The sequence below is a fragment of the Schistocerca nitens genome, chromosome 6, assembly GCF_023898315.1.
Source record: "Schistocerca nitens isolate TAMUIC-IGC-003100 chromosome 6, iqSchNite1.1, whole genome shotgun sequence".
Taxonomy (NCBI): Eukaryota; Metazoa; Arthropoda; class Insecta; order Orthoptera; family Acrididae; genus Schistocerca; species Schistocerca nitens.
In genome coordinates, this window is record NC_064619.1 from 202020437 (window position 1) to 202164615 (window position 144179).

Consider the following 144179-nt stretch of genomic DNA (forward strand, 5'->3'; position numbering starts at 1 on the left):
CTACTGTGGTCATCAGTCCCCTAGAACTTAGAACTACTTAAACCTAACCAACCTAAGGACATCACACACATCCATCCCCGAGGCAGGATTCGAACCTGCGACCGTAGCAGTCGCGCGGTTCCGGACTGCGCGCCTAGAACCGCTAGACCACCGCGGCCGGCAGGGTCAGCACCACAAGCGGTTTCTACTGATGAAGCTATTCAGAGCTTAGTTAATCAAATAGCACAGCTTAAAAGTGATAATAATGCATTATTTAAACAGTTGAGTGAGGTTAGGCAAACCAGTTCAATCCCTCCCACCCTAGATTCCTCAGCAGCAGCCTTAGTAACTCCTTTTTCAGGTAAACCTGGCGAGGACATAACAGCCTTTTTTGATGATTTAGCAGCAGCTGCAAAGTTAGGATCATGGTCAGATGAACAGCTCTTACAAATGACAAAGTTAAGATTGCTAGGAGAGGCTAAAGCACACGTATTATACCATGAGGAAATACGGAATGCTCCAACATTTGAGGAATTGAAGAAAGGATTACTTAAACGTTTTCAAAAACAGAACAGCTGTAGATTTTATAGGAAAAAATTAAACACTATCACTCAGAGGCATACGAGTCCGTTAGAAAGTTTTGTAGATAGGATTAGAGAAGTTAATATTAACACCTATCAGTTGACAACTAGTGATGAAGCAAATAAAGTTATTTTACAAGAGGCGGAAAATAGAGCTCTGGATACATTTTTACGTGGGTTACCTCCTGAAACGTCCCGTCGTGTCAGGGCAGAGTTTCCTAAAAATTTAGCAGAAGCTGTATCTGTGGCGATGGCTTTTGAAGAAATTGACATTGCCACCAGATACAAGGAGAAGCGAAATGTATTTTCAGCAGGAGTACGATGTTTTAGGTGCGATCGACAGGGCCATATAGCAAAAAACTGCAGACAACCTCAATGCACTAATTGTCAAAGAATAGGTCACACATTCAAGGAATGCAGGTCTAAGAAAGTTTTTGGAAATAGAAATCAGTTAAACTCAAACGGGAATGTCGGAGCCGCCGCCAGGCGTTCCCAATAAAATTTCATGCCATTAAGGCGAATGTGAAGGCGGAATGCTGGTTATCTGCTACCATACAGGATAAAGAGGCAAGGATACTAGTGGATACAGCAAGGTATAGATTGAGTGGAGTAGGAGGAGGTACAGTGAAGTCATTAGGATGTACATCACTGATTTTCTATATTCACGGTGTACAATTTCAGGAAGATGTAGAAGTGGTAACAAAGGTAACTGACGGGTACGACGCGATCCTAGGACTGGATTTCCTGAATAAACATTACGCTAAAATCGACCTCAGACAGCAAACTGTAGAACTTAGCGGAATAGTGTTTCAGTTAGGTGACACCGCTGCAAAGGGCCCACTGCCGCAAGATTTCCCCAACCGGAAGGCGAAATCAACTGCACTGCGTGCAACGTCCTTGAAGGTTGATTCGCGGGATCAGATACCATCTGGCTCAGGAAAACTTTTCTGGATGACCGTTGACCCCGAGGTACCTAGAGATACAGTGTGTCTAATAGAGCCATTGGAGGAAAATGAGGAATTAGATGTATCACATTGTTTTGTACGAAGAAGTGTTGTACGGGTTCAAGACGTTGAGGGTGAAAGAAAAGTACTGGTACATATTGACAATTTCGGAGTGGAGGACAAAGAGTTGCATAAGGGAATATTAGTAGCTACAGTCAGTACTTTTGAAGAAGAAGATTTCATTTGGTCAGATATTAATGATGGTCAGAAACCAGACGCCTATAAAACCGCATTACGCCAGACGATGGAGCATTTGAAAGGAAATGATAGAGACACGATAGAAGCCGTTTTAGTTGAGTTTCAAGATTTATTTAATGCAGAAGGTCCACTGCCAGCAACAGATATCACACAGCATTGGATCCCAACAGGAAATAGCCCCCCAGTTTATAGGAAGCCTTACAGAGTTGCGCATCACTTACAGCCAGTACTGGATGAATTTATAGAACAGCATCTAAAAGATGGAATTATAGAATATTCTGATTCGCCTTATAATTCAAATATTGTAATTATTCCAAAGAAGTCTCCCGACGGTACGAAACGATATAGATTCTGTTGTGACTACAGACACCTTAACAAACAAACAATCTCAGATGTTTATCCTCTTCCAAACATTACAGATATCATTGACAGTTTGGGTAACAGTAAATACTTTTCAACAATCGATTTACGTAGCGGATATCATCAATTGTAAGTTGCTCCTGAAGATAGGCATAAAACAGCATTTTCTACCCCTGGAGGCCATTGGAAATTTAAAAGAATGCCTTTCGGTTTGAAAAATGCACCAGCAACTTTTCAAAGACTACTCGATGGAGTATTGCGAGGACTCAAAACTCAGCAATGTTGTGTATATCTAGACGATATTATTGTATTCTCCAAAGACATTAATGAACATGCTGTGCGTCTGCGTAATGTTTTTCAGAGACTTAGAAAAGCTAAATTAACATTAAATATGGAAAAATGTGGTTTCGCATTGACAGAGGTTACATACCTTGGGCATGTCATTAGTGAAAAAGGAATTAAAACAGATCCTCGATTAATTTCGGCAGTTAAAGATTTCCCAACACCACAACGCATTAAGCAAGTACAAAGTTTCATTGGTATCGCATCGTATTACCGAAAATATGTTCAAAATTTTGCTGAGATTGCCCGACCCTTAACCCAATTATTGAAAAAGGGTGCAAAATTTCATTGGTCTGAAGATTGTGAATCAGCATTTCAAACCCTTAAAGATAAGTTAACACACAGTCCAGTATTAGCCTACCCAGATTATAATAAAGAATTTATTTTATCCTGTGACACAAGTGGTCATTCAGTAGGAGTTGTTTTGAGTCAGAATATTAATGGCGCAGAACACCCCATAGCTACGCTTCGAGACAACTAACAACGGCAGAAAGAAATTATTCCACAATGGAGAAAGAATTGTTAAGTGTTATTTATGGCATTAAATACTTTAAATGCTACTTGTATGGTAGGAAATTCAAGGTTATTACAGACCACACAGCTTTCAAATGGTTGCTTGGATTAAAGGATCCATCTAGTCATCTCACCCGTTGGGCCCTATGTCTTTCGAAATGGATTTCGAAGTTATTCATAAACCAGGCAAAAAACACACGAATGAAGATTGTCTAAGTCGGAAAATAGCACTTTTGGAAGCAACAGGCTGAGATACTGAGGACTGGAGAAAGGCACAAGATGAGGATACAGAATGCAAAAAATACGCAACTCAAAAACAATTTTGCCTTGAAGATGGTGTATTATGCCGTAAAACAAAACTTGGACCGCGACTTGTTGTTCCCCAACACCTTAGACAAGAAATAATGGCAGAGGCCCACGATCATATCCTTGCAGGACACGGTGGACAGCGGACAACCGAAAGACGTGTAGCAGAGCGATTTTGGTGGCAAACCAGAAAGCAGGATGTTGCGCAGTACGTTCGTAATTGCATTGCATGCGCACAACGAGCTGAAATTTCTCGATAAAAAATACCCTTACAGAGGCTCCCCGAGGCTTCATGCCCATTTCAAATCTGTGGACTGGATCTCTACGGGCCATTTCATAAAACACCGGCTGGTAATAAGTATGTCCTTACAATTATAGATCACTTTTCACGCTATCTAGCTATGGTGAGTCTCCCAGATCAGCGAGCAAACATAGTTGCCCAAGCTTTAGTTAACAACTGGATACTTAAATTTGGCATACCTGAAGCTATTATCACAGATCAAGGATCTAATTTTATGTCTGAATTAATAAAACAGCTATGCCACTTCCTAAAAATACGTAAATTACGCACAACTCCGTTACACCCTCAGTGCAACGGGCGCACAGAAAGAGTTCATCGGACAATTGGCAAGATGCTTAGTTATTATATTAACGAACAACATTCTAATTGGGATACGTATTTACCAATAATCGTTTCGGTACAACGCCAAAACACATGAAGCAACTGTCATGTCACCTTATGAAGTGGTCTATGGGAGAAAAATGCCGTCCCCTTTTGATGTAATCAGGCAGAAAAACAGAAAAGTCGGAGAAACAGTAAGAGATTTCAGTCGAATGATGAAGGATGTATGGAAAAAGGTTCAAAAATCTAATACAAAGGCTTTGGAACGACAGGAAAGATTAGGTAATACACAAGCTAAATCTCCAAATTACAAAATCGGTCAGTGGGTGATGCTTTCAACCCCATACGTTGCGAAAGGAAAAACGAAGAAATTTGTAACAAACTACAGAGGTCCTTATCAAATTATTGAGATCACGTCCCCAGTCAACGTTAAATTGCAACTGCCCACCCGAACTACCATTGTCCATGCAAGTCGTTTAAAACCTTTTAAGGGCGCTCCAGATGTAATTCCTTCAACAATAGTGTCTGTTTTACCGAAGGGTGGAGGAAGTGACCGAAAGGGATAAAGAGTGGCCACGCCAGCACAACGTACAGACATGGCACCATACAATCTTCGACCAAGGGTGCGAATGTCCTAGTGGAATCATAGAAGACTGTGGATAGTATACAAATGTAAATAATTACTAAATGATAATGGTTTATTTTTTTAAAAAAAAGTGGAACATGGAAACATGTAGATCTTGCAGTTAACAATGTATTCCTTCTTTTCCCTGTTTTTGTTTTTACTAGGTTAGTAGGCCCATAACCATGTTGTTTGCTTTTTTCAGAAAACGCCATGCAAAGCATTTCCTACACAAAACCTATCCTACCTCAATTACTCCCTTGACAGTTCCCTTCAGAAGTCATTAGATATGTTCATAAACTCGCACAGCAAGGCAAAATTGATGCCTTTGGTATGATGCTACATGTCTTAAAATTAAAAAGTGAACACAAAACTAAGATTATAATCCTAGGAACGGGTATATCTGGAACCTTTGTGTTGGTGTTTCTGCTTTGTACAGTTTTCTTTTATTTAAGACGAAAAAATAAGCCAAATAATAATATACCACTTCATCAAATCCCTGTTTTTCGAATTTTATTAGCTGTGCCTTTGAGAGGTGGCATGAGCCCCCTCTCATATTTCTATCTTACGATTTTCCTCTCCAATTGCATGCGGTGTAAAGTTGCTATTCCTTCACACATGGACTTCCCACGCAGCGTCTCTTGTCACCCAGGTGGTCCGGTGACAGGCGGGCTCTGCCGATCTTGAAAGGGTAAGCCGACGGATGTGAGGGAGTCGAGTGAATGCTTTCCAGACGCAGACATTGTCAAAAGACACGCCCGGAGGGGCCTGAAGTAGTGGCTGGGCTAGAGGTTCCGTTACTTCCCAGAAACTTAGCGAAAACACTTTCTGGCGGGCTACTAGCGAGGCGTGGGAATGACTTGTGTTCCCAAGCAGCCTTGGCGCGCAAATTCCCGCGTTTTTTTGCCATATAGTAACTGTGATTGGCTTGCTCAGGGCATAGCCCCGTGACGTAGCAAAATCGGCGCAGAAATTGGCGCCAAGAATCTCCATTGGTGGAATGGTAGTGCTCCGGCAATAGAGTGGAATTTTCCGCCGGTTTTCGAGTTGCTGATTGGAACGGTTAACCACGGCCACTGTCGTGGGGGCGGGAATGTTCTGTGTTCGGCCTGTACGGGTGCTCAGGGGCAGTCGTCTCTCGCCTTTCGGTGGAAGTAGGTTACAAGACTGAGCTCTCGCTGCTCAGGTCAGCCTGCCTTCCGTGGGCTGTCTAATATACTTTTATTTAATTGTAACTGTTTCACGAAGTTGCTGAATTTCGACTTCAGCGTAACTTTCCGAGTACAGTTGGCAATTGAGCGTTCTGTGTACAAGAGGCCTATGTTGTCTGTCTTGAGCAGTTTTGAATAATGTTGACTGTATCGGAGTTACTGGGTGACTTCGCTTGTTAAAATCAATCGCTGTACCGTCAGTGATTGTGTGGCGAGCTTTCTTCGTCTCCCTCAGAGGCGCATTTGTATTGCTAGGAAGTCTTTAGTCTGGAACAACCAGGCCAGGATAATTTGTTTCGGGCTATACTCGCGACATTATCATCACCACGACGGGCTGTCGAAGCAACCAGCCATCGCCTCCGGTACGCCAGATCGTGTTCTTGCATTTAAGAAGACAGTTTGGTAATGTATGTCCGCAGCACCGGCAGACAGGGATTTTCCTAGGTGATAATCAGAGCTCAGCAGAGCGCGCCTGTTCGTCTTTTTCTAACTTTGTTCTGTCTTGGGTAGCAGCAATTAATGTTGGGTTGGCTGTGTGTTTTCTCTTAGGATTTGAGTTGCAAGGAATTGGCTCCACATACCACTTCGTCATAAATGTCACAATCTAGTTTAGGGACAACTTCACTTTCACAGCATTTATTTGAGTATCCAATTTGAGCCAATTTGATGTATTGTAAATGTTTCATGTGTTTTGTTTATTATTTTGAGTTTAGTCATAATAAATCATATTGTTATTTTGGACAGAACTTTCATTCTGTTAATCGGTAGAGCAACCCTTTCATTGCTCACTACGTTACTGAAACTTTCCTTTATTTAATTAATGTCTATCAAATTAAGTTATTGCAGGTGCCAAACTCTTTTCTACTCCACTTGCAGGGTCTATTACAGTCAGTTCGCGTTTCTTTTTAATCCATGTGCAACAGCAAAAGTCGGAGTTAGACTAGGGGGGGCTTAGAGCATCATTTATATATGAAGATTCTCGAAGAATTTAGTGTTAAATACACTGCTAGCCCCAGCACCTCGCATAAAATGGCGACCCTTAGCCTCGGATCTTTCCTGGAATCTTCTGATAAGCAAGCAGTAATATTAGTAGGGACACTCAGAATTTTTTTTGCTTAATTTTTTATTGATTAATACCCAAGTTTTTTTTCTGGTAGTTCCGCGTTTAGTTTTAAGTAGCGGCGCATGATTACAGTTTTTGTTTTCAGTGTATATACTTTTTTTGTTCATTGTTTTTTTTGTGTTCCTTTGATGGTGTGTCTGTACCACATCACACTTTGTCGGGTTTGTGTGCGGTTTCTGTACCACAACAAATCGTGCGTATAATTACAGCGTTGGAGCGGCGTTGTTGAAATTTTATGTTTATGTGTAAAAATATATGGAGTAGATTAATTTTATTGTACATTTTAGATAAATTTGTTTTTCATGAATGATAACGAGAAATAAGGCACGACTGTTCTCGCTCGAAGCGAAAACAAAAGAGGATAGCATAATGGATAAGAGGCAGGTTACTGACGAGGATAGGTTCGGAGATGAGATGGGCACATTTTTAGCAGCACAGGACGACAGGGTCATTGATGAGGAAGGTGATTTGGACGCGATCTTAGAGCAACGTCGCGACCGTGATTATGATAGTAAAGTGGAGGATGGAACAGAGACAAGCACACAGGTCGAGATGGTAGCAGAAGTTTATAGTCAAACGAACGAGTGCAGACAGAGGCCAGCTCGGTCACGTCAGAGCTCTAGCGCCCAGGTGTCCAGAGTTACATCGCCCATGTTTGAAGAGGATCAAAAATATGACGTAAACCCAATACTGAGCTTCCTACGATCAATGAAAGAAGAAGCTGACGAACAGCGTAAGAAGGAGAAGGAAAAAGATGAGAAACAGCGTAAGAAGGAGAAAGAAGAAGCTGATAAACAACGTAAGAAGGAGAAGGAAGAAGCTGACGAACAGCGTAAGAAGGAGAAGGAAAAGGATGAGAAACAGCGTAAGAAGGACACAGAGGCAATAATTTCGCATATAGGGGAAATTCGTGGGGAATTACTAACAATAAAGAAAGAATGTGGAGAAGCAAAACAATTGTCAATGGTAGCACAGAAAGTAGCAGGTCTAGGCAAAACGGCAGCAACAGGGGCAATGAAAATCGCAAAAGTAACTTCTCAACTTGCAGGTCGCTTGCGACGTGCGACACAAACCCACTCAAAATCCCTAGCGTTCTTAAAAACCCAAGGTAATATTGCGGTTACTAACATCACGAAACGAATGAAAGAAGTAGAGAGTCGGATAGTAAAACTAGAGCGAAACGGGCACACGAGCACTGCGCGTTCGGATACCAATGATGGAGTACACAGAATTGTGTCTCCGAGGAAAAGCCCGCCGTGCTCTAGCCCAGTGACAGAGTGCGGAACTAACAATGCACACGCAGAAACACCTAGTAATAGCTCCAATAATTGTAGCCCACTTAGGAGAGTGAATTCTGAGTGCCACTGCCACTGTGATACAGAGGTAGCACATTACAGTTATCAGCAAGATAGATCAGGACACTCAGCAGACGTGCAAGTATCGGAAACGAGTGACAACACCAGTGCGAGGATCGGACAGGATTTTGATCACAATCACTTCCTGTCGATACTAAAATTCCAAAAGTTCAGAGATAATGGAGGGTCGATGCATCCCAAGAGCTGGGTGATGCAGTTTACAAATTCATTACCGTCATCATGGCCAACCCTGGCAAAATTAGAATTCATGTGTGGACACATCGAAGGCCAAGCCGCGGAAAAGATGCGGGGTGTGGCAGGAATTTGTTGATGCGTTCCTGGGGATCTACTGGTCAAAGGAAATTCAAGACAGGATTAAAGAGGAAATAATATTTTGTCCTGAACTGGAAGTGTCCGGGCAAAGGAGCGCAACCAAATTTTTTGATGATTTACTCAAGAAGAATCAATTTTTAGATAGTCCATATAGCAAGGGAGAAATCATCAAATTTTGTTTTTCCAAATTGCCTGTTAGGTATCAACAGACACTTGTCGGCAAGTGTGGATCTGACATAGAAGCATTCAAGGGTGTATTGCGCGAACTCGAAGTAGTCTTCGATAAACAAGACGCAAAGGACAGGAAGAAGGCGCAAAATAACAAATACCACGGGCCAGCAAGGGCAGACGACAACAGATCGCATAATCGCGCTCGTCAGTTAGGAAACCAGGGTTACTGAAATCAAGGTTACGCAATTCAAGATTATGGAAACCAGAGACACGGAAACCAGAACGTCAGGGAACAGGGTCAATCTAGACAAGGAATCTGGGACAGGAGGAATAACGAACGGCAAAGCGACCGTAACTGGAGAGAGCGAAATCAAGGACAACAGGAGAACCAGGAGATTGAAATTAGACCTCCAAATCCTAATGCACGTCAGAGGAGGGGGAGTCCAAGAAGGGATTGTCGCTAGTCCATAGGACTCCACTACTTCTCTCACACAAAGAAGTTCGTGGAACAATAGTAGTTTAAGTGGTGTACATAGTAGAATAGGCAAAGATATGAACCTTTCTTCGGGGAACAATAATCGTTGCATTAATAGATTAAGATTGTTAAACTATTAACACGCTGCGTTATCTCACATAAGAATTTACTGCTGCTATCCTCTTTTTGTTTATGTTCGCGACTTCAAATGTCGATGGAGTAGGAGACACTACCTTTTCATGAGCAATGTTTTTGTCCTTTCCTGTCTGGTGTCCATGTTGAGGGATAATGATGAGTGAGGAGAAGTCGCACAAACGGGCGCATACAAGAACGTGCTTTTAGAAGCGTTCTGAGAAGTCGTGATACGTTCTATAGCGGCCACAACCAGTTCGTGAGACGTTCATACCAATGCTTGCAGGCACGCAACAGTGCACTGCAAGATTGTGGTATATTGCGTGATTTCGAGGATGAATATGGGCAGTATAGTTTTTACAGTGATGCACCAGCATCGTTGCCTTGCAAGTCGGGGTGAACCTGTGAGCGTTTGACTCCAATGGTGCCCTAGACGATAGAAATGCGGGCATAAAGCCTACCATGCCAATGTGCTGGTTGGGGATTTAGCGTGCTGCTCGTGACTGTCACAGATGAATAACCAAGGAATTATACTTGGAGATTCGTGACATACTGTGTAGCTGGTGTGTGGTGGGCGACGGAATCCTCAACAGGAACCAGTCCTGGCTTGGTCATATTACATTGTCTCTGGAAAAGTGTGCTTTGATCGCGAAAACCGCATCACATAAAAAAAAGAAGTTGCAACTATAAATTTATTGTCTTAGCCATGGCTAACCCAGTCTCTGGAGTTTCAGTGAGGCGTAGTGAGAACTCGGAGGCCATGTCGTACGGCGCGCACATCACTGTCGTCAATAGCGGCCAGCAGCGAGACATCTCAGCGTAACAGGAATTATGGTAGAGTATTGAAAAAAAAGGATACGATATACTCAGATAAGTTAAACCGTAGGATTTAACAATAACTAGATTAATATTATTGGGGTTTTCTACCACAAGTAGGAATGTTTGGCGCGCGCCTGTTGGGATGTTATTTTTCAGGTCATCAAATCACAGACCCGAGATGGAGGGACGACCGGCGAGCGAACGTAGAATAGTTGCATGTTCTTTATAGCTCAGTAAAACTTCAGCCTGCATAATAACATAATTTATTCAGAAGACATAGAATGTAGATCGTTGGCATATGGTAGTTAATTCTTGAGCATGTCTACTGTTGATCTATATAAGTAATAGTACGAGGGCAGTTCAATAAGTAATGCAACACATTTTTTTTCTGAAACAGGGGTTGTTTTATTCAGCATTGAAATACACCAAGTTAGTCCCCAATCTTTTAGCTACACAACACTATTTTTCAACGTAATCTCCATTCAATGCTACGGCCTTACGCCACCTTGAAATGAGGGCCTGTATGCCTGCACGGTACCATTCCACTGGTCGATGTCGGAGCCAACGTCGTACTGCATCAATAACTTCTTCATCATCCGCGTAGTGCCTCCCACGGATTGCGTCCTTCATTGGGCCAAACATATGGAAATCCGACGGTGCGATATCGGGGCTGTAGGGTGCATGAGGAAGAACAGTCCACTGAAGTTTTGTGAGCTCCTCTCGGGTGCGAAGACTTGTGTGAGGTCTTGCGTTGTCATGAAGAAGGAGAAGTTCGTTCAGATTTTTGTGCCTACGAACACGCTGAAGTCGTTTCTTCAATTTCTGAAGAGTAGCACAATACACTCCAGAGTTGATTGTTTGACCATGGGGAAGGACATCGAACAGAATAACCCCTTCAGCGTCCCAGAAGACTGTAACCATGACTTTACCGGCTGAGGGTATGGCTTTAAACTTTTTCTTGGTAGGGGAGTGGGTGTGGCGCCACTCCATTGATTGCCGTTTTGTTTCAGGTTCGAAGTGATGAACCCATGTTTCATCGCCTGTAACAATCTTTGACAAGAAATTGTCACCCTCAGCCACATGATGAGCAAGCAATTCCGCACAGATGGTTCTCCTTTGCTCTTTATGGTGTTCGGTTAGACAACGAGGGACCCAGCGGGAACAAACCTTTGAATATCCCAACTGGTGAACAATTGTGACAGCACTACCAACAGAGATGTCAAGTTGAGCACTGAGTTGTTTGATGGTGATCCGTCGATCATCTCGAACGAGTGTGTTCGCACGCTCCGCCATTGCAGGAGTCACAGTTGTGCACGGCCGGCCCGCACGCGGGAGATCAGACAGTCTTGCTTGACCTTGTGGCGATGATGACACACGCTTTGCCCAACGACTCACCGTGCTTTTGTCCACTGCCAGATCACCGTAGACATTCTGCAAGCGCCTATGAATATCTGAGATGCCCTGGTTTTCCGCCAAAAGAAACTCGATCACTGCCCGTTGTTTGCAACGCACATCCGTTACAGACGCCATTTTAACAGCTCCGTACAGGGCTGCCACCTGTCGGAAGTCAATGAAACTATACGAGACGAAGCGGGAATGTTTGAAAATATTCCACAAGAAATTTCCGGTTTTTTCAACCAAAATTGGCCGAGAAAAAAAAATGTGTTGCATTACTTATTGAACTGCCCTCGTACATATGTTGACTCTTCACGGGAGGTCGCCTACAGTGACTGTATGTTCATCTGCTATCAGCGAGGGTGAACGCTTGTTTCGATGGAACAAGACACAAACCAACGTTGAAGGACCACGTAGACATATCCACATATCCGAATATAAAGTTTCTTTAGCATGACTTTCATAATGTTACTTTAGCATCACTAAATCGTGGTGGTGAAAGTGGCCTCCATAGACAAGTGATGTGATGATGACATGGCCCTGGAGCAATTGTTGAGATGCGATGATGCCAGATGCAGTTGCTCAAGCACTGTATGCTGACATCCGCAATTCTAGGAATTCTGATGCTGATGTCGTCAAATTCCTGAAATACTGATGCTTATGTCAGCAGCTTTTTGTTACATACCCACAGTGACCATCTATCATGGTGGCATCAGAGTCAGTGACACCGCACGTTGTGCTGACCCAGTGAGACGAGCAGGCACCGTCAACCTCGTGCCTGGCAGCAATCAAATTGCTCTGAATATGGCGTGCAGAGGTACGCCAAATCATGATGTGGATCCAGGATGGAAGAGGCAGCGTGCAGGGGCAGGCAGCAGGTAGTTTGACTGCATAGGTGCTGGCAGACGAAGCGAATGACTGCACACCCCTCCCACACGCTCCAGTTTGAAGATTGCTCAGTCTGCAGCTTGCTGCTTGGCACCAGCAGCAGTGCCACAGCTAGAGGTGTCAGAATCCGAAGAGGGTGTCTAGTTGAACCATGTAGATTCATAGACACATAAATTAATTGCTTAGTAAACTCGTTGATCCTTCATCTAGACCGGTGGCCAGCAAAATGCAATAACATTGACCAAAAATGACGAGTATTTACACAGTACTGGGCCATTCTTTCTTTCCTATCACATCGGTTTTGATCATGTCTGCCACAAAACAGGCCCGATCTAGGTGGGCGGATGTGGTAGTGGTGGGTAGGGGGTAGCGGGGGGGGGGGAGGGGGGATTGGCAAACGGGGACAATGGCAGCAATTTCAGGGGACGCCAAATTCATATTGTTGAAGAAAAAATGAACACATTCCAAGTTGATTTCTGAATGGATCATAAGTTGATTTTTGAATGCGTGCATACTGCATGTCATGTCTCTGCCAGGGAAATCCCCGTTACATATAGAAACAAAGAAACATTCCCGCAGACAAAAAGGGGATGGGGCTACTCGAGCTGACCCGAATAAACCCAACCGGTGAATATCAATCACTGTTTGTGTATGTGGTTGATTGTGTGTTCGAATGATCAGTTTCAGACTGCCAGAGTGGAAATAAATGGGTAACAGGAATAACGAGTGAGAAAGATTACATATTATCTTGTAGGTGTATCTAAGAAAACAAAATTTCGACAGAAAATTTTTGCCAGATGGCTACACTACCAGTTCTACTGGCCCGGGTTTGCAGCCGATTTAAGTTCTATGATCGAAATAGCGCGGAAAACACGTTGTAAGCACACGTAACAACTCCTAACGGAAAATAAACGCGGGATAACTGAACTGGTGATTCTGGCAGTGTTAGTGAAGTTACCCAAGGAATAAGTTTTGACGATAGCAGGAATAGTTACAGGATTAGTGCTGACAAGATTGTTTGTTAGAACGAGGAAAGATAAGGAACGGGGACATCATACAAATTATACTGAAGAATATGGCGATTCCTAATTCGTATAAAAATTTACTACTACTTTTCGATCTCATGATTGAGAAACTGGATCTATAATGAAATGTGAAACTATTCCCTAACATAAAACTTTCTGCTTGTAGTAGGCCCAATAGGCATTTGATATTGGTACTTCGTGAATTATGTTCTTTCGTATTATTTCTGTGCCGGCCGAAGTGGCCGTGCGGTTAAAGGCGCTGCAGTCTGGAGCCGCAAGACCGCTACGGTCGCAGGTTCGAATCCTGCCTCGGGCATGGATGTTTGTGATGTCCTTAGGTTAGTTAGGTTTAACTAGTTCTAAGTTCTAGGGGACTAATGACCTCAGCAGTTGAGTCCCATAGTGCTCAGAGCCATTTGAACCATTTTTATTATTTCTGTAAACGAGGCACATAAAAAATGATCATTTGTGCCAAAAGAATCTCGCTTATTTGGCATATGCAGTGATAAAATAGACGCAGTCAAATCGAGAAACCACAACAGTCTTTGGTACTATTCGTATTAACAGTTTTTTAGCAGTATTAGACAACGACATTTTGATTTTTCATGTAGTAAAACGTTTGACGAACTTTGATGAAGTAATAGATTCTTTCGCAGAAACGAAGGCACGCCGTGTAAAGCTGTAGCAAGATTGGAGAGGAAAAAATGCTGGGAACTAAGCATTGAATAAATGTGCATTGACTTGCTGCTCTCTTGTCTTTACTAGTTTTATGTTCCTTAGATAATGCAGGAGTAGGTTTAATAATGAATAAAAAAATAGGAGTGCGGGTTAGCTACTACAAACAGCATAGTGAACGCATTATTGTGGCCAAGATAGACACAAAGCCCATGCCTACTACAGTAGTACAGGTTTATATGCCAACTAGCTCTGCAGATGATGAAGAAATAGATGAAATGTATGACGAGATAAAAGAAATTATTCAGGTAGTGAAGGGAGACGAAAATTTAATAGTCATGGGTGACTGGAATTCATCAGTAGGAAAAGGGAGAGAAGGAAACATAGTAGGTGAATATGGATTGGGGGGAAGGAATGAAAGAGGAAGCCGCCTTGTAGAATTTTGCACAGAGCATAGCTTAATCATAGCTAACACTTGGTTCAAGAATCATGAAAGGAGGCTGTATACATGGAAGAAGCCTGGAGATACTGACAGGTTTCAGATAGATTATATAATGGTAAGACAGAGATTTAGGAACCAGGTTTTAAATTGTAAGACATTTCCTGGGGCAGATGTGGATTCTGACCACAATCTATTGGTTATGAACTGCAGATTGAAACTGAAGAAACTGCAAAAAGGTGGGAATTTAAGGAGATGGGACCTGGATAAACTGAAAGAACCAGAGGTTGTAGAGAGTTTCAGGGAGAGCATAAGGGAACAATTGACAGGAATGGGGGAAAGAAATACAGTAGAAGAAGAATGGGTAGCTCTGAGGGATGAAGTGGTGAAGGCAGCAGACGATCAAGTAGGTAAAAAGACGAGGGCTAATAGAAATCCTTGGGTAACAGAAGAAATATTGAATTTAATTGATGAAAGGAGAAAATATAAAAATGCAGTAAATGAAGCAGGCAAAAAGGAATACAAACGTCTCAAAAATGAAATCGACAGGAAGTGCAAAATGGCTAAGCAGGGATGGCTAGAGGACAAATGTAAGGATGTAGAGGCTTGTCTCACTAGGGGTAAGATAGATACTGCCTACAGGAAAATTAAAGAGACATTTGGAGAGAAGAGAACCACTTGTATGAATATCAAGAGCTCAGATGGCAACCCAGTTCTAAGCAAAGAAGGGAAGGCAGAAAGGTGGAAGGAGTATATAGAGGGTTTATACAAGGGCGATGTACTTGAGGACAATATTATGGAAATGGAAGAGGATGTAGATGAAGACGAAATGGGAGATAAGATACTGCGTGAAGAGTTTGACAGAGCACTGAAAGACCTGAGTCGAAACAAGGCCCCAGGAGTAGACAACATTCCATTAGAACTACTGATGGCCTTGGGAGAGCCAGCCATGACAAAACTCTACCATCTGGTGAGCAAGATGTATGAGACAGGCGAAATACCCTCAGACTTCAAGAAGAATATAATAATTCCAATCCCAAAGAAAGCAGGTGTTGACAGATGTGAAAATTACCGAACTATCAGTTTAATAAGTCACAGCTGCAAAATACTAACGCGAATTATTTACAGACGAATGGAAAAACTGGTAGAAGCCGACCTCGGGGAAGATCAGTTTGGATTCCGTAGAAATGTTGGAACACGTGAGGCAATACTGACCTTACGACTTATCTTGGAAGAAAGATTAAGAAAAGGCAAACCTACGTTTCTAGCATTTGTAGACTTAGAGAAAGCTTTTGACAATGTCGACTGGAATACTCTCTTTCATATTCTGAAGGTGGCAGGGGTAAAATACAGGGAGCGAAAGGCTATTTACAATTTGTACAGAAACCAGATGGCAGTTATAAGAGTCGAGGGGCATGAAAGGGAAGCAGTGGTTGGGAAAGGAGTGAGACAGGGTTGTAGCCTCTCCCCGATGTTATTCAATCTGTATATTGAGCAAGCAGTAAAGGAAACAAAAGAAAAATTCGGAGTAGGTATTAAAATTCATGGAGAAGAAGTAAAAACTTTGAGGTTCGCCGATGACATTGTAATTCTGTCAGAGACAGCAAAGGACTTGGAAGAGCAGTTGAACGGAATGGACAGTGTCTTGAAAGGAGGATATAAGATGAACATCAACAAAAGCAAAACAAGGATAATGGAATGTGGTCGAATTAAGTCGGGTGATACTGAGGGAATCAGATTAGGAAATGCGACACTTAAAGTAGTAAAGGAGTTTTGCTATTTAGGGAGTAAAATAACCGATGATGGTCGAAGTAGAGAGGATATAAAATGTAGACTGGCAATGGCAAGGAAATCGTTTCTCAAGAAGAGAAATTTGTTAACATCGAGTATAGATTTAGGTGTCAGGAAGTCGTTTCTGAAAGTATTTGTATGGAGTGTAGCCATGTATGGAAGTGAGACATGGACGATAACTAGTTTAGACAAGAAGAGAATAGAAGCTTTCGAAATGTGGTGCTACAGAAGAATGCTGAAGATAAGGTGGGTAGATCACGTAACTAATGAGGAGGTATTGAATAGGATTGGGGAGAAGAGAAGTTTGTGGCACAACTTGACTAGAAGAAGGGATCGGTTGGTAGGACATGTTTTGAGGCATCAAGGCATCACAAATTTAGCATTGGAGGGCAGCGTGGAGGGTAAAAATCGTAGAGGGAGACCAAGAGATGAATACACTAAACAGATTCAGAAGGATGTAGGCTGCAGTAGGTACTGGGAGATGAAGAAGCTTGCACAGGATAGAGTGGAATGGAGAGCTGCATCAAACCAGTCTCAGGACTGAAGACCACAACAACAACAGATTTAATTTTATATCATACAAAAGAAAAAGTAATTAGCTAATAGGCAATAAAGAGTGCACATTTTCAAAGGAGTTCTCATTCTACCGCTGACAAATAATCCCACCCCGTATTAACTGTGAGTTCTTTAAGGGATGTAGGATGTCAAACCGGCCGACTGGGAGCAGCACATTTTAATTACCACTGACCTGAATAAAGGTTTGATGACTTCCATTACAAAATATACATACGGTGGCGTGCGACAGAAGAAAGCTGTGCGAAGAGACGTGGCACTGCACTTTGGCACACTTAGGACCGAATAACATGTCTTCCATTTCCTTGAACGTATATGTTTTATACATCAAACTCTTGAGAAAGAGGTGCTCTACAAAATTAACATATTTTTGAAAAATCGATTTTTTAAAGTTTTAGACGTCCTATCTCAAACGCTCAAGGGGAGGGGGGGAGGGGGGGGGCACTATCAAGTTTTTGCCCTGGCTCAGAAAAAATATCATTGAGCCGGGGCTGCCAGATACATCTACAGAACTACAGGCTATACATATTATAATGTATACACAATAATTTATAAAACATAAAACTGTGGGAGAGCTATACAGGTGTTATCTATTCCTCTGTAAAATCCCTATATATTAATGTAAAAAGTCTTCAGCTTGACTGAGTGTGTGAAACAACCTCATCACAAGGATCCTGTAGAAAGTGACAGGTCCTACAACAAACCAGAACCCAGCCACAGAAGAGGTATAGTTCACTAATTCCCAGTCATAATCGTGTCTTGACTGTCAGGCCCTCTGCTGTTCCTGATTTACATAAATGATCTAGGTGATAATCTGAGCAGCCCCCTTATATTGTTTGCAGATGACACTGTAATTTATCGTCTCATAAAATCATCAGACGATGAATTACAATTACAATGTGATCTAGAGAGAATTTCTGTATGGTACGAAAAGTGGCAACTGGAACTAAACAAAGAAAAGTAAGAGGTCATCCACGTCGGTACTAATAGAAATCCGATAAATTTAGGGTATACGATAAATCGCACAAATCTAAGGGCTGTCAATTCCACTAGGAATTACAATTACGAGCAACTTAAATTGTAAAGACCACATAGATAATATTGTGGGAAAGGCGAAACAAAGACTGCGCTTTGTTGGCAAAACACTTAGAAGATGCGACAAAACCACTAAAGAGACAGCCTACATTACACTTTTCCGCTCTCTGCTGGAATATTGCTGCGCGGTGTGGGATCCTTACCTGGTGGGATTGACGGAGGACCTAGAAAAAGTGCAAAGAAGGGCAGCTCGTTTCGTGTTATCGCGCAATAGGGGTGAGAGTGTCACTGATATGATACGCGAGTTAAGGTGGCAGTCACTGAAACAAAGGCGTTTTTCGTTGCGACGGAATCTTCTCACGAAATTCCAATCACAAGCTTTCTCTTCCGACTGCGAAAATACTTTGTTGACACTCACCTACGTAGGGAGAAATGATCATCATAATAAAATAAGAGAAATCAGAGCTCCCACGGGTCATTAGAGAGTGGAATGGTAGAGAAATGCCGGCCGCGGTGGTCTCGCGGTTCTAGGCGCGCAGTCCGGAACCGTGCGACTGCTACGGTCGCAGGTTCGAATCCTGCTTCGGGCATGGATGTGTGTGATGTCCTTAGGTTAGTTAGGTTTAAGTAGTTCTAAGTTCTAGGGGACTGATAACCACAGCAGTTGAGTCCCATAGTGCTCAGAGCCACTTTTTTGGTAGAGAAATAGTATGAAAATGGTTCGATGACCCTCTGCCAGGCACTTAAGTGTGAATTTCAAAATAACCGTCTAGATGTAGATGTACATTATATTGCTGTTAAGACGTACTTAGGGGATTCGCTTCGAGCGTGTATATATAGTTTCTAAAATTCTATTTCAGTCCAAATATCAACTATTACAAGAAATTTTCCAGGAAATTGATGGAGTAACCTACCAGACATTCAGTGAAAGCAGTGATATTCCAGAATTTGAGAAAGTAAAACCAAACAGCATATTCATATTTTATGATCTCATAGTGGAAATCCAGGATCCTATACGCACAGATAATTGTTTTCTGTCATATGAAAGCTAGCGTCTTTTTTTGAGCCATACAAATTCCTGTGTTTCAAGGCAGTTGCTAAGGGATAATGCAAAGATTATTATCCTATTCAGGACAATATAAATTTAGAGCACTTTTACTAAGCACACGTAGGAACCAACATGATCTTGAATGAATTCGTTACCATATGCATTGATTGCTGGAATCACATGCAGTATGGCTTTCTGGTTATTGATAAAACAGATAAACTGAATGGCGGTTGTTATAAACAAAACTTAGAGGAGTTTCTGCTTAAAACGTAGTGCACCAATGCGCAACTATATCAGTACAGTCTAGACCATGGACGAAAGTGCAAATGTCACATGCGTCAATATGTTGATGGAAAAAGCGAGGCAATCAATAGAAAATTAACGTAACTAGAAAGTTATATCAAAGCATTTGCTAGAAAATGTGAGGTACTGCATGTCAGAGTTAAAGACATCACTGGAAGATTAACGGATATGTTCAGCTTTATCCAGTCATTAGGTACAGCGGTTGCATATCGAAGTATGTTTCAGTTGTGTGTCGTCATGAAAAAGCATAAAGCTGCTGAAGCAGGGAAAGCTATTGAATGGAAATTACAATTGTTAAAGTTAGAACAGCTGTAGTGAGAGCAGTCTGTCTCAGAAATACTTACACTAGTTACAGAAAGTCTGAATAGCCTCACAAGTTATGGATGAAGGAGAAGAAGGAGGAGGAGAAGGAAGAGGAGGTTACGCTACCACTGATTACATTAGCCATCACAGAGGTTGTGAGTTAGATACTATATATGGAGTTATGGGCTAAATAAACACCCTTCACATTTAACCAAGGGTGGATTACAGGTCGGGTAAATGAAATCTGAAAGAATATCGGGCACATTAAAGCCCAAATTCTTAGAAATTCTAAGCCAAGCAGGTATTCACCGAAAGAGATATAATCTTGTGGTGAAATATTACAACTGACTAATGCACAGAGGTGAAACAACACACCAAAAGGACGAGTAAAACGCCTCAAAAGTAATGAACACGAGAATAATACCTAACCTGCTTTAACCAGTGAAAATGGCATAAGTGAATTCATTGACGCTCAGCATAAAAGAGCGAACACTCTGCTTCTGGAGTACTGTGGTGAACCAAACGAAATCATAGTTCGGCTACAACTCAAAGCATCATCTGCAATACAATTTGCAGTCGTATGAAGGTGATCGGTTTGAGGAAGCATAAATGTAATGTAGGTGATTTGGTACGTATTTCGAAAAACAAAACTGCGTTTTGGAAGTATTACCTGCCCAACCGGTCAACGGAGTGATTTACAGTTTCCAAGGTGCAACACAAAAACTTGACAGATGGTGACAGTGAAGATACTGGAAGTTTATACACATAGGATTAATAGACAAGCACTAAACCACATTTGTTTCTTGTAGAGTACGTTACAAGATGTCGAAGGAAGAAGGCTTTAGTTCAGTGGTTATGCTTCTCGGCAGAGAACAACAGCTGAGTGAACGTTCACGATTTGTTTTACAAACAGGATGCATAAACCTCGACCATAGCGTGAAATGGGTGCCAGAAAGCATATCAGAGATGGTGGTGGTATTCTCGAAAATTAACAACTGAATTGCTTTTCCCTGAATACAACTTCTGTGGACTTGGAATGAAGCTGTTAAGCATGTAGCTCATAGTGACAAATGAATTAATATACTAGATGATGCCAGTAAGGAGTACAAAGTTGCTCTTGTCACAAATTAAGATTGTCACACTGGAGATCGAGTACTATCTGATAAGGCAAAGTAATACAAGGGAGAAAGGATACAGGCATAGGACATTGTATCGCAGCACTCATGGTTGATAAGCAATGTGTGCTATACTTAAACTGGGGGCCGGAATGAATTAAAAGCAGATTATGAACGCAGCTCGTCACACGCTAAAGAAGAAAAAAACTCGTAGGGTGTATTAAACAGTCGAATCCAGTCTGTGGTGTCGGGAGCTAAAATTTCAGTGAAGTTCTACCACTACCTAAAACATCTGGTGGATTCATTCTGTATCTAATTCCAGCATTCCCCAGATAGTTGACTATAGACTCCCTGACCGGAGGAATGCTGTCACAGCCGAAACAATAAAGAATGCTTAAAACACAGAGCAGCAACCACATGAACCTAAAAGACATAATAGGACGATGGAGGGATCGCTGTAGGTAAATGACTATATTTAAAACAGTACGTGAAAAGGGTTGACCTGTTAATAAAAAAAAGAAAGAAAACGCCCGAACTATATGGCATAACAGATCATTTACCTATACAGAGCAGCTTAAATTCCTCAAGAAACTCAAAATCCCACGATTTCGTGGAGTATTTGTATGGCATAAACTGCCAAAGATGATGCAGAAATGAGAGCAGTGTGGAATTGTCAGTTTAGATGTCGCAAGAGGCTATGGCACTCACTGGTTTGTGTATGTTGAAAAAACCGAAATGACATCTACTACTTTGACCTATACTGTGCCTGAAGAACTGAGCCGATACTTTACTGACAAGAAGCGCTTCTTCTATAACTTTGGACACTACTAAGACTTCAATTCATATCTGTGTTGCTATTTCTGTTGCTGTTTCTCTTGACAAATGCACAAAAACAATCAATATGCATATCACTACATCAGTTGAGGTTTAAATGTAATGTCATACACTCTTACTTTATAAGAGCACCAGTAGATCTGAGGAAGGGGAAGTGGAATACGGCACTGATTAGTCTGGAAACCTTTGACATCATCAATAACAACACCGAGGTGAATAATAAACTACGTGTGGATAACGGTGATATTGTAGTAATACTTCCTGTCTCATACACTACTGGCCATTAAAATTGCTACACCAAGAAGAAATGCAGATGATAAACGGGTATTCATTGGACAAATATATTATACTAGAACTGACATGTATTTACATTTTCACGCGATTTCGGTGCATAGATCCTGAGAAATCAGTACTCAGAACAACCACCCCCAGCCGTAATAACGGCCTTCATAGCCTGGGCATTGAGTCAAACAGAGCTTGGATGGAGTGTACAGGCACAGCTGCCCATGCAGCTTCAACACGATACCACAGTTCATCAAGAGTAGTGACTGGCGTATTGTGACAAGCCAGTTGCTCGGTCACCATTGACCAGACGTTTTCAGTTGGTGAGAGATCTGGAGAATGTACTGGCCAGGGCAGCAGTCGAACATTTTCTGTATCCAGAAAGGCCCGTACAGGACCTGCAACATGCGGTCGTGCATTATCCTGCTGAAATGTAGGGCTTCGCAGGGATCGAATGAAGGGTAGAGCCACGGGTCGTAACACATCTGAAATGTAATGTCCACTTTTCAGAGTGCCGTCAATGCGAACGAGAGGTGACCGAGACGTGTAACCAATGGCATCCCATACCATCACGCCGGGTGATACACCAGTATGGCGATGACGAATACACGCTTCCAATGTGCGTTCACCGCGATGTCGCCAAACACGGATGCGACCATCATGATGCTGTAAACAGAACCTGGATTCATCCGAAAAAATGACGTTTTGCCATTCGTGCACCCAGGTTCGTCGGTGAGTACACCATCGCAGGCGCTCCTGTCTGTGATGCAGCATCAAGGGTAACCTCAGCCATGGTCTCCGAGCTGATATTCCATCCTGCTGCAAACGTCGTCGAACTGTTCGTGCAGAAGGTTGTTGTCTTGAAAACGTCCCCATCTGTTGGCTCAGGGATCGAGACGTGGCTGCACGATCCGTTACGGTCATGTGGATAAGATGCCTGTCATCTCGACTGCTAGTGATACGAGGCCGTTGCGATCCAGCACGTCGTTCCGTATTACCCTCCTGAACCCACCGATTCCGTATTCTAACAGTCATTGGATCTCGACCAAAGCGTGCCGCAATGTCGCGATACGATAAACCGCAATCGCGATAGGCTACAATCCGACTTTTATCAAAGTCGGAAATGTAATGGCTTTTCTTCTCCTTACACGAGCCATCACAGCAACGTTTCAACAGGCAACGCCGGTCAACTGCTGTTTGTGTATGAGAAATCGGTTGGAAACTTTCCTCATGTCAGCACGTTGTAGGTGAATGCTCTGAAAAGCTAATCATTTGCATATCACAGCATCTTTTTCCTGTCGGTTAAATTTCGCGTCTGTAGCACGTCATCTTCGTGGTGTAGCAATTTTAATGGCCAGTAGTGTATAATATTAATGATTTGAATGTGTATATAGAGGAATTTGTACAAGTTTTTGAGTTACGTCAAATGTTAATATGCTTAAAACAGAGAGAGAAAGAACAAAACAGACAACAGACTTTTGGGACAATGATTCGGTAGGATCGCTTATAGGTTTCTCAAGGAGCCAAATGTTGACGGAAGATACTGATGGCATTTAAGAATCGAATTTGTTAGTGGATATTCTACCCTTTAGTACGATCTTCGCTGAGTGTAATATAGCAAGGAATTCATGTCTTAATTGCTGATTAATTTATATAATCCTTGGATATTTTGCTCCAGTGGGTCCAGGTTAAGGAATTTGCGAGGGTGTCTAGCAGTAAAATATGGCTCCACCTAATGATTGATCAGAAATTAGACCTTCTTGAGTTGAAATATCATAGATCATAACGAGAACTAGTAGACTTTCGTGCTGACTTAAGTATAATACATCTTCATGTGAAGCAGTAAAATGGGTATAAAGTATGAATACAATGTATACAACCATCAGAAGATCACTTAGCTGCAGTAGCGGAGCTTCATGATGCATGAGAACTGTGATTTTCTTAAATCGATAGGTCTCAGACCTCATAATGACGTCGTTCAGTCAACATAATGATCGAATCATTCATCAGCAATATTTCATCCACAAACACTTTGCCTCGACAGGCTTTAACAATAATGATGAAGTATGAATCGTTATTCCACATCATGATAAATTAACACTTCCAAGCACCAGTTGCCTATGCAGGGTCTTTCAAAATGAATATATAAGTTTTTAGGCTTTGAAGCATTTAATACATTCAACTTACAACTGTAAAAGAAAAGGAAAGAATATGGAACATCAAAGTGTGAGTGAAGAACGTGCTGAATGAATGAAAGTCTTTCACATGTAGTCCCAGATGTGGGTTCCGAACGCTTGTTGTGGATTAGCAGGTCCAGTGACGTTTATGTGGAGACTTTTGAGGAGATGCTTACAACTACATCCTTGTCGTTTACAGTTGTTACAACTCTAAAGACTAGGGCTCATGTGTCTACTTTGGGAACGAAATGTTGCTGCATTACAATGAAGATTTTCTGGATCGTGTCGTCTTCATGATGAATTGACTTTTGAGCTACGTGGAAATGTGGAACACACAATATACGCACCTGTAGGTCGGCAAATCCCACGATAAGAAACAATCGCAACAAACTCCTCTTAATTGAATGTTTTTTGCGTCATTTCCCGGCATAAAATTTATGGGCCTCTCCTTTCCTTTTCAGTAAAGCAACTGTGATTGGTTTTTCTTATCTTGATGCACTTGAATTCAGGCTCTTTACTGAATCAGAAGCAGCTTAAGCATAGGACCCTATATGGTAGCAAGATAGTGCTCTTTCTCATTGGCGTAAGTCAGTACATGATTGCTTAAACGAAGCGTTACCCGATCACCGCGAGGGGCCAGATGACAGAGCTTGTTTTGCACTATCTACACATTCACACGTTATCTGACGCCATGCGACTTTTATATTTGGGGTTTCATGTGTATGTGCCTTTGCTACAGCTGATCCACCTGACTTTACAAACGGCATTGTTGCAACAACAACATCAGATATATTCATCAAGGTTCGGTAAGAACTCGCCTATCAAGTCGATGTGTGACGAATGGTGCGGTCTAAAGTTATGATGATTCTTGTATACGACTGTGATGGTGTTATCTTAACGCATTACGTTCCTCCAAGGCGGACCGTCAATTTACAGTATTACAGTTCGTTTTTGGAGCATCAAGTGCGACCAGCTTTGCGAAAGAAGCGGCGACACTTTCTGCGCAACCAACCCAAAAGCACGACAGTGCCCAGGCGCATACAGCGCAAGCTGTGACTGTTCTGGAACCGCGGGACTCCTACAGTCGCAGGTTCGAATCCTGCCTCGGGCATGGATGTGTGTGATGTCCTTAGGTTAGTTAGGTTTAAGTAGTTCTAAGTTCTAGGGGACTGATGACCTAAGATGTTAAGTCCCATAGTGCTCAGAGCAATTTGAACCATTTTTTTGTGACTGCTCTGTTCGGTCGATGGGACTGGGAAGTGCTGTACCATCCACCATACTCCTCGGACTTAAATCCTTGTGACTTTGATTTGATTCCGAAGATGAAGGAACCAATTCGTGGCATTCGCTTCAGAACTGTTCCAGAGATTCGACAGGCAGTAGACCCCTCCATTCGCCCCATCAACAGAACAGGCTCTACTAACGGTACACTACGCCTTCCACATCGCTGGCAACGGGTCCTGCACAACCCTGGTGACTAGTTTGAAGGACAGTAACAGATGCAAACATGTAACTCTTTTGTATCGTATTTTGAACACTTGTAAGAAAAACTATTTGAGCTGCTCTTTCATTTGATGTCTTGCTTACTGCTGTGAGTTGAATGCAATAAATTCTACAAAGTCTTAGAACCTATATTTTGGAAAAAGATTTATAACTAGGAAGAATGTTGAAGGCTCCCTGCCAACAGTAACACTGCAACTTACCAGTACTGCATTCGTCTTTCTGTTTCAAGAAATAAGATATGAATTTAATGGAATCGGGCTCTACCGCATAATAAATGTTGGAACCACATCGACTCTCAAAACATACTTCTTCGCATCAACTTCAGCCCTGGATACATCAGAAAATACAGGATGATTCGTAGATGGATCGACAGATAGCTACTTTAGCGCCTATATGCTGCTCAGTTGTCAATGGGCGTCTTTCAGAGTAATAAACACGTCACTGTGAGCGCTACCGAGGAGCTGATCCTAGTTCAAAGTGCTATGGATAATACCTCACACATTGCAACAAGGAAAGAAGAGAATAAAATGGTTGGTTCAAAATGGCGCAAATGGCTCTGAGCACTATGGGACTTAACATCTATGGTCATCAGTCCCCTAGAACTTAGAACTACTTAAACCTAACTAACCTAAGGACATCACACAACACCCAGCCATCACGAGGCAGAGAAAATCCCTGACCCCGCCGGGAATCGAACCCGGGAACCCGGGCGTGGGAAGCGAGAACGCTACCGCACGACCACGAGATGCGGGCAATAAAATGGTGCTGAATAAATTGGTGAGGGGAGTACACCATTTATCGGTATCAGAAGAAGAACTCTTGGAACTTTTGCGTGTGTTGCGTGCAGGTACCCAACTGCTTTTCGATCATGGCTGCTTTACCAGCATAGAACCCCTCCAGAGTCTTCTGAGTAATCATGGACAATAAGGAGACCTGTGGAACTTGAAATGCCTCGATTTCTATTTGGTTTATATTCTAACTGTATACGGGAAATTAGGCAATAAAGGCACAGTATGCAGCTATAATACTAGGATGCCAGCAGCTGAGTCCATGTGCTGCAATTAGTAAAGATAATTCACCACATTTGAATTTTTAACGTATATGACTGTACCTTCAAGTGGTTAATCAGGCACTGCCTCTCCATACATGTTGACAATATTTACGCCTCGTCCTTTAACTTGCTAATATTAGTAGCGGCATATGACGAGTTGTATTCAGTCGTCATTTCCATCTCTCAACCATCACATCAAAGTTACTTGTGAGGTGCTAGGCCTATATTTAGACGTGTATATCCATTTTCAGTCACATTGTACGTCTTGGCAAATAACAGGATTCTGCCATCCCTTAGCTGAGACTCGAGTTCTGGTGGCTGCTGAAGCTGTGCTGCGGCGTGGGCGAACGACAGCAGGTCAACAGTCGGGAAGACATCCTGTGGACAGTGACTGCCGTAGCTACTGCTTTGGAAGTTCAGGTCATAAAACGTCGTTCGACGCCTGAGTTGTAGGACACCGGAGTGTCCTCGGCCAGCAGTGGATCATAGTCTCCAGCAATAATAAAACCTACATTTAGCGAAACACACACACACACACATAACAATAATAATGATTAGATATGTGTGTAAAAATATCTACTTCTCTTTTCCAGGAGATCATTGCTGCAGCTGACAGCGATTCTTACTGGGAAATGTACAGACAGAAAATGATGGCACTAGCGCCACTGAATTATAAAAAATTGAAACTTGCTCACATGCAGTTGGCTGAGAGCATGATGACATCGATGAATGCTTGTCTGACATTTGGGCCGGAGAGGGGGGGGGGTGGCAGGTCAGGTGTTGAATGGGTACTGGTGGGGCGCAGGGGTGGAGTGGGTGGGGAGGGTGACGGTAGGGATGTCACAGAGTTGTGACATGATTATGTCAGGCCTTGGAACAACTGTCAGGATGTGATGCTGATTACAGCGATATGTAACAAGTACGGTTGCCCACGCAGTGATTTCTGTAGTGGAATGCTGACACTGGTGTCATCAGCTCTTCGAAAGCTTATGGTTACGTCAGCAACTTTTGACACAACCCACAGTGAGTTTCTATTCATCACCACTTTCTCACTTGCCGCCTGCCATGCCCACGCACTGCGTACTGACTGCATAGACTTCTTCGCCTGCGTGTGCTCTGTTTACGTAGAGTGGGTGCTTGTATGCTGGGCAGCGGCACAACGAATGTTTTTTGAATAATAAATGAATAGATTTTAAAAGCTTTTCTCTGACATTTCATCAGGTATCTATTGCAACCCTTCTCTTCTGTTGTGGTATTCCGGCATCCTGAACTTGGAGTTCGACCACCCACCATAGTGGCCGATCACCCCTGTCGTTATACTGCACCGAACCATACATTTAACCATAGGCTGAAAGACTGTGCACATTACGCCCTGGGTTCGCCACATGTAGTAGCGATCGACGCTAATGTAAAATCGACGCTGTGGTGCAGTCGTCGTATACAAATGCAGAAAGAAATTAAGGAATTAAACCTCCACGTGGTAAACAGGGCGGGCTGTCTAGCTACGTAAGGAAAAAAGTTATAGTGTCGCACCCAAGATAGACATCACTTTGGTAAATCCATCTGTTGTAGTCGTTGATGTTGTGGTCTTCAGTCCGAAGACTGGTCTGATATAGTTCTCTGTGCTAATCTATCTTGTGCAAACCTCTTCATCACTATGTAACCACTGCAACGAACAGCTTTCTGAATCTGCTTGCTGCATTCATCTCTTGGTCTCCCTCAACGAATTTTACCCGAAACACTTACCTCCAACACCAAACTGATATTTCCTCAGTCTCTCAGACTGTGTCATATCAATCTCTATCCCTTCTTTTGGTCAAATTTTGCCACTAAGTCCTTGTTTCTCCAATTCTGTTCAGTACCTTCTTATTAGTTACGTGATCGACCCATCAAATCTTCAGCATTCTTCCGTAGCACCACATTTAGAAACCTTCTGTTTTCTTTTTATCTAAACTTTTTATCGTCCATGTTTCACTTCCACGGCGACACTCCAGATACCTTCAGAAAATAATTCGTAACACTTAAATCTATATTGGATATTAACAAATTTCTCTTCTTCAGAAATGCTTTTCTTGCTATTGCCAGTCTACATTTTATACTCTCTCTACTTCATCCATCATCAGTTATTTTGTTACCCAAACAGAAAACTGTCTCGTTTCCTAATCAAATTTCTTTAGCATCAGCACGTTTAATTTGACTACATCCCATTATCCTTGTTTTGCTTTTTTTGATATTCATCTTGTATCCTCCTTTGAAGACACTGTCCATTCCGTTCAGCTGCTCTTCCAAGTCCTTTGCTGTCTCTGACTACAGCTTACAATTAAATCTTCGAGAGTCCTCCAGCATGCTACTGGAAACGACGACAATGCGATACAGCAGATTTGTTAGATCCTTGTTTACAACGAACGTATGTCGCACAGCAGCACACTAATCTTCTTTGTAACTTTATAAAGGTTAACTGCGAAAAGCTATACCTTCTGAAGTCGTTTCTTGCAGAGGGGTAACAGCAAAAATGATGACTGTCTTTAAAGAGAGGCCTGAGAAAGTATGTTGCCCCATATCAAAGCCAAAGTGTTGTTCTAGTCTCAGTTACAGTTGGTATCACTTAGCTAAGGCCTGGAAAAGCTCCTAGTCCTCACGATGTTCATGGCGAAACGCTGAAAGCGGAAAATAACAAAAATCTTCTATTCTCCACACACCTATTAAAAGAATCACTAAGGAAAGCAGGAATTTCTGTGGTCCGGAATCTACGCAAGCAGTAATGTCCCAGAAGAGTATGGATATAGATCTATGGATTCATAAGAGCCATAGGCCAATTTATCGTTTTAACATCTTCGGTACAGGAGCGCTTGCTATCTAGTAGCCTACACTCCCACAGGGAACTAAATGGCTCCAGTCAGAGCCAGTTCGGCTTCAGAAAGGTCAGATCCATGGGTGTAACAATTAATTGTGCTCTCACATGGAACCCCATCCGTGCGAGGCCGCAAAAGGCCAATGATGTTTAAGGTATTCGACGTCCCACATATAGTCTACCTTGCAACCTCAATATTGACCGCAAATGGCGACAGGCGGCGGGGCTTGAAGTATCCGATGGTGAGTACAGCATGAGGCTACGGAGCATAGTTGAATTGCTTAGTCGACGAGTAACGTGCTACAGTGCTTGTGATGTTGGAACGAAGCAGAGCAATAGCAACTATAAACCAAGCAAAAGTTGCATTATATCTACAACGACAGTTGCCAAAGGAGACATTTCACCAAAAAGGAACCCAAGGAATTTCACAGAGTGAGAAAGAAGTGGTAGATGAAAATTAGCGTTTCTGCAAGATGAGTCCGTGGAATGTGTGGTGTCGTATACGCTCGAATGTGAGGAAAATGTACATGAGGAGTACAATGATGATGATAACGTGCTTATCACATCATAGTCAGGCAGTTAGTCACAAATCCCGTCTCCAGTCGAGCGTGGTAAAGGACAATCGTTGTCCAAAGAGCGGGTACTAAACATAATTACGTACGTGGAAGATCATATGGAGCATAAAAAAACATTTATGAACAGAATTAGATTAAGGCTGAAGCAATATGAGCCTGTAGAGCATAAGAGAAATTACGGATATTCAAGGGAGAACAAGGTGCACTTGGTACAAAAACTGTTGTTTGCTCGTTTCAAATATGCTCCATACAATTTACAGATTGTGCAGGATAGTGACCTATTACATTACGCACAGCGTGCTACATAGTTTACAGTGACTTCAAGGGAAGCAGTGGATGGTTGCGTAACGTCAAACAGTACTACATAACTGGAGGAAGTAAGATACCGAAATTGCAAGCAAATCATCAATTTGATGATGCACAGTAAACGGCGGAACCGGACCGAAAATTTGTAGGTGAGACAAACAAACTTATCCCATCGTTCGGTATGGACATTTTTATCAACACCCACCAATCGGGATTTGAAGAGGAATTGCATACGAAAGGAACCCTTGTAATTAGAGATACCAAGAGAGCTGTGTCAGGATCAAATAACATTAACGCCTTAACGCATTCGTATACAACAATGCCGACTGCTAATCTGATCGATAAATTGGCTGAAAAGCCATTTATTGCGCCGTGAAAAATTGGAGGTGCTCTGCCCCCTACGAATCATTCTCGTGTGCGTGATCTTGCAAGGAAGTAGGGTATATTTACGTCTCAGCAAGAGAGTGGGAAAATGGGCAAAATAGAGAAACAACTATGGTATGAGCACTGATTTTAGCCAACAGCTGCTCAAAATACCTTGCTTTTTCTTGATTCCTGGTCTGCGTATAAAAATCGTGCTCCTTGAGAGCAAACTATACCTCCTGAAAGAGTGTGACATTGCAGTACATACCACTGGAACCACTGGACAAATTCAGCCCCTGGATGTTTCTGTTTCCGTGCCTCTAAAACGTATTATAGCACTGTCTGCAGCTACGTCTTAAAGGACAGCCAGCTTCACGTAAAGTTCCACGAAGACCGTTTCGCAATCGATTGCATGCAATCACGTACCATCAGTCTCGTCACCCCTGTACATCAATGCGATGCTGCATGTATTCTTTAAGAATGGATACCTAGCTGAGAATCCTTCATATTTGTAACTCCAAAGGAGTTCGCCTTTGATCTTGATGGTGTGAACTTTTGTGATCACTGTCCGTGCCATGTTTCACTTGGTGTTCTTGGAGAAAATTAATGGTTTGTTTCGAACGTTTCTTGAGCGTCGACGATGACCAGTGTGTGAAGTGTAATGCATACGTCCCATAGGAGTTGATCTCTGCCACTCCTAGACGCTCATTTTCTATCAATCTCCTGATGCACATAGTGATTCGTTAGCAGCTAATATTTTTCCTGTAATAATGTTAAACACCCTTTTAAATGTGGCTTAATAAAGAGTGAACTTGCGACCTCGCACTCAATGGAGTCGTTGTCAGCATTGTGGACAACTGTAGCAGCAAGTATATCGTAGATATCACAGCTGACATTGTGTTGACTCATTTGGCAACTTGCAGTGGGTCTCATTGTTTGCCTGAGTGACACAGATGTAGATCCCAAAATTTTTTTAGCAGAGCTTCCTGGATTAGTGTGAAAGGTGCAGTGTGCAGAGGGCAAAATATCCAGTATAGTGTCGAGGTGAATTACTACATTAGACCCATAAGAAGGCCGCTGCAACCGTGGCCGAAACGTTGGTTTTTCTCTAGCAGCAGTAGTATTTTTTTACATTATGACGCGGTTCCATACCCAGAAATCTTTTATGTCGACTGACTCTGGCCGCGGAAGCCTACGCAATTGTATGTATTACTAACGATTGTCCAGAATGTTCCAATTTGCTGGGACTAACTTTGAACCATTGCTAACGACTCAGTTTGCTGGGACTTTAACCTTGAGCCATTGCTAATGACTTTGAATGAAAACGTTCGATGGTGATGACAGAGCGGTTGGTGGCAGAGGGTTCAAGAGCCAAACTTTTGCTCAAATACATAAGTGTGACTCAGATAATAAATTAAAAGTCGCAGCACGTAAGCTTGCCTGTCGTTTGTCGTTGTATTGTTGAAAGGCAGTCCCCCACCCCCACCCCCCTCCCTGGTTCGTAGAATCCTGCTCTGACAACGGTGGGAAACCGAAACAGTGAGGTTTGTATTTGGGCATACACTTGGACAAGAAACATAATTTGCATACAGATATCTCTCAGATATGTCGGAAAGTCATCAAAGCTATGAAAAAATTGGCAAAGCCCAGTATCACTGACGTTAAGATCCGTTTGCAACAACTTAGATTCTGTCTTGCTCTCATCCTCACTGGTAGCGCATGAGTCGCCGGCAGTCGACAGAAGTCACTGCTAAGGCTCACACAGAGAGACGCTCAAAAGAGGCTAGAGGAATAACTCCAGGGGAGGCACATCACATCAGTGCAAAGCCGAACCATTTGTTTGGGGCGTTAGTCAGCAAGTGGCTTTAGATGGTTTAAAACAAGCCCTCAATAATGCACCAGTCCTTGTTATACCCAAATTTCAGGCACACGACTCCAGTTCAGGTACTGCTGCCGTTCTCTAGCAACATAACCAAGGAGACCGCCAGCAGAACGTCTGCGTGTCAAGAGCTCTTCCTACTGGTGAACTTAAATATTCGGTCTGTGGGCTGGAGCTTTGGCTTACTCTTAGAAAAATATAAACTCTACCAAGAGCACAGAAAATTTCGTCTGGAGACAGACAACCAGACCTCCGGCTGGATGCTGACTCGTTGTCGTAAAGCTGGGGGTACAGCAGGACGGATTTAGCCTTCCGATTTTCTGTTTGTAACATAAAAGGGAGTGACAACCAAATCACAGACGCGTTGAATTGAGCCTTTAGTCAAGGCCAAGAGGCAGATGCTTTGGAGGATTGGAGGAAAAAGAGGATTTTCAGTTCTTAGTGCGATTTTGACAGAGATTGCTTGTCTCTTCCAAAATCTTGATTGTTTGAAGAAGGGTATAATTATTATGTTATCGCACTAAGCATGATGGGGAGCTTAAAATCGGTCTGCGCCGTGAACCTGTACCCTCAGCTTCTTCTCCTTGTGGTGGCCATTTAGGAAGCGTTAAAATAATGATGAAGATAAAGCAGCAACTTATTGGGCCCCTTTTAAATTCTGATGTCAGAAGACTGCTTAGACGGTGTCCGGAATCTCAGGCACCGTACCTAATCCCAGTACCCGTTAGCGTCTTTTACAGTTCAAATGGCTCTAATCGCTATGGGACTTAACATCTGAGGTCATCAGTCCCCTAGACTTAGAACTACTTAAACATAACAAACCAAAAGACATCACACAGATCCATGCCCGAGGCAGGATTCGTACCTGCGACCATAGCAGCAGCGCGGTTCCGGACTCAAACGCCTAGAACCGTTCGGCCACAGCGGCTGGCGTCTTTTACAGTTCAGTCGAGAAGAGAGAACAATGGAGAAGCTTGTTATTGATTATTTAGTGCCACTCCTGTTGACTAAAAGGAGAAATAGGTACACTCTTTGACATAAAACTCGACCGGCGGCCGGCCGCTTCAGAGGCTAAGTCCGCGCCGATCGCGACATGGGACAAAAAAACTGGCCAACCCGCTAATTCTCTAAGTCCGGTTATTTGCACAATCTGGCAACACTGTAGACTGCGGCACTTCCTGGAGGAAAACTTAACCCATGATAGAGAAACTCTAGGCTGATTACGCCTGTAGTCTAGCGGTAGCGTGCGTTGTTTCTGTTCATAATATCAGTGGATCGAGAGCAGCTGGCATAAAATATTTTTATAGCCTCTTCTGTCTGAATGCTGAAGACGTGAATGTAATGGTAGCGCAGATTCAATCTATTTCGATTTCTGACACACCGATATCAAAATTTTATCCAGTAACGATTTTGCGGCAGATTTCCTACAGACTGTCTTCCTCTGGACGCCGTATGCCGCAAAGCTCCGGGGTCCACTGGCTGGCTACCGGCAGCGGCCGTGGCGACAGCAGTGGGGCTGCACTCCCCCGTTCTTTATCGAAAGCGCCGGCTACCGCTCATCGCTTTTAATGATTTAAAACGCTTTATTATTAAATGTTGCTTCACAGAAAATTTCTACAATTTCCATTCACGCTCAAAAGCCACAGAGACAGACGCCCTGATTAGTAGGCGGGTATTATATTACATTAATCGGCAAGAGCTGAGTATGGCCCGAAATTAATTTTATAGACTGGGACGAAATTAAACCACATCACTACATTCGATGAATTTATAAATGCTTCATACCTCGTTTCTTTTCCTTTCAAACTCAATTATTTGTGCAACTTTTGGTCAATGTTCGGATGTTTTCGTCAAGCCAGAGTGAGCGTCTGTGGTGTAAAGTGTATTACAGTTCTTGTTTCATTCTTTGTGGTAAGTCTATGCGATAAACTGTGTGAATACCTTGCAATGCATGCTCTATAGCAGTGCAGGAACACTGCACATTTGGAGTTCCATGTATGGGTTCATGAAGTATTTAATGTTGATCGGAAGTGATAGTTAAGGTCGTCAGATTTAAATCATAAAAATTTGTTGTTTTGGAGGTTTCAGAGAACGGAAAGGAATTGCTAACGCCGGTGTTAGAAAACGTCTATAGTTAAATGCCATTGCAAAAATTTAGAAGAGGGGAACTATATTAATCAACATGTGCGCTTCATAAACAACCTTCTGACATGTTAGACCTATACTCGTATGACGAACAAAGCTCAAATTTATATCGTTGACAGTCGGTTTGAATCTTTTCAGGATCTATTTTACAGTGAAGCACCTTGGCATTTGCCAAGCAGACATCCATGATATTAACTTAATTTACTAAGTCGAAATCGGACGAAGATTGATGTTTAGAGGCATTCTTCAAATTTCGTATAAGGATTTTTTACTAGCAGTTTGCAACTCCATTAATTAAAATGGAAAATAAAAGGTTGAAGTCAGCGGCTTCTACCGTGATTGGAACTGCTATGTCATATAGTACGAGCACTGCAACGCACAAGGGAACCTCGGAGCTAACGACACACTGGCAGCAAGCGACGGACTATAGTCACTGCGATGTTGCCTGAGCCTCAAAACGAAAAAACACAAACAGAGGAGGAGGAGATTACTGTTTTAACGTCCGGTCGACAACGATGTCATTAGAGACGGAGCACAAGCTCGGCTTAGGGAAGGATGGGGAAGGAAATCGGCCGTGCCCTTTCTAAGGAACCATCCCGGCATTTGCCTGAGGCTATTTAGGGAAATCAATGAAAACCAAATCAGGATGGCCGGTCGCGGGATTGCACTGTCGTCCACCCGAATGCACACTCAAACAGGTGTTACTTATGTGAAGAACGCCGTTCTTGGAGCCCAGAAATTAAATATACTTTCTAATTGTGTCATCTTACAGTGGATTATATTGTACGAGTCTTCGATGTGGAAAACGAATGTCAAGTGAATTTAGCGAGGTAATGCCGGCCTACACCCGGAAGTAAATGCACTATCAGACTGTTGACAAATACTTGCTACGACGCTGCCATTTCTCGGCTCTCTTACGAGGCAGCTCTTCAGCGAAATGCTTGCCGTGATTCTCCGATATGGTTCTTCAGAGTGTAGACGCGCGCGCACGTTTGGTTTTTATGCGGCGTTCTCCCCTGATGGTTTCTGACGTCGCCTTGTGGGCTATGTATACATTTGAGACATTCAATTATCATTAATCCAGAATGATACAAGTTTCAGCTTCCGGCGTGGAAGAAGGTTGTTGCTGCCGACATTATATCATTTCAACGTAGGGAAAGCAAAACGGGTCATTCAATGTTTCTCATTCAACATAAAGCATGTGAGATAATTTTCCGTAACGTTCATAATCACCTAAAAATACAAACTAAGTAAAAATACATCGGAAGCTTATTCGAATTGAATATAATGTAAGATACCAAACGCTTTGCACCTCGATGTCGAATTTGTCCACGTGCAATCTTTTGCAGCATACACATAGAATGTCATGATTACCACGAGAATGAAGAAATATGTTGGTAAGAATGGAAGCAAGAAGAGACGCAGTCAACAAATATTCGATTCCTCATGGCATTCATTTCATTTGAGACGTAAGAAGAGGTAGAGCGGGATATTACTTTCGTTAACACGAAAGATATGCCGCACATATTGATAACGAGGAAGTCTGCGTCTTCATACGTTTCCTCCTTGAAATATGTATGCTCTATTATATACTAAGTAGCCTGATCATTGTTTCAGTAATGTTACCCTCTTGTTTGACCCCGTAACGATGAACAGATTCCAAATGCATGTCTCTGCATGAAAGTAGCTGTTCGAACCCTTCCTGGGTTGTTTTTTGTGTTTTATTGCTTGGAATTCCTGAAGCAGACCACTGTGCCTTCCCCCTTCGTAGGTTAGGTCTCAAAACTAAACCACTTTTTATCCAATGGCATAATTTATTCCGACAGCATCAGCACAAGACTATCAAACAAAGCCTTTCATTTACAGTTGCAACACTCTAACCAGCACTGACCGCAGTGTAATCCACGATCATGGTCCGAAATTAGCAGCTGTCTGCTACTGTGGCAAAGTCCGTACTACACTTTCGATTCCGCAGCACCATTTTATCTGGTACCACTGTGTAGTTGCAGAGTTGTGCCAGCATGTCTGTCCTCACACTGTCAACTTTATGTATCTCACTTCTCCTGTAGCGTTGATCACGAGGAGCCGAAGTAAATGAGTGTATTCTGCATGACGTAACATTCAGTATTCCCTTCTTTCATAGCCACTCTTCATGTGCATCGATACCAAATAGGAATGTGAAAACTCTTGCGAGTGAGAGAATGACAACAACAATCGTAACAAGAACAAGCAAATAATGAATGATGTTTATTCCAACGCAGAATGAGAATGGCTTTAAATATAAAAATCTATATCTATATCCATATCTATTGATCTTTGAGTTGGCACAATGCAAATATATTTTTAGCATTTAGTTACTGAATTTAGTTCTGGATGTTTGCAGAGAAAAGGAAAAGTCGGTACTTCTCGCTAGTGTAATATAATGTGAACCAGCAACTACCCTTTCCTTAGAACACGACTCTAGCAGGTCCCCAAGTAGGTACCAAGGCACTGCTGCATTCTGTTCCCTGACATTGCTCTGATGACGGTTAATGCAGATAGTTCCGATTATGAAATACAAAACTTATTGCATGTTAGTTCCTAGGACAGTAACATTAAATTTGCGTTGTAGACGACTATCCATATTACTCATCAATATAAAAAGACAATATTATGGAAATTTAGCAGGATTACTCAACATGAATTCTGGAATTGGGTGACTGTGCCGCACAGGTGCTAAACGTCGTCAGGAGTATACGATGTTCTAATCGCATTAGGAATATGAAGATCGTCTTCGACAGCTCGCAACTTTCACATTGCTATCTCCACCCTACTCCAGACAGTCCTCGGTGGAGCTGCACTACGTTTCCGATGTAATGGAAGGCCTTCAAACCGACAGCAGACCACATATTGAAAAATACAAGCGAATTCTCTTGCAGCGTAAGCTTATTGTAACTAATCTAAAAATTATTGGAGAGGAACATTGTCCTATTCAAAAAAAGTAAAATGTTACACACTGTTGACGTCAAACGGACATGATCTATGTCCTGTCTTGTGTCCTACTCATCTATAATATAAAGTGTACTATCAAAATGATTATATATAATGGATGATAATGTAATGCATTGATACCAGATGGTAGGTTCACAACAGTATTGATGTGAAAATAAAACAGAAGTTCGCAAAAGTGCAGTTGTGCATTTTCGTACGTTTTCACCTCGAGATGTACAGTCGTGCTCAAAAGTATCCGAACGACCTGAATTGCATTTCGCCTGATTCGCATGCAACCGGCATAACGCAGCTGTCTAGCAGGTCCTCTAATCGCTCCTTGGTACAGTCGTTTGACTATTGAAAATGGTTCCAACAAGTCACCACTAGAAAACTGCTCTGTATCGCAGTAACTCAAGATGTGAGGTAATACCACGATACTACAAATATCAGGGAACACCTTATCACAGATAAGACTGTCCTTAAGGCTTGTAAGCTCACATTTATTACAATAAACGACATACCTGAAATGTTACCACTCTCATTATTACGTCAGATTGGTAATGCACGTAGTAAGTTCGTCGTATTCATGATTTCCTCTTCAAAGTAACATACCGTACTTATTATTTAACACAAAATGACATTAAAAATTTAAGTTATTCACGAGCAGCTAGTTAAGAATATGTATGAACTTCAAATGACTCGACGAACCGTCTTGTTCTGCATATGGATTCAAACCCAGCTCATGCAGACTAAGCAAAGTGATGTGTCGGCAGAAGTGCCAGCACCGTGTTGTTTGAGGAAGCCGAAATGCACGCTATAAGCTCACGCAGGATGGCGTGTGGTCTGAAACAGGATACTTAATGAATGCTACAAAGAAATGTACGTAGCTGCTGGAATACTTAACTTTAATCAACAATTGGTGAACACTGGTCTTGTTACTGTACATGCTTCATTACATACATAGCAAAGGATAAATGGCGCCTTGCTAGGTCGTAGCAATTGACTAAGCTGAAGGCTATGCTAACTATCGTCTCGGCTAATGAGAGCGTAATTCTCAGTGAACCTTTCCTAGCAACGTCGGCTGTACAACTGGGGCGAGTGCTAGTAAGTCTCTCTAGACCTGCCGTGTGGCGGCGCTCGGTCTGCAATTACTGACAGTGGCGACACGCGGGTCCGACGTATACTAATGGACCGCGGCCGATTTGAAAGCTACCACCTAGCAAGTGTGGTGTCTGGCGGTGACACCACACAAAGATTTCGTGACTGACGGAAGCTGTCATTCCTGATTAGGCATACAGAGAGTGATATACTTTGATTTTAGATAGTATCAGTTAGCAAATATCAACTTTAAATTGCATAACGCAAACATTTTTAACAGACGCGAATTCCTACCCAACATCTATTGTCCCTGTTAACGAACTACGAGATATGTTAAATATTGCTTCTTCACAAGTAACTTACTTGGAGTGCCGTGAGGTAAAGCTTTGTGTTGGATACGGATTTGAACCCAGAACCTAATCGGATTGCTATCGAAGCACAGTCAAATGTGACATATCGGATTTTCGCGGCAGTAGCTAGATGTTTTAACTGAAATGACGAGACGAAACATTAATTTTTTCCTTCCCAGGCACCAACCCGGCACCTATCGCTGTTATATTCTAGAGAAAACGAACGTTAAATATGGGTTTGTTGCACCAGAAGTGACATGTGAGCATGTTTGAACTAGAAATAATATGAGGACGAGGTCAGCGCTCACTGGGAATAGAGCCCCAAACATATCGTTGTTGACTACACACAAAGAGACGTCAGCTACCGAATTTTTCTCCACCAGCTGCTCAGAATAACATCTTGAATTTACAGTCATCTCGCAAATAGTTCTGTGTCTCACTGAGAGTTAAAAACGTCAGGTATCATTAGTGTCGACAACGCATGAAAATACATTAAAAATCAAAATTATTATCCACCAGCAGATAGGTGTTCTCATGCTAGAGCTTGATAATACATAATTAAATCTTTAGTGCCCGGGCAGGATTCGATCCCATTGTGGAGATGTTGAGGAATCTGCAGTTTTGAACAAACAACAAAGTGCAGCCGAGCTGTATTGTCACGAAGGGATCAAATTCCGCGTTAAGGGCGGTCTTAGTTGCATTCCCAGTTCAGAAACAATTTTATCGATATACAGAAGCAACGTTTTTATCCCTTCTGTGAAAGAGCTACAAGCAGTCGGATCAAACATCAATAAGGAAATCGCAAGAAAATACTTTCGGCTCATAGTACAATGTTGAAAAACTTACAATGCTGCACAACAGGTAACGCCTCTTTCCGCTGCTGACAAGCGAATTTTGGGTTTCTAGGAATACGTAACTATATTTATGAAATGCCACATTTGCATACCTCTTGAGTATGACACAGCATACCATTTAAACACAGACCCAATCAAAATCTAAGTGAGTAGTATGTTACTAATTCGTGTCGATAGAGGCACACTTGTGTACAGATACTCGGTTTTATTAAAACAGACTTTCGTCGTAAGTTTATCGTGGTTAGTTTTATTTCATTTCTTATAATACAGTGCACAATTTTCGTAAGGTTTCCTTTAGTGTTGTTAAAACAATAGTAAACATGTGAGAGAAATTAATCATCAACGATATATGCGAATTCTCTGATGTTACCTATGACAGTCTGACAATGCACATGCAGTTTATTGATTACATGCATGTAGAAAACTTGTTCTGAGTTAAAGCTGTCAAACAAAGTTTGAAGAAGAATAAAATCTCACTACCACACGACAGCTAATGTAGAAAATACTTTTCTGACATATTGTGGCACGATGCGCTCTCAAAATGGCTCTGAGCACTATGGGACTCAACATCTTAGGTCATAAGTCCCCTAGAACTTAGAACTACTTAAACCTAACTAACCTAAGGACATCACACACACCCATGCCCGAGGCAGGATTCGAACCTGCGACCGTAGCAGTCCCGCGGTTCCGGACTGCAGCGCCAGAACCGCTAGACCACCGCGGCCGGCGATGCGCTCTCACTACACATCTTCGAGATCCATCTGCTGCCTGGTGTCTGTTAAACCTGAATAGAACAAAATGTCACAGTAGTTAGCCCTTTTTCCACATGCGACTACTTTGGGTTGAGAAGTGAAGGGAATTATGTTCAAAGTTCCATTAGATTGATAACTCAGCAGACAGCAGAATTGCGATTTGAAAAATGTAGCACTGAATGCATTCGAACTCGCGACATCTTATCTACGCTACTAGCTGACACGTAGCTACAACGGTTCCAGAGCTCGACAACTATTCCTCCAGAACTTTTGGATTCCACAGCACTGTGAGATTATGCATATGGGCAGGTCTTGACTTCTGAGAGACAAACAGTTACAGCTTTTCTTTTGGACTGAACGACGTTTTCTACAAACAGATAGCGCAATAGAATAGCTCAAGTGGAAAGGAACACTTCCTATTTAAACTTCTGCATCCTACACTGTTGGCAGTTCTGTGTAGGTGGCAGTTACGTGATTTTATTTCGGTGATTACAAAATAGAGTCGAATGTATGCACTGGGTAGCCGAGGCAGCTAGTTCATGGTGATTCGGTCAACCAAGTAAATGAATTTACTGAACACGCTGCAAATTACTACAGGGAGCGTGTGTGTCAGAATTCTCATCCAGTGTGGCGCTACGGCGTTACGATAGAAAAATGAGTCGCAGAGAAGAGGATTTCGTGGTCTGTTGGACGGATGGTAGGTTGCTATACCTATGGTCTGGGTTCGATTCCCACGTCTGTCAATGATTTTAGATAGGGAGAGGCAGATTCCATTCTCTCCTGGCTACACCAAGTGAAGAAGATATAATGGCAGTGTGGTCTGAAAATTCACATTAAAGATGATATTCCTTCTCTACCAAGTAGAAAGTAGGTTGAACCACAATAAAGTCTGGAGTGGCGACATGTAGAAACTCTATCACCAGTGTTGCAACTGTAAATGGAAGGCTTTGTTTGATAGTCTTGTGCTGATGCTGTCGGAATAAATTATGCCATTGGATAAAAAGTGGTTTAGTTTCGAGACCTAACCCACGAGGGGGAAGGCACAGTGGTCTGCTTCAGGAATTCCAAGCAATAAAACACAAAAAACAACCCAGGAAGGGTTCGAACAGCTACTTTCATGCAGAGACATGCATCGTTACGGGGTCAAACAAGAGGGTAACATTACTGAAACAATGACCAGGCTACTTAGTATATAATAGAGCATACATATTTCAAGGAGGAAACGTATGAAGACGCAGACTTCCTCGTTATCAATATGTGCGGCATATCTTTCGTGTTAACGAAAGTAATATCCCGCTCTACCTCTTCTTACGTCTCAAAAGAAATGAATGCCATGAGGAATCGAATATTTGTTGACTGCGTCTCTTCTTGCTTCCATTCTTACCAACATATTTCTTCATTCTCGTGGTAATCATGACATTCTATGTGTATGCTGCAAAAGATTGCACGTGGACAAATTCGACATCGAGGTGCAAAGCGTTTGGTATCTTACATTATATTCAATTCGAATAAGCTTCCGATGTATTTTTACTTAGTTTGTATTTTTAGGTGATTATGAACGTTACGGAAAATTATCTCACATGCTTTATGTTGAATGAGAAACATTGAATGATCCGTTTTGCTTTCCCTACGTTGAAATGATATAATGTCGGTGTCAACAGCCTTCTTCCACGCCGGAAGCTGAAACTTGTATCATTCTGGATTAATGATAATTGAATGTCTCAAATGTATACATAGCCCACAAGGCGACGTCAGAAACCATCAGGGGAGAACGCCGCATAAAAACCAAACGTGCGCGCGCGTCTACACTCTGAAGAACCGTATCGGAGAATCACGGCAAGCATTTCGCTGAAGAGCTGCCTCGTAAGAGAGCCGAGAAATGGCAGCGTCGTAGCAAGTATTTGTCAACAGTCTGATAGTGCATTTACTTCCGGGTGTAGGCCGGCATTACCTCGCTAAATTCACTTGACATTCGTTTTCCACATCGAAGACTCGTACAATATAATCCACTGTAAGATGACACAATTAGAAAGTATATGTAATTTCTGGACTCCAAGAACGGCGTTCTTCACATAAGTAACACCTGTTTGTGTGTGCATTTGGGAGGACGACAGTGCAATCCCACGCCCGGCCATCCTGATATAGGTTTTCATTGATTTCCCTAAATAGCCTCAGGCAAATGCCGGGATTGTTCCTTAGAAAGGGAACGGCCGATTTCCTTCCCCATCCTTCCCTAAGCCGTGCTTGTGCTCCGTCTCTAATGACATCGTTGTCGACCGGACGTTAAAACAGTAATCTCCTCCTCCTCTGTTTGTGTGTTTTCGTTTTGAGGCTCAGGCAACATCGCAGTGACTATAGTCCGTCGCTTGCTGCCCGTGTGTCGTTAGCTCCGAGGTTCCCTTGTGCGTTGCAGTGCTCGTACTATATGACATAGCAGTTCCAATCACGGTAGAAGCCGCTGACTTCAACCTTTTATTTTCCATTTTAATTAATGGAGTTGCAAACTGCTAGTAAAAAATCCTTATACGAAATTTGAAGAATGCCTCTAAACATCAATCTTCGTCCGATTTCGACTTAGTAAATTAAGTTAATATCATGGATGTCTGCTTGGCAAATGCCAAGGTGCTTCACTGTAAAATAGATCCTGAAAAGATTCAAACCGACTGTCAACGATATAAATTTGAGCTTTGTTCGTCATACGAGTATAGGTCTAACATGTCAGAAGGTTGTTTATGAAGCGCACATGTTGATTAATATAGTTCCCCTCTTCTAAATTTTTGCAATGGCATTTAACTGTAGACGTTTTCTAACACCGGCGTTAGCAATTCCTTTCCGTTCTCTGAAACCTCCAAAACAACAAATTTTTATGATTTAAATCTGACGACCTTAACTATCACTTCCGATCAACATTAAATACTTCATGAACCCATACATGGAACTCCAAATGTGCAGTGTTCCTGCACTGCTATAGAGCATGCATTGCAAGGTATTCACACAGTTTATCGCATAGACTTACCACAAAGAATGAAACAAGAACTGTAATACACTTTACACCACAGACGCTCACTCTGGCTTGACGAAAACATCCGAACATTGACCAAAAGTTGCACAAATAATTGAGTTTGAAAGGAAAAGAAACGAGGTATGAAGCATTTATAAATTTATCGAATGTAGTGATGTGGTTTAATTTCGTCCCAGTCTATAAAATTAATTTCGGGCCATACTCAGCTCTTGCCGATTAATGTAATATAATACCCGCCTACTAATCAGGGCGTCTGTCTCTGTGGCTTTTGAGCGTGAATGGAAATTGTAGAAATTTTCTGTGAAGCAACATTTAATAATAAAGCGTTTTAAATCATTAAAAGCGATGAGCGGTAGCCGGCGCTTTCGATAAAGAACGGGGGAGTGCAGCCCCACTGCTGTCGCCACGGCCGCTGCCGGTAGCCAGCCAGTGGACCCCGGAGCTTTGCGGCATACGGCGTCCAGAGGAAGACAGTCTGTAGGAAATCTGCCGCAAAATCGTTACTGGATAAAATTTTGATATCGGTGTGTCAGAAATCGAAATAGATTGAATCTGCGCTACCATTACATTCACGTCTTCAGCATTCAGACAGAAGAGGCTATAAAAATATTTTATGCCAGCTGCTCTCGATCCACTGATATTATGAACAGAAACAACGCACGCTACCGCTAGACTACAGGCGTAATCAGCCTAGAGTTTCTCTATCATGGGTTAAGTTTTCCTCCAGGAAGTGCCGCAGTCTACAGTGTTGCCAGATTGTGCAAATAACCGGACTTAGAGAATTAGCGGGTTGGCCAGTTTTTTTGTCCCATGTCGCGATCGGCGCGGTCTTAGCCTCTGAAGCGGCCGGCCGCCGGTCGAGTTTTATGTCAAAGAGTGTACCTATTTCTCCTTTTAGTCAACAGGAGTGGCACTAAATAATCAATAACAAGCTTCTCCATTGTTCTCTCTTCTCGACTGAACTGTAAAAGACGCCAGCCGCTGTGGCCGAACGGTTCTAGGCGTTTGAGTCCGGAACCGCGCTGCTGCTATGGTCGCAGGTACGAATCCTGCCTCGGGCATGGATCTGTGTGATGTCTTTTGGTTTGTTATGTTTAAGTAGTTCTAAGTCTAGGGGACTGATGACCTCAGATGTTAAGTCCCATAGCGATTAGAGCCATTTGAACTGTAAAAGACGCTAACGGGTACTGGGATTAGGTACGGTGCCTGAGATTCCGGACACCGTCTAAGCAGTCTTCTGACATCAGAATTTAAAAGGGGCCCAATAAGTTGCTGCTTTATCTTCATCATTATTTTAACGCTTCCTAAATGGCCACCACAAGGAGAAGAAGCTGAGGGTACAGGTTCACGGCGCAGACCGATTTTAAGCTCCCCATCATGCTTAGTGCGATAACATAATAATTATACCCTTCTTCAAACAATCAAGATTTTGGAAGAGACAAGCAATCTCTGTCAAAATCGCACTAAGAACTGAAAATCCTCTTTTTCCTCCAATCCTCCAAAGCATCTGCCTCTTGGCCTTGACTAAAGGCTCAATTCAACGCGTCTGTGATTTGGTTGTCACTCCCTTTTATGTTACAAACAGAAAATCGGAAGGCTAAATCCGTCCTGCTGTACCCCCAGCTTTACGACAACGAGTCAGCATCCAGCCGGAGGTCTGGTTGTCTGTCTCCAGACGAAATTTTCTGTGCTCTTGGTAGAGTTTATATTTTTCTAAGAGTAAGCCAAAGCTCCAGCCCACAGACCGAATATTTAAGTTCACCAGTAGAAAGAGCTCTTGACACGCAGACGTTCTGCTGGCGGTCTCCTTGGTTATGTTGCTAGAGAACGGCAGCAGTACCTGAACTGGAGTCGTGTGCCTGAAATTTGGGTATAACAAGGACTGGTGCATTATTGAGGGCTTGTTTTAAACCATCTAAAGCCACTTGCTGACTAACGCCCCAAACAAATGGTTCGGCTTTGCACTGATGTGATGTGCCTCCCCTGGAGTTATTCCTCTAGCCTCTTTTGAGCGTCTCTCTGTGTGAGCCTTAGCAGTGACTTCTGTCGACTGCCGGCGACTCATGCGCTACCAGTGAGGATGAGAGCAAGACAGAATCTAAGTTGTTGCAAACGGATCTTAACGTCAGTGATACTGGGCTTTGCCAATTTTTTCATAGCTTTGATGACTTTCCGACATATCTGAGAGATATCTGTATGCAAATTATGTTTCTTGTCCAAGTGTATGCCCAAATACAAACCTCACTGTTTCGGTTTCCCACCGTTGTCAGAGCAGGATTCTACGAACCAGGGAGGGGGGTGGGGGTGGGGGACTGCCTTTCAACAATACAACGACAAACGACAGGCAAGCTTACGTGCTGCGACTTTTAATTTATTATCTGAGTCACACTTATGTATTTGAGCAAAAGTTTGGCTCTTGAACCCTCTGCCACCAACCGCTCTGTCATCACCATCGAACGTTTTCATTCAAAGTCATTAGCAATGGCTCAAGGTTAAAGTCCCAGCAAACTGAGTCGTTAGCAATGGTTCAAAGTTAGTCCCAGCAAATTGGAACATTCTGGACAATCGTTAGTAATACATACAATTGCGTAGGCTTCCGCGGCCAGAGTCAGTCGACATAAAAGATTTCTGGGTATGGAACCGCGTCATAATGTAAAAAAATACTACTGCTGCTAGAGAAAAACCAACGTTTCGGCCACGGTTGCAGCGGCCTTCTTATGGGTCTAATGTAGTAATTCACCTCGACACTATACTGGATATTTTGCCCTCTGCACACTGCACCTTTCACACTAATCCAGGAAGCTCTGCTAAAAAAATTTTGGGATCTACATCTGTGTCACTCAGGCAAACAATGAGACCCACTGCAAGTTGCCAAATGAGTCAACACAATGTCAGCTGTGATATCTACGATATACTTGCTGCTACAGTTGTCCACAATGCTGACAACGACTCCATTGAGTGCGAGGTCGCAAGTTCACTCTTTATTAAGCCACATTTAAAAGGGTGTTTAACATTATTACAGGAAAAATATTAGCTGCTAACGAATCACTATGTGCATCAGGAGATTGATAGAAAATGAGCGTCTAGGAGTGGCAGAGATCAACTCCTATGGGACGTATGCATTACACTTCACACACTGGTCATCGTCGACGCTCAAGAAACGTTCGAAACAAACCATTAATTTTCTCCAAGAACACCAAGTGAAACATGGCACGGACAGTGATCACAAAAGTTCACACCATCAAGATCAAAGGCGAACTCCTTTGGAGTTACAAATATGAAGGATTCTCAGCTAGGTATCCATTCTTAAAGAATACATGCAGCATCGCATTGATGTACAGGGGTGACGAGACTGATGGTACGTGATTGCATGCAATCGATTGCGAAACGGTCTTCGTGGAACTTTACGTGAAGCTGGCTGTCCTTTAAGACGTAGCTGCAGACAGTGCTATAATACGTTTTAGAGGCACGGAAACAGAAACATCCAGGGGCTGAATTTGTCCAGTGGTTCCAGTGGTATGTACTGCAATGTCACACTCTTTCAGGAGGTATAGTTTGCTCTCAAGGAGCACGATTTTTATACGCAGACCAGGAATCAAGAAAAAGCAAGGTATTTTGAGCAGCTGTTGGCTAAAATCAGTGCTCATACCATAGTTGTATCTCTATTTTGCCCATTTTCCCACTCTCTTGCTGAGACGTAAATATACCCTACTTCCTTGCAAGATCACGCACACGAGAATGATTCGTAGGGGGCAGAGCACCTCCAATTTTTCACGGCGCAATAAATGGCTTTTCAGCCAATTTATCGATCAGATTAGCAGTCGGCATTGTTGTATACGAATGCGTTAAGGCGTTAATGTTATTTGATCCTGACACAGCTCTCTTGGTATCTCTAATTACAAGGGTTCCTTTCGTATGCAATTCCTCTTCAAATCCCGATTGGTGGGTGTTGATAAAAATGTCCATACCGAACGATGGGATAAGTTTGTTTGTCTCACCTACAAATTTTCGGTCCGGTTCCGCCGTTTACTGTGCATCATCAAATTGATGATTTGCTTGCAATTTCGGTATCTTACTTCCTCCAGTTATGTAGTACTGTTTGACGTTACGCAACCATCCACTGCTTCCCTTGAAGTCACTGTAAACTATGTAGCACGCTGTGCGTAATGTAATAGGTCACTATCCTGCACAATCTGTAAATTGTATGGAGCATATTTGAAACGAGCAAACAACAGTTTTTGTACCAAGTGCACCTTGTTCTCCCTTGAATATCCGTAATTTCTCTTATGCTCTACAGGCTCATATTGCTTCAGCCTTAATCTAATTCTGTTCATAAATGTTTTTTTATGCTCCATATGATCTTCCACGTACGTAATTATGTTTAGTACCCGCTCTTTGGACAACGATTGTCCTTTACCACGCTCGACTGGAGACGGGATTTGTGACTAACTGCCTGACTATGATGTGATAAGCACGTTATCATCATCATTGTACTCCTCATGTACATTTTCCTCACATTCGAGCGTATACGACACCACACATTCCACGGACTCATCTTGCAGAAACGCTAATTTTCATCTACCACTTCTTTCTCACTCTGTGAAATTCCTTGGGTTCCTTTTTGGTGAAATGTCTCCTTTGGCAACTGTCGTTGCAGATATAATGCAACTTTTGCTTGGTTTATAGTTGCTATTGCTCTGCTTCGTTCCAACATCACAAGCACTGTAGCACGTTACTCGTCGACTAAGCAATTCAACTATGCTCCGTAGCCTCATGCTGTACTCACCATCGGATACTTCAAGCCCCGCCGCCTGTCGCCATTTGCGGCCAATATTGAGGTTGCAAGGTAGACTATATGTGGGACGTCGAATACCTTAAACATCATTGGCCTTTTGCGGCCTCGCACGGATGGGGTTCCATGTGAGAGCACAATTAATTGTTACACCCATGGATCTGACCTTTCTGAAGCCGAACTGGCTCTGACTGGAGCCATTTAGTTCCCTGTGGGAGTGTAGGCTACTAGATAGCAAGCGCTCCTGTACCGAAGACGTTAAAACGATAAATTGGCCTATGGCTCTTATGAATCCATAGATCTATATCCATACTCTTCTGGGACATTACTGCTTGCGTAGATTCCGGACCACAGAAATTCCTGCTTTCCTTAGTGATTCTTTTAATAGGTGTGTGGAGAATAGAAGATTTTTGTTATTTTCCGCTTTCAGCGTTTCGCCATGAACATCGTGAGGACTAGGAGCTTTTCCAGGCCTTAGCTAAGTGATACCAACTGTAACTGAGACTAGAACAACACTTTGGCTTTGATATGGGGCAACATACTTTCTCAGGCCTCTCTTTAAAGACAGTCATCATTTTTGCTGTTACCCCTCTGCAAGAAACGACTTCAGAAGGTATAGCTTTTCGCAGTTAACCTTTATAAAGTTACAAAGAAGATTAGTGTGCTGCTGTGCGACATACGTTCGTTGTAAACAAGGATCTAACAAATCTGCTGTATCGCATTGTCGTCGTTTCCAGTAGCATGCTGGAGGACTCTCGAAGATTTAATTGTAAGCTGTAGTCAGAGACAGCAAAGGACTTGGAAGAGCAGCTGAACGGAATGGACAGTGTCTTCAAAGGAGGATACAAGATGAATATCAAAAAAAGCAAAACAAGGATAATGGGATGTAGTCAAATTAAACGTGCTGATGCTAAAGAAATTTGATTAGGAAACGAGACAGTTTTCTGTTTGGGTAACAAAATAACTGATGATGGATGAAGTAGAGAGAGTATAAAATGTAGACTGGCAATAGCAAGAAAAGCATTTCTGAAGAAGAGAAATTTGTTAATATCCAATATAGATTTAAGTGTTACGAATTATTTTCTGAAGGTATCTGGAGTGTCGCCGTGGAAGTGAAACATGGACGATAAAAAGTTTAGATAAAAAGAAAACAGAAGGTTTCTAAATGTGGTGCTACGGAAGAATGCTGAAGATTTGATGGGTCGATCACGTAACTAATAAGAAGGTACTGAACAGAATTGGAGAAACAAGGACTTAGTGGCAAAATTTGACCAAAAGAAGGGATAGAGATTGATATGACACAGTCTGAGAGACTGAGGAAATATCAGTTTGGTGTTGGAGGTAAGTGTTTCGGGTAAAATTCGTTGAGGGAGACCAAGAGATGAATGCAGCAAGCAGATTCAGAAAGCTGTTCGTTGCAGTGGTTACATAGTGATGAAGAGGTTTGCACAAGATAGATTAGCACAGAGAACTATATCAGACCAGTCTTCGGACTGAAGACCACAACATCAACGACTACAACAGATGGATTTACCAAAGTGATGTCTATCTTGGGTGCGACACTATAACTTTTTTCCTTACGTAGCTAGACAGCCCGCCCTGTTTACCACGTGGAGGTTTAATTCCTTAATTTCTTTCTGCATTTGTATACGACGACTGCACCACAGCGTCGATTTTACATTAGCGTCGATCGCTACTACATGTGGCGAACCCAGGGCGTAATGTGCACAGTCTTTCAGCCTATGGTTAAATGTATGGTTCGGTGCAGTATAACGACAGGGGTGATCGGCCACTATGGTGGGTGGTCGAACTCCAAGTTCAGGATGCCGGAATACCACAACAGAAGAGAAGGGTTGCAATAGATACCTGATGAAATGTCAGAGAAAAGCTTTTAAAATCTATTCATTTATTATTCAAAAAACATTCGTTGTGCCGCTGCCCAGCATACAAGCACCCACTCTACGTAAACAGAGCACACGCAGGCGAAGAAGTCTATGCAGTCAGTACGCAGTGCGTGGGCATGGCAGGCGGCAAGTGAGAAAGTGGTGATGAATAGAAGCTCACTGTGGGTTGTGTCAAAAGTTGCTGACGTAACCATAAGCTTTCGAAGAGCTGATGACACCAGTGTCAGCATTCCACTACAGAAATCACTGCGTGGGCAACCGTACTTGTTACATTTCGCTGTAATCAGCATCACATCCTGACAGTTGTTCCAAGGCCTGACATAATCATGTCACAACTCTGTGACATCCCTACCGTCACCCTCCCCACCCACTCCACCCCTGCGCCCCACCAGTACCCATACAACACCTGACCTGCCACCCCCCCCCCCTCTCCGGCCCAAATGTCAGACAAGCATTCATCGATGTCATCATGCTCTCAGCCAACTGCATGTGAGCAAGTTTCAATTTTTTATAATTCAGTGGCGCTAGTGCCATCATTTTCTGTCTGTACATTTCCCAGTAAGAAACGCTGTCAGCTGCAGCAATGATCTCCTGGAAAAGAGAAGTAGGTATTTTTACACACATATCTAATCATTATTATTGTTATGTGTGTGTGTGTGTGTGTTTCGCTAAATGTAGGTTTTATTATTGCTGGAGACTATGATCCACTGCTGGCCGAGGACACTCCGGTGTCCTACAACTCAGGCGTCGAACGACGTTTTATGACCTGAACTTCCAAAGCAGTAGCTACGGCAGTCACTGTCCACAGGATGTCTTCCCGACTGTTGACCTGCTGTCGTTCGCCCACGCCGCAGCACAGCTTCAGCAGCCACCAGAACTCGAGTCTCAGCTAAGGGATGGCAGAATACTGTTATTTGCCAAGACGTACAATGTGACTGAAAATAGATATACACGTCTAAATATAGGCCTAGCATCTCACAAGTAACTTTGATGTGATGGTTGGGAGATGGAAATGACGACTGAATACAACTCGTCATATGCCGCTACTAATATTAGCAAGTTAAAGGACGAGGCGTAAATATTGTCAACATGTATGGAGAGGCAGTGCCTGATTAACCACTTGAAGGTACAGTCATATACGTTAAAAATTGGTTCAAATGGTTCAAATGGCTCTGAGCACTATGGGACTCAACTGCTGAGGTCATTAGTCCCCTAGAACTTAGAACTAGTTAAACCTAACTAACCTAAGGACATCACAAACATCCATGCCCGAGGCAGGATTCGAACCTGCGACCGTAGCGGTCTTGCGGTTCCAGACTGCAGCGCCTTTAACCGCACGGCCACTTCGGCCGGCTCGTTAAAAATTCAAATGTGGTGAATTATCTTTACTAATTGCAGCAAATGGACTCAGCTGCTGGCATCCTAATATTATAGCTGCATACTGTGCCTTAATTGCCTAATTTCCTGTATACAGTTAGAATACAAGCCAAATAGAAATCGAGGCATTTCAAGTTTCACAGGTCTCCTTAATGTCCATGATTACTCAGAAGACTCTGGAAGGATTCTATGCTGGTAAAGCAGCCATGACCGAAAAGCAGTTGGGCACCTGCTCGCAACACACGCAAAAGTTCCAAGAGTTCTTCTTCTGATACCGATAAATGGTGTACTCCCCTCACCAATTTATCCAGCACCATTTTATTCTCTTCATTCCCTCTTGCAATGAGTGAGGTATTATCCATAGCACTTTGATCTAGGATCAGCTCCTCGGTAGCGCTCACAGTGACGTGTTTATTACTCTGAAAGACGCCCATTGACAACTGAGCAGCATATAGGCGCTAAAGTAGCTATCTTTCGATCCATCTACGAACCATCCTGCATTTTCTGATGTATTCAGGGCTGAAGCTGATGCGAAGAAGTATGTTTTGAGAGTCGATGTGATTCCAACAAGCCGGCCGCGGTGGTCTCGCGGTTCTAGGCGCGCAGTCCGGAACCGTGCGATTGCTACGGTCGCAGGTTCGAATCCTGCCTCGGGCATGGATGTGTGTGATGTCTTTAGGTTAGTTAGGTTTAAGTAGTTCTAAGTTCTAGGGGACTTATGACCACAGCAGTTGAGTCCCATAGGGCTCAGAGCCATTTGAACCATTTGATTCCAACATTTATTATGCGGTAGAGCCCGATTCCATTAAATTCATATCTTATTTCTTGAAACAGAAAGACGAATGCAGTACTGGTAAGTTGCAGTGTTACTGTTGGCAGAGAGCCTTCAACATTCTTCCTAGTTATAAATCTTTTTTCAAAATATAGGTTCTAAGACTTTGTAGAATTTATTGCATTCAACTCACAGTAGTAAGCAAGACATCAAATGAAAGAGCAGCTCAAATAGTTTTTCTTACAAGTGTTCAAAATACGATACAAAAGAGTTACATGTTTGCATCTGTTACTGTCCTTCAAACTAGTCACCAGAGTTGTGTAGAACCCGTTGCCAGCGATGTGGAAGGCGTAGTATACCGTTAGTAGAGCCTGTTATGTTGATGGGGCGAATGGAGGGGTCTACTGCCTGTCGAATCTCTGGAACAGTTCTGAAGCGAATGCCACGAAGTGGTTCCTTCATCTTCGGAATCAAATCAAAGTCACAAGGATTTAAGTCCGAGGAGTATGGTGGATGGTACAGCACTTCCCAGTCCCATCGACCGAACAGAGCAGTCACAAAAAAATGGTTCAAATTGCTCTGAGCACTATGGGACTTAACATCTTAGGTCATCAGTCCCCTAGAACTTAGAACTACGTAAACCCAACTAACCGAAGGACATCACACACATCCATGCCCGAGGCAGGATTCGAACCTGCGACCGTAGCAGTCCCGCGGTTCCAGAGCAGTCACAGCTTGCGCTGTATGCGCCCGGGCATTGTCGTGCTTTTGGGTTGGTTGCGCAGAAAGTGTCGCCGCTTCTTTTGCAAAGCTGGTCGCACTTGATGCTCCAAAAACGAACTGTAATATTGTAAATTTTATGCCAGCTGCTCTCGATCCACTGACATTATGAACAGAAACAACGCACGCTACCGATAGACCACAGGCGTAATCAGCCTAGAGTTTCTCTATCATGGGACAAGTTTTCCTCCAAGAAGTGCCGCAGTCTACAGTGTTGCCAGATTGTGCAAATAACCGGACTTAGAGAATTAGCGAGTTGGCCAGTTTTTTTGTCCCATGTCGCGATCGGCGCGGACTTAGCCTCTGAAGCAGCCGGCCGCCGGTCGAGTTTTATGTCAAAGAGTGTACATTTTGGTAGAAGTCAATGCATTTGCGCACTTTATTGGATTGGTGCCAAGCTCGGGCAGTGTGACTTATTTAACTTTTGCCATATGAAGAGATTTTTTTAAAATTTTGGACCATCTATAAACTTGGTTAGTGATAATTATTCTTCTTTACATTTGCGAAAATTCAAGATATTCTGCTTAGGGGAATGGTACAGCTCACATTGCCACCATTCTGAACTGCGCTGAGCCATCTTTTCTTTGAGCGAGTTAATACAAGTCTGAAATCTGCAGTCATTATCTACCACAGTCACGCCCAAAGTAAATGAGAGAACTCCATTATTTAGTTAAACTTCGCGCTAAATTCTGCCGTAAATGAGTCTCATGAGACTACAGCAGCTAAACTCATCTTTGCTTACCTAATAAAACTCGAAAATATCTAATCTCTGGTCTTTTTCCCGAGAATGTAGGTCCTGATACTCATAAGCACAGTTCGAAGAGAGTTGTTAATAATATTCGCCCTGACGATCGGCGAGAGGCTCACAGATACAACCTAGGTAGGCATTTACTCTCGTTGGGGATAGGTGTCCGTCTTTTTGTCAAGACTCTGCCTATACACAATATGGTGGATCAGAATAACTCAAGCTGTTACTGCCGCGTTTCGTAGGTGAGGTTATTGAAATGGCCATCTCTGTAAGTTTAACAGTAAAAGAATTAAAAATTGGTACAAAATATATAGTCAACTTAAACCAGGAAAAACTATAAATTATTTAGGAGATAGTTAGTCTCTCTAATGGTCAGAGATTCCTTCGGAGTTTTTTAATTATAGGAGAGGAGAATTGAGCCGTGCAAGGCACGTGATCGGTAGTTTCCTATTCTGTCTCTGTCAAATTCGCGGGAACGTGTTTACTATCGGTGCGCACTCGAGGCAGCCGGCGCTTCGCCAACTTCAGCGGGTGGGTCCACGTTCACGAGTCAGTCGTGTACTGGAGTTCATCCAGGCGTAACACCGGTGATGGGCTAGAGGCGCTACACTGCCATATGATACCATAGCCGGCACGGTAGCTTAGCGTGTTCGGTCGGAGGGTTAGTCCGCAGCTCGTGGTCGTGCGGTAGCGTTTTCGCTTCCCACGCCCGGGTTCCCGGGTTCGATTCCCGGCGGGGTCAGGGATTTTCTCTGCCTCGTGATGACTGGGTGTTGTGTGATGTCCTTAGGTTAGTTAGGTTTAAGTAGTTCTAAGTTCTAGGGGACTGATGACCATAGATGTTAAGTCTCATAGTGCTCAGAACCATTTGAACCATTCTTCTTGCCGGCACGGTAGCTCAGCGTGTTCGGTCAGAGCGTTAGCTGCACTGTAATAAAAAAACTGAGTGAATGGATCAATAACGAGCTTCAATGGGCGTCAGGAGACGTCCGCCACGAACAATTGCAACGAACTATAACGAACAAAATGAGATTAAAAAAAAGAGGGTTAGCAGCCCTCTGTAATATAAAAAACTGAGTTAATCGATCAACAACGAACTTAAACGGATATCTTACGACGTCCGTCCCGAGCAGATACAACGAACAAAAGCGAACAAAATGAGATTAAAAAAAAATGATACCATGTTGTGCCCGAGTGGGAAAGTTATATTTGACGCCTTTTACTTCCAGGTGATTCCAGCAGCATTGGTGGTTAACTTAGAGACTCGTCTTATGAAGGAAGTCTAAGTGGATCAATTTTCGGCACTGGATATCGAGCGCTATGAAGCCTTCACTCCTCGGACATTCACGGAGGAAAACATTATTTGGTGAGAGCATTATACTAAAACTGTTTCTGCCGATCTCAGCGGAAAACAAGCATTGAACGTTCACTTATTGCTGATTTCTTTGATTAATATTCCAAGTGTGTATTTATTAATTTTACTTACTGTGTGTTACGACGATTTCCTTAACTTTCTCTGGGTCTAACGACAAATTATTACCTTAGCTGGAGACTATTTATAGCCATTTTGTTAATCTTAACTTATAAAATGATTTCATTAGTGCCTGTGCAGAGCGTAGTTTTGCCCGCGATTAACCATAACTCTTTTACGTATAAATGATTCTAGGAATATAACTGGCACCTCCTGTATTTTGGTAAGTAGATTTAATCAGTTGGTTAAACTGACGTTTTAACGTTCTAAATACTTATTTTAAATGGTGTTTCTTTCTCTTAACTATAGTTCTGCCTTATCTGTTAACTGGTATCACTGTTCCAAGGCTCCAGTGGGCTGGTTGTATAAACGCCAGTGAACCAGAAGTATATCGTTAATTTTCAGAAGTAAGAGTTTTTTTAACTAAACTAGTTAGTAAAAGCTGTTTTATTGTTGGCTAAAAATATAGGTACTGTTTAACTCTAATGTTGTAAATATTCTTCTATGATTCAATGTGCACATATGTTTTTCAAGAAATTGTATATTTATTATCTTGGATCGGAGACCAAGTTAATAAAACTTTGTGTTAATACCCCGGTCGAAGTTATTTATGGCAGCTTACCACTTACCTGCTCAGGTAAGGTTTCGGCAAATGAATTCGTATGAAGAGAGTATAACAAGAAATATATTAATCTTAAATACTAGAGAAAAGGTATACTGCCCGTATTGACATTTCTTCTAGATTCAACTTTACAAACCGAAACGACATCTTATGAAATACCTGATTCTGATGCAATTGTGAATTGATTATACCAAGGAGTGAAGTAAAGCAGTATGTGGTGCAGTAACTACACACCTGGAAATGGAAAAAAGAACACATTGACACCGGTGTGTCAGACCCACCATACTTGCTCCGGACACTGCGAGAGGGCTGTACAAGCAATGATCACACGCACGGCACAGCGGACACACCAGGAACCGCGGTGTTCGCCGTCGAATGGCGCTAGCTGCGCAGCATTTGTGCACCGCCGCCGTCAGTGTCAGCCAGTTTGCCGTGGCATACGGAGCTCCATCGCAGTCTTTAACACTGGTAGCATGCCGCGACAGCGTGGACGTGAACCGTATGTGCAGTTGACGGACTTTGAGCGAGGGCGTATAGTGGGCATGCGGGAGGCCGGGTGGATGTACCGCCGAATTGCTCAACACGTGGGGCGTGAGGTCTCCACAGTACATCGATGTTGTCGCCAGTGGTCGGCGGAAGGTGCACGTGCCCGTCGACCTGGGACCGGACCGCAGCGACGCACGGATGCACGCCAAGACCGTAGGATCCTACGCAGTGCCGTAGGGGACCGCACCGCCACTTCCCAGCAAATTAGGGACACTGTTGCTCCTGGGGTATCGGCGAGGACCATTCGCAACCGTATCCATGAAGCTGGGCTACGGTCCCGCACACCGTTAGGCCGTCTTCCGCTCACGCCCCAACATCGTGCAGCCCGCCTCCAGTGGTGTCGCGACAGGCGTGAATGGAGGGACGAATGGAGACGTGTCGTCTTCAGCGATGAGAGTCGCTTTTGCCTTGGTGCCAATGATGGTCGTATGCGTGTTTGGCGCCGTGCAGGTGAGCGTCACAATCAGGACTGCATACGACCGAGGCACACAGGGCCAACACCCGGCATCATGGTGTGGGGAGCGATCTCCTACACTGGCCGTACACCACTGGTGATCGTCGAGGGGACACTGAATAGTGCACGGTGCATCCAAACCGTCATCGAACCCATCGTTCTACCATTCCTAGACCGGCAAGGGAACTTGCTGTTCCAACAGGACAATGCACGTCCGCATGTATCCCGTGCCACCCAACGTGCTCTAGAAGGTGTAAGTCAACTACCCTGGCCAGCAAGATCTCCGGATCTGTCCCCCATTGAGCATGTTTGGGACTGGATGAAGCGTCGTCTCACGCGGTCTGCACGTCCAGCACGAACGCTGGTCCAACTGAGGCGCCAGGTGGAAATGGCATGGCAAGCCGTTCCACAGGACTACATCCAGCATCTCTACGATCGTCTCCATGGGAGAATAGCAGCCTGCATTGCTGCGAAAGGTGGATATACACTGTACTAGTGCCGACATTGTGCATGCTCTGTTGCCTGTGTCTATGTGCCTGTGGTTCTGTCAGTGTGGTCATGTGATGTATCTGACCCCAGGAATGTGTCAATAAAGTTTCCCCTTCCTGGGACAATGAATTCACGGTGTTCTTATTTCAATTTCCAGGAGTGTAGCTTATAAACCGTTGGTGATACCAACTAATGAGCATTTATGAGACTGTGCCGGAACACATGGTCGGATACTTACGCGCGTTCCAAAACAGACACCGCTACATAAAACTTTCGTCACAGTAAACTGAGCGGGTCTCATGCAGTTCTTTATGCATTGCAGTGTCTGCTCAACAGCTTGCACCTTTGTCAGTCAGAGGCAGCTTCTTACTCAGCATCAGAACACAGCACAGAGTACCTCTTCGTTATTATCGTACCAGTTCCGAACAAGACGGGACGAAGAGTAATGGCGACCTACTTTCAACGAGAAAGGTTATAAGTCCCACATCGCGAATGAATACCACAGGGTGAGAACAAATAGAGCCGCAAAAGGCCTAAGTTCATTGCAATAGTCCAGCAAAAAGGTTGCTGATGAGGTTGTATGGATAGATCACAAATGGTTAGTACGATTTCTAATAGATTACAGCAAATACTAAGCATTGTGATTAAAAAAAAAAGACAAAATGAAAATGCTGAGCAAACAGGCCCGTTTCACTGTTAAATCGCTTTTGTCAAACAAGAGGGAATCGAATAAAGTGAAACTAAAGTAAAGGGAAGATGGAGATGCACGGAAGTTATAGTAAACTTTTTTCATTTCTGGAGAGGTTACGCCATGGGTGTCTTTTCAGCTATCAATTTCCCATTATTTTTAATTTGGTATTTGGGAATATCTGACAGTAAAATGTTAAACGTCACGGTATTATAAATTTCAGTGTGACTGTTTATTCATGCACGTCGTATATATGTTGACAGACACAAATAATATTTGCCTTTTTTTAAAACTTGTTTGGAGATTGGTGTCACTCAGAACTTGTCATTTACGTGACTAATCAAACAGCGTGATTCATTAAACTCGTCTGTATAAAACCAGCACAAGTCGCGTTAAATGTTGTATACGCAGGAACTGATACTTGTTCATCAATTTATCCGAAACATTCTCTCCTTTCTCGTGTTATGACAGTCTGCCTCCTGGCTGCAAGGTAATTTAAATTTTACGTCATGGATGAGTTTTTCCTTTTTTTTCACTGTTTGCAATGAGTGACTCGTATATGTTCCAGTTGTGATATTGGTTTTACTCTGAATAACATCATCTTCATAAGCTTGCCGCACGTTTAATGAACGCACGCCGCTGGGCGCTTGGATTCATTATGGAGAACCGGGAATAAAAATATTGGTACAACGCTCCGACCTCGCGGTGAACGTTGCACCGATATATTGGCTTTAGCTTTAGCTTTAGCTCCAAACACCACACGAGTTTCTTCCTATTTTTCTATTAATTCTTCATTTTCGATAAATGTCGATATGCAGATATAATATCAGTTGAGATGTAAAGCCAGATCATTTTGGTAGAAACTGACTTACGGAATGCGTGACGTACAGTCACTGATTCTGCATCTATTGCACAGTCGTCAGCAAGGAGTTGGTGGAGAGGAGGGCCGAAGACAAGAGGGAGCATTTGCCTTCTCATGGAATCTGGGGGTATAGGCCTGTGGTCAGCGTTTGTAGTAAACTGCAAACTTACCACTGCCGAGTATGACGGGAATAGTGTAGTGTTATCAATAACTGAATAAAACTATTTGTTTGGTTACCATCCAGTTCACAGGAAATTATTTAGTCTCCTTGGGGAGTGACGGTTTCAGAGCTATTCTGTAATCGAAGTGGATGTGATCCTTTGGAAAGAATCGAAACAATCCTAAATATTGGAAACGATAGCAAGCCAGGGTCTGAGCTTGGTAAAGTTGAAAGATTGTAACTCTAATTTGCTTTGCTGAATAGCGTAAGATTGTGACTTGAATTTGGTATGCTGAAATCGGGTGCTAATTAGACCATGAAAGCGGTTTGAAACTGTGAGCTGTCTTGGGAGGTTAACCGTGCGTTTACTGGGCCACTGTTTCACGACTGGGTAACTAGTCTAGGTTTACCACCTTACCAATCAGACTAACATTGATTATAATCTTTTACAGTCATACAACAACCGGTAATATATCTATATAAAAGGAGAATTTAAATAAAAAGAAAGAAATCAGTTTATATTTGCAAATTTATTTTAAAGATTGTTCATTGAAATTTCAGCATATTATACGTGAGTTATAACTGAGCTGGTGCCTTATTTACGATTGTGAGACTGTGAGATTGGAATATTACGGAACACATAAAATATGGACCCAAGATTGGGAGACTGGATATAACACTGCATTCATAAAACAACACACAAGGAACATTGAAACACATGCAACAGAAAGTTAATCACTACAAACAGATTTAAATTTTCAGTTAAACAAATTACTTTCATAGCACAATCCTGTCCGTCTTGTAATTACCCTTCACGTGGTCAACTTGGTTTACAGAAAGCGTATAACTCCACAATAATTTAGATAATAAAAATAAATTAGATCGAAAAGCAAATTACAAAACAAAAACCTCGAACTGGTTACTAACGTCTTACTATTAACCTGATGGGTCAAACAGTTATATAAACACGTGGTACTGGTCTCACAAAGTACACGCCACGTGGGTTGAACATAAAGAAAAGTTGGTATATTCAAAATCTTTTCAAGACGATACGTTATAATCACACAAGCATTTGCATTTAAGATTGATCTTACTTAGAGTTACTGACCAACACGTGGTTCGACTTTACTCACAAAGTAGTAACAAAGCAACTACCGCAAATTAATCTGAACTGGACACGAGAATTACACTCCGCTGCAATTAAAGATAACCTTAGCTATTTTAAAGCTAACCCGAAATAAAATGATTAAATTCTCAGTTAAGCTGAACTTAACAAATCCATTGTCCTATGGACTTAACAGACACGCGCTTAGCCGGAGATCTTACCACTTCAGACGCTCGCTACCGCCAGACTGCTACTGCTGGACTGCCCTGCGCTACTACTGGACTCCAACTGCCGACTACTACTCAACTACCCAGCGTGCTCCTGAGAGTCGCTCACAAAGACAAACGGAAGGCGCCAGAGGGGCAGCTTCCTATACCAACATGACAGGGGACGGACCGGACCATACTAAGAATGGAAACCTCTCTGCTTTTAGGAACCGTAGCTACCTGTTTCAACGTTGGTCCTACTGTTCTCTAGCAGACAGCCTTGTCTGCTACCCTCAAGCATGCAGCTACAAACACATTTGATCATTCATCCTCTCACACAGAAGGGAAGGGGGATGACAGTATCTTATCATACACAGTATATAAAAGAAAGCGGATGTAGGTTCCGTATGAGACTGTGTGACATGAATTACATATAAGAATTACATATAAACTGTGCTTTGAAGTGTAGTAGTGTGAGAGATCGTTCTTGTTTACGTGTAAAAGTAACACGTTCCACTACTCAGTCTCCTCCCAGATAGTCAGAAACGCCACAGTAAATTTAGAAGAGGAATTTATTCCTTAAAAGACAACAAATTTGAGAAATTAAACATGAAAGGAATCCAACAGAGACCTTTCATAACCCCAACGCTCCGGGAAAAGACTGTGCAGGGAATTTTCTGGCCATGCTAGGACATTCCCAAGCAGGCTTCTCACACCCTACTTAAACCAAAAGTGTAAAGAAAAAGGCAAAAGGTCACCAGCTACTTGCTAAAACACAATAATTTCAAACATCTTTACAATCTACCAATTTCAAAGAGAGAAAAAAAAAACACAATCTGTGACACCTATTTAAAAGATCATGTAGACCTAAATCGGTCAGCAAGTAAAAACAATGGTTCCTGTGTCATTAATATGAAAACAATTTCTGGTTGTTACCCTTATGGAGTTCACCAGTATTTGCTCCTTGCAAGAGCCAACTGATCACAGGCAAATTTATGACTGTTTATTAACAAGCAAAATTTATGAAAATAGCAAAGGTGCCACAGCAATTAAAAAAAAGAACATCAAATAACATCAGTATCATAAAGCAGAACATTAGAATGCACAATCCGCAAAAGCAAAAAAAAATATAAGAGAAAAAACATGTTTTACAAAGCGGTTATCGCAAAAAAATTCTATATCTTACAAAACTAATAATCTGTAGAATTAACCTAACTATGTGGCACTAATTTAATCACTCTACAATATTTCAGTTAGTTAGCAAACAATGAGCACTGTGTCATTATACTGAAACTACAATAATTGTGTGATTGTTACCCTTAAGGGGTTCCTCACAATAAATATGCCCCATGCAAAGGCTAATCGATCACAGCCCAATGAGAATGAATAGCAATCTGACTGATAAAGGAAGCAGTGCCACAGTAATGAATTTATGAAACAAAATATCACAAATCTAATACCTAACACAAGAACAAACATTGATCAATAAAACAGTACAATAGTCAACATCTAAAACAAAACACCAATAAATAAAACACCTGCAAAATACAATGGTCAAAGTTTAAAAAAATATAGAACACCTGCAAAATACAAGAGTCAGAGTTTAATAAACACCAATAAATCGAGTCCCTGCAAAACACACGAGTCAAAGTTTCTGTGACAGAAACACACGTATATGCATTGAACTAAGAACCGTATAATCACTGTTCACTTATACACTCACTAGTTCCACTGTTCCGTGGCACAATATAAGGGGAGGGGGAGGGGGTTCGTCGCCGCAGCTGTCAGTAGGGATTTTTGTCCATCTGTTGCGTGCGATCCCGCCGTCTCTGCCCTCTCATGAAGTATCTCTTGTGTCACGTACATCTCGATTTTGTTCCATGTTTGTATTGTCAAATTCGTGTGGTATCCTCTATTGACATGCCAGGTTGATATTCTTGGGCAAGGATGACACTTAATGGCTCTTCTTTGTGTCACCCTTAGCGACCAGAGAACATCGAACCATGATTCACTGTCGCTTGACAGTAGGCATCCGTCAGGAAATGTCGATAGGCGTCGTTGACGTCTGCAAGTTTCTTTGGACAGTACCTGTCAAAAGGCTCCACGCCCCTTGTTTTGTTTCACCGCGGCCGTCTCGTCACGGTCGCGTGCGTGGCCAGGAGATGGATTTCCGCGCGGTGGACCGCTCAGGTCATTCCCTTCAGCTAGGGTCGCGCGGGGCGGCCGCCCATTAGCTACAGGTGCAAGGGAAAGTGTTTCCCGCGTCCTTTTGTTGTCGGCCGCGCTCCCGAAGTGGCCTGGCTGACAGCGTGTCCCGCTGGGAAACCCGCCAGTTTACAACTAGCTGGCTGCTCCCGCTGTCTCTTAAGAGTTTTGCCGGTTCGCTTTCACGTTCTCATCTGCATTCACAGAAATTTTTCATCATCCTTATGTGATTACACAATGTCATACATAATACCACTTAGTATTGTCTTTCACAATTTTTAAGAACAAAGTTAGATGAATCGACAATATAAAATTAAAAGTTAAATGACTTGACAATATAAAAAATAAAAGTGAAATGACTTTACAATGTAAAAAAAATAAAAATTAAATGAACTGACAATATAATATTTAAATTCACATCACTAATGTGCTTCACTTGTGTTTTAATAAATCAAATGCCACTTATTAATTCACTAAAATGAATAGGGTTATGCCTTGCGCAAGTATAGGTCAGTAGAGCATAGGGTTCACATGTTATTTACACACACACATGCACACCTGTTGTCTATTCTACAAACTAACTACCCATAAACATGCATTACTCAAAATTCTACTTCTATCCACTACTAATTAATCCAACAAGCTACTTCAATGCTACTTCCAACACCGTGTATACACCACTACAGCAATGTTCTAATTTGTCCTCTTCTTTACGCTCGCTGCCTACGTCTTGTCACATGATAAATATGGAGAAACTTTCCTTAAACATACACAGTAAAAAGAACAATGGTTATTTACACGCAAAAACATTTATATCAGTTCACCCACCTGAAAAGAGACTCGCAATTATACATTTATCATACTCATACATTCACACATGAAACAGTAAGAAAATTTCATCTAAAATTATGTTATGACAAGAATTAATCACACAGATGGCTCTGAGAAGGTTAAATTATTTGCATTATACAGGTTATATTACATTTTCTTACCCATTTTGCTTCGATTTCGTTCCTTCTTTACGTTACCTTTCGCTTTCAAATCAGTTATTTCGCCTGTGGTGGTTATTCTGGATTCATTTCTCATGAATGGCAAAATTGTGGTCTCCTCTATTCTGTAAAACAGTTTCATCTTTACATATTTGAACTTACAACAGACACAAAAGATCCGAATCCTCCTGTAGTTTAAATGACAAATGTTTTGCTTCATCCTTATTACATTAAACCAAGCTTTCCTTCGTTCCCACAATCAAAATTATTTAATCCTCCTCTACCTTCAAGAGGGAAATTTCCTCAGTACAAACCATATAAGCTGCAGTGCATCCCGCACCAGCGAAGACAGTAGGCTGTAATGCTCAGAGCATCAGCAAAACACATAAACGTCGCTTTTCTAGGACAAGTATTAACGCAGAATAATTTTTCAGGCTTTGGCTCAACATCAGTGAAGACTACAAAAAGGATCCACATTTCCGTTCCATTCTCCATTTGCTGAAAAACTGCTCGTATTTGACTACCACAATAATATTTCAGAACCACGTAAATTACACAAACCACAATTCTTCTTTCACCTAGAAGGTAATCAATATACTTACGAAATCCACAGACAGCACTTTACGTACTCAGCTATAAAGAACAAAAAAAACATATATCATCAATATTGACCTATCATTGCATATTGGGAAGCCAATGGTTAAACAATCGTATTATCGCATCCTGTTTTCAAGATTCCAAACTTACTCATTCCTTTCTCAGAGTTCTATCTTAAAATATTCATACAGCACGCATACTATAGTAAGAGATCCTCATTTATACTGACAGATATAGAATAGTAATAGATAGATAGTAGCACTGAAAACAGAAAATCGGAAACAAGGCTACTAACAGCTGGGGACCTGGGTTTGCCAGACCCATAATATCCACAGATCGGATATTCCCCTGAGTTCTTGCAATTTCAGCAACGATCTTGCTTCTCTCAGGAGCGACTCTTTTCAATTGACACAAAAAAAAGCATTTCACTTGTTCACAAGGAAACCTTTTATCTTTACGTTTGAATCAAACTAAATCCTAATTGCACAAGGAAAGAAAACAATTAAAACATCACTTCAATCAATCACATAGAAATATCTTTATCATTATTTTTACTAACATATTATTCAAAATTCATACGCCACAAATTTAAACTAATCAATTCATTCTCCTCTCTATAAATCCTATGTACTCATTTGCCATGTCGCTCATTCGTTCCGATTGGCGCCTTCTGGGCTGATCATTTGTCATTGCCGGTTTCGTTCATTCCCATTTGTTGGATTATGTCTGGGGTTGGCCGGCCGAATTTCGACATCATGTGGGGCTCCGCCTACAATTCTACTCCCACCGTGTTCATCGTAGTAACGATGCTGGTTGCCGTACCTGTTGCGTTCACGATCTTGTCCCCATCCTCTATCATTTCTGTTGCTCCATCTGTGTTCGCGACTGTTACCCCAGTTTCTATACGGCCTGTCTCGATTATTGTTTCGTTCGCGTCGCGACGACCAGTCACGCCGTTGATTAGTAATACGGCCACGACTGCGATCGCGCTGCTGAGCCCCGTAATAACTTTGTGCCTGATTAGGCGGGCATTCTGGTGTATTGTATTCCAACTCTTGGAGAAGCGTTTTAAATGTTTCCACGTCCTCTTTGCATCGTCCCGCAAGAATGACGTGCCGCAAGTGCATCGGCAATTTGGTGATGCATATCCTAATTAGTTCCGCAGGTCCGTATGGGTCGTATAAAAATTGATTTGCCTGCAGCATGTGGTCGAATAGGCGTGCAGGGCTGCCGAAACCAGACTGGTTCAAATTTGGCAGCATAATTATGCCATGTTTGACCCTATCTTGTGCCGCTTCCGACCAATAGGCGGAGAGAAAGGCTTGTCGAAACTCCCGAGTGGAGTTGCAGAGACGCGCTGCCGACCTCATACGACTCGCCGGTTCGCCTTCCAAATAGCCACACATATACTCTATTTTATGTGAACTTGCCCAGTCGGGAGGAAGACAGAACTCAAATTGCTCGAGCCATGCTCGTGGATGTATGCCTTTTTGAGAATTTCGGAATATCTCAAATTTTCTTACCGTAAGGAAATGTTTGAAATCAAATCCCCGCATTTCCTCCTGGCGAGGCCCTTGAATGTTTCTATTTGTCTCATGTCTGCCCTTTAAATTACATTCTTCCCTGTCGTCAAAATCTCCCTCGTGGCCGGAGTCCCTCTCTGCACTGTTCGTACGGCTATTTTTATTGCTATTGGCGAGTTCGGAATCACACGCCATGCGGTTTTCCAGATGCGCCACGTGTTCTTGTAAATCGCCTGTTACAGCTTTGTGCTGTCTGTTCACTTCAAACTGTCCCTTCTGGAATTTAAGAAGCGAACGCACTTCTTCGGTCTCTGCGGCCGCTACCTGTGTGATATTGTTCTCGCTTTCCGTCAGCTTCATCGTGCCTACAATGTCCGCTAATGCCGCGATCTTCTCATCTATTTGTCTCTTGTCCTCCGCCCCAGTCTGTTTCAATTGTTCGACCTGCTGTTCCAACGCGTGGATCGCTAAACTGTTGTCCGCTATTGTGTTGCTAACGGCCGTGGGACAATGCGTTTCAGCCTCTTGGACCCTCGAGAGTACCTGCTGACGATCTCTTTGGCATTGTTCTCTCAGCTCTTGGAAATTCCTAAGTAGCCGTTCTTCGCTTTCTTTAGATTCGGCCTCGCCACTGCGCTTGCTCTGTTCTAGGACTTGCAGACGGTCATCGATTTGTTCAAATGTACGGCCTAATTCTTTCATAATGTCACTTTTTATTTCACTTGCCAGATTGTTTATTCTTTGTGAGATATCATCGGACACTCTCTGCATCGACTTGTCAACTTTATTTGTCTGCTGGATTAATTTTTCGTCTATTTGTTCGCCTAGCTCGCGGATCGATTTTTCGGATTCTTTTTGTTCTCGGAACAATTTTTCTGATAATTCTTTTTGTTCTCGGAACGATTTTTCTGATGCTTCTTTTTGTTCTCGGAACGATTTTTCTGATGCTTCCTTTTGTTCTCGGAACGATTTTTCTGATGCTTCTTTTTGTTCTCGGAACGATTCTTTATTTTGTTGTAATAAGGCTTTCACGAGTTCTGCCAAATCAATTTGGTTAGTTGGAGGCACATTAATTTGTGGCTCTGATGTGAGGCCGTTCGTGCTGTTTTGCATTTCGTCTGAAGTATTCCCCATTGCATTTTCGGAACCGCCCGACGCGTTAATATTGGAAATCAAATTATCCCCTTGGTCCATGTTGCTTAAGTTGTCGGACCGCTTACTTTTAGCTTGGTTACGTGTCAGCATTAGTGCAATTCACACCCAGTACGCAACACACTAATCACAATAAATGTGTCCCCCAAAAATTACGACAGTCACACGAAAGATACCCAACCTAGTACGCACTTTTTCATACGCAAAACAAATTTTTATCTTTGTTCGAAACAGTGGAATTTACAAGCGAGAAAAAAAAACACACATATATAGAACAAACAAATATAGAAAACAAAACAAGACAAACAACACAACGCCGCTCAACAACGCCGTGAATCTTTTGAACGTCTGCTCAGAAACAACGCAAAAGTTGTTTGAGCGCTGTAGGGAAAAAAATTAAGATTATTCAACGCTTGCAATCTAACGTTTCAGAGATTCCAGAGTCTAGCGGAATCACAGAACAGGGTCGCCATGTGAAAGATTGTAACTCTAATTTGCTTTGCTGAATAGCGTAAGATTGTGACTTGAATTTGGTATGCTGAAATCGGGTGCTAATTAGACCATGAAAGCGGTTTGAAACTGTGAGCTGTCTTGGGAGGTTAACCGTGCGTTTACTGGGCCACTGTTTCACGACTGGGTAACTAGTCTAGGTTTACCACCTTACCAATCAGACTAACATTGATTATAATCTTTTACAGTCATACAACAACCGGTAATATATCTATATAAAAGGAGAATTTAAATAAAAAGAAAGAAATCAGTTTATATTTGCAAATTTATTTTAAAGATTGTTCATTGAAATTTCAGCATATTATACGTGAGTTATAACTGAGCTGGTGCCTTATTTACGATTGTGAGACTGTGAGATTGGAATATTACGGAACACATAAAATATGGACCCAAGATTGGGAGACTGGATATAACACTGCATTCATAAAACAACACACAAGGAACATTGAAACACATGCAACAGAAAGTTAATCACTACAAACAGATTTAAATTTTCAGTTAAACAAATTACTTTCATAGCACAATCCTGTCCGTCTTGTAATTACCCTTCACGTGGTCAACTTGGTTTACAGAAAGCGTATAACTCCACAATAATTTAGATAATAAAAATAAATTAGATCGAAAAGCAAATTACAAAACAAAAACCTCGAACTGGTTACTAACGTCTTACTATTAACCTGATGGGTCAAACAGTTATATAAACACATGGTACTGGTCTCACAAAGTACACGCCACGTGGGTTGAACATAAAGAAAAGTTGGTATATTCAAAATCTTTTCAAGACGATACGTTATAATCACACAAGCATTTGCATTTAAGATTGATCTTACTTAGAGTTACTGACCAACACGTGGTTCGACTTTACTCACAAAGTAGTAACAAAGCAACTACCGCAAATTAATCTGAACTGGACACGAGAATTACACTCCGCTGCAATTAAAGATAACCTTAGCTATTTTAAAGCTAACCCGAAATAAAATGATTAAATTCTCAGTTAAGCTGAACTTAACAAATCCATTGTCCTATGGACTTAACAGACACGCGCTTAGCCGGAGATCTTACCACTTCAGACGCTCGCTACCGCCAGACTGCTACTGCTGGACTGCCCTGCGCTACTACTGGACTCCAACTGCCGACTACTACTCAACTACCCAGCGTGCTCCTGAGAGTCGCTCACAAAGACAAACGGAAGGCGCCAGAGGGGCAGCTTCCTATACCAACATGACAGGGGACGGACCGGACCATACTAAGAATGGAAACCTCTCTGCTTTTAGGAACCGTAGCTACCTGTTTCAACGTTGGTCCTACTGTTCTCTAGCAGACAGCCTTGTCTGCTACCCTCAAGCATGCAGCTACAAACACATTTGATCATTCATCCTCTCACACAGAAGGGAAGGGGGATGACAGTATCTTATCATACACAGTATATAAAAGAAAGCGGATGTAGGTTCCGTATGAGACTGTGTGACATGAATTACATATAAGAATTACATATAAACTGTGCTTTGAAGTGTAGTAGTGTGAGAGATCGTTCTTGTTTACGTGTAAAAGTAACACGTTCCACTACTCAGTCTCCTCCCAGATAGTCAGAAACGCCACAGTAAATTTAGAAGAGGAATTTATTCCTTAAAAGACAACAAATTTGAGAAATTAAACATGAAAGGAATCCAACAGAGACCTTTCAAAGTGGAACGCCACAAAAACGTAACGCGTCAACCGGGAAGCATAAACTGAGATTCTTTAACAATGTGTGCAAACTTTTATTATGAATTATTTTTCAATGCAGTTATTTATAACAGTGCAAGAAAATCAGCATCAAACATTTAGTGTATCAAATTTGATCAGTATTAATTTGAGATTGTGACGTTGTGTAGAGTTTAATCGCACTCACGTAGTTCTTTCTCAAAATAAATCCAAAAGAGTAGAGTGAATCCAGGTACTACTAGAACAGATAGAAAAATATTTCAATCAACGTATGTTCCAAAATAGTAAATCAACCGTCAATGAATATTTAGTTAACAACCGTAAGCATACGACACCACAACAGGCAATGAGCAGCTTTAAAAACACTGTGAAATAAAAACTTGTACGCAGATCAGAGGAACATTATGTGAACTCTCATAAAAAGGTAGTGATTTTCTCATTAAGGAGCTCGAGATTAGGAACAAATAACAAAACATTAGATAGAAAGCAAACCTCAGTCAAGAGAGAATGTACCAACATGCCTAGCTTGATTTTAAGTTGGTATAAGGCTAGTTATAGTAAAGAATGTGTAAATAAAATTGAAACAACTACGCACACTAATCCGGAGTTCAAAATAAATTAGATAAAACCAGCACAAGTAATATTCATAGATTACCAAATGGGCTTAGACAGAAAGGAGACAACGTGACCCAAATAACTGAGGCGTAAAAAATTTTAGCAGTGTAAATTAGGTAAGTGGGAGCCGCTGAACTCCTTAGATAAAATTGGTTTTAACTCACAGCTAAAACAATATAACACAAATAGATTAAACAACACTACGGGACCGCGGACAGCTCAGAATAACTGTTCATACAGTCTAGAGAATAAGGTGCTCACCAAGTGTCTCCAACAATGTGCGATGAACAAGGCTCAGTAATCCCAATTTGTCTGTGAATTATGTAGACAGAAATAGCAGACGAAGTTCCAATATCGTATTCGATTAAATCCATGTGACTTTCTTCTAAGGCATGGAAGTTGGTAGAACAGAGAATCACATATTCACTGAAACACGTATTCAACTTCAGCAAATGCTTGTAGCATCCACATGCCACCTGACTGACAGCACTTGCCCTTGAAGGGCTATCCTACAGTTAACGGTGCTTAATCATTGAGAGCTGACTAATGTGCAACGCCATGCAGTCGGCCAGTTGGAAAGCGCGCAAGCCCTCTGCCGGGACGCTAAGGAGGTGCTTGGTTAGCTACACAGGGAAAGAGATTACACCGCAATTTCGGGTTCATATCAAAGAATCGCTCGGGTCAAGTCCCTTCTCTGTCACCAGAAACTAAAGGCGCTGTCAAGATGACAAGATGAAGGGGGGGGGGGGGGACGTCCAAGCCCGCGAATTCTGGTGACATCTCCCAGCACATCCTAGACGGGGCTGCAGGGTGGGTGCCTGACGACAGCCCGATTTCCCACAAGGATACCCTCTATCCCTATTTCACGATCAATCAGAACTGTTGTTTAGCCTTTGTCAGCGGGGAAACGAGCACTGTTAAGACTTACTGCGACTGCATTCAGTTTTACCCAGCACAGCTGTAAGGGTCTAACATTCTTCATCTATTGACCTAACTGAACCAGTCGAGTAGAAAGTGTAAAATTTTAAGGTGGACAAGACGTCCTTTACAGGAAACAGAACATCCCCAACGTCTATGGGGTGCAACGTATGGAAATGTGCAGATAAGAATCTTACAGTCCAGTGGCTTTGGCTGCACAATAACGTGTCAAATTGGGGAGCCTTCAAGGTCAATAGTCGATTCTATTGGTCAATTTAAGAATTGTTTCCTACATTCATCTTGTCGATTGCTGGCTCTGCGTTCCAGATTAACCAAACAACCAATGAAATGTTGCCTTTAAAACATATCTTGTGCAACTTTAATAATGCCACTCGACATTAAATGCATGGTACGGAACTTCTTGTGGCTCTACGCACGGAAGCAAGTCTTTCACTTGGGCGTCGCCTCGGCGACTTGCGCCTCCCTAAGCCACGCCAGTTATCCAAGCAGGGAAAGAAAACCTACAATTTAATGTGGAACCCAAACAGCGGGTCTTCCCAGGAAGTTCCTCATATCCTTGCGAGGTGAAGCCTAGAGTAAATTCAGATTGAAAGTTTTCATGGTTCGATCGGGATTCGATCCAGCGGCCTCTCGGTGTCCACGCACACGCTTTACCGATAGACGACCACGCCCGACTTAATGCAGGTATGGAAGCAATTACAGATCCTCCTCCCTCTTGGGTAAATGGTCAAATGCTATTTGTTTCATATGATCAGCAAAAATATAGAAAGCGGGATTATCTTGATGACGGGAACGGATTTTAAGGATCTGTACAATCTGTAATTGTAGGTCCGCTACTAATACAGTAATGCATGACTGTGGAGGGAAAGTAAAGTATTTGAACGCTAATTAGTGCAGAAGAGCAATGTTCCTTTAAATTGTTTGGACCTGAAAACGAAATTCTAGGAAAGAAGCAGGTTCTTCTGTTGATCACACCGTATTCATTTAAGGCTGCAGTAAAAGCTGCCGATCAATAGCATCATCGTTTAAGAGACACAACGTCTTTTTGCCCTCAATCACAATTCTGTAAAACACATTCACAAGCCAAGTTAGGACAGGAAATATTAATAAAGCTATGCGACGTTAATTCATGTTTTAATTAAATGTAACTAGTCTAAATTGGACAACCTTTTCTATCTGTGCAGACAGATAAGGAGCCAAGAGGCTCATCATACAAGAAGAAGAAAGTCGGGTGTATGAAAAGTCTTCAGACAAAAACCAAACGAAAGAATCACAGAGAAAATCTGTGGTATCTGAGATTTTGGGAGGATGTTGGTTCATTTTCTTAATTTTTAATGTCCTATTACACAATACGTGATTAGATCTGAAGTTTTGAAAGCAGAGAAAGTGGTATACGCTTCATAGAAGGTGAATAAGTTTATAAGGTTTAAGTTTATTTTCTTTCTCTCTACATTGACCAGTATTCATGTGACAATTTTTTTCTCTGTAACCGAATTCTGTCAAAAAATTCTATTTTTTCCCATTTAGGGTTTTTTTGTTCCAGAATGAACGTAACTTAATAGAAATATGAATAAAAAATGGTTGTTTGCATGGCCATCTTCTGCAGCAGCTGTTAAAATCAGTTATTACTGGTTTTTCCGTATACGTTAGCTGCAGTTTAATTAAAGAGAATTTTACATCAGACGCGTTTCGCTTTTATTTACAAAGCACCCTCCGTGGTTATTCTGCAGGTTTGGATATTTGTATAGGTTTTGGTGGTTTTAGATGAAAAACAGCTTTTCTTTTATGAAGTTGGGGTGCAAATTGATTACGGTGTTTCTTTACATATTTTCCAAACCACTGCTTCTTCCCTCCTTGTTAGCAGCGGTTGATGTCGAAGAACTTCGTTTCACTTATACATCTGACAGTTTTTGCCATTACACAGTATTTTTTGCATGTCATTTGGGTTATTTACATTTCACCCCCCCCCTCCTCCCTAGAAAAAGAGAAAAAAATCGAACCACAACTCTCAATCACCTTCCCTTCCCCCCTCCCCCCCTCCCCCAACCCAATCTCCTCTCACATCGCTGACAAATATACATTTTCACTAATTCTCTATCTCTCTCTCATACACAAGCAGTGCTAGAAATACTGCAGAATGGCAACAGTTGCCAAGTGTATATGTGAAACGAAGTCTTTGGATATTGACCGCTGCTAACAAGAAGAGAAGAAGCAGTGGTTTGGAGAATCTGCAAAGAAACACCAGAACTAATTTGTGCTAGAACTTATAAACAAAATACTGTTTGCAATCTAAAAAAAACAAAAATGTACACACGTAGGTATACAGTTTTCAGAATAACTGCGGAGGAATCTTTAGAAATAAAAACGAAACGCGTCTTTTTTAAAATTCTCTTTAATGAAATTGCAGTAAGCTTTAGTTGGAAATGGCTCTGAGCACTATGCGACTTAACTTCTGAGGTCATCAGTCGCCTAGAACTTAGAACTAATTAAACCTAACTAACCTAAGGACATCACACACATCCATGCCCGAGGCAGGATTCGAACCTGCGACCTTAGCGGTCGCTCGGTTCCAGACTGTAGCGCCTAAAACCGCACGGCCACTCCGGCCGGCTTAAGATGGAAAAACAGGTAATAACTGAATAAATATTTTTGTGAATAACTCACAGGATTTCAGATTGTTGAATAAAAGTACGAGGTGTTCATCTGAATTAACACGAAGGTGTACTCTGCCTATGCTATGGAGCTACCAAAGTAATCAACCATAATGACAATGAGTACATATAAACAAATCTTCTCTGGAGCAATAAATTTTGCGCCCTTTCTATCAAACTTATTTCTTGCTCCACACGATACTTTCTAAAACTCACCGAGTCAGTTACAGAAAAAATTTACAGTATTATAATCTTGTTCCCGCTTAGATGTATTTCGCGGACACCCATGAACTTTCAGGACAAGAAGAAAGCTTGTATGGATTTGTTCATGAAGACACTACACATAAGCAATGTGCTTGTTATCTGAGAAAACGTCACATTACATCGAAAGTGACGAGCACCTAGAACCTGACCTATGACCTTACAGACGGGTGCGTAGTAGCAGCTTGCAATCAGTCTTACGAATTTAGCCAGGGTATCTGAAACAAGGTGCCGCCAACAACGTGTGGTTCGACCCACAAGCAGTACGTCCTTATTGGGATTCGCCTCGCATGTTTCTCCTGCAAAACCAATTACCTCTATAGTGCTTTTTGGAATTTTCTATAACTATCCTTAGGTTACTCATCGATTAGTTCATTTTCATGTAAAAATGATGTGTATGGTATTTTAACTAAGTAGGGTAAGTGTAAAGGGTGCCTGCATCCCTTCAAAATTTGAAAACTGAGAAAAAAAGAGATCCATCAACATCGTGAAGTATTTCCTAATATAGGCAGACTGGCTTTTTATTCAGTATCAGTTTTGGGCTGTCGTTTCACAGATGACATTGGGCACTTAACCTGACGGGTCGCTGAAACCGAGACCAGGACAGAGTGGTCAAGAGCAATCTGAGCTTTCTTTTTTGGGACTCAACCCGAACCATGATCGCATAATGTGCCACTACCAAATAACATAGGTCGATAAAACTTGGGCCAAGTAACGGAAAGAAATACCAACGAGACGAACTGAAATGACACTTTATTTATAATTATACTGAAATCCCCCCAATTAATGCTAGTTTCTCCTGAACACTGAAAACAGCAGGACATGGTTCTTAATAATATGTGTGATCACTGAGAACGGCAATGAATGATCTGAAACGCGCTCACACTCTGGTCGCAGGATTGGTAAGGAGTTCCTGTGGTATGGGTTCTGTTCCTCCACTACTGTAGGATGGTTGTCGATGCATGTGGACGTGCTGTGGCACGTCTGCCCAATGCTTCCCACACGCGCTCGACGGAATTTAAGTCAGGGGAACGGCCAGATCAGTCCTTTGGCCGAGTATTCTCTTGTTCCAAGAGTTCCTCCACGTGCGGTGTTAGATAGGGTGAGTATAATTAAACTTTCAAAGCGCTGTGGAAATAACACCACTGGTCAGGACGACGTCAAATTGCAAACAGAATATTATCGGAGGACGTTTGGCAGAAGAAAAATAAATAGTTACAAAATACAGCAATAGATGACACTGTAAGTATTATAATGTAATAGTTGTCGACTACAAATGGCAAGGTGTACGTTTGACTTTAACAAATTGTACTACTCTGTGTGTATGGGTGTACAGGTGTGATACTATTAGTTACGTAAGCCCATCCTCTATTGGCAAGGTGGGATGGGAAAAATCGGTTTTTAATTGTCCTGAGGCGAAAAACCGCATAAATGAACTCAATCAAAATCAAATCGGATTGTTAATTTTGTTAGTAGCATAAAACATGTTCAGCATGCTGTCCACCCTTTTTCTGCAACAAGTTGAAATCGAGAAACCGTATGTTCCACAACTGATCGAAGTCTTTCCGGGGTCACGTTCAGAATGTGTTGCGCAATGCGTGCCTTCAATGCAGCTAAGTTTGCAAACGGAACACTGAACACAACATCTTTCAGATAGCTCCACAGCCAGAAGCGACTCTGATTAAGATCAGGTGATCGGGACGGCCAGACTGAAGGGAAATGGAGGCTGAATTTTCGAAATGGCGCTTCAGCAGCTGCTTAACTGGATTTGCAGGTGCGCCGTCTTGCATAAAAATGATCCCACCCACACATCCACGCTGTTGGAGAGGTGGAATGACGTGGTTGAACAAAAGTCACTCACAACGCTTACCGGTGACTGTACAGGTAACAGAACCGGAAGCACTTGTCGCTTCGAAAAAATATGGCCCTATGATAAATGATGTCGTAAACCCATGCTACACAGTGACCGTTTCAGGATGAAGTCGTACTCGTTCATTTGAGTGTTGATTTTCTATTCCCCATATTCGACAGTTCTGTGTATTGACACATCCTGTCAGATGGGAGTGGGCTTCGTCTGTCCAAAAAATCTTCCAAGGCCAGTCATTGTCGACTTCCATGCGAGCAAGAAATTGTAAAGCAAAGGTCTCACTTACTGGCAGGTCAACAGGAAGCAACTCGTGCACATGGGTAATTTTGAATGGATACCAAAGAAGGATGTTTCGTAGGATTTTACGCACTGTGCTCACGGGTATGTCCAATGTTCGGGCAATTCTCTGTGTACAACACGTTTGCACACCACCACTCGTCTTCCCCTGCATTGCTGTAGCCACTTCTTCCATTGACGTCGAATCAATTCGTTTCGTCCCTCTATCAGGTTGCACACCAAAAGAACCCGTCTTTTCGAATTTACGAATCATTTTCTCCAGACCCACGGCAGTCATCGGACCAACGCCTTTTTTCAAACCCTTCAGTATCCGGAAATTCTGCAGAGCGACGTGTGCGCAGTCATCATTCTTGTAATACAGTTTTACAAGCAGAGCGCGATCCTGCATTGAGACAGTCATGGCTAACTTTGCAAAAGCGAAAGGAGGAAAAGCTGTGTACCCGGCGTGTTTATACCAACTTCAATGGGTTGTGCGCATGACAGGTGTTTTCATTCACGTATTGTGACACATACAGCGCCATCTATTGATAAATTTTCACACTATTTTATTCTTTTGTCATACGTTTTGCCCCTTCTCCGACAATATTCCGTTGCAATTTGACGTCATTCCAACCAGTGGTGTTATTTCTACAGCGTTTTGAAAGTTTAACTTTAATTATAATCACTTTGTACGGACGCTTTTTCATCGATAATAACGAAGTCAGGGCCGAATGCATTTCTGAAAAGACGGACATGGGGAAGGAGTGCAGTTCACAACAACGTAGACGGGTGTGTGCACAGTGCTCAAAAGTTTGGATGTCAGTATACCTATGCAACATTATGCGTCTCCACACCGCAATACCTCCATCATTAGAACTAGCATGTTCAGAAATGCTGGCGTGAAGTGGTAACACTTAATCCACATAGGATCAGTGTCACACGTATTGGCCGGCCGGTGGGGCTGAGCGGTTCCAGGCGCTTCAGTCTGGAACCACGCAAACACTACGGTCGCAGGTTCGAATCCTGCCTCGGGCATGGATGTGTGTGATGTCCTTAGGTTAGTTAGGTTTAAGTAGTTCTAAGTTCTAGGGGACTGATGACCTCAGATGTTAAGTTCAAAAAATGGTTCAAATGGCTCTGAGCACTATGGGACTTAACTGCTGTAGTCATCAGTCCCCTAGAACTTAGAACTACTTAAACCTAACTAACCTAAGGACATCACACACATCCATGCCCGAGGCAGGATTCGAACCTGCAACCGTAGCGGTCACGCGGTTCCAAACTGAAGCGCCTAGAGCCGCTCGGCCTCTCCGGCCGGCAGATGTTAAGTCCCATAGTGCTCAGAGCCACTAGAACCATTTGATGCACGTATTATGGTTTTGGGAGGCATAGTGTTGCATTAGACTATTGACCTCCAAATATCTGAGTACAGCTACACTCTCCGGTCATCGTTATTGTAACAGTATAATCCTTTCCTGTGTGGAGCTTTTCAGGGATGAACTCGGGCCTTTGTTTTTACCGATGAGAAAGCGCGACTGCATCGAACAGCGGAAGTTAAAGAGCTCTTGGAACAAGGTGGTATTCGGCGAATAGATTGTCCTGACCGTTTCCCTAACTTAAGTCCCATCGAGCAGGTGTGGGATGCTTTGGCACTATTGCGGCACTATGTCCTGAACCAACAACTATCCAATAATTACTTGCTATGCTGATGGAGGAATGGAGCGGTGAACCACAAGAGCTCCTTACCAATCTTGCGGCCAGCGTTGGACCACGTAGCAGAGTATGCTTTGATATTCGTGGTGCCATTGAATGAAAGTATCATTTCTATTCGTCCCATTGCGTAATTCCTTCAGTTACCTTCTGCACTATACTGTAGCAGAATGCATTTTCACTCTTCAGCGGACTGTGTGCTGATATGAAATTTTGTGACACACGACAAATGTGTCCCAGACCGGGACCCGAACTCGGAACCTTTGTTTTTCGCAGGCAAGTGCTCTACCAATGCAACTGTTGAAGCGCTATTGACGACCCATTCTCAGAGCTGTACTTACGCCAGAACCACATATTCTACCTTCCAAACATCACAGGAGCTCTTTTGAAAATCTTGCTAGAGTAGCACTCCTGTAAGGAAGGATGTTTCGAAAATATGGCTTAGCCACCGCCTGGGGGGGCCGGGACACAATTTTAATCAGCCGTGAAGTTTCACATTAGCGCGAATTCCGCTGCAGAGTGAATATTTCATCCTGGAAACATCCACCGCCTGTGGCTAAGCCACATCCCTGCAATACCTTTTCTTTCAGGAGTGCTAGTCCTGCAGGCTTCTCAGGAGAGCTTCTGTGAATTTAGGAAGGTAGGTGATGAGGTACTGGCGGATGTATAGTGGTGGGGAAGGGCCGTGAGGCATGCCTGGGTACCTCAGCTGGCAGTCTGCTTTCCGCAGTCGTGAGGTTCGGATGTCTGTTTACATCCTTGCGGAGCTTCGTCCACACGTGGTTGCTTACCTCGTGTTAGCCTTCGCCAGTGTTTGCACATTCATTATATGAATACGTGATATGTGTTCCTCCTGACATGTCTGACAGAACAGACACCATGCATTTGTACAACTGATACCCCAGGTGGGCATTGGATCCAACTTCTTCGACGTGAATGCACAAGTACGTCCGACATCCTGCGGGAATCTGAGTATCGAGCGTGGAGGAAGTGGATAGGGACTGCGGACAGGTGGCGCTCGATGGAAGTGTGGCTCGGCAGTGAGGAATGCCGAAATAGTCCGCGAAATTTCGATAACCAGTGTGTCGCGGGTGGCGCAGTTGTTAACGCAACTGCCTTGTAAGCAGGAGATCCTGGGTTCGAATCACGGTCGGACATACGCTTTTCGCTCGTCGCTGCTTATCCGTGTAATGTCCCGATGCAGCTGATATCACTAATCCTTTTCCTTTCCTTTCTCCCCCCTCCTCCTTCAATATAATCATACGGCTTATCCGTACCGACAATCTACCATGAAGATAAGCTTTGATGACGAATTTGCCAGAGCGAAGGCATTTGAACGATTTGTACCTGAAGAGATTAAAACTGAATCTCGAGATACACTATGTGAGCAAAAGTACCCAGACACCCCCCAAAAAAATACGATTTTCTTATAAGGTGCATTGTGCTGCCACCTACTGCCAGGTGCTCCATATCAGCGACCTCAGTAGTCATTAGACATCGAGAGAGAGCAGAATGGGGCGCTCCGCGGAACTCACTCACTTCGAACGTGCTCAGGTGACTGTGTCATATGTCTGTACGCGAGATTTCCACACTCTTAAACAACCCTAGGTCCACTGTTTCCGATGTGATAATGAATGGAAACGTGAAGAGACACGTACAGCACAAAAGCGTACAGGACGACCTCGTCTGTTGACTGAGAGAGACCGCCTACTGTTGAAGAGGGTCGTAATGTGTAACAGGCAGACTTCTATCCAGACCATCACATAGGAATTCCAAACTGCATCAGGATCCACTGCCAGTACTATGACAGTTAGGCGGGAGGTGGGAAAACTTGGATTTGATGGTCGAGCGGCTGCTCATAAGCCACACATCACGCCAGTAAATTCCAAACGACGCCTCGTTTGGTGCAAGGAGCGCAAACATTGGACGATTGAGCAGCGGAAAAACGTTGTGTGGAGTGAATCACGGTACACAATGTGCCGATCCGATGGCAGCTTGTGGGTATGGCGCCTGCCCAATGAACGTCACCTGCCAGTGTGTGTAGTGCCAACAGTAAAATTCGGGGGCGGTGGTGTGACGGTGTGGTCGTGTTTTTCATGGAGGGGGTTTGCACCCCTTGTTGGTTTGCGTGGCACTATCACAGCACAGGCCTACATTGATGTTTTAAGCACCTTCTTGCTCCCCACTGTTGAAGATCAATTCGACGATGGCGACTGCATTTTTCAACACGATCGAGCACCTCTTCATAATGCACGGCCTGTTTCGCAGTGGTTACACGACAATATCATCCCTGTAATGGACTGGACTGCACAGATTCCTGACCTGAATCCTATAGAACACCTTTAGGATGTTTTGGAAAGCAGACTCAGTGCCAGTCCTCACCGACCGACATCGATACTTCTCCTCAGTGCAGCACTCCGTGAAGAATTGGGTGCCATTCCCCAAGAAACCTTCCAGCACCTGACTGAACGTATGCCTGCAATAGTGGAAGCTGCCAACAAGGCTAAGTAGGGACCAACACAATATTGAATTGCAGCATTACCGACGGAGGGCGCCACGAACTTTTAAGTCATTTTCAGCCAGGCGACCAGATACTTTTGATTACATAGTGCATGATTGGCATGGAATTCTCTATCAAAAGCAGTGTGGTCTACGTCGTACTGATCAGTAACACGGTGTGTGACGGATCGTGTATGACCACAAAGATGGACTCCGATTTAAACATTCTGGCGGCCATGTCTGATCAATGGCTATCATGTGGGGCTTGGATTAAGAACTGTCCGAGTATTCGAGCTACCATTTGAAGTTGAGGCTGACATCGTGGTTTGCACGCTACAGCTCTGTGGTCAGGTACTCAGCCACATAGCAGGAAAATGTGCATCTTTTACCACGTACCTGGTACTTAATGGTGTGCGACATATACGGATCGAGTTATCAAAACGTGTGCCGTCTTATCTCACAACTGGAGGCTGCAGAGCGATAGTGATATTTGATGAGCAGCCAAAAAATTGCTCAGGTTGTGGTCAGGAATGCCACGTTCGCTCAGCATGTACAAGTAGAGGCAAATGAAGGTGTTGCGACGTATGTCTCTCTCACATATGCAAATGTGAACAGTGACCTCACCCAACAGCTGGATAGTCGACCCCTCCCCCCCCCCCCCCCCATCCCACTGAGCAGCACCAATCTATACCAACAACACAGATCAGAAGAGAAAATGGTCATCGACAGTCGGATATTGCAAACGGCTGCCCCCGCCTCAGACTGCAAAGGTGAGACGACACACGGTCACATTCGGATACAGAAGCGCACACACCTAAGCAACGATCCCCGAAACGTCAGAAGAAACGACGCCTCACCCCGTCAGACGACTGCATCTACATCTACATTCATACTCCGCAAGCCACCCAACGGTGTGTGGCGGAGGGCACTTTACGTGCCACTGTCATTACCTCCCTTTCCTGTTCCAGTCGCGTATGGTTCGCGGGAAGAACGACTGTCTGAAAGCCTCCGTGCGCGCTCTAATCTCTCTAATTTTACATTCGTGATCTCCTCGGGAGATATAAGTAAGGGGAAGCAATATACTCGATACCTCATCCAGAAACGCACCCTCTCGAAACCTGGCGAGCAAGCTACACCGCGATGCAGAGCGCCTCTCTTGCAGAGTCTGCCACTTGAGTTTATTAAACATCTCCGTAACGCTATCACGGTTACCAAATAACTCTGTGACGAAACGCGCCGCTCTTCTTTGGATCTTCTCTATCTCCTCCGTCAACCCGATCTGGTACGGATCCCACACTGATGAGCAATACTCAAGTATAGGTCGAACGAGTGTTTTGTAAGCCACCTCCTTTGTTGCTGGACTACATTTTCTAAGCACTCTCCCAATGAATCTCAACCTGGTACCCGCCTTACCAACAATTAATTTTATATGATCATTCCACTTCAAATCGTTCCGCACGCATACTCCCAGATATTTTACAGAAGTAACTGCTACCAGTGTTTGTTCCGCTATCATATAATCATACAATAAAGGATACTTCTTTCTATGTATTCGCAATACATTACATTTGTCTATGTTAAGGGACAGTTGCCACTCCCTGCACCAAGTGCCTATCCGCTGCAGATCTTCCTGCATTTCGCTACAATTTTCTAATGCTGCAACTTCTCTGTATACTACAGCATCATCCACGAAAAGCCGCATGGAACTTCCGACACTATCTACTAGGTCATTTATATATATTGTGAAAAGCAATGGTCCCATAACACTTCCCTGTGGCACGCCAGAGGTTACCTTAACGTCTGTAGACGTCTCTCCATTGATAACAACATGCTGCGTTCTGTTTGCTAAAAAATCTTCAATCCAGCCACACAGCTGGTCTGATATTCCGTAGGCTCTTACTTTGTTTATCAGGCGACAGTGCGGAACTGTATCGAACGCCTTCCGGAAGTCAAGAAAAATAGCATCTACCTGGGAGCCTGTATCTAATATTTTCTGGGTCTCATGAACAAATAACGCGAGTTGGGTCTCACACGATCGCTGTTTCCGGAATCCATGTTGATTCCTACAAAGTAGATTCTGGGTTTCCAAAAACGACATGATACTCGAGCAAAAAACATGTTCTAAAATTCTACAACAGATCGACGTCAGAGATATAGGTCTATAGTTTTGCGCATCTGCTCGACGACCCTTCTTGAAGACTGGGACTACCTGTGCTCTTTTCCAATCATTTGGAACCCTCCGTTCCTCTAGAGACTTGCGGTACACGGCTGTTAGAAGGGGGGCAAGTTCTTTCGCGTACTCTGTGTAGAATCGAATTGGTATCCCGTCAGGTCCAGTGGACTTTCCTCTGTTGAGTGATTCCAGTTGCTTTTCTATTCCTTGGACACTTATTTCGATGTCAGCCATTTTTTCGTTTGTGCGAGGATTTAGAGAAGGAACTGCAGTGCGGTCTTCCTCTGTGAAACAGCTTTGGAAAAAGGTGTTTAGTATTTCAGCTTTACGTGTGTCATCTTCTGTTTCAATGCCATCATCATCCCGGAGTGTCTGGATATGCTGTTTCGAGCCACTTACTGATTTAACGTAAGACCAGAACTTCCTAGGATTTTCTGTCAAGTCTGTACATAGAATTTTACTTTCGAGTTCACTGAACGCTTCTCGCATAGCCCTCCTTACGCTAACTTTGACATCGCTTAGCTTCTGTTTGTCTGAGAGGTTTTGGCTGCATTTAAACTTGGAGTGAAGCTGTCTTTGCTTTCGCAGTAGTTTCCTAACTTTGCTGTTGTACCACGGTGGGTTTTTCCCGTCCCTCACAGTTTTACTCGGCACGTACCTGTCTAAAACGCATTTTACGATTGCCTTGAACTTTTTCCATAAACACTCAACATTGTCAGTGTCGGAACAGAAATTTTCGTTTTGATCTGTTAGGTGGTCTGAAATCTGCCTTCTATTACTCTTGCTAAACAGATAAACCTTCCTCCCTTTTTTATATTCCTATTAACTTCCATATTCAGGGATGCTACAACGGCCTTATGATCACTGATTCCCTGTTCTGCACTTACAGAGTCGAGAAGTTCGGGTCTGTTTGTTATCAGTAGGTCCAAGATGTTATCTCCACGAGTCGGTTCTCTGTTTAATTGCTCGAGGTAATTTTCGGATAGTGCACTCAGTATAATGTCACTCGATGCTCTGTCTCTACCACCCGTCCTAAACATCTGAGTGTCCCAGTCTATATCTGGTAAATTGAAATCTCCACCTAAGAATATAACATTCTGAGGAAATTTATGCGAAATGTATTCCAAATTTTCTCTCAGTTGTTCTGCCACTAACGCTGCTGAGTCGGGAGGACGGTAAAAGGAGCCAATTATTAACCCAGCTCGGTTGTTGAGTGTAACCTCCACCCATAATAATTCACAGGAACTATCCACTTCTACTTCACTACAGGATAAACTACTACTAACAGCGACAAACACTCCACCACCGGTTGCATGCAATCTATCCTTCCTAAACACCGTCTGTACCTCTGTAAAAATTTCGGCAGAATTTATCTCTGGCTTAAGCCAGCTCTCTGTACCTATAACGATTTCAGCTTCGGTGCTTTCTATCAGCGCTTGAAGTTCCGGTACTTTACCAACGCAGCTTCGACAGTTTACAATTACAATACCGATTGCTGCTTGGTCCCCGCATGTCCTGACTTTGCTCCGCACCCTTTGAGGCTGTTGCCCTTTCTGTACTTGCCCGAGGCCATCTAACCTAATAAACCGCCCAGTCCACGCCACACAACCCCTGCTACCCGTGTAGCCGCTTGCTGCGTGTAGTGGACTCCTGACCTATCCAGCGGAACCCGAAACCCCACCACCCTATGGCGCAAGTCGAGGAATCTGCAGCCCACATGGTCGCAGAACCGTCTCAGCCTCTGATTCAGACCCTCCACTCGGCTCTGTACCAAAGGTCCGCAGTCAGTCCTGTCGACGATGCTACAGATGGTGAGCTCTGCTTTCATCCCGCTAGCGAGACTGGCAGTCTTCACCAAATCAGATAGCCGTCGGAAGCCAGAGAGGATTTCCTCCGATCCATAGCGACACACATCATTGGTGCCGACATGAGCGACCACCTGCAGATGGGTGCACCCTGTACCCTTCATGGCATCCGGAAGGACCCTTTCCACATCTGGAATGACTCCCCCCGGTATGCACACGAAGTGCACATTGGTTTTCTTCCCCTCTCTTGCTGCCATTTCTCTAAGGGGCCCCATTACGCGCCTGACGTTGGAGCTCCCAACTACCAGTAAGCCCACCCTCTGCGACCGCCCGGATCTTGCAGACTGAGGGGCAACCTCTGGAACAGGACAAGCAGCCATGTCAGGCCGAAGATCAGTATCAGCCTGAGACAGAACCTGAAACCGGTTCGTCAGACAAACTGGAGAGGCCTTCCTTTCAGCCCTCCGGAATGACTGCTTAATATGTACGCAGGGCGACGATCAACAAACGACCGACGAAGACAGTCGTCTTCAGAGGGTACCGTCTAGACAGCAGCATACGTAGAAAGAGCGACGTGAAAAGCTCGACAACGCAGAACTGTCAGCAGTCCGCTGCCAATCCAAGGTAGTAGAAGACGCGACACAGAGACGGGGCTGGAAAAACCCAGCAGACGGCAAACTTATCCCTATTAAACTGGGCTGATGATTGTGAAGGAGACCCACTGACGGTCTCAACATGCGAAACGACTGAGGCGGCGCCCGTCTGAAGTTAGAAATATAACCAATGACGGCGGACAGAACGGTGCAACGTAACGTGTCAGTACAACAACAGACGGCGTAAGCTTCGACGGCAGCTACATTTGCGACGGAACGAAGACAAGGATATTGGTTTTTGTCTATTACTGTCAATAGCATACGGTCGCAGATTAAGAGGTTTTTACTCAAAGATTTGCTAAAAGCGGTGGATATCAACTCCTCCTACAAGAAGTATACGTCGATGAATTTCCTGTCATGTTCGGGTACGAATTCTACGTATCACATGCCTCCGAAACCGGCAGCGGCATATCAATACTGCTCAAAGAAGGCATCACGGCAGAGATTTAACTGTACCTACCGTCCGCGCGGTAATTAGCAATGACAGTACTTGATGTACGACTCATCAACACCTAAGCGCCGTCCGGTGCAGACAGGAGATGAGAGCGTTCCCGCTAATTCGAAGAGGAAGTTGCAGCGCTCTTCGATGGTCGACGCGACTTTTTAAGCCTAGGCGGCGATTTCAAGTGTGTACCTGCACCGCAAGATCAATTCTCTCGGTATACCCCTTGATCAGAACTATGAATGTTGGTGCAGAATATACATCTGGGTGACACCTGAGAGCCTGTTTGGCCTCCGTTCTGGATACGCCCATATAACTAGTCATTCTGCTAGTCGTCTCGACCGAATATTACACGCAAACTTAATACTGACGTCCTCGAAGCGGAACTGTGGCCTACAGCCTACACTGTCCATACGGCACTAATACGTGGGTGAGTCAAATGAAAACCTTAAATTTGTAGTAACAAATCGAAATTTCCCACCGTTATCCTGTAAGTTGGTAAGCGTGCCACAAACAGCGTGCAGAATGGCCTGTAGGTGGCAGCATAGTGCAGATACACACATAACGTCGCAGTATCAGTATAAAGATGGCCGCCCCCCTTGTGACTTGCACCAGGGAAGAACAGCGTTCTTTATTCGGTTTTTGCGCAGTGAAGGTTCAATACGGACACGCATGTTTGTCACAGCAGCAAGTCTACGAATGGAATAGGAAGTTCGCAAATGGTGTGACTTCAGTGGAAGATGCTCCTCGTCCAGGTCAGGCACAACGTATTGTGACTCCACAGAACGTTGTAGCAGTTGAAGCCATAGTGAAGGAAAACCGCCGAGTGACACTGAATGACATTGCAGCATGTTTACAGCTTAGTCAGGGTCAGCACACTACATTGTGCATGATGTGCTCCAGTTTCACAAAGTGTCTACAAGATGGATGCCACGGCAGCTCACTCCTGAAATGAGAGAACGACGTGTTGATGCTTGTGAAGAACTTCTTCGGCTCTTTGAACGAGAAGGTGATGGCTTCCTTGCAAGAATCGTTACTGGGGACGAAACCTGGGTTAACTTGCACCAACCGGAAACGAAAGGAGCGAGCAAGGAATGGCGCCATTCCTCATCACCAAGTGATTTCCATATGTTTGGACCACTCAAAGACGCAGTAGGAGGAAAGAAGTTCCGATCTGATGAAGAGGTACGCCATGCGGTGCATGAGTGGTTGCGCGGACTACCAAAAGAAATTTTTTCTAAAGGAATTTATGCACTTTGTAAGCGCTGGAGGACTTGCATTGAGCGTGGGGGAGATTATGTTGAAACGTGATACAGCTTTGTACCACTTCTGCACAATAAATAATATTTAAAAAAATACTTAAGGCTTTCTTTTGACTCACCCTCGTATATACAATCTCCCTCCGGCTGCGCAGGTGTGGCGTAGGAGCGGTTCTTGGAAAATGAACATCGTCCATCTGAGAACTCATCTTGTCGAGACGCCATTGATGCTGTTTGAAGATCTATTGAACGACGCCTTCGGTTGTACGCCACGACCCTACGTTGGTGGATGGATTGCGCCAAACCGACGCTACGCCGTGCAGTGATGACATATGGCCGTGATCAGGCAGTGTGGCGACGTCAGATAATGGACTTATATTTCATGGTGCTGCGGCAATGCGCCGAACAACTGCCTTCTCCGAGGCGGCAAGAGGCGGTACAACGAGCAAAGGCCACAATTACACTCCTGGAAATGGAAAAAAGAACACATTGACACCGGTGTGTCAGACCCACCATACTTGCTCCGGACACTGCGAGAGGGCTGTTCAAGCAATGATCACACGCACGGCACAGCGGACACACCAGGAACCGCGGTGTTGGCCGTCGAATGGCGCTAGCTGCGCAGCATTTGTGCACCGCCGCCGTCAGTGTCAGCCAGTTTGCCGTGGCATATGGAGCTCCATCGCAGTCTTTAACACTGGTAGCATGCCGCGACAGCGTGGACGTGAACCGTATGTGCAGTTGACGGACTTTGAGCGAGGGCGTATAGTGGGCATGCGGGAGGCCGGGTGGACGTACCGTCGAATTGCTCAACACGTGGGGCGTGAGGTCTCCACAGTACATCGATGTTCTCGCCAGTGGTCGGCGGAAGGTGCACGTGCCCGTCGACCTGGGACCGGACCGCAGCGACGCACGGATGCACGCCAAGACCGTAGGATCCTACGCAGTGCCGTAGGGGACCGCACCGCCACTTCCCAGCAAATTAGGGACACTGTTGCTCCTGGGGTATCGGCGAGGACCATTCGCAACCGTCTCCATGAAGCTGGGCTACGGTCCCGCACACCGTTAGGCCGTCTTCCGCTCACGCCCCAACATCGTGCAGCCCGCCTCCAGTGGTGTCGCGACAGGCGTGAATGGAGGGACGAATGGAGACGTGTCGTCTTCAGCGATGAGAGTCGCTTCTGCCTTGGTGCCAATGATGGTCGTATGCGTGTTTGGCGCCGTGCAGGTGAGCGCCACAATCAGGACTGCACACGACCGAGGCACACAGGGCCAACACCCGGCATCATGGTGTGGGGAGCGATCTCCTACACTGGCCGTACACCACTGGTGATCGTCGAGGGGACACTGAATAGTGCACGGTACATCCAAACCGTCACCGAACCCATCGTTCTACCATTCCTAGACCGGCAAGGGAACTTGCTGTTCCAACAGGACAATGCACGTCCGCATGTATCCCGTGCCACCCAACGTGCTCTAGAAGGTGTAAGTCAACTACCCTGGCCAGCAAGATCTCCGGATCTGTCCCCCATTGAGCATGTTTGGGACTGGATGAAGCGTCGTCTCACGCGGTCTGCACGTCCAGCACGAACGCTGGTCCAACTGAGGCGCCAGGTGGAAATGGCATGGCAAGCCGTTCCACAGGACTACATCCAGCATCTCTACGATCGTCTCCATGGGAGAATAGCAGCCTGCATTGCTGCGAAAGGTGGATATACACTGTACTAGTGCCGACATTGTGCATGCTCTGTTGCCTGTGTCTATGTGCCTGTGGTTCTGTCAGTGTGATCATGTGATGTATCTGACCCCAGGAATGTGTCAATAAAGTTTCCCCTTCCTGGGACAATGAATTCACGGTGTTCTTATTTCGATTTCCAGGAGTGTATATCCATCATGTGACGCCATCTCGAAGGTACGGTGGTCAGGGCACAGACACTAGACTGTGGTTGCAGGAGAACTCCAGTCGGTGTATCGCATCATCAACGAAAGCAAAAGACGACAGAGAGCCCTGGTACATGTGGACACGGATGATGCAGACGCCTAACATAGCGACAAGAAATAGGCAATGCCTTTGTAGAACATTGCACTCAACTTTACATTGCAATGGATACTGATATAGCGTCCATTACCAAAGTTATACATACGCCATAGAGTCAGCGTGTCCGTCGGCAATGAGGTGAGCTGGTTTATTTTAACTAATTGGATATAAATTACTAATATTATTAGAATTAAATTACAATTTTATTCATCCGACGATTTTTTTTTGGTAGAAAATTGAAGCTACAAACGACAGTGCAGTGAGAGCGAGCTTTAAATTCGGGAACTTCTGCCGTTGTCCATTGGGCCATTTCTGAAAGAATGCCTCGACATTGCCAAAGAATCAATATGTCCTCTAAATAAGCTATAACTTAATGCAATTTGTCTCCCTCGTTATACAATTGCACACCGTATAAAAGATCTTAGTGCAGTTACTAAATGGCGACTAACGTTGGGACGGCAATAATTAATTGCATATTTTCTGTGGCTTGAAAGTACCGACGTTATTGATACCTCATAACTGGCTATTTTCATCCGAGAGCTGACATCGATCTGAATACCAAGGAAGAACTTGGAGCTTTAATCTCCTTGAGAGATTTATATGCTAGCGAAGATATGTTTCGTGATGTTGAACAAGCTCTTGATAATTTGAATCTGCCCCGGAATAAGCTGGTTTCCGTCGGCACTGAATGTTCAAATGTGAGTGAATTCCTAAGGGACCGAATTGCTGAGGTCATCGGTCCCTAGACTTATACACAACTTAAACTAACTTATGCTAAGAACAACACACACACCCATGCCCGAGGGAGGACTCGAACCTCCGGTGGGAGGGGCCGCACAATCCGTGACATGGCGCCTCAAATCGCGTGGCCATTCCACGCGGCTCCGTCGCCATTGATGGCGCCACAAATATGGCCGGCTTTAATGTGGGATTTGTAAAAACTAAGTTGAACCCATGGCAGAAATTTCACTTAGTGCACTGTGTGATTCGTCAGATGCCAGTACTGTGTAGTTTGACATGGTTATGAGTATTGTTGTCAGGACAGTAATTTCATAGGACATGCACGACTGAATCATTGTTCCGAGAGTTAATGGATTCACTGGAATCTATGATTCCAATGAGATACACTATTTTTGTCAGCTAAGATGGCGAGGTAGGGATGAAACTCTTGAATGTTTCCTCCTTTTCTAGAGCAGGTAATTCTATTTACAGATACAAAAGTGAGAGGATTGTCAACCTAGATTTTTTTGCTGACATAACGAATCTTTAGAATATCCTTAGTGCTTCTTTGCAAGAGAAGGTCAATCACATTGTAGCTCTGTTTTCTAGAATTCGCCCAATGCAAATGACAATCGATATAGGAAGAATTCAACTCCAGAACGATAATTTCACGCTATTTCCGAATGCAGTGAATTCTCAGCTGGTATTAATAATGACGATCTTGGATCATCCGTTCAGACTCTCGATAATTTAGATGTAGCATTCGCCTAAAGATTTGAGTATTTGAGGTCTCTTGAGACGGTTTTTGATGTCTTCGTGTAACCCTGTTCCGTTGAATTCAAAATAGTGTCCGCAGAGGTGCAATTAGAAATAACAGGTCTCTAATGTGACCATTTCGTTAAGGAGGGGTTTAGAATGGCGAATAACATCATTCAGTTTTATTCTTACCTTCCACAGGGTAGATTTCCTCATTAGATGCGAAAGCAGAAGCTGTACTCTGCGTGTTTAGTTCTATATGTTTATGTAAACAACTTTTCTCAGACTTAAAGCTCTGCAAATCAAAATATCCATCACAAAGTATAACACACTATTTATTACAGACAGTCTCTCGGTTACAGCAAATCATGGGAAATCTGCAAGGGGCGTTCAAAAAGTAATGCAACACTTTTCTTCTGTAAACAGGTTGGTTTCATTCAGGATTCCAGTACACCATGTTATTCCTCACGCTTTTGGTTTCGAAACACTATTTTCCAACATAATCTCGGTTCAATGCGAAGGCCTTACGCCAACTTACTGGGAGGATGTGTATGCCCGCATCGTACCACTTTGCTGGTTGACGTCGGAGCCACTGTCTTGCTGCATCAATAAATCCACGTAATGCTTCCCAAGGAGTGCATCCTTCGTTGGGCCAAACAGATGGATGTTTGAAGTTGCGACATCAAGCTCCAATGAAATTTTGTGAGGTCTCTCTTCGGGGCGCAGACATGTTTGAAGCCTAGCGTCGCCGGCCTTTGTGGCCCAGCGGTTCTAGGCGCTTCAGTCTGAAACCGCGCGACCGCTACGGTCGCAGGTTCGAATCCTGCCTCGGGCATGGATGTGTGAGATGTCCTTAGGTTAGTTAGGTTTAAGTAGTTCAAATTCTAGGGGACGGATGACTTCAGATGTTAAGTCCAATAGTGTTCAGAGCCGTTTGAACCATTTAAGCCTAGCGTTGTCATGGAGAAGCAAAAGTTCGTTGTCATTTTTGTGGCGACGAACACGCAGAAGACACTGCTTCAATTTCCTGAGGGTAGCACAATACACTTCCGAGTTGACCAACATGAGGGAGGACATTAAACAAAAAGCCTTTTCAGAGTCCTAGAAGATTGCTGACATGATTTTACCAGCTGAGGGTCCTGGTGTGGTGCGCCGCCACTCCATGAATTGCCGTTTTTTTCCGGTTATATGTGATGAACCCATGTCTCATCACCTGTGAAGATGTTCGTCACAAAATGTTCACGATCAGCCTCGTAACGCGAAAGAAATTCCCCACAGATTATCCTCCTAACCCTTTATGGTCTTCTGTTTGGCGGCGAGGAACCCTGTGCCCACTCACCTTTGATTACCCTAATTGTTGGATGGGTGTGTCAGCACTACCAGCAGAGACGTCCAGTTGTACAGCGAGGTGTTTGATTCTGATCCGTCCATCACGTTCCAACACTGCAGGAGTCACATCTGTATGTAGCCTGCTGGTACGTGGGAGAGCGGACAGGATTGTGTGACCTCGCTGCGATGATGAAAGGCGCCTCACCGAACGACTCACAGTGCTTTTCTTCAGTGCCAGGTCTCCGTAGATGTGCTGAAACTGCCAATGAAAGTCTGAAATGTTCTGTTGAAACTCAGTGACAGCTCTCTGCTTGCAATGCACCTACGTTGCAGACACTGTTTCGAAGGCTCCGTATTGCGCCGCCACCTAGCAAACTTCATGAAACTATAGGGGGTGAAGCGGAAATATTCCGCGGTGTCCCACAACAAATTCCGCATTTTTTCAGTCGAAGCCGGCCGAGAAAAAAAGTGTTGTGTTACTTATTGAGCGTCCTTCGTACATCATTATACGTTTATGAGAAATAATGATGCCTGCATTTTTGTGTGTAATGTAAGTACACTGTAAATAATACAACAGTATTATATTTACCTTGCCGTCACTGAATCCCTGTCACGTCCAGGCACACACTACTCGCAATGCCTAACCAATTAAGCTGGGCGCGCTCTCCCTCCCTTTCTCTTTCTCTCTCTCTCTCTCTCTCTCTCTCTCTCTCTCTCCCCGTATCTCTACACTGTGACGTATGCTTGATGGTAATTTGCCTGCCTTTACATCAGACCTGCCTGGCTCCATTGGGCTAGTACAAACGGGCGCCCAGCTGACACCTCTGCTGTATGTAGAAGAAAGACAGAGAAAATTGAGGATTTGATAGATGATTAATAGTTTTGCTTTAGTAATGGTAAGCGGATCAGAGAGGCAGATCTGAAATTGCATTTGATAGTGGAGGCAAGGAAAAAACCAGATACTTTCATGAGACTAGCGATGAACTTCCGAACAAACTTGGAGACCACGTAGTAGTTAAAGTGCAGGGATTCCGTTACGTTGGAAGTGAAATAACTTATGATAGACGAAACAAAGAAGATACAGAAGGCAGGTGAAGAGAGCATTCCTCGAAAAATTACTATTGGCACATAGGCCTTAACTTGAGGAAGAAGCATTTGAGAATATATGTGTGGAGTAAAGCATTGTATGGAAGCGATGAATTATGGACTGTGGGAAACGAGCAGAGGACCGAGGCATTTGAAATGTCATCTTAGTCATATTCTGAAGAAAAAGTGCATTGTTAAGATATAAACTGGAGTGATTCTCCGCAGAAATGTTGAGGAAACAAATATGTGGTAAACATTCTCTAGAAGTTGGGACAACTTCTGCAGTAAAAGAGGGAGCCACTCATGAAATAAAAAGGAAAAAGAAACTTTTGGAGGAGATCTGGGTCGTAACATATACAATATGTAAGTGAGGACGTCGGATGAAAATGCTACTCTGAAATGAAAAGGCTGGTATATGTGAAGAATTCGTGGCGGCCCCGTATCAAACCAGTCAAAAGAATGGGTGAAACAAAACGTCCTGCTTCTGGCGCACTTAGTCTACGATTTGTGGCTGTTTAGAATGAAGAAATTTTGTGAAATTGTCATACTAAAAGCGTCATGATTAGAACGGAACAAAGGCTAAACTTTTTATAATTTGCTCTGCATGAGCGGTGTCTTTGCGGGGTGAGTTCTCCCTCGCTGGATTCCTTTGTTCTCAGAGCGCGGCCCGTAAGCAACAGGCCGTTTCGCGTAGTGTCTTTGTCTGAGAAATGACAAGGGTTACTTCCATAGCGAAGCTGACAGTAGCAGCAGCTGGCCTCGCTTCTGCCCTTAGGCACTGCCGCGACGTGCCGTGTCGAATACCAAAGCAAAGAATTCATCGACGTCATCTCCTAGAGTGTGCTTTCTCTCTCTCTCTCTCTCTCTCTGCTTCTCTGTCTCTGTCTCTGACTCTCTCTTTCTCTCTCTCTTCCTGCCGTAATAATTCAACGTGTACACCGTCAACGAATGTCAAAGACCGCTTGCTGCTCTTCTTCCGTGTTAGGAATGAAAACGAGGTCCGACGTCTGGCAATTCATAACGTCACAAGCAGCCCAGTATAGTTACAGACAAAGCACAAAGTTACGTTCATCGTCTTGTTGTTTTGCAATGGATCATGATGACATGAAAGTGTTATAGATAATATTAACAGAGAAACTCATGCTGTACAACTCCAAGACAGAAAGAGCTGCATCTAAAATCACAATAATTCTCCTGCAAGTTGTACCGACTGGTTTATTTCATAGGTTTTCAGGTATCATATGGGAGATTAAAAGATACACTTTCTTTCGGCGACAGAATTCCGTCACATACTTCGGTTTCTCGATGGGAGCCATTCGGGCAGTGTCGGGCGCCATACTCGCCGCCGGGCGCAGCGGTTCCTACAGCCACCAACGCAGCACGAAGTCGCTGCCAATGAGATGCAAGCATCCTCTCTCCGGAGCTCCACTGACGGGAGAAATTAAGTTCGAACACTCACCCACTGACCCAGTTTTTATGTATTTCAAGTTGAATAACATTTACAGACTTTCATAGCGGCTGGGGCTCGACATCATCTGAACAGACAGTGTATTGAAGAGTGAAGGACTTACAAATATTTTGTATTTGTGTATATTTCTGCATTAAAATCCACTGTTAGCAACTGACGTTGCGACTATCGCAACAGAGTTATTTATTATTTTTACTATTTATTATGTTAGATGTAGAATAAATTAATAGCCCGCATCTCGTGGTCGTGCGGTAGCGTTCTCGCTTCCCACGCTCGGGTTCCCGGGTTCGATTCCCGGCGGGGTCAGGGATTTTCTCTGCCTCGTGATGGCTGGGTGTTGTGTGATGTCCTTAGGTTGGTTACATTTAAGTAGTTCTAAGTTCTAGGGGACTGATGACCATAGATGTTTCGTCCCATAGTGCTCAGAGCCCAGCCAATAAATTAATATCTCAGTTTTTTGTTCACGATGAGCATCTGTTTTTCGCTTCTGTACCTATTAAAGAACCGCACAGCGTGGAAAGTAAGTTATAACAATTGGTACAGCCGTTAGTTCTGCAGAATATTACCTACTGCTTCACCAGCTGAAAGAGCAGGGTATATTCAATTCCCAGTGTCTCACTACTAATCGTCATTGCCGGAGACGAATTGAAAACTAAACCTATATGGACGATCGCGACAAATTTGTAACGATTACGATACATTGCCGTATGTGTTTAACAAGAAGTATTTTCACGCTGTTGCCGAGTGTAGCAGATGCGTGACGCTTCAGAAAACAGATATAGGAAGAGGCTCTGCGCTCCGGCAATTTCGTAAACTATTTGAACAGTTGTCTCTCGTGAGTTCCGTGTAGCGTGGCCGCGTGTGTTTCAGGTATTTTTTTTAAGAGTTACTGATTTGAAAAATGTAAGTTTTCAACTTTACATAAATATTGTATGATATATGTGATATTGGTGTATTGGTTACTGAAAAATGGTTATTGTAGACATAGCTCTCACAATTTGTGAGCGAATGTCGTAAACATTAAACTTTGTCAACGTAGTCACACGCAAAAAAGCTGTTGTTTGTTTATATCATGAAAGCTGCCGCATTTCATGGAAAGAATAGGCGTGTTTCTGCTCTGTAGTTAGTGGAGAGACTGATGATAGTTGCCTGATTGACTCATCCAGTAAGACAGACGAGGAATAAGTGCCACCAAATAGGCAAGCATCAATCAGCAGTTCTGAAGATGGTAAGGTATTTGCATTTATTTCTGGGCTTTACTGCAGCATTGTGTAGTACTGTTTGTGCCTTAGTGATTTTAAAAAGACACTAAGAAGTACACGTTTTGACACTTTCAGAAGCAAATAGTGAAGATGATACCAGTGTTCCTGATGCAGACAATACATCAGTTGCTTCAGTATAACGCGCAATCACTGGGGAAAACAGTTTGGAGAAATATTAGTAATGGCAACAGTGCTCGCGACAGACAACAGTGGCTAGGCTCAATCCCTAACTCTACTTCAATCTAGAAATCTTTTGAGTATTTCAAACACTTCTTTGACACTCAACTTCACCAACGTATTACTGAACACACAAGTCCGTATTCTGTACGGAGGAACCCAGCTAAAATACGTCAGTTCTTAGTGTACAACATACTTTATTATATAGATCTACTTCATTCAGTGTTCTTTGTGTGTCAGATGTGATGAGTCGATACAGGTGGGAAGATATAAAATCCAATCTCCAATTCAATGACAACACCAAAATGCCTGATGTATGTGCAAATAAGGACACGCTCTTCGAGCTTAGGCCACTAATAAACAGTTTGCTCAAAAAATTCAACAACCAATATATTAATAGGATGCTATGTGTTGATGAGCAGATGGTGTTGTTCAAGGGAATGTCTAACTTCAAACAGTACATGCCAAAGATACCTCAAAAATGAGGGCATAAATTACATATATACTGTGGCTGGAAAGGAACTGTGTATGATTTTGAAGTGTATTGTCTGAAACATGACCTTTTGCCAGGAGTGCAAGACTTAGAGGCTAATGCCAATGTCATTTTGCACCTTTGCAAGGTCATTCCTCGACAACAGAACCACTTGTTATACTTTAACAACTGGTTTACAACAATTCCACTCCTTTCAGAGCTTGCTCGCATGAAGATCTTTTGTTTGGGGCTGTCAGAGACAACAGGCTGCCTGGATGTGTGTTGGCAACTGACAAACATTTGAAAAAAAGGGGGACAGGCGCATATGATGAACGGGAGGCAGATATTGACAGTCAGTGTGTACGTGTTGTCAAATGGTTTGATAACAAAAAAATGGTGCAAATGGCTCTGAGCACTATGGGACTCAACTGCTGTGGTTATCAGTCCCCTAGAACTTAGAACTACTTAAACCTAACTAACCTAAGACATCACACACATCCATGCCCGAGGCAGGATTCGAACCTGCGACCGTAGCAGTCCCACGGTTCCGGACTGCGCGCGGTTTGATAACAGATCTTTAGTACTTGCATCTACTTTTTCTGCTGCAGAACCACTAAGTAAGGCGAAACAGTGAGTTAGGAAGGCCAAAGCAAAACTTGAAGTTGACTGTCCATTAATTATTTACCTTTACAACAAGTTTGTGGGTGGAGTGGATCTATTCGATTCACTAAACAGAGTAAACATCAGATCAAAGAAATACTGCCTGTGGATGTTTTTTCACTTACTTGACATGGTGGTGGTAAATGCATGGCTATTGTACAGAATGGACAGTGACTCCATTGGAATCCTCAAAAACAAGCAGAGGCCACTTTGTCAGTTCAAAGATGACATTGCCGATGCCCTATGCAGAATGAACAAAGACGTAAGTGGGAGGAAGAGGGCCTTCAATTGTAGATGCGGACTATGCAAAGAAGAAGAAAGTAGGACATGCATCTAAACCAATTGCTCAACATGTTGTTCCATCAACTGTACCCCAGAAGTATAGTGCTCATTTGTGCATTGAAAAAAAAAAAAAAAAGAAAAAAGAACGGAACTGTTTTCTGGATTTTCATAAGGAATAATTACTCTACAAGTCAATGCTTTCAGCTTCTTAGATACTTTCATATAAGTAATTATTCACTAACCAATATTAAATTCTCACATATCCTTAGATGCCTAGTGAATACATATTTAACGATTCAAAATATACTTATATGATTTGACCCATTTTTTATGAATACGTTTAATGTGACCCTCAAGGAACACAGATATAGCACCTAGAATTTTTTGTCTTTATTGATTCATAATTCTGTCCCTAGAGGGCTAACTTTTATCAGTTAACTTATATCAGTTAGCCCTGCAGCGACGCATCGATTTATTCGTACATGCTCCAGCAAATATTACTGAAACTTATTCATGTGGAGTTTCGCAGAGAATTTTCATTCTGCAGCGTAGTGTATGCTGATTTGAAACTTTTTGTGGATTAAGAACTACTTGTCGGACCAGGACTCGAACTGGGGACTGAGGAAACAAGCATGACTCAGCACCTGCCCTCACAGCATCACTTTCGCAGTACTTTTACTAACATCCTAACTTCACAAAAGATGTCCTGCATATCTTGCGGAACTAGCACTCCTGGAAGAAAAATGGTTCAAATGGCTCTAAGCACTGTGGGACCTAACATCTGAGGTCGTCAGTTCCCTAAACTTAGAGCTACTTAAACTTAACTAACCTAAGGACATCACATACATCCGAGGCAGGATTCGAACCTGCGACCGCAGCAGCAGCGCGGTCCCCGACTGAAGCGCCTAGAACCGCTCGGCCACAGCCGCCCGCCCTGGAAGAAAAGAACAGTGTCACATAAGTACGTATAACATCACTAAAAACGGGTTCCGGAACTAGAAAATGGGTGTTAGAGCAAAGCCGGCTAGATTGGCCGAGCGCTTCTAGGCGCTACAGTCTGGAACCGCGCGACGTAATAAACTATGACACCAGTCCTAGGTTCAAGTCCCAGTTTGGCACACAGTTTTAATCTGCCAGGAAGTTCCATGTAGAGTCTGTTAAACAATCATTATTATACTGTTGTATATGTGGGAGTCAGTTCCATAAATATCTGTAATTCAGCTTGCAGAACATCCAGCATCAGCATTGATGACGACTCCATTTAGTAGCGCATAGTTCCTCACCTATAAATGGTTCCAAAATTGTTTTCGTACAAAGATCTAACGTCTTAATATTCCTTTCAATCCTAAAATATTGCCACTATGAATATAGTGCGGGACAATAAGTTGCGAATGTGGGCCTCACGGGAGGCGTGTCAGAGATAAGTCCCTGCAGTCGCACTATCGTCTGTGTCCTCGGTGGCTCAGATGGGTAGAGCGTCTCCCATGTAGACAGGAGATCCTGGGTTCGAGCTCCAGTTGGGGCACACATTTTCAACTGTCCCCGTTGACTTATATCAACACCTGTATGCAGCTATGGGTATTCATTTCATTGTAATTTCATTGTAACGAGCTGCATGGTCACCGATGGTATCTATTCTTTGACAGGTCCGAAAGAACAGATACCATCTTCATATATATAAAGACAATTAGAGCTTACGATGTTTTAGGCAAGACGCAGAAGCTACAAGTGCTACAATACGTAGCTGTGCGGGGAGCGTTACAAGTCCTGTACTTCATTACGGTCGCTGAGTTTGTAAGTAGGCTGTTTAGGTTTTTTATTGGTAACGCCACCTCTGTATGAAAATCACTGGCTGTGCTGTGTGCAGCCTGTGGCTGCTTTGCATTGTTGTAATACTCGCCATTGTAGTGTTAGGCAGCTGGCTGTGAACAGCGCATAGCGTTGGGCAGTTGGAGGTGAGCTGCCAGCAGTGGTGGATTTGGGGAGAGAGATGGCGGAGTTTTGAAATTTGTCATGAACTGCTATATTTATAAATGATGATATCAAGGTAAATACATTGTTTGTTCTCTATTAATATCTTTCATTTGCTAACCATCCCTATCAGTAGTTAGTGCCTTCCATAGTTTGAATCTTTTATTTAGCTGGCAGTAGTGGCGCTCGCTGTATTGCAGTAGCTTGAGCAGCGAAGATTTTTGTGAGGTAAGTGATTTGTGAAAGGTATAGTTTAATGTTAGTCAGGGCCATTCTTTTGTAGGGAATTCTGAAAGTCAGATTGCGTTGCGCTAACAAAATATTGTGTGTCAGTTTAAGCACAGTCGTATGTAAAATTGTTCAAAGGGGACGTTTCAAAAATGGTTCAAATGGCTCTGAGCACTATGGGACTCAACATCTTGGGTCATAAGTCCCCTAGAACTTAGAACTACTTAAACCTAACTAACCGAAGGACATCACACACACCCATGCCCGAGGCAGGATTCGAACCTGCGACCGTAGCAGTCCCGCGGTTCCGGACTGCAGCGCCAGAACCGCTAGACCACCGCGGCCGGCTGGACGTTTCATATGTCGACCCTTAGCCTAAGATACCTCACTGGAATCTTCTGATTTTTTTTCTTGTAGTTTGTGTAATTAGTGTAGCTATTGTTTATTGCTAGCGCGTAATCATAGAGAGAATTTCCTTTGTAGTTGTAGTTGTAGTTTTTCATTGTTGTGCAGTAAAACAGTTGTGGCATGCATGTAGATTTGCAGCAAGTATTTCGCAGCTGCGCTTGCAATTAACTAGATATTATTTTCAGTGTTATGTTAATGTGTTCTCTTATTTTTGCTCTTTAAATTGTGCTTTTCTGTGTTATCGTGAAATATTGTGACAATAATGGCGTGTGAAAAACGTAACACTAGGCTACAAAGTAAACTGAGAAATAGTAGTGACGACGAGCGTAGCTTATCAGCACCATTGTGTAATGAAGTAACAGACATTCAAAGTAGTAATTTGGTAATTGTGCATAGGGAAATGGAGCGGGCGGCAAACAATGGCGTAGGCAGTGAAACAGTTAGTGAACAGAGAAGCATTATCGATCGATCGCTCGGCAACAGCTCACCTCAGGAATCCGAAATGACAGGACACAATTTTTCAAATACTGTAGATTCAGGTTTTGCGTCCTCACCGTTTTCTCAAATAAGTCAAGACACATTTTCTGCTTGTCAAAATGTGAATGTTGCCGGTGCAAATGCACTGCCGAAAAGCATAGAGGAACAGATTCCAGACACTAATACATTATTATTGCAATTAATGCAACAAATGGAACAAAATCAGAGACAAACACAGCAAAAGCTTCAAAAGTTAGACATAATGGAACAAAATCTTCAAAAGTTAGACACAGTGGAACAAAATCTTAAAAAGTTAGACTCATTGGAGCAAACTCTTGAACAAACACGTGAGGATTTAACTACTGAGTTACATCACATTGAATCGAAATGTCAAAAAGTCTGTAATGACGTAAAAACACAAATTTGTGAGCATTTCCAACCTATTTTTTCGCGTCATGAAAATGCATTACTGAATCACGAAGCAGCCATAAAAGAACTGCAAACCATTGTTCATGAAAATCACGACACCTTGCAAGCTAAAATTGACTCAGTTGCATCTACCGATTCGGTTACGCAACTTGCAAAAACTCATGAAAATTTAAAGGACACAGTAAATACTCTGAAATTTGGTTCAGAAAAACACACTGAGGAAATAAGTACACTATCGGAGAAAGTAGCCGAACTTTCGGATCAGGTCACTAACTTATCTACGAAGGTAGATGATAATCTGAATGACACAAAACCGGTAGTCTTTAATGACACAGAAGAGAGCGAACAAATTAGGAAACTGAAACAAAATCTGAATCAAATTAATACGCAACACCAAAGAGAAATCCGCGAAGTGCAAGATCAGTTGGCACAAGTAGTACAAGAATTACGTATTTCAGAGGACACTCGCGCTCCAACACGGGAAGAGGAACTTAGAAATACGGAAAATCCACAAAATAATAACACAGGGCATTTCGGAAATTATGAAAGAAATTGGCAAGGTGCACCGAATTTTGAGATGGAACCGCCGACACGACGTAACAATGACCGATATGCTACTCGCCGACACGATGATTTTGACTATAAGCTGTTCATTACTACACGTAAATTCAAAACATTTAAGAATTCTGCCAACGACATTCATCCACAAGCGTGGCTTCATCAATTCTCTCATTGTTTTCCTCCCAACTGGTCGTTAGAACACAGATTAGAATTTATGTGTGGCTATTTAGAGAATGAACCAGCTGTAAGAATGCGGTCGGTCATTCACGATTGTCATAGTGAAGGAGAATTTTACCATGCCTTCCTCTCAGGATATTGGTCTCAAGCCACACAAGACCGAGTAAAACATGGCATCATAATGATGAAACATTTCGAACAATCTGAATTCTCCAGTCTTGTGAAATATTTTGAAGACATGTTGCACAAGGACCAGTACCTGTCAAACCCATACAGCCCCTCAGAACTCATCCGCATTTGCTTAATCAAATTACCTGAACATTTACGACATATTATTTGGTGGCAGGACGTTGCAAAGACGACATTGAAGCTTTTCAGGGACTGTTACAAGAACTGGAAATTGACACTGACAATCGCGGAACGCAGGAGCACAACAATTACAGATCACATCCGTCGCAATTCCGCGATGAAAGAAATAATAACTGGACGCGACAAGGCTATTCTCACAACACAAATCGTGACCGAAACAGACACCACCCGTATAACAACCGTTGGCAGAGTAGTAATAATTACAGGGAAAGATCACCTCTCCGCGGTAATGACTATCACAGAAATAACCATAGAAACAGACAATATGGGAATCAGAACTATTATTATCAAGGGAGACAGAATAATTTCAGACGCAACAGTTCAGCGCGCAGTTACGATTCAGGGAGAAATTCTCCACCACGTGACGGACAAGGAAGAAACTACGGAACCTACCGACATGACGACAGACGATATATTCGTAACGACAGACCTGAATTGCATCAGAACTGGCGGGATTTAAACAGGGCAGGGCCTTCTCGTCAGAGTGAATTTGTAGAAGTTAGGTCTCCTAATCCCAATAACGGCACGCGCCAACAAAGAGACAGACAATGACTCGCACAGCAGGCAGCCGCGTGCGCCCGCTGGCTCCGAGAAAAATAACATAAGACGCTAGCCTTGAGAAAAATTTTAGCATTCTTTACCGATGTATAAAACATGACAATTGCTTTTGAGTTGAAAGTCGAAGAGTAAAGGTTTACACCACATTTCACATGTAAAACCATTTATTGAGAGATAATCTGCTTTTTAACTTTGTCTTTGCCATAAAATTTTTCACTTCACATTTCTAGTATGCTTTGTCCGACTTAAGAAACTGTTAACATGCAACAACATTTGAAGTTAAATATCCAGTCAAGAACCAAGAGAACATATTTAAACAGAAATTACGAATGCATTGTTATAGTGAACAGACGACACAGTGTTATTGTGTGTGTATATTCTTGCTTGTTAGTTGCACGATTATGTAATGACTATAAGGCTCACATACTTAGAACATGTACCGGTACTGCTAATGAGATTTTAATGCAACATTTTGGTTTACTTGAAAATACATGCTGGATTTAAAGTACTTTCTGAGAGATACCAGATGACACAGAGGTTAGTCTATGTGACAGCTACACGATTTTATCACAACGCTACTAATGAGTGACAATTTACAATGTTGCTTTTGCGGTGTATCTGTTTTATATCTGCACAGTTTTTCTGAATTCTTCTGGAAAAAAAAAACATGTTTTAATAGTAACTTTTGTGGTATAGCAACAATGAGACAGCCTTTTTCGTGGCACAACAATACGTTACAGTACAGTACTTTCTTCATCACAACAATAAGCGTAATAACTACGATATCTATACACAAAGCATTTTACTTTTGTTTATCATGAGGTAAGTACATTGACTTCTGCAGAACTTAGCTTTCGGAGGACGATAACTACGAGACTTCCACAGAGATTATGTTGCAACAAGACGCACATTTAGCGCTACAGGACACGTATTTGAGTGATTAATTTTGTACTTAAAACATTTATTTTTAAAGATTTTTAAATTACAAAGAAAGTTTTCCGTGATACATTTCATTCCATTGCTGTAATCTGTAACACCTGAGGGTATAATTACATTAATCCTCAGGGGGGTACACGCTTACTTTGTGTACCATGTGTGTGGCAACCACAAGGAACCCTAGCTAATATGGTATTTGCTTATACAACTTTAAATATCGGTACCATATTTCTCTAACACAAATTACACAGCTATCTGATCATTTAACTGAGAGATAAACATTTTTTTTACTGCATCAGTGACACATGTTTACGTAATTACACAGGTGGATAACTTCACACTTACGAAATTGTATTTTGTCTGTACTTCGTGAAATGTTCATATTTTTTTCGGAACCATTGTGATACTATGAGAGCTTTGAATGATGTATTTGGTATGGGATAATGATTTTTAAAGTACGTTTGAGGTAGATGACACTATTGAAATGAACAGAGAATTTTTTCGGGTTTTGACATTATTGCAGAAAGCTACGACGTTTTTGAGATTTGACTGAGGTGTTATGATGTTCTTATTACGACGACGATGTGTATTATGCTGTTGAGGAATGTTAATTATGGTATTTATTTATTATGATGAAACACTGAAGAAGTGTCGACGAATATATATATGTGTAATAAGGTAAGGAGTAATGAGTAGTGGTTAGGTTTGTGAACAAGGATGTTGGAAACCAAGAATCGTACTTTAAGAGTTATGAAATGTGTGTAAATGCGTGAATGTATCACAATGCCGACGAAAATGTTTTGGACACTGTTATATCAATAAGATTTTGTTTCTACAGATTTGTAACGCTAATTCTTGACCTGTGAAATTTTTTATATGAGACTGTCACTGTAGCGGAAACTGCTGTCGTAAATATTTCCGTACGAAAGTTAAGTGACCACCTGCACGTAATGCGTCGCGGGCACCCACCAGGGCGACAGCCGCCTGAAAAAAAGCCATTATCCTTCCAGCGGCACAGGTAGAAAAAAAAAGGGGAGGCCATTATCCTCGCAAAAACGACACGGTCGAACTTGAAAACGATGAGAAACATTTCACGGCTATTGTCGTGCTAATTGAGAGAAATGCCATATGGCTAGTGAATGACGTTTCACGCCTTGCTTTGCCCATTTTGTTTAATATCTAGTTTCTAGCTGCACTGCAGCATTGGTAAAAATAAAATTTTATAGATGTACTAATATAAATATTTTCTGTCTACAGATCCAGTAAATAATAGTTTTGTGATCTACTTCCAAGAAAATGAGGGCACATAAATAGACATTTCCCTTCACAGGAATTGCATAAATAATTTCTTTACGATTTGGTAACTTATCTGCTAGTGTAAGTTCTCGTGATGCATCACTCCAGTGTTAAGATGTGACATACATGGCCATTTTTACTGTAATATTTTTTCTGCTTGAGCTATGTCATGTTTAGGTATAAGTTGCTGCTGTTTGCCAGGCATAGTGTTATTGAATTTGACTTTGTATTATTCTGTTAAGCCAGTTTTACTAATGATTTATTTTTATTGTTTGCTGCACATTGCCTTAGATTAGTTGTAATATTACAATTGCTTTGCTAATTTCTTAATGCAGCTTGCTTCGCAAATCTGCATCTTTTTTCATTGCTGTTTATATTAATTGTTTTATGTGATGCTGCATTGCCTCGTCCATTGGTATATATATCTGAGCTCAGTAGATTTAAGTTAGCTTAAGAGGGGGTAGACTATATAAGAAACTAACTATGATGGATTGGAAGAAATGCATTGAGACGCTTAAAGAAAATGCTTTGGCCAAAAAAAAGGGTATTTTGAAAGAGGATATGAACCAAAAAAAATTAGGGTTTAGGGACAACAGGTTTAGGTAGGATTTTCTTGGAAATAAATGATGAAGTAAGATAATGGAAAATAAATAATGAGGTAAGAAATATGTGAACCTATATATACAGAAAGCATGCTTGAATAGGATTTTTTTGGTGGAAACAAATGTGGAAATAAGACGAAAGATCTAGGGAATGAAGTCTTGGGTTGGACTGCAGTACCAAAAGTTACTCTGAAAACGAACCCTGTCCTTTCCATTGTGTTATCCCCCTATGTGTTTGTGTACCCTTGTGTATTTGTTTTCTTCCTGTCTCTGTGTAGTTTCATAGAATTTTTTCTTCTTCTAATACTAAGCTACATTCACTATGATGAGGAATACTGTTATCCTCAAATATAATTGGTATTAATAATATGTTATTTAACTTGTAAATATGCTTAGACATTATTTATTTTGTTTTATTTTAATGCTCATGTGTGAAGTTGATGTTTCGAAAGTTATTCTGATCTTTTATGTATGTACTCATGTCATAATTCCTGTAACACTGACGTATATGTCTATTTCTATTCTTTTGTAAAGCCCCTATTACCACAAATGTTATCTGTATTGTTATTTTCTTTACTGATGTGTTTTGTACCTTTGTTATTGTGTTCTTATGTTATAAAATTGTAATTGACACCAGTTCATCAAATTAAGCAACTTGTAAGTTACATTTCACTGCACACGTTTTTGTTGGTCATAGTATATGGACAATATGTGAGAAGTAGGGACTGTTAGTGTTTGCACGTGTGTTAATAATTCAGCAAGGGACTGGATAACAGCATTGCTGGTTCTAAGGACAATTCCAAAAACTTTGTGAGTGCACAAGTGGTGGTTATGGACTTGCTATATTATCCGCAAGACTCTTCAATGGTGATTGTGTACCTGCACAGTCACAACAGATGGCTGCTGGCCATCTCTACAAGGACTACAGTGGGTCTGCACCTCTGGTGGCCCACCAGTACCGTCATTTCTACAAGGACTACAGTGGGTCTACACCTTTGATGACTCACCAATACCATTATTTCCACAAGGACTGCAGTGGGTCTGCACCTCTGGTGGCCCACCAATACCGTAATCTCTACCAGGACTACAGTGGGTCTGCTCTGTGATGACCTACCCACCAATACTCTTCAAAACTTCGACTGACTCCGCTGTGGGTTTGCTCTGTTGTGGCCCATTACCTGTCAGCATGTCAAGAGTCAGCACTGTCTTTCCGTTGGAAGGACACTACTTCTTCAAGACTGCATGGAAATCCACTACTTCTGTGTGCATTCTCTTTCACTGTTCAGACTTTGAAAAAAAAGAAAAACACTGTAATTTTACTGTGATGAATCAGGACTGTCTTTATGGACTGTGAGAAAATTTTAGCTTTTGACCAACATTGTATCAATAAGTGTGTGCATTTGATTTCTTTGTTATTGTAATTACGATTATGCAAAATTTTAACAAATATGTATTGGCCAGTGCCCAACAAAATTTGTAAAATTTTTTGCGGGGAGCATGGGGGCTATGTAAGTAGGCTGTTTAGGTTTTTTTATTGGTAACGTCACCTCTGTATCAAAATCACTGGCTGTGCTGTGTGCAGCCTGTGGCTGCTTTGCATTGTTGTAATACTCGCCATTGTAGTGTTAGGCAGCTGGCTGTGAACAGCGCATAGCGTTGGGCAGTTGGAGGTGAGCTGCCAGCAGTGGTGGATGTGGGGAGAGAGATGGCGGAGTTTTGAAATTTGTCATGAACTGCTATATTTATAAATGATGATATCAAGGTAAATACATTGTTTGTTCTCTATTAATATCTTTCATTTGCTAACCATCCCTATCAGTAGTTAGTGCCTTCCATAGTTTGAATCTTTTATTTAGCTGGCAGTAGTGGTGCTCGCTGTATTGCAGTAGCTTGAGCAGCGAAGATTTTTGTGAGGTAAGTGATTTGTGAAAGGTATAGTTTAATGTTAGTCAGGGCCATTCTTTTGTAGGGAATTCTGAAAGTCAGATTGCGTTGCGCTAACAAAATATTGTGTGTCAGTTTAAGCACAGTCGTATGTAAAATTGTTCAAAGGGGACGTTTCAAGTTGCATGTAAGGAGGGCATCCCATTCTTTCTAGTGTGATTCAGGACGCTGGGAATTGTTACTGTCTTTTCGGTCGTATGTTTCGATACCGTCACATGCGGAACGTTGGGTTAACAGAATACCAGGCGGCCCTTGTGACTATTATGTGATCGAGACCAGTCATTTCCAAGTCATTATCATTTCAAATGACATGGTCCCACACATGTGGCATCGGCTCGACTGTCTAGTGTAAATTAATCGTATTGGTTCTTGATATCTCTTCAGACATGCTTTGCTCTGTTTCAGTAGCTATCTCTTCCTCACTACCTTTTTATGTCGGTCCAGGAACTTGAAGAATGCAAATGGCGTAATGGCCCAAACGAATCAACAAGTAAAATAGAATTAAATCTGTAGTGCGACGGATAACAGCAATAGGAGTCAAAGAAACATACAATGTACATGCAGGTATAATGTGAACAAGACGTCAAGAGCAATTCAAATAACGGATTAGAATGTGAGGAGGCTAAGCTTTCATTAATTTTTCCAAGGCTAATGGTGACACTGTTCTCTTTTCGGAGTCCCACAAAATTGCCTTGGAGAGGGAAACAGTGGGGAAATTATGGGTGTGATTACTCATTCCATAGTACGGGGTCCCGGGTTCGATTCCCGACGGGGTCAGGGATTTTCACCTGCCTCGAGATGACTGGATGATTGTGTTGTCCTCATCATTTCGTCATAATTCATGAAAGTGATGAGTTTGGACTGAGCAAAGGTTGGAAATTTGTAAGGGAGCTGATAACCGCGCAGTTGAGCGCCCCACAAACCAAACATCATCATCATCATCATCATCATCATTCCATAGTTCTTTGGTAAAATATTCATTTATTTTATAACATAGCAAACAGAAGTCTTGAAGTCCTTCTGATAGACCAACATCATAGGGCACAAAGTTCAGTATATCTCTCAGATTTCACTCCGGCAAACTGATCCAGTAAATAATACACATAATTTCAGACAAAGCAATGGAACTGGGAGGAACGAGACTTAATTACTGTAGAATCAGTTCGTTTTATGAGAATGTGTGGATCAAAACTGGGTACTGGGATCAGTCAGTCACACGAACGATTCATACTTCCTTCTATTCATCTACATTGGTGTGGTGGTTGCGACTTTTTAGTCGTTTCGCAGACGGAAAACTGCCGCCACCTTAGGCCAGTTTGCAACGTAGTTCCTATTCCCAACTCACAGAAGGCCGTTACCCTGGCCACAAATTAGTCTTCTAGTGGTTCAGGAAAAACTTTCAAGAGAATCATCAAGGCCTGCATTTTGGATCCACTAGTGGCAGATGGTACAATCAGGGCAGTACAGTATGGATTCCAATGTAAACTATCCACAGAGCTGCAACTCCTTCATCTGGCGGATCATGTTACCAGACATCTCAATGTGTCTAGTGCTACTGCAGCAGTCTTCCTACACATTGAAAGGGCCTATGATAAGGTATGTAAGGACAACTAATTCAGAAACTGAACGAAGTGACGTCGTTAGTCAACTCTTAGGTGAAACATTTTTGGAACGATTGTTACAGCAGAGGGCCGATCGTCTGATACCCAACTGGCGCAGACGGGACTGCCTCAAGAATCCGTTTTATCCTCACTACTATTTAATTTTTATGTAAATGATATGCCAACTGTTACATGGGTACAAATTGCACAGTTTGCCGATGATATGCCACCAGTGGAAGACGTATTCACGCCAACATTAGACGCTTTCAGTATCAACTACATACCACAGCCGCTTGGTGTAAGCCCAGTAAAGTGCAAATAAATTCCGCCAAGTCGACAGCTATCTGTTTCAGCAAAAAACGCCACTCGAAGCCTATCAACTTGAGACTGCATGGGCGTGATATACTCTGGGGGGGGGGGGGGGGGGGGGCAACTGTGGCTTACCTAGTTGTCTCCAGTCCAACACAAATTGGGCGTCTCCAAGTTATGCAAAATACGGTACAGAATGTCATACGTTGTGACACTACCAAATGGGGATAAATCTGATACCATCTATGGAACCTGCTATGAGCTGTCGACGAAAGTGTACGTGGGGGATTACCGGTCCTACAACGAACCATTCCAGTGTAAACGTTGTCAACATTGGACACACATCTAATTTGTGTTGGCTATTGGTGTGCTGTGTTAAAAGTGACTCCGTGCAACCCAGTACTGAATGCACACTACCTCCATGGTCACCTCCTAAATGTGTGGGTTGCCAGGGCTTACATGCAGCTTCTTGGAAGGGCTGTAGCGAATTTCAGAAAACTCTCAAGAATTTCTGCCTATCCACCTGTTGTTGTTGTTGTGGTCTTCAGTCCTGAGACTGGTTTGATGCAGCTCTCCATGCTACTCTATCCTGTGCAAGCTTCTTCATCTCCCAGTACCTACTGCAACCTACATCCTTCTGAATCTGCTTAGTTTATTCATCTCTTGGTCTCCCTCTACGATTTTTACCCTCCACGCTGCCCTCCAATGCTAAATTTGTGATCCCTTGATGCCTCAAAACATGTCCTACCAACCGATCCCTTCTTCTAGTCAAGTTGTGCCACAAACTTCTCTTTTCCCCAATCCTATTCAATACCTCCTCATTAGTTACGTGATCTACCCACCTTATCTTCAGCATTCTTCTGTAGCACCACATTTCGAAAGCTTCTATTCTCTTCTTGTCCACACTAGTTATCGTCCATGTTTCACTTCCATACATGGCTACACTCCATACAAATACTTTCAGAAACGACTTCCTGACAAATCTATACTCGATGTTAACAAATTTCTCTTCTTCAGGAACGTCCTGAATAACCACAGACGATATTTCCAACTATTGCCGATGGTGTGAAACTTGTAATGGCTGACACAGCTGACTTGGTTACTCAAAAAGCACCCCCTCCACCGCCATAGGACCAGGTGTGGACTGCAGATATAACACGAGAGGGATGACCGTTCTCAAATTTCTTAGCTGCCAGAACTTCCTACACAAACTCATCACTTCTGGGAAATAGATGTTGAAAGATACAGACTAGGTGTCTGAGATAGTTACACTGGTGGAAATAGTATCTCAACTTGAGAGGTCAGATTAACGGCATGGGTGCACACACAAAGAACACAATGCTACTGGAGTTCGCAATAAGAAACATGAACTACGAGATTTCATTGACCCTCACGAGATCGACATAGACGTCTTGTCAGAGACTCACCTAGGGCCAAATGCAACTTTAAAGCTTCGAAATATGGTGGGTTACTGCACTGACAGACATGTACGAGGCGGTGGCACAGCAGTTTATCTTAGCTGTGCTATTACTCACTGGCATGTCGACCTACATAACGTACAGGTGGTAATGTGCTCGCCTCCCACGCAAGCGGGCCCGGGTTCGATTCCCGGCCAGGTCGGAGATGTTCTCCTCTCGGGGACTTGGTGTTGTGTTGTCCTCTTTATCATTTCATCCTCATCACCGAGGCGCAAGTCGTCCAATGTGGCGTCGACTGAAATAAGACTTTCACTTGGCGGCCGAACTTCCCCGAATCGGGCCTCCCGGCCAACGGTGCCATTCGCTCATTTCCATTTTTACCTACAGGAGCTGGAGGCGACTGCGGTTTCAGTCTGGACGGATTTGGGAGAGGTCAGTTTTGTGGCGGCATATCTTTGCCCCACAGTGCAGCTGATAGCGCAAGACTTACATCATATCTTAGCAGAAAAAGGCAAGTTGTTTATTGGTGGTAATTGGAATGCGAAGTATCCTACCTGGAATTCGCTTACCACCAACCCTTTACCATCTGGAACAGGACACTGACCTGGAAATCTGCAGGCCTCTTGAGCCAACTGACACTTTTGATTTATCGTCAGACTGTGATCCTGTTCTGGCAACGCTAACAAGGACGAGTCACCTACTGCACCAGCGAATTCACCAGAAAAATAACTGGCCTCCGTTCAAGAGGTACTTAAATAACGACATTGTGCCTGCAATAGACGTTCCGACACCTGCCCAAATCAGTTCTGCCATCTATTACTTAACACGGAAACTACAGAAAGCCCACAAAATTGGTTTGTAACGGTTGTTGATGACTCCAAGACCTACGATCCGTTGCCTCCCTTACTTAAAGAAGTATGTCTACAAAAGAACCAGTACCGGAAGCTATGGCAAGGGACTCGCAACCCACCTTACCACCGATGGGTGTACCACCTGGAAAGTCAGCTTCGATGACAAATAGTTAGGAGAAACGTGGGAGGATACGATGTCCTCCTTCCTCCTGCAAACCAGAGAAGAATGGCGGTCAGTGAAAAACTTGAGGACAGACCTAACGCCCAAACGAACGCTCCAGGCTTCTCAGAGATTAACAGAACACCAAATCGGAAACATTCGCTATGGCATATGAGCAACAAATGACGCTTCTGAGGGAGTCTCTGAACAGAGGCGACAGAGGACATGATTATGTCACCATACAACTAGTCAATCGGATCATTTCCGCTCCCAACCAGTTCTGTCCTGATCTAAATACACCCAACGAAATTAGGCTCTTCTCAGGAAGCTAAATGGGAACAAGGCACCTGGTGTCGACAAGATCAGCAACTTACACCTGCAGAATTTACCATGTAAACCATTGGTGCTATTGACCAGAATTTACAATGGCTGTCTCTCGACATAGTATTTCCCCACTGTGTTGAAGGCTGCCAATCTTGAAAGATGGCTGTGGCTTCCGGGCAGGCCACTGCCATCGTAATACGTGTCAGGCGCTTGCCCTTTCATTTTGTTTCGCTGATTATCATACAGTTTCATTCGCCTTTGGTGTATCTAAATTTTCCCTGATTGATATTAATCTGATGGACTGTTAGAATTAGGCCAACCAGTGATTGGTCTCACAGTACTTGCATGACTTTAGTATCAGTAGTAGAATGGTGAGATGATGTCAGTCATGGACGCCTTTAAGGGGCTCCGGAACGCCCTGTACTTGCAATGTTAAAATAACGCTTATAAATTACATCTTTCCTCACAAAGTATTTGAGGTAGGAAGTTGAACTTTTTACAGATTATTTATTGGAATATGGGCTACAACTTAACACAGGGATTTTACAAAATTTTAGTTCAGTTATTAAAGATGATTTTTTTTCAATTGTAATGAAAATTCACAACATATTTTTTGCAATTTTTTTATTTATATATTCAAAAATATACAGTTTTTTGGAAAAAGGCTGTGTTAAATTATGCAGAAGGTACTGTGTAACATATACTGAAAGTTTGAAACAAATATGTTTTGAAGATCCTTAGAAAACATGTAATTAGTATGAGAAAATAAAAGTTTTGGGGAATCGAGCGACAAAGATTGGATTAACTTTTTAGTGCATTCCAGGTCATAGGATGGATTATCTTCATCCTCTGCAAACTCCTCCTCCAGCTTCCTCTTGTTCCTCCTCCTGTTTACTCTTGCTTGTATTTCTAGACTCTTTACAGCTCTGTCTGCAGCCCGAAGGCGTTCCTTGTCTAAAGCAAGCATCGCTCGTACCATGTTAGAACCTATCTTCATTCCCATATTTCTAAATACCTTGCACCTTACAATGTTGCCATCATTGAAAGTCGCAACAGCATCGTACACACCAAAGTGAAGTGTTTCTATTCCAACAAATACAGTCTTGGGGATTCTCGACCATATAACACTATTTACACTTTCATTGGGGTTTTGAGTTTTTCCGTGAATACACTTTTTCAACAGTTCAGGTGCTGCTAAGTCTCTGAAAATAGGTTTTATCACCTCCATTATTGCATGAGGCAGACTATGATTATGAGTGTACACTTCACCAGTTAGCAATCCTTTGTTATATTTACACCAACTGTCTTCTTCTTTGGGACACAAGCTATGTTGGGGATTTTCATCGTCTTTATTGTTTACGGTAATAACACATCCCTTTGGCTTTCCAACATTTCTCCTTTTCTTAAAAGCCTTCAGAGGATTTCTAATAACTTTACTTTTACTCATTATTATACTTCAACAAAACAGAGACTCAAGAAACAGAATTAATTACGAATATTTTCGAGATAACGACAGAGTAAATAAACATGAAACAATCGACAATCACACCAGCGATATATATTGAACCATCACAGGTTAGCCACAACACATACTTTATCTCACATCACTAAAATGTACCTGATGAACACGGACGTTAATAATAACACCATTTGACAGCAGTTTAACAGCGCCACAGTGGGTCACGCCCATGTAGAACACATTTCAAAAAAAAAATTTAAAAATAGTAGTAGTCTTCGGAATTGAATAAATTATATATCTATTAAAAGGTAATAGTCTGCAGATTCAGAAAACGCAAAAAAGTAAAAATTGAACTTTTCATGATTTTGAGCCTTTCCGGAGCCCCTTAAGGCGACAAAGGCGAAATTATCAAGACCTCAGTGAGTTTAAACGACGTCATGTAATAGGGCTATTAGAAGCTGGATCTTCCTTCTACGATACTGCTGAAAGACTTGGCTGGAAATTAGCCACTGTCCACTATTGCTGGCAGCGGTGATCACGAGAATGTACGGTCACAAGAAGATCGGACCCTGGACGGCCCCGTGGCACTACCGAGAGGGAAGACCATCGTGTTCGGCGTGTGGCTCTGGCGTATCGTGCAGCGTCTGTAGCGGCAATCTGAACAGCAGTTGGCACCACAGTGGCACAACAAACTGGTTAATTCAGGAACAGCTCTGAGCCAGACGCCTTGTAGCATGCATTCCACTTACTCCAAACCATCGTCGAAAAATTTGCGACTTCAGTAGTGTCAAACGAGAACTCGTTGGAGGACGGGGTGGAGGTCTGTTGCGTTTCCTGATGAGAGCTGGTTCCGGCTCGATGCCAGTGATAGTCGTCTGTCGGTTAGAAGACGGACTGAAACCAACCTGTTAGTGTGCTAGGCACACGGAACCTACACCCGGTGTTGTGTACTCGGTTGAGATTTCGTACGATAGAAGGAACACTCTCGTGGTTATCCCATCCACCCTGATTGCAAATTTGTACGTCAGTCTGGTGATTCGTCCTGTTGTGTTACCATTCACGAACAACATTCTAAGGGGTTTCTCCAATAGAATAACGGTGGCTCACACTCGTATCGCTATTGTAACCCAATATGCCTATCCAACGACGTATGCGGTTGGATATATAGTTTTTTAACAGACAGGGAGCAGCATGTTATCCTGAACGGGGTGACTTCAACTGAAACAAGCGTAACTTCAGGTGTGCCCCAGGGCAGTGTAATAGGTCCGCTGCTTTTCACGATTTACATAAACGATCTGGTTTATGGTATTGACAGCGGCATTAGACTGTTTCCTGATGATGCTGTAGTCTACAGGAAAGTAGTATCACACGAAAATTGTGAACAAATCAATAAGGGTTTGCAGAAAATAAATTCGTGGTGTAATGACTGGCAGTTATCTGTCAATATTAGTAAGTGTAACCTACTGCGTATAACAAGGCGAAAATCCCCATTAATGTCCGAGTACAAAGTGAAACGTCCCCTTAGAAAAATTAATGAATGGCCGTGCTGATAAACCTCTTACATTATTTGATTTTCAAACAGCTGAGCAGAACTGAACGTACTCAGACATTTCGCTCTTTACCTATTCTGATGAACACTAAACTGACAGCCAATATTTTTAAAGCAACGCAATAAGACTTTCAATAATCCCTACAAGAGAATGGCCCTGACTAACATTAACCTATACGTTTCACAAATCACTTACCTCAAAAAAATCTTCGTTACTCGAACTACTGCAATACAGCGAGCGCCACTACTGCCAGCTAAACAAAAGATTCAAACTACTGAAGGCACTAACTACTGATAGGCATAGTTAGCAAATGAAAGATTGTGATATAGAACAAACAATGTATTTACCTTAATAGTGTTCAAAAGTCATAATATCTATATCAGTTCATGACATCCAGTCTTACAAATTTACTGTCTCTGATGGACACACGTCCAGATCATCCGCTCTCAAAACTCCGCCATCTCTCACCCCACATCCACCACTGCTGGCGCCTCACCTCCAACTGCGCAACGCTACGCGCTGTTCACATCTAACTGCCCACTACAATAGAGAATTTTTCAACAAAGCAAACCAGACACAGACTGCACACAGCGCAGCCAGTGATTTTCATACAGAGCGCTACGTGGCGTTACCAATATAAAAACCTAAACAGCCTACTTACAAAAGTAAATGCCCAGTCTTTGGAAGCGGTAACATCCGTCAAGTATCTGGGTGTGACTGTTCGAAATGATCTCAAATGGGATGATCAGATTAGACAAGTAACGGGGAAGGTGAACTCTAGATTGTGGTTTATTGGTAGAATCCTGAAGCGATGCAGTCCTTCAACAAAGGGAATTGCTTACAATACGTTATTTCGTCCAGTCTTAGAGTACAGGTATTGTTCGTCTGTATAGGACCCCTTACCAGTTGGGTCTCATTCAAGAGATTTAAAAGTTCCAAAGAAGAGCGGCAAGATTCGTGACTGGAACATTTAGCCATTGCGAGATTGTTACAAATATCATAGAAAGTTTGAAGTTGGATACACTTGCAGATAGAGACACACTAAACGGAAGAGGCTGCTCAGTAAATTCCGAAATACGATCTTCGTCGAGGATGTAGAGAGTATATTATTACCACCAACTTTCAAATCGCGCAATGATCATCATTCAAAGATAAGGGAAATTAGAGCTCGTACTGAGGCGTTCAGAAAGTCGTTCCTGCCTCGCGCGATCCGCGAATGGAACAGAGGGGGGAGGGGGAGGGGCGTGGGGGGGGGGGGGGAATAGTGCCCTCCGCCACACACCGCTTGGTGGCTAGCGGAGTATATACATAGATATTGTCGTTATTTGAAACAACAAAAATGTGGAGGTTTCGTATGGGTTCCCTGATCTTGAAATAATTACAGAAGTGGCTGTCAGCTTGTTTATTGTGAAACAGAACTTACTGAGGGACGCCTAATACTCGTTGAGAAATACCGCGAGAGGCGTCAGAGCTGGCTGCTCGGCGAGACTGCGACATCGCCGTTGTCAGCGGCAGCGGCTCGTGCAAACAGACGTGGTGGTGACGGCGGCGGTGGCTGCGGCGGCGGCGGCGGCGCGGCTGCAGTCTGTGGCTGCCCGCACGACAGGTTAGGGGGTGGGGTAGTTGGTGGGTGCCGCTCAGAGCCGCACCCTGCAGCCGCCGTGTCGCGTAGCGTCGCGTCATCAGCAGACCACCGCACCGCCCTAATACTTACCGCGTCTGTGTTACCGCAGCGCCTCGTCTACCGTCACCACAGTTACAGTTTCTATAACTTCTTAGACAGATGCTTCCACGAGACTTGCATAGCGGATAAGCCGTTAGTGTGAGCACTATAGGGCACACAAACAGATGTGCACAGAGGAACCTTGAACTAGGAACAACCTCTATTAGTGTACACTGAGGTGAAGAAAGTCGTAGGATAGCGATATGCACATTTACAGACGTCGGTCGTATCGCTTTCACAAGGTATAGGAGGGCAGTGCATTGACGGAGATGCCGTTTGTACTCAGCTGATTCATCTGAAAATGTTTCAGACGTAATTACGACTGCACCAGCGGAATTAATAGACTCTGAAGCGGAATGATAGTTCGAGCTAGGCGCATGCGATATGCGTTAGGGAATTCAATATTTCGAGATCCACAGTGTCAAGAGTGTGGCGAGAATACCAAATTTCGGGCATTACCTCTCACCACGGCCTTCACTTAACAGGAGAAATGTTCAAATGTGTGTGAATTCCTAAGGGACCAAACTGCTGAGGTCATCGGTCCCTAGACTTACACACTACTTTAAACTAACTTAAAGTAACTTATGCTAAGAACAGCACGCACACCCACGCCCGAGGGAGGACTCGAACCTCCGGCGGGAGGGGCAGACTTAAGAGGAGTCTGTACAAAGTTGTCAATGCTAAAAGAAAAGCAACAGTGCGTGAAATAACCGCAGAAATCAATGTGGGACGTACGACGAACGTATCCTTTACGACACTGCGTCGAAATCCGGCGTTACTGGTCTACGGCAGCAGACGACCGACGCAAGTGCCTTTGCTAACAACACGCATCGCCTTTAGCACCCCTCCTGGGCTCGTTACCACATCGGCTGGACACTAAATGGCTATAAAACCGTCGCCTAGTAAAATGAGTCCCGATTTCATTATGTAAGAGCTAATGGTAGCGTTCGAGTGTGGCCGGACCACACGAAGCCATAGACCCAAATTGTCTACAAGGCACTGTGCAAGCTGGTGGTGTCTCCATAATGGTGTGGGCTGTGTTTACGTTGAATAAACTGGGCCCTGACGTCCAACTGAACCGATTGTTGACTGGAAATGGTTATGCTTGGCTACCTGTGGATCATTTTCTGCCATTCATGGAATCCACGTTCCCAAACAAAGACGGAATTTCTATGGGCGACAATGTGCCGTGTCACCGTGTCACAATTCGTTGCGACTGGTTTGAAGAACGTACTGGACATTTCGAGGGTAAGGTGTGGCCACCCAGATAGCCCGACATGAATCCCACAAAATATTTAATGGACGTATGCGAGAGGTCAGTTCGTCACCAAATGCTGCACTGGGAACACTTTCGCAATTGTGGACGGTTATAGAGGCAGAACGGCCCAATATTTCTGCAGAGGAATTCCAACGACTTGTTGAGTCCACGTCATGCCAAGTTTTTTAACTACCCCGGCAAAAAGATTTCCTACACGATATAAGAAGGTATCCCACGACTTCCGTCACTTCAGTGTATAGTGAAACTTAACGGGAGGGTGCATTGCTTGTTTTGCGTAGAAGGAGAGACGAAGAAACCTTGCAAAGGAAATGATCCCGATTGAACGGCTAAAGCGGACAGGAAACATGATTAAAGCATAATGCTGTACCTGTTCGAATGGCTGCCAACGTCATTCATATGTCAAAATAAGTGTGCGGCCGCTAGCGCCATCTGAAGGTCAGTGTACTAGCCCCACTGCACCGTAGCTGCACAGGGAGTACGAGAATAACTCTTCCAGCGTTCGACAGTGAAGTGTACGTATTGAGTAGGCTGAAGCTCATTAATCCTGTGAATATTGTAAAACTGCTGTGCAGTTAGGTACGTGGTACTTACACACCGGATATTGAGAATGTAACTGAAGTGGAAGATGAGCCATTTGCATGGACGTTATGTGACATCATCAAGCAAAAATACTAAAGTGATTTAATAGAAATACGTACCAATACGTTAGACTGGCCTCTTATTCCTCAAACTCAGCAAACCCCCTTCTGTCTACTCTTCCTATCCTCCCATCTGCCTCACATCCATCTTCAGTAAGGTCTTCGAATACATCCTCTCCCGTTGTATCCATCACCACCTCCATCAACACCACCTCCTACCTTTTACCAAGTGTGGCTTCCGACCCTCCTCTTCTGTCGAAGACCAACTCCTTAACCTCGTCTACCTTCTCCCCCTCCAACTTAACTCCTGTTGCTCTGCCATTTTTATTTCCCTTGACCTCCAAAATGCCTACGACCATTTATGGCATACCGGTCTCCTCTTTAAACTGCAAACCTACACCCTGCCTATCAATTTTGTCCGTCTGGTTGCTTCCTTCCTTTCACGCCGTCCTTCCTATGTAACCCTCCACGATACCAACTCTAATATCTTTTATCCTACTGCTGGCGTCTCCCAGGGCTCCGCCCTCTCCCCTCTCCACTATCTCCTGTACACTGCCGATATGCCCAAGCCACCCCCACCTGTCGACCTCCTCCAATACGCTGATGACACCTCCATCCTGGCTCTCTATCCTACCCTTCAACGGTCCCAGCACACCCTCCAAACCCACCATGACCAGTTCACCATTTAGTGTAACCAGTGGTTCCTTCGTATCAACCCCTCCAAAACTCAGGCAATCATAGGGTGCACCACCCACTCCTTCCACCTCCATGATTTCTACATAACCATTTATAGTCGTCTCATCCAGCTCACCCCACCCTGAGATACCTTGACCTCACCCTTGACCGTCACCTCACCTGGACCCCTCACCTCCTCACCATCCAGTAGAAAGAACATTCCTGCCTCCGCCTCCTGAAACTCCTATCTGGCCAGACATGGGGATTGTATTGTATCCATCCACCATCCTCCACCCCTACGAAACCCTCATTCGTCCTATCCTCTGTTATGCTAGCATTGCCTGGATCCCCCCTCGTCCCCGCTTTTATACGGTCCTCCAAATTCCTATAATGCCATGCGCTCCACCTTCCCTTCCACATCCGCCTTCCTTCACCTGCACAGCTCCTGTATGACCTCATCCCCTTCCCCCACCCCCTTCTTTTACTCCAACATATCTGCATCCTTTTACACTGTCCGCAGACTTGATCTCCACCGCCCCCACCCCTGATGTCCTCCTTCATCCCCCACCTGTTGCCACATCTATATCGCTGTATCCCTCCGTCTCTCCACCTACACACACTCATTTATGTGGACAATTTCCAGTACCTCCCCCTCCCAGATGTTGAACTTCGCTGTGACATCTACCCTTCCTACTAACTGTAGCTCAAAATGGTTCAAATGGCTCTGAGCACTATGGGACTCAACTGCTGAGGTCATTAGTCCCCTAGAACTTAGAACTAGTTAAACCTAACTAACCTAAGGACATCACAAACATCCATGCCCGAGGCAGGATTCGAACCTGCGACCGTAGCGGTCTTGCGGTTCCAGACTGCAGCGCCTTTAACCGCACGGCCACTTCGGCCGGCTACTAACTGTAGCCTGGCCTTTTTCCTCCCCTCCTCAGGGCTCCATCTTTTCCCTCCTCCTCCCAGAGCAGATTTTCCTCCTTCCCTCCTGAGTCACTTCACCCCCTCCTTGGCTGTTTTCCTCTCCCATCCTTCCTTCCCCAGCCCCCTTTCTTGTCCCTGCGACCTCATCCCCCTTTCTCTCCCCGCCTTCTCGCCTCCTTTCCCCCTCTCCATTCTCCCTTGTCCCCACTCCTGGCAGCTCCTCCCAGATTTTTATTCATTATAATGTGTGCTGTGTTAGTGTTGTGTTCAGTGGCGTTATCCAGTTGTAGTTTTAATGTAGTGATGTACTTTTAATTGTGTGCTCAACTTGTATATAGTCAATGATTGTTCCGCCGTACGTCACGTGGCTGTTTTAATCGTTCTGCGACTCTGTTTGCTCCGGCCGTATTTTGCCTGGTGCTTTGTATTCCTTACAGTGTGTGTTTTTTGTGTAAAATACTTTTTTAGATTTTTACCTCCGTTTCAAAAAAATGGTTCAAATGGCTCTGAGCACTATCGGACTAAACATCTGGGGTCATAAGTCCCCTAGAACTTAGAACTACTTAAACCTAACTAACCTAAGGACATCACACACATCCATGCCCGAGACAGGATTCGAACCTGCGACCGTAGCGGTCGCGCGGTTCCAGACTGAAGCGCCTAGAACCGCTCAGCCACACTGGCCGGCACCTCCGTTTCACAGTCTCCACTTTTTGTATGCTTTCTTCTCTTATGTTCTGCTTTTTTCTATGTTCCTCCATATTTTCTTCTTTGTATTGTTTTAAATGTCTTCCTGTCTTTTTGTAATGTCTCTTGGCTGAAGAGCAGCGCCTGTGCTGCTGCCAGTCCGTCCCTGATGGGGAATTGCACATACAATAAAGGAAAACAGAGAGTTAGATTGGAAGAGTGATTGTAGTCCGACTGCGAAGAGGAATGTGTTCCAACACTTTTTGAACGCCCAAACAACATTCTCAACCGATATAGCTGCATCGGTTCAAATTAGAACTGCAAGATAGTTTTAGATTGTGCGAGGCGCAGAGGGCAAGGCAACAGCTACTTCAAGGGAAACAAAACATCAAATCTGAAGGCTGCAAAAAGAATCTGTCAGAGCACAGTTTGACAAATCCAGGGACTGTTGATCAGCAGTCCATTACTGGCACATTTAACTGTGGGCTCTGGAAGCTGCTAGGCCACTTATTCTGCACAATTTTAAAGCTTCTTTGCATTTCCTCAGTGGCTTCAGAGATGAATATACCTTTTCGTCCAGGCGTATCTCTTCAGCCATGACGGGCAAAGAGACTGAACAAGACCATAGAAAGTAGGCTGGCCGCTGTGGCCAAGCGGCTCTAGGTACTTCAGTCCGGAACCGCCCTGCTGCTACGGTCGCAGGTTCGAATCCTGCCTCGGACATGCATGTGTGTGATGTCCTTAGGTTAGTTAGGTTTAAGTAGTTTTAAGTCTAGGGGACTGATGGCCTCAGATGTAAGTCCCATATAGTGCTTAGAGCCATTTCAACAATTTTTTTTAGTTGGAAAGTAGAAACATTTGTGGCAGATGCTAAGATGTTCATTAAAGATATAACATTAAGGCACACGTGTGGAATAGTGACCAGAGCCAATTTTTTTATGAACTACCGTCTTCTTCAACACTATCACACAGACGTGAAAAATCAACGGCTGGAGGGGTACAATCTGCTCATAGTGCCACACACCGTTACGTAATAGATGAGGCTATGTCGATGAATGCTAGATTATGAACAAACTTAACATTTCTTTTCAAGGAACGCATTGGACGTTTGGTCCGCAGGTTGCAAGAAACTAGCATCAATGTGTCCACGGAACATACATATTGAAGCGAGTAAAAGTGGAAAATTGACCAAAGAGCTCATGAAAGGTTTTTTCAGTTCGGTTCTTTGTGAACATGTTGGTGAGAATGGTCTGTTACTTTGTGATTCATGGTCAGGGCACAAAGACTAGGAAGAACCGTTTCCCAACAAGAATATTACGTTACAAATACTGCCACCAAAGACAACCAAAGGCTGCCAGCCTCTTAGTGTATAGTTTTTTAGACAGCGTGTCTTGCTGATTTTGTGCGTTTGCAAATTGACAAATGACGGTTCACATTACATGATCGATTGTCCATCACCCGCCTTCACTCTGTTATCTACAACCAACTTCCTGCACCGAGGTTAACGCATGCGTGGCAAAGATCCGGATACGACGATGCCGTTCCTATCGCATCGTTTGACAGTGTGGTCACTATAGCTTTTGATATTAGACTATTGCAGTACGGATACACTGCAGACAGTGTAGGAAGTCGACATGTTGACCTTGTCAAGTGTGCATACTGTTCCATTCCGTTGTGTTTTAGTCACCTCATTGAAAATCCACGTTAGCATTTTGATGACAAAAAAAGGAGGAACGTACCACAACATAGCATCTACTAGCTTAGAAAATACGGACACGTAAGTACAGCATCTGGTAATGTATTATAAGGTTTAGAATATCGTGTAGCTTTTTGACAGACAATACCTCATTTATGTCTTTTGTGTTTCTGCTGGTCGAAGCTGGACATTATTTCATCAGTGCTTTGTGCTTCTCTAGTCTTTAGATACGTTATCTTTCCAACATTGATTGTACACAACTGTGTAGTTTTACCGATAAATAACCCAATTGGGTGGGAGAACGGGTATTTTTGCTCTGTTTTATCCTTTCTAGTAGCTGAGGTACTTCCGCAGCTACAGGCGTCGCTAACGTGCTCTCTGATTCTGCTCTACAACGCATGCTCCAGACATTCTTTTCCCCAGCGACTGGCGACGCTGGAGTCCGCTCCACAGGGAGACACTATTCCTGTTTACTATTCTCTCTCGAAAATATAATTTTCTCCGAAAATTGTGGCTGTCAATTTGCGATATAGTTATTATTGAGTCAATTTTGTGTTACCAATGACGCAGATTACAGCGGCTAAATAATCTTTTTATCACCACACGAACATGTAAATCCACTCTAAACGTTCTAGTAGCACCCTGAAGGGCACCAAACTGACAACTGCGGTAGAGTGGCACTATTAGCTAGTGCACCACGCAGTAGACGACCTTTTGCTACTGTACATTGCAGCGCCTTCTTATATGCACGTCATTTTAAAACAGATTCAGCGACCTGCCTATTCCTTCCTTGCAGGCCGAGTAAAAGACAGACGTTTCAGGCAACTAGGATTTGTGTCATTTACGTTACGAAATGAGGTTCAGCGCAGCAGCTGATCTTGTCTGTGGACTGCAATTAGTAGTAAAATTATCTTTCTGCATCATACATTTCTCTCTTGTTTATTAGTGATATTTCACATCATATTGTACATTATGACATTTTGGATTAAATCAGTTACAGCTAAGTTAGTTAGTAACATGTTCCATAGGTAAACTGAACACTTCTTTTATCGAAACTATGCGGAACGAGTTAGTTCACTGGCTACCAGCTTTTAAGTAAAAACTCGTCAATGGAATGGCAGGAGTTGTCCAGGAGAAACGATTACATTTAACGTTAATAGATAAATGATCAGAAATTTTTATTGCTGCATATTCAACTTCTTTCCAAGTCACTGACAGCTTTAATAATGAGTAACAACGGTCATCCTTGTCTCTAGTTTTGTAGGAATTGGCGTCACGGTTTTTCTCAAATTGTAATGGATAGTTTATGACGAAATTCTTTAGTGAATATATGTATTATGATGAAGCAGTTAAAAGGCTTAACTCATTGAAGCGGTACCTACGTGACGTCCGTCGCTGAACAGCACATATTATTCTTACTGTTGGTGTTCGGCTATCAATACTTTCTTTCTAAATAGTGAGTTTGAAGCGGTACTGGTAGTGTGCTCCATTTGAGCCTTTCATGATGATTGCAATACTGATTATGGTGATTTATGGTACCACGAGGAGAAACTACAAGTTAATATCTTCACACTATGGCCACTGGGATACGGAAACGCTAATTAACCGTGTTATTCTTTCAGTCACGCTTTCTTTATCCTACCTTTCCTTTCCTTTCAAATGTATGAATGGCTGAATGCGTATCTGCGCAGACACCGGAAGGCAGGTAACTAACCGAAGATGTTTAGAAGGTGGTGGTTCGCAAAGAAAAATCAGTGTAAATTGTTGAGCGAAGAGACTAGCGGAGTCTTTCCCCAAGTATCGATTTTATCGAAAGACGGAGGCGCCTTCCCCGCTGTGGTTAAAATCGGGGCGACGTTGGACCGGTGATTCGTCATGTTCGTCACTGTGCAGGCGGAGGGCCCAGGGTGCTGATGTCTCCAGGTCACGTGTCCCATTGGTAAGAAAATTGTTGATAAAGCTCAAAACGTGCTCGTTAAAATTACCGTTGATAGTTAAACGTTTGAAAATGTAGTTATTTTTGTCCTTTCGAGTGATAAGCTCTTCGTAAGTGTTTAGCTAAGGTGATGCTGGTTTCCAGAGTGGCGCATATACATTTAGGAAATCTTCATTTAAATGTTTCTCAGTACGAATACCACGTAAAATGATTTATTTTCATGTACGGTTTTACAAAAATTTTGTTGCAATTGACGATCCTTTCTTTGTAAGATAGTGCTGAGCGTACTTGGCACCTACTGCATAAACGCCTAAAGAGACTGAAATTCAAACTTTCTTGCTTCGTCATTGCCTCTAAATGTCTGCTATATGTGTGGGAAAGATAATGTGATTAGCTTAGCGGGCTCAGTTTTGGTATTTCAAGGGTTTTCCTTTGTAGCTTGAGACTGCATAACGGTGCATACCACTTGGTGGTAACGACGAATATTTAACTTCAGAAGTTGGTGGGATCCAGTAGGAATCTTCCCTGTACTAATAACTTTGCGGAGTTTAAATTAATGTGACAAAATTCTCTGGAATTAATTGTTGAATTTAGGACATGTTTTCTTTGTACTTACAGGGGATGCGTGTTTCGCGCAGTCCGGGAGCCAGTCCTCACAGTGATCATTGCTCATTAACGTATTTCTTTATTGATGTACAACAGGTAATAGAAGCCCAGTGAAAGTGATTTAACAGTTTTGTAATTATTTTGTTTATATTCTTTGTGATGAACGGTGGCACCACATGGTTACCCACGTGCCTTGTGTACAGTACAGAGACTCAGGAACTGGTAGTTTTATGGTCAACGGTAGAATGGTGATATTAGGTACGCAGTTACTACGGGGTATTAAACTGTGGCTACATTCTGAATGTTTGCATTCACTGGTTTGATTTGTAACTACTATGTTGGCTAACTAAAGATAGATCTCCTTAATTTTGAGTTAGCTACATTTTATTGCACACCAGCGTAAAGACGATAAGAAAGCAGAGAATAAACTGCATATACCATCAATTATTTCATTTAGTGAGATCTGATGAACAATTACTCAAGTGATTGAATGGATTTTTTTGTGGTCATCTACTCCTGAGCTAGCAATCAGTAAAGTCAAACAGCAACCAATTTCTTATTATGCAATATAAATAAATTCTTGCCTCCACAGAGGCTCCTTCAGTGATACGCAGTAAGAAAATTCATCATACAGAACGACAGTCTGCTCATCTCGCTTGCCTAGCACACCACTTAATAGTAATACTTATGTCTACTGGTTAATCTAAAGAGTTTTGAGTGAACCGAGCACTACTCGGCTCTTTCTCTCTCTCTTTTTTATTATGATAAACCGTTCTCCATTTCTTAATAGTGTGACACTCTCAGTAATTATAGGAGACCACATAAACTCTCTCTGGGAATCAAAATTAGTAGTAACGTAAATAAATGCTGCCATCAGAAGTTTTAACGCACATAAATCCTATTACCAAAAGTTTCAACGTAAATAACTGCTATTATAGGAAGTTATGCAGAAGATTAGAACACTTTCGTGATGTAAGAAATAAATACGATTTTATTATCTGATTTCCTGAGTGCTCTTGAGATGATAGTACCTCCCGCCATCTCCTCTTAAGTGAATCCAAATACAATTATAATAATGAAATGCAGTAGGAAAATCAAATGATTAATAATGAGTAAAAACCAAACTGTCACCACCACCCCACTCTATTCTGCCTGTTCCGGCTACGCACAGGTCCAGGGAGCATTATCCATTGCCTATCATTCTTTTCATTCTGGGTAAAAATGGAACTCAATTAGTAACTTTTGCTATATTTATTTGGGCCAATGGTATTAAATCATAATAAGTAAGAAAACCTGCTGCCAGTGGTCACGACAAAAAGAAAAAAGTAGCATCAGTTTTATAATCAGGATAAAAAAAATTTTAATAAAACCGTCTGATGTCCATAAAACACACATTAAAATAAATGAGAGGTAATAATGAATAATAAGCAGTAGGTTTTTTAACCAGAGGTACAAGGTCAAATAGAAACAAGAAGAATGGGGTAAGTTTGTAAGTTTTACCAGAAAATTGTTTCATAAGACACTACTGAATGGAAATACATAAAATCTGCTGAGAGGTTAATTCGCTTGTTTCCAAGGTTAGCAATTATACGACGAACGGAAGTACCTGAACTAACTGTTTGAGAAGCTCAATCACGTGCTTCTTCCAGTTCAAGTTTTCATCAATAAGTACACCGGAAAATTTGGAGCATCCTAACCTATTCACCGACTCCCGCTCATGTGTAACAATAATTGTAGGTATTGCTTTATTTATTGTACGGAAGCGAACGTAGTATGGTTTTCTTTTTAAAATTTTAGGGTGTGGCCATATTCTGAGAACTATTTTATAATTCTTTGGAACAATATCATTTATCATTGTTTCTGCAGCGTTCACTGTTAAAATTTTTTTGTAACAGTAATATCATAATATCGTCTGAAGAAGGTACCAGTTCTGCTTGTTGAATGTTAAATGGAAAGTCATTCACAAATATAAGGAACAGGAACGGACCCAGATTTGAAACCTTTGGGATTCCCTTTGCAGTTTATCCACAACCACAAAATTTTTCTACCCTTCCAACGTTGTCTGAAATTTTCAGCACAACTTTTTGCATTGTGTTTGATAAGTGTAATGCAAACAAAAGGTATATAAAGCTATCAGTTCGGTAAAACTGTTGTGTACAACGTCACACACAATGGCAAGAAGAGATGGGCTACTGTGTGTTGCAACAGCTGTCATGATAGGAAAGCTGGACAGAAGCAGAAACGATGAGCAAAGAAGTAAATACAGTAAACAAAGCCGGCCGCTGTTGCCGAGCGGTTCTAGGTGCTTCAGTCCGGAACAGCGCTGCTGCTACGGTCGAAGGTTCGAATCCTGCCTCGGGCGTGGATGTGCGTGATGTCCTTAGGTTATTTAGGTTTAAGTAGTTCTATGTCTAGGGGACTGATGACCTCAGATGTTCAGTCGCATAGTGCTTAGAGCCATTTGAACAGTAAACAATAGCTATGCTTAACTCATAGCTTTCTCCAAGTATACGAAGACTAGTTACCAATAATGCAGCGAGAAACAGAGTCCAGGTTGTATAGTAGTAACAAGGATGAGGCTCTCTGACCTAAAGCACGGACAATGGTGTCGGAGCCACGACTAGGTGACGTATGCGTGATGTCAGATAGTGAAAGGGCTCCAACTGCGAGTGGGCTGTGTGGCTGTTGGTGGCCGTTCCATATCTATCGGCGTCAGACGGGGACCGAGGTTCAGAGCCACTGGAGGTGTCGCTTAGCGGGCACGCAGCACTGAGTTCACCGGACCTCGCTCGTACGCTGTCGGCATCTGACGGAAACTTGCATTATCGTTACCAACTCTGAGACTCCTGTGGGCCGGTATTGTTACGTGATTCCACAAAAACGAGTTTTTCTAAGAGAATAACATAAGTAACACAATCAAAAGGCCTGGAAAGAGTGCAAAAGTGCTAAATGGTGGTATTTTATTATTTAAGGCTTGTACTGTTTGATGAATGAGTATAGAAATAGCGTTCTTAATCGAGTGAGTCTTCTAGTATCCAGACTGTGGTAATCAATGTAAACTATTTCCATTTTAGTGTGAAACTAGACTTGGGTTCATTACTTTTTCGAATATTTTGGAAATGATGTTACAAGGAAATTGGACAATAATTGTTTAAGTCTGTTTTGTCACCTTTCTTATGAAGAGGTTTACCAAATGTATATTTGAACCTGCCTAGAAAATTTCCCTGTGCTAGTGATGCATTGCATATATCACTAAGGACATTACTTATCATGATGGAACAGCTTTTCAGAATTTTGCTTGAAATCCCATCAACATCACATTAGCTTTTGTCGTTTAGAATTTTTATGATTCTATTAATTTCAATGAAGGATGGTAGTGCTACTCCTAGCTCCTTAAAGTTTTGTGGAATGACATTTTTAATATGTTCTCTTGCTTCTTGAATGAACCATTTAATCTTATTTTTGGTTACATTTAGAAAGTGATTGCTAAAATTACTTGCAACTTGTGAATTATCAATCACAATTTTGTCATTTAACGTAATTGCTATGCATTATTTATGCCAAGATGTGAATACTTCTGGACATTTTAATGACTGTTTAAAATATAATTTCCCAGCAAAACTTCAACATGGCAACGCCTGTCAATCTGGTTAGCATTGTTATCTAACCGCAAAACTCAGAAGGCAATGAAGGTCTCTACTTCTATTGTACCTAGGGCTTTAACCCCACTGGATGAGTGCCTCTCCTGTTGCTCAAACTGAAAACCCGGAAGAACCACTACCACAGGTTGTGGAAGCAGTTTCATGACCCTAAGGATAAACATTGCATGAGGTGTCTCCAATGTGAATTCTGCCACTGCCTGCTAGGCATATCCCAGCTTCTGGCGGCGCCTGTGATGATCCGCCTGGGACAGGCCACTCATTCTGTGCAATCCTTGGTGCGACCACCACTCTAACTACCTCTGTAGTTACGTCACATCTTACAGGATGAACTTACCTCGTCAATACACGGTACGGGACTTCAAGTCCCACCGCAACACCTTCAACATGCAGTGCAATGATGTCACTGTGACGCCGTCATTGTGAGATAGAGAACCATTACTCTACCGCCAAGACAGTTAGACCTCTCTACAATGGTGGCGCTGTACCGGAATCAACAACAAAAAAGAGTCGTGCAAAAGGTGGTTCTAGGCCCCTTAGAATGGCTCCCGCTTCTCGCCAGGTTCAGCAGACTCCCAGACTCCCACTGGCAGACTCCCAGACGTAATACGTTTCTTTTTGTGCTTATAGTTTACATTCCTCTAAGTACGTTCATATCACTATTTCAGAGAGTAAGCTGTCTGATGACGATCAGAACAGTGGTTGAAACCGGTAATCGGCAAATAAATCAACATATTTATGTGGTTGGGATTGTTTTATCATAAAATAATTGAACATTTCTTATAACCGCTGACTTTCCAACAGGAACAAGGTAAAATGCTTCATACTTCTTTTAGCATGCTTCTAGGTTCTGATTAACAAAGAATACTTGTTCCAATATTTCTAACTTAGTGTCCAACTTTTACATATGTAGCAACTGCTCTCATTTTTTTCGTATTAACTCTACATGAAAACAAGGCTATAATTCGTGATACTTAACTTCTCCGTCCCTATGGTTACATGGTTTTCCAGAAGGCACAGAACACTATCACTTCAGAATTTTCCACAACTTTTGCTATACAAGAAGCTAATCTGTCTTTTTTTACAACCCTTATAACACTCCTGTCTGCTACTGCTGTACCATAACCTTAAAGCTGGAAACAGGTTGGGAAATAAAACTGTTTTGTTAAAGCAATTATGGAATAAAGCAACAGAGCAGTGTTACCCTCTGAGAGGAATTTTGTTATGTTGACCGTGTTGCACCTAACGGAGGTGGCTTATTGGAAAAGAAAGTCAGAATTACGTAAATATTTGAACAGTAACAAACAAAATTTTGCCCATCTGCACTGTTTAACGGATAAAGAAAACGGTCGCCAGCCTAACTAGGCAAGAGAATGATTAACATTCTCGTTCAAGAAAATAGTTATTAGTAACTTTAATGGATAAATACAACCTATACTTTGTCACACGCGAGTGCAGTGAACTCTGACACATACATATGTTTGCGGTAAGATTGAAACTAACAGTTAGAGCAGCACTAACTATTTGCAAAATTATAACAGATACCGAAACACACTATTACTTTCAGGGCTTACACAAACTGAGTGGTCTTCATAACATTACCATTAACATTCCCTCCAGGATCATAAATTGGACATAGGTTAAGTCTCTCTCAGTTAAATACTTAACTATTTAAAATGAAAGTTAGTTGAAATTCACTGACAGGTTACTTATCACTGTCTTTCTAATAAATAGATTATGGTTTTCATAAATAGAGATCTTTCCGTTACTTGTTACCTAGCATTAGCACAATAGACAGACTGTGTATCTTGTTATACTATTAATATGCACTTCCAATACACAAGAGAGGCAAACACTTAGCAATCATGAACATATAATTTTCTACTATTGCAGTTTCCCACTTTTACTACAGCGAAACACAATGTTGACAAAATTGCAAGAAACTGACTCACCTTTTTAGAATTTACTACAGACAGCAATGTGATCATTTACTTTATAAGCCTCAGTCTTAAGAACTTTTAATTTTGAAGTTGGCAACAGCACTTTAATAAGCAGTTTTAATAGGAATATTTTCAGCAAACAGCATTTACTTTAACTCTCTTGCCACATTAACTTTAACTTTCTTTTTACTATGTTGAAGAGGCATTAATGAGCAAAATACTGGGCTTTAATGTTCTTTTAGTAAGGACACTCGGATATCACTTTAGCTCAAACGGAGAGGAACCTGAGAGGTGTTATGATAAGGAAAAAAATCAAGGTAGGTACATAAATTCAGATATAAATTACCTTATATTTGAGCACATTAACACATCCATTAAGCTGATCCTTCACTGTGCATCATTATAGTATTACGTTACAGTGATTGCGCAACGTGGTGGCAACTGCATGTTGGTAGGTGAATTCGCAGACAGAATTGCTGGACTCTGTCATTTCTTGGTGGCGACGACAGATACAAATTCCAGAATAGTTCCAGCTATTTATCCATCCATCCGAGGCATTGGAAAGTAGCAGTAAAAGCCTCTCTCGGAACTAGCACAATATGCATGTTTTACATGGCAGTGCACAGTTTGATAGCTCGTCCCCGACTGGTAGCTCGTCCCCGACTGACTATCAGTTCCACCTTTTCGTCCTAGGCCAACCACAATTTGCGCGCGCTATACAGTTCCGTTCCCGAGGGGAACCACTACACCTTTTACATACAAACTAACTAAGAACCCTAAGTGAGGATCAGCAGTTTACATAACAGCAACCAAATACATTAATTAAAACAGAACATTTTCACATATTGACCTTTCTACCAAAAATTATTCACACAAAATTACAATCATATACAGTAAGTTTTGTTCCCTCCAAATGGGACAAAGCATTTAAATGACAGATACACTACTTTGCATTGAACCAAACCATGACATCAAAGTTTGTACAAAGAAAGGAGTATACAATTCTATGTTATCTATTCAATCAAACACATTTACAGAAGCTCAATGATGTAACATCAAATGACACAAAAGCAAAATAAATCAGTACAGCATTAGAGCTATGGTGTTACACCCTCTAATGATCTCGTGACATAAATTAATTTTATTTTTCTGGGAACTGTTACAAGTTTATCATCCCGTACCGCTCTAATTTATTTCAATAATGCTTGTCTGTAGCCTAACTCTAGCAGACGATCTTTCAATGCGATTTAAACAACGTGCAGTCATTGAATTTTTGACAGCAGAAGGTGTCACCACAAAGGAGATTCATCAGAGAATGAAAGCAGTTTATGGGATTGTGTTGACATGAGTACTATGTGTCGCTGGGTGACTAAGTTTAAAGATGTTAAGGCGAGAACATCTGACCTTTGTGACAAAGTGTTGGACGTCCTGTGACAGCAACCACCGAGTTTCACAAGCAAAATATTGACAGATTGATTCAGGATGATCGTCGTATCACTCAGAGAGAAATGGCAAGCACAATCGGCATTTGACAAGAACATGCGGCTCACATTATTGCTTTGCTAGGTTATCGGAAAATCTGTGCACGATGGGTACTCCGGATGCTGACTCCTGAAATGAAAGTTTGACGGAACATGGGTACACCATTATGACCCGGAGACGAAACGTCAGTCTATGGAATATCGACACAAAGACTCGCTCCAGAAAAATAAATTCAAGGCGCAGCCCTCAACTGGAAAAATCATGGCCACAATTGTTCTGGGAGGCAGACGGTGTTATCCATGTTGGTTTCCTTGATGGTGGAACAACAATAAATTCACGGAGTTCCATCACAACGCTATTAACTCTGAAACGACGGCTAACAAGGGTCCGAAAGGAAAAGGGAAATATTTTCCAACAGCATGACAATGCCAAACAACACACTTCACCTGCCACCACAGCAGAACTTCAGAGACAGAATATCACCACCGTACGGCATCCTCCATACAGTCCAAATTAACGAACGTCTGACTTCCATCTGTTCCCGATAATGGAAGACGATCTGTGGGGACATCATTATGGTTCTGATGAAGAAGTTGAGAGAACTGTGAGACTGTGGTTGCGGAAACAGAGTGTCGACTTCTTCCGTGACGGCTTCAGAAAACTTGTTCATCGTTGGCAGAAATGTTGAAACACGTATGTTGTGTGGCAGCGATGGTGAGGCATGGTAGGGTCTTTGACCAGAGAGTACAGTTGCGAGCTAGCGGTTGCGAGTAGCGCGTCGGAGATGAGGCAGTCGCGGTCTAGATGCGAGAGAGTTCAGTAGTGGTAGCGCAGAGCAGTCGGCGGGCGTCGGCACCACAATGGTCGAGATTCAGGACAAGGTATATTATTAAGCAGCATTGCGATCAGCTAATGATGTTAATTAAGTGTAATCTCTGTAAGAATCGCCCCAATAATAATTTTGATTTAAAAGCAATTTCTAACAAAGAATCATTCGATTTCCTTCCATTTCCTTTAAACAAAAATTTCAATTAACTTCAAAAAAAATTTAGTTATTGCGATGCATCTGCTGCAAGCTGTGGCGCAGAATAAGAGCAGAATTTTGACATGCAGTTTTATTAAGGTAAGAAATTAATTCTGATTTTTGCACAGGGCCAAAGACCGACATTTCGGTTTAAACTGAGTTTTGATTATCACTGTAGTTCCATTGTCATGGGATCATGTTTCTTTTGTGTGGAGAACTTATACTTGGGTCAGATTGCTAATTTTTGTTTAATTGTCTTTGTCATTAATATTTTTGCGGGAAGGTTACGCTTGGCTCCCATTTCCAATAATTATTATCATTTAAATTTGTTGTGGGGAGGTTACACTTAATTAACATCATTAGCTGATCGCAATGCTGCTTAATAATATACCTTGTCCTGAATCTCGACCATTGCGGTGCCGACGCCCGCCGACTGCTCTGCGCTACCACTACTGAACTCTCTCGCATCTAGACCGCGACTGCCTCATCTCCGACGCGCTACTCGCAACCGCTAGCTCGCAACTGTACTCTCTGGTCAAAGACCCTACCATGCCTCACCATCGCTGCCACACAACATACGTGTTTCAATGTATCCAATTGGCTGGTGATTATGTGGAAAAGTGATTATTGGTAATTAAAGATCACATTCTAAGGATAATTTCTGCGTTTGATTTATTAAAATATTCCCATCCAAAATCAATTAATGAAGGCGGAGGCATTACTTTTCATTCAACCCTCGCACCATGAAATGTAAACTGATCACGAAGTACAGTGTTCATGTAACAGTACAAATTGATATCAATGAAATAATTTGAAAACAGAAGGATAATGGTTCTGTAAAAGTTGATTTTAGGTTTCTGTGACAGAGTCGGTTTCTTGCTTATGTGCTGAATTAGTTCATAGCATAGAACTGTTTTCATCGGAGCTTTTACAGATGTAGTCAATTCCGTAAATAACGAGGAGAGTGTATAGCTTAGCAAAAGTAAGTTTATGGAGATCGGAGATCGCCAGTGAATGTTGCACGTGTAAAGGTTTCCGTCAGTTGTGATATCACTATCTAAGAGATGAAACTACAAAATATCTGTTAGTACTGTGATCTCGTCTCTCATAGCCTTACAGGACCATTAATGAATATTCCACATTAGACTGGACTGCGAAACACATAGGTGAATTACCAATTGGTTTGTTCGTCTGTGAAATGTGCGTGGTTATTTAGCGCCTGCTCTGTAATTATGGTTTCAGATGCATCGCTGCGCTGCAGTCGACAGCATACGACCATTAAAGCGGTACGAATGCGCGAGGGATGCCTGGGTTCGACAAACTCAGCGGCGAGCTTCCGACTTAACCGCCGTTACTAATTCACGGCACGTTACTCAGATTATGGGAGCTTAGCGGCGATCCATGTGGCTTGGCAATTATGCCGTGATTTCTGCCAAGTCCCGCCTGATTGCTGTGTAAATTAGTTACACCCCAGCGCAGGAAGCACGCTACGCGGGACAATTAGTTACCCCTCCCTTAGGTGGGTACAACATTGTCACATTGTCATGTTTACCACCACAGCAGATAACTTCTTCACCTCGACTTCTCACCAATAACCATATTTACACTCTTAGAACGCTTGTGTTCGAGCGATCTGGTGAGAAAATCTCACTTGCCTGGCTGTAATATGTTTCTGTTTCAAAATCACTCCTTCATATAAATTCCTCTGTATTTAACATGCGTTCCATGAGTACATTCATGTCTGATATTGTGAGCGGAATAACACTAGGACTATGCTAGTTCATAGTATCTTCACATGACCAACAAATATCTCCTACTTAGACAAGAAATCGCTATCACCACTCTTATTCAACTACCAAACTACGTTTTAGGACGTGAGGATTTGGTACTTAGTAACGGATAAAGAATGAATTCATTCTCCATACGAACTGTGACATCTTGTGCAAAGAAGCTTCATGGATCTAAGGATCAAAATTCTGATCCAACTCACATTGGTCCCACTGTCGTTCTGGTTCCGTGTACCATCGTGATTCCTTGTGCTTACTTTACATGCAGTCGACTTGCAATTTCAGTTAGTATCGATGTAGAACAAAATTTTCACTCTGCAGCGACGTGTGCGCTGATATGAAACTTCCTGGCACATTAAAACTTTGAAACGGACGGAGAATCGAACTCGGTACTGAGACCGAGTTCGAGTCTCTGTCCGGCACACAGTTTTAATCTGCCAAGAAGTTTCAGTATCGATCTATCACCCGTGGTGTCTTAAGGTTAATTCTCTTTTCAGCAGATATAGGAATTTTCCAAAACAATGCAACTAGCGCAACCAATACAGGCACAGGCACACACACACACACACACACACACACACACACACACACACACTGAGGAGCCAAAGCATTATGACAACCTGCTTATTAGCTTTTTTGGCTGTCTCTGGAGTGCAATACATCAGCTATTCTATCCGACAGTTTATTGGTAGGTTGTTGAGGTGTGTGGCATCAGATTTCTAAGCATAAGTTATTAATTTCCGTAAATAACGAGCTGCTGATTTACGAGTGTAGCGTTGGTGCCTGATAGCGACCGAGGTGGTTCCATTGGATTCACGTCAGACGAATTTGGAGGCCAAGATGACAACGTCGCTTCACTATCATGTTCCCCAAAACACTCTTCTGGCTTTGAGACACGGATAATTATCTTGCTCAAACATGACATCACGACATCACCATCTCGGAAGTTCAGACGCACGAATAATGTGGTAACCGTATCTGGCTACAACTGTTATAGAGGAATTTACGACTGTTATAAAGGAGTAGTAAGTGAAGATAAGCTTAGCATAAACCGACTCTTGCCGGAATTCCACGAACATAAGTTCTGAACCCCTTACGCAATCTAAGATTTTACATCGTTGTCTTTGGTGAGGAAGGACCCGTACTAGATTCTCGGCACCTCCCATATTTTCTCTGAGGTGGGGAGATATGGTACGTGGTCCACTCCGCCCTTGTGAGGTTAAATGAGGAGCTGCTTAAATAGATTGGTAGCCAGGGGCTCGCATTGTTAGCGAATCAACAGAATGTTATAATATTTACAAAGTGTACTTTTTGTGCAAACATACACTTTTTTAAATGGAAAAATGCCTATTGACACTAACAACCTAAAATTAGGTTAATTAGGTTGCCAGTGTAGTTTGTTGCGGGATTCGAGTGCGAGTAGTTTGCGTTTTTTCCGCACCGACACTTGATTGGACCATTTAGCCTGCGTATTTGCTGTGTACGGTGTTATGTTTGCTTACAGTGTGCTTGTGTATTCCTTGAGTGCAGTGCGACTTGTAGGAGGAGAGTATACGGCGTACGCACAAGATATCCCTGAATCCCTATAGATGTCAACCCTCAAGGCAATTATTTACCAACCTCTTAAACCACGCCGACCAGTGTGGCCGAGCGGTTCTAGGCGCTTCAGTCTGGAACCGCGTGACCCCTACGGTCGCAGGTTCGAATCCTGCCTCGGGCATGGATGTGCGTGATGTCCTTAGGTTAGTTAGGTTTCAGTAGTTCTAAGTTCTAGGGGACTGATGACCTCAGATGTTGAGTCCCATGGTACTCAGAGCCATTTGAACCATTTTTTTCTTAAACCACTTACTTGAAAGTGGTAGTGTAACGCCTAGACAACGTAACACAAGGAAACAAGTGACGACAGAAGAAGCTAAAAATAAACTCCTCCCGTACAGGCCATGAAGGCCCAACGGTATCGACCGGCCACCGTGTCATCCTCAGCACAAGGCGTCACTGGTAGCGGATATGGAGGGGCACGTAGTCAGGACACCGCTCTCCCGGCCGTATGTCAGTTTCCGAGACCGGAGCCGCTACTTCTACATCAAGTAGCTCCTCAGTTTGCCTCACAAGGGCTGAGTGCACCCCGCTTGCCAACAGCGCTCGGCAGACCGGATGGTCACCCATCCAAGTGCTAGCGTTGGGTTGTTTGTGGGAAGAGACCAAACTGCGAGGTCATCGGTCTCGTCGGATCAGGGAAGGATGGGGAAGGAAGTCGGCCGTGCCCTTTCAGACGAACCATCCCGGCATTTGCCTGGAGCGATTTAGGGAAATCACGGAAAACCTAAATCAGGATGGCCGGACGCGGGATTGAACCGTTGTCCTCCCGAATGCGAGTCCAGTGTGCTAACCGCTGCGCCACCTCGCTCGGTCCTCCAAGTGCTAGCCCAGCCCGACAGCGCTTACCTTAGGTCCCGTGCAATTGCACGATGAAGTGGCATGAATCAAGCAAGTGTCCTACGCATTCTCCATCGACAAAGGTACCATCCCTATCACTTATCTCTCCATCAAGAGCGGCATGGAAACGATTTTGAGAAATGGGTTAACTTCTGTACATGGGCATTAAGACACGATACTCCAGATGTATCATGTGTCTTGTTTAATGATGGGGTTACCAATCATGGCCAGTAAACCTCCGAAACGAGCTCTACTGATCCGTTGACATTCCCCACGTCGTCAGGTGGAACTGATACGTCGCGCGGCTGGCGCTGGTACCCCTTTCTTGTAGTGTCATCTTTCCCATCGATTTCGTTTTGGCCGGCGGCGAGTCGGTTGATCACCGCTGGTTTGAGGATTTAAGTCTGCAGGCTCGAGGCAGCAGGGCGCACTGTGTGGTCTGCCGGTTGCGGTTACAGCTCGGCCGGGAGATTGGCCCTTAATTTGGTGCGCATGCTCACTGCGCGTGGTAATACTGGAGTGCTGCGGCCGGAGAGGGCGGAAAGGGTTGGGTTTCCGGCACGAGGGGTGGTGTTTTATTCTTTCTCGGAACGAAGTGCATGTTGAGAAGAAGAGCTTGCCGGAGCGTCGTCTGGCATTAACCGTTCGCCTGGGCATATGGTGTGTGTTTGATTTAAACAGGAGCAATTGTGTGCTTATATATATATATATATATATATATATATATATATATATATATATATATATATATATATATATTTCTTAATGGTTCTAATGTTGTCTCCAGTGAAGAGTTCAACTGGTTCAAATGGCTCTGAGAGCTATGGGACTTAACATCTGAGGTCATCAGTCCCCTAGAACTTACAACTACTTAAACCTAACTAACCTAAGGACATCACACACATCCACGCCTGAGGCAGGATTCGAACCTGCGACCGTAGCGGTCACGCGATTCCAGACTGAAGTGCCTAGAACCGCTCGGGCACACCGGCCGGCCCAGTGAAGAGTCTGATATGTCAAAGTTATGTCACACGTGACATGATAATGGAGCTTGGGCTTAGTTTCCTACCACTTGATGAAGGATCTGCAGTTAGACGCAGGAAAACCCGGTGAGCTCCTCATTATTGAGTGGTGCTTTATCTAAAACTGTGGTAACCCTGGTGATTAAGTACCAAAATTTGCACCTTAATTAACGAGTAACGAAATGGTATTCCATGAAAGTGTGGTTCTGGTCGGCTCCTTCCTGTTTAAGGTAATATTCAACTGTTGCTATTACGTTTCAAGGGACAATCTCATTTACGCGTGTACTGCAGTGTTTAAATGAATCCTTAAGGGTTGAGTTAAGAAAATTGACCGACCTCCCTGTTTCAAAATTATGTTTTATTCTTTTACGTAATTTCAATCTTCAATCGCAAATGTGCTGTTGTAGATGATTTATGTTTCAGTTGGGCGGAGCGCAGTGTATTTCCTCCAGTACGAAGGGACGTGGCAATGGGGCCCGAAGCCTGGGCCGTTGCCCGTGGAACTGTGTTTCGTTAGACCGGGCTCCATGTTCCTGGCCTTCTATCTCCATCTCGTGCCTGATACTGCTGTTCTCCTTGTTCCTGGCTCTGTCAGGTAGTTAAGCTTTGTAGCTCGTTCCTCCGCCGCCTTGGCGGATGCACCCTTCGCTCGAAATATGAATTTAAACATGTAAAACTGGGTCACTCTGTAATTAGTGTGCGGTCACATTGCTGGGGTCTCCGCCTTATTAATTCTATATTCCCTTATCAGCCACTTTGATCATAATTGTACCTTGTATGCTGATTGTGAAGATTAATTCTTATAAAGGAGGGTTTCAAGTGCATATATTCTCAGATAGGTAGATAGGTGGATATTCAGGGATCACAGGCCCTGCAGACCACGCGCTGCTTCCAAAAACTGCCTCCATTCCTTCCTGTTTTGGGCCCGGTTCCCCCAGGTGTCTTCAATTCCCAGGGCTGCTAGGTCCTTTGCCAGGTCGTCCATCCAGCGCTGCCTTGGTCGTCCAATGGGGCGTTTGGTGTTTGGTTTCCCGCTAGTGCCATCTTTGCCTGTCTTCCATCAGGCATACAGGCTACATGGCTTACCACTTGTATTCTTTTTCTCTTTCTGTAGGATATTTGGTTGTCGCATCACAAGGTATATTTCCTCGTTTTTCCTCCTCCTCCATTCTCCGTTATCTAAAACTGGTCCCCATATCTTTCTCATTATTCTTCTTTCTAATATTAATAGTTTTTCCCTCTCTTGCTTAGTCATGCTCCATCTTTCTGAATCGTACATTACTGCTGGGCATATCAATGGGTTGTAGATTTTCATCTTAAAGTTCACTGAGATCGATTTAGAGCCAAGCGTCTCTCTGAGCGAATGCGTGCATTTCGTTCCCACTGCTATTCTTTCCTTGATGTCCATTTTTATGTTGTTGTCTGTGGTAAACCAAGATCCCAAGTATTTGAAGTGGTCCACTCTCTTGAACCTCTTGCCATCTATCTCAAGAAATTCTACCTGCTCTTGTCTTATTACTAATTGCATTAACGCTGTGTTGTTTTGATTCACATTGAGTCCTACCTTCTGTATATAATTGTCCATTTTTTGGTACATTTCTTTCAACTCGTGCTTTGATTCACTTAATGGTACTATGTTGTTGTTGTGGTCTTCAGTCCTGAGACTGGTTTGATGCAGCTCTCCATGCTACTCTATCCTGTGCAAGCTTCTTCAACTCCCAGTACTTACTGCAACCTACATCCTTCTGAATCTGTTTAGTGTATTCATCTCTTGGTCTCCCTCTACGATTTTTACCCTCCACGCTGCCCTCCAATACTAAATTGGTGATCCCTCGATGTCTCAGAACATGTCCTACCAACCGATCCCTTCTTCTAGTCAAGTTGTGCCACAAACGTCTCTTCTCCCCAATTCTATTCAATACCTACTCATTAGTTATGTGATCAACCCATCTAATCTTCAGCATTCTTCTGTAGCACCACGTTTCGAATGATTCTATTCTCTTCTTGTCTAAGCTATTTATCGTCCACGTTTCACTTCCATACATGGCTACACTCCATACAAATACTTTCAGAAACGACTTCCTGACACTTAAATCTATACTCGATGTTAACAAATTTCTCTTCTTAAGAAACGCTTTCCTTGCCATTGCCAGTCTACATTTCATATCCTCTCTACTTCGACCATCATCAGTTATTTTGCTCCCCAAATAGCAAAATTCCTTTACTACTTTAAGTGTCTCATTTCCTAATCTAGTTCTCTCAGCATCACCTGACTTAATTCGACTACATTCCATTATCCTCGTTTTGCTTTTGTTGATGTTCATCTTATACCCTCCTTTCAAGACACTGTCCATTCCGTTCAACTGCTCTTCCAAGTCCTTTGCTGTCTCTGACAGAATTACAATGTCATCGGCGAACCTCAAAGTTTTTATTTCTGCTCCATGAATTTTAATACCTACTCCGAACTTTTCTTTTGTTTCCTTTATTGCTTGCTCAATATACAGATTGAATAACATCGGGGATAGGCTACAACCCTGTCTCACTCCCTTCCCAACCACTGCTTCCCTTTCATACCCCTCGACTCTTATAACTGCCATCTGGTTTCTGTACAAATTGCAAATAGCCTTTCGCTCTCTGTATTTTATCCCTGCCACCTTCAGAATTTGAAAGAGGGTATTCCAATCAACATTGTCAAAAGCTTTCTCTAAGTCTATAAATGCTAGAAACGTAGGTATGCCTTTCCTTAATCTTTCTACTAAGATAAGTCGTAGGGTCAGTATTTCCTCATGTGTTCCAACATTTCTACGGAATCCAAACTGATCTTCCCCGAGGTCGGCTTCTATCAGTTTTTCCATTCGTCTGTAAAGTATTTTGCAGCTGTGACTTATTAAACTGATAGTTCGGTAATTTTCACATCTGTCAACACCTCCTTTCTTTGGGATTGGAATTATTATACTCTTCTTGAAGTCTGAGGGTATTTCGCCAGTCTCATACATCTTGCTCACCAGATGGTAGAGTTTTGTCAGGACTGCCTCTCCCAAGGCCGACAGTGGTTCTAATGGATTGTTGTCTACTCCAGCGGCCTTGTTTCGACTCAGGTCTTTCAGTGCTCTGTCAAACTCTTCACGCAATATCATATCTCCCATTTCATCTTCATCTACATCCTCTTCCATTTCCATAATATTGTCCTCAAGTACATCGACCTTGTATAGGCCTTCTATATACTCCTTCCACCTTTCTGCTTTCCCTTCTTTGCTTAGAACTGGGTTTCCATCAAAGCTCTTGGTATTCATGCAAGTGGTTCTCCTTTCTCCAAAAGTCTCTTTAATTTTCCTGTAGGCAGTATCTATCTTACCCCTAGTGAGATAATCCTCTACATCCTTACATTTGTCCTCTAGCCACCCCTGCTTAGCCATTTTGCACTTCCTGTCGATCTCATTTTTGAGACGTTTGTATTCCTTTTTGCCTGCTTCATTTAATGTTTTTGCATTTTCTCCTTTCATCAATGAAATTCAATATTTCTTCTGTTACCCAAGGGTTTCTACTAGCCCTCGTCTTTTTACCTATTCGATTCTCTGCTGCCTTCACTACTTCATCCCTCAGAGCTACCCATTCTTCTTCTACTGTATTTCTTTCCCCCATTCCTGTTGTTCCCTTATGCTCTCCCTGAAACTCTGTACAACCTCTGGTTCTTTCAATTTATCTAGGTCCCATCTCCTTAAATTCCCACCTTTTTGCAGTTTCTTCAGTTTTAATCTACAGTTCATAACCAATAGATTGTGGTCAGAGTCCACATCTGCCCCTGGAAATGTCTTACAATTTAAGACCTGGTTCCTAAATCTCTGTCTTACCATTATATAATCTATCTGATACCTTTTAGTATCTCCAGGCTTCTTCCATGTATACAACCTTCTTTGATGATTCTTAAACCAAGTATTAGCTATGATTAAGTAATGCTCTGCGCAAAATTCTACCAGGCGGCTTCCTCTTTCATTTATTAGCCCCAATCCATATTCACCTACTATGTTTCCTTCTCTCCCTTTTCCTACTGACGAATTCCAGTCACCCATGACTATTAAATTTTCTTCTCCCTTCACTATCTGAATAATTTCCTTTATCTCATCATATATTTCATCAATTTCTTCATCATCTGCAGAGCTAGTTGGCATATAAACTTGTACTACTGTAGTAGGCGTGGGCTTCGTGTCTATCTTGGCCACAATAATGCGTTCACTATGCTGTTTGTAGTAGCTTACCCGTACCCCTATTTTTTTATTCATTATTAAACCTACTCCTGCATTACCCCTATTTGATTTTGTATTTATAACCCTGTATTCACCTGACCAGAAGTCTTGTTCCTCCTGCCACCGAACTTCACTAATTCCCACTATATATAATTTTAACCTATCCATTTCCCTTTTTAAATTTTCTAAACTACCTGCCCGATTAAGGGATCTGACATTCCACGCTCCGATCCGTAGAACACCAGTTTTCTTTCTCCTGATAACAACGTCCTCTTGAGTAGTCCCCGCCCGGAGATCCGAAAGGGGGACTATTTTACCTCCGGAATATTTTACCCAAGAGGACGCCATCATCATTTAATCATACAGTAAAGCTGCATGCCCTCGGGAAAAATTACGGATGTAGTTTCCCCTTGCTTTCAGCCGTTCGCAGTACCAGAACAGCAAGGCCATTTTGGTTAGTGTTACAAGGCCAGATCAGTCAATCATCCAGACTGTTGCCCCTGCAACTAGTGAAAAGGCTGCTGCCCCTCTTCAGGAACCACACGTTTGTCTGGCCTCTCAACAGATACCCCTCCGTTGTGGTTGCACCTACGGTACGGCCATCTGTATCGTTGAGGCACGCAAGCCTCCCCACCAACGGCAAGGTCCATGGTTCATGGGGGGGGGGGAATGGTACTATGTCATCCACATATGCGAGACAATTGAAGTTACCATCCATCTCTACTCCAGCCCACTCCTGTTGCCTACACTCTTTTATTATTTTCTCTAGGTTGACATTGAACAGAACGCGTGAGAGAACATCCCCTTGTCTGAGGCCTGTCTCAGTTTCGAATGTTTCTGATGTGGCTCCTCGGAAACGTATTGCCTTTGACCCTTCCATACGAGATTGCAGTATTCTCACTAGCTTCTCAGGGATTCTGAAGTCCCGCATTGCATTGTATAGGCTATTCCTGTGGATGCTGTCGTATCCACGTTGAAAATCGACGAACAGGCTGTAGATATCTTTATCATATTCCCAATGTTTTCAAAACAATTGTCTTAGTGTGAAAACGTGATCTATTGTCCATCGGTTTGGTCGAAAGCCAGCTTGGTACTCCTGTATGTTGTTCTCTATGAATGGTTGCACTTTTCTGAGGATAATGATGGACAGCACGTTATACGTTACATTCAACAAGCTGATTTCTCTGTAGTTACCGCATTCCATTTTGTTTCCCTTCTTGTGTATTGGGCATATTATAGCCAATTCTCATTCTTCTGGCAGTGTCTCCTTCTCCCATATCAACTGGATCAGTTTATATATCTCCAAGTGTAAGCTCTCACCTCCCTCATTGATTAATTCTGATGTTATTCCTTCCTCCCCTGGGGCTATGTTGTTTCTGAGTCGTTTGATTGCGATTTTCACGTCTTCTCCACTAACTTCCCATTCTTCTTCATCTTTCCTTTCCTCCGTAGTGTTTGCAGGTAATATCCCATCTTGGTCTGGGGTATTCTGCAGTTCTGAGAAGTATTCTTTCCATCTTTCTACAATTCTTTCCTTGTCATTTATCGAGTTGCCGTTCTTATCTCTAATGAAAAAATTTGGGCTCTGAAATCCACGTTTCCGATTTTTTATGTATTGAAACAATTGCCTTGAGTTCTTGTTTTGGCTCTCTGCCTCAACTCGTTCTAGCAAACTGGTTAGATATATTTTCTTCTCTGCTCTTGGGCTTCGCTTTGTCTACCTTCTGATGTTGATAAAATGTTCCCTTTTCTGCTCATTCTCCCTGTCAGCTAGCCACTCCTCTCTCATCTTCCTTCTCTTTTCTCTAGCCTTCTGGCATGTCTCGTTGAACCATTTCCTCTTCTTCATTATCTTATTGCTTCCCCATATATCCTCGGCTACACTTAGTACCGTGGACTTTATTTCTTCCCACCTTTCCTCCACGTTCTCTCTTGGCTCTAGCGTCTCTAGGACCTCAAAACGGTTTTTGATGTCTATATTGT